This window comes from Hakea prostrata, chromosome 5 (assembly GCF_041222555.1).
Source record: "Hakea prostrata isolate BN-2017 chromosome 5, UWA_Hpros_2, whole genome shotgun sequence".
Lineage (NCBI taxonomy): Eukaryota > Viridiplantae > Streptophyta > Magnoliopsida > Proteales > Proteaceae > Hakea > Hakea prostrata.
This window is the reverse complement of record NC_142604.1, coordinates 1,347,021-1,469,011: the sequence shown is the minus strand read 5'-3', so window position 1 is coordinate 1,469,011 and position 121,991 is coordinate 1,347,021. Positions and strand designations below refer to the sequence as shown.

Here is a 121,991-nt window from a genome sequence, read left to right as displayed (position 1 = left end):
TGTCCAACCGGTCATGTCAAATAATAAAATTATTGGAATCAATGTTCATTTGATTTACCCAAGCATGTGTTTCAACCATGCGATATTCGTGTAGTACAAATTGGGAGAAATATCTAATACCTTTGTATAGATATTTACTTATACCATTATTTGTAGTCTCAATCTGATAATCATTTTGGCAAATAGCTTTGAAACTTAATAAGTTTCTTTGAGACTTACTACAAAATAATGAATTATTCATAGCCAATTTTATCTCCCAGATAATAATAGATTAGCTCTTCCGGAGCTTCCAATCAATGTTGTACTAACAATTCTTGTATGAACATTGGCTTCCGTGTCATCAAATAAAATAACCATAACCAAATCTTCAACTATTATCTTCAAAGGAGTTTGCAGCATCTAGATGTGTAGTATCTATGAAGCCATTAAAATCATCATTTTTTTTATAGGCAAAAATTGCTCAAGTATCATGATTTTGGAAAATCCAATTTATCTCCACATTATTTTTATTTCTTTAATTAAGGCTTGACAAAGCTTAATTAAATATTGTGGAGTACGATAGATACATGTCTAATGGCTTTCATACCACATCGGTAACAAATATTATCTTCACTCCTTGAATTGTTATATTGAGAATCCTTATTATTCTCTTATTTATTTCCATAATAATGACGGTAATTATTCCGTCTTTTGTCTCATCCTCTTCCACAGTCATGACCATAATTTTAATTTTGTCTTCTTTCAGGCATATCATGAATTGTTGCATTCACTTCAGGGAATGAAACAGAACCAATAAGACGAGCTTCATGACTTTTCATTAATAGTCCATTATTTTACTCAGCCACAAATAGGCATGATATCATTCAGAGTATTTCTTAAAACTCCTTTTACAATATTACTATTGTAACAACAAATCTGAAACTTGAAAATTTGCTGGGATATTTTCATGAATAATATTTTCTCCTTATAATTTCAAAAGAGAATTAATTTAAAAAACTACAGAACTATATTTATTTACAGTTTCAAATCTTGCAACTTCATGTGCATCTGCAGAACTGTATTTATTTACAGTTTCAAATCTTGCAACTTCATGTGCATCTCAGAATCGTATTTATTTACGATTTCAAATCTTGCAACTTCATGTGCATCTGCCGCTACTTATTTACAGTTTCAAATCTTGCAACTTCAAGTGCATCTGTAGAACTGTATTCATTTACAGTTTCAAATCTTGCAACTTCATGTGCATTTAACAATATTTGTGGTGCAAAGCTAGCAACCACTATATACAATAAATAAAACCACAATCGTTAAAACAACATAATATCTTATTATTTGATTGATTCTTAGATTCAATAAAACACATACCTTTTTATCATGATGCACTTACATTTCAAGATGGACAAGGTAAACTCCATTGTTTACAAAAACGTGCGAGGAGGTCGATCATTCTTTTCACTTTGGAATAGAAAACATAATGATACATAGTCTCATTGTCTTTCTTCTCAAAATGCAATACTTCGAGCGGATTCGTTCTTTGAGCGGAATCGTGCTGATAACGTGTTATAAAATAAAGAGAATATATCAGAGACAAAGAAGAAAACTAGAACAAGATCAATCAGAAGTAATTCATTCAGTTGAGTGCATTACATATTTATAGTAGAAGGAGCATCTACTCTGATATGGAAATACAATATATAATTCTTGCACACAATAAGATATTCTTGATATGGAAAGATAGATTGCCGCCCAAGATAGAAGGTGCATGGAATGGAAATATTGACTGCCAACATTGTGTGTTGAGATCACTGTAATCTTCAATTAAGATGAGAATGTGAATTACCAAGATTATATGCTGATGTGGTTGAGATCTTCAATTGGAAGTATTGTCTATTGGGAGGTGATGGATATCCATAATCAATATTATTTATAACATATTATGAATTTTGAAGGTTTTTTAAAATTTTTATTTTATTTAAAAAAAAAAAAAAAAAAAATAAAATTAAAAATATAAAAAAAAAAAAAAAAATTTCATATTTAAAAATAATATTAAAAAAAAAAAAAATTTTTTTGAAAAAAAAAAAAAAATAAAAAAAATGGGGGGGGGGGTGGGGGGGGTGTTTTTTTTGGTTTTTTTTTTTAAAAAAACCTCTTCAAAAAAAGAAACACACATCATGACTTTTCCAATGCCCTCTAATTATTGGATATTGGTGGGGGAGGAGGGTAAAATAAATAGGGAAGCCTTCATTCCACTCTTGAGTACTACTTAATATTAATATCATTTCCTAAGTTATCCAATTATTACTCAGACCCCTTATTATTAATACCACTAGTTTCCATCAGTTTTTATTTATCTATTTCTATTATTACTTCCATATCTTAAGTTTAAAAACATTATCCATTAACCATATCTTCCAAATTTTATGAGAATTTAAGATTAAGAGAGAAAGAAGTTATACATGTTAGAAGAAAATGAAAAAATGAATCAAGTATAACATTTTTTTGTTTAAGGATTTTCTTGTATTTTTTTAAAGTTTAACTTGGTTATATTAGCATTTAACTATGATTTTTTAATAGTAGAATATCTCATTTATATATTTTCTTCTTGTAAGGGTCTGATTGATAAATTGGATAACTCATGTATTTAAATAACTCAATAAGTGATACTGAATATTTTCCAAATAAAAGTTACTTCACAGATAAAGCTAAATTAATAAATAGCCAATTGTATTTTTCTCTTTTCTTTCACTGGTCATCCTAATATATCTTTAATGATATGGCCAATTAGATTTTTATTTTTTTATTTTTTTATTTTTTTGAGGGGGGGGGTGGTTAAAATTTGGTTCTTGGATGCAAGGAACTGAGCCACTAAAAGACATGAACAGTGCAATTGCTTTAGCCTTTCTTCCCGAAATATCGAAACAATACCAGAATAGCTGCCGCAGCATTTATCAACTTTCCCCCTACCTTTTCCTCCCATCCACAACCCTCCTCTTTACTTTAATTTCATCATCTCTTTTAATTTTTCTAATCAATAGTACTTCAAAGGACATTGTCGCAATGTCCTGTGAACTTTTCATTTCTCCCTTTGTTTCTTTTGGTAGTTTAAGCACATTAAACTTGTTTCGTTTAGTAATTTAAGCAAATCAGACTCATTAAAGTGATTTTGTGATTCACCATCAGTTGGGATTACTTACTTTCCGGTGTAAGTAGTTACCCTGAAAAATGTGGTGCACTTTTTCGGATCCACATCTCTTTTGTCTTCTTCTACTTTTGCTTTTGTCCACTCATTCTTGATCGCAAATATTTTCAATTCAGTAAGGACTTCTAATGGAATTCTATGAAGAAAGTATTTTGGACATGAAGATTCATGGAGTAATACCCAGTTTTTAGATTCATGAAGTAATACAGAAGCAGATGACCTTAATTTTGGAGAAGAAAAAAAAAATAACAACTGAAGCTTTTATACTTCAGTTCTTGAAAACTGAAAAGAAATCCATATAGTGTGTATAGAATTACAGATATTGATTAGATAAAAGAGAACTCAGAAGGCAAAGGTCTTGCTCCTTGGTGAATCTGCAATCTTTAGTGTCTCTGATATCAGCTTCTGGGCTTTTCTGCTTCTCATCTCGATTCTCATGCTTTCACTCTTATCTATCATACGGTATGGCTTCTTCATCTTCATTGATCTCAGTTTGGACTTGAGAGTCACCAAAAACCTCTCCAGACCCATCATCACCATGTGCTTGAAACCTTCAAGAGATCTATAATAAGGATGTTCTTAGTCTATATCATAAAAGAAAAGGTAGGGAGGAAGAAGAAGAGGAGAGAGAGAGAGAGAGAGAGAGAGAGAGAGAGAGAGAGCACCCCTGTAACAGGAGTCTTCTATGGGAAAATTTATAGCAAAAGTTAACTCTAAGGAAGGCTTTCTTCATAATCTACTCACCGAAAGTAGCCCGTGGGTTGTACCAATCGGTTCTGGTGGTTATGGCTTTTCTATTTAATAAGTTCCAGTATCATCATTGGTTGATCAACAACAATGCTTATCATACAAGGGCTTGAGCCAGGAAGCAATGGTCACCCTCGTTTTACTTGCCCCAAAAAAAGGAAAATTTAAGAATTCTGGAAGAGTACAGAGGGGGAAGCAGTGCTGTGGTGGTCCGAGTCCCTTGGCCCAATAACAAGCAGACGCTTGGGTGTAGTTGGCACCTTTTCTTATACTACAGACAGATCCTATATATTCAGAGATCTGTGATGCCTGAGAGTTAAAAAAAAGAAAAAAGACAAAAAATAGCCAGACTTCGTCATCTTCGGAATGGCTTTTGATATACTTAGGGCATCCTGTTATGGAATTATTCTCTCTCTCTCTCTCATACACATATAGAGGCTGGTAGACTTTCCAGCCGATTAGCCGAATATCCTCATGGCATGGGATCTCACCTTCTTGCATTCTTGCATATATCATTGTAGCATTGTGTTTTCTTTTATTGAAATATCCTTATTTAATTAGAGTTTTGACCCATAGGGTATATTGTATGACCTGAATCCAGATAAGCACTGGCATCTTGTGGTCCATTCGAGTGGATAGTCTTGGAGTGAAACTCAAACCATCAGAGATGTGTAGAGGATTCCACGGCTACAGTAGTTGTCAACAAAGAGAGAGGAGGAAGGGTTTCAACAAGGTATGCAAAATATGCATCAGGGGGTGGATCACGGATCCACATCCTCTGTAATTCCTTTCCCTATAATTCCCTACAATTCCATCATAGGATTGTGCCATGTGGCATTTAAGTAATCCAAAGGTTACCTAACAAACTAGAGTTTAAATAAAATTCAAATTTATGGGTGGGTTTAAATAAAATTCAATTTTAGTTTAAATTGAATAATTATTGGATTACTTAAATGCCACATGACACAATCCTATGATGGAATTACAGGGAATTGCAGGGAAAGGAATTACAGAGGATGTGAATCCGTGGATCACCCACTTTCAAGAGATGAGGATGAGAGTAATCTACACACTTAATTAACCATTTTGTTGCATATGCAACTGCCATGCATGTTGCTACCCAAGTTAGAGAAGGGGAATTTAGAAGGAAGGAGGAGACCAAGGAAGGCCAATTCTTCTCGGAAAACCATTAGGGACTGCCAGAAAATACTGGGGTAACACCAGATCCATGCAGCTACAGGTAGCTCTTGCTGTCCTCTACCTGTACTTATCATTTTTTGCATAAACCCCGATTAGAGATCCCATGCTAGGGAGTTTCCTGATCTGAGCGTAGAACTAGGGTGAATGTATGGGGAATTCTTGGACCTAAAATAATAAATGTAAATTCATTAAAAAAAATAAATATATAATAATAATAATAATAATAATAATAATAATAATAATAATAATAATAATAATAATAATAATAATAATAATAATAATAATAATAAGTATCATAACTAAACTAAAAATAAAATTTATAGAAATATAAGATGATTCAAGCTCATATAAAATGATAAAATACTCAATAAGTTGATAGTGTTGCTTTAAACATAAATAAATTCATACTCCATAATCAGGTGGATGCTTACTACATTGGTAATGAAGATATAATTTATTTTTGTTAATTTTTTTATAAAACATGATCATGTTTTTAAAATTTGACAGTGTCAAATATTCACCCATGTGAATTATAATTAATTCCTCTCCATATGGGTAGAGGGTCCAGACTCAAATCAGGGCCAAAATCATGGGCCTAGATCAAGGCCAAGATTAAGGCCAAAATCAGGGCTAAGATCAGAGCCAAAATCAAGCCAGAATCATGGCCAAAATCAGGGCCAAAATCTTCAGCCTAAGCCCTATTCAGGCTCAGGGCGGGTCAGGGCCACCAGGGCCAAACTTGCACCCCTAGGTTTCACTGTTGTTGTTGTTATTGTTGTGTGTTGTCTTGATGCTACTGGATTTATCTACAGAAGTAGATGATGGTGGCGGCCAAGCGAGGCCAGCCATGGCCGTCACTGCGATCGCTAATTCAACATAACCCCTAGAAGTTTCCTTCGCCACCACAAAGAATGATGCCCCTTCTTTGTTGTCGCCACTTCCAATGCTGGTGACATTCCCACCTTCCACAGCTAGTGCAAATCCACCTCGTCCATTACCACCTGAGTTACACACTCATGAATAAAAATTGGTTTTGCAATCCACCGATTTTGCAAACCTCTTGTACGGGTGGATTGCATTCCACTTGAATTCCACCGACCGAATCAACCTCTTGTTCTTTTAAGAGATTAGGAATCGAACTGATGGGGCCCTCCCCATAACTCAAGGTTGGTAGTTGCAGACTTTTGGATGCCTTCCTCAAGGTTGGACCCACTTGAAATCCACAAGGGGTGATTTCGGTTGCTGCCAGAGAAGATGAACAAGAGTTGGTAGAGAAGATAGAATCTAGAGTTTTTTTCATGGCGCCCCTTAAGTTGGGGTTAAATTCTTGACTGCCCCTTATATGCAAAAAATTCTATGCCTCCCCCCAAGGCATAATCCAATATTCCAAGTTACCCCTCTTAACGGTCAAGCCTTTTGACCGTCAAATGAGGTTGGAAAAGACAAATATACCCATGGTGCGAAAGTTCATTGGGTATCGCCGGTTCGTTACCCAGTGAACCCGGTGATATGGCGAAATCTCGCAGAAATATCGATGCGGTGTTAGCAGCAATGTCGGCTTTGAAGTAAGATTTTTTTGGATTGATGGTGACGGAGACAACATGGCCGTCGAAGGGAGATTCCAATGAGATTGGTGCGCGCTTGGAAAATGCAGCCGCCTACAATGGCAACCTCATGAAGAGGATTCTCACTAGCGGTGGAATTCCGTTGAGGCCCAAGGCGGAGATTGAGGTGTACCTATTTGCTTTGTTCAACGAGAACCAGAAACCAGGGGCTACCTGAGAGAGGAATTACAGGTTTTTCTACCCGAACAAGCAGAAGGTGTACAATATACCATTGACGAAATAGGTGGTGACACAATAGGGATCTATCAGCGGCAAAGGGAAGACCCAAGCAAGCACACCCACAACCGCACCCGCACTCGCACCCTCACCTGCAAAGGGCAGTGGCGAAGCTTCCCCCGCGGTGGCGGCAACTCTATATCGACTAACTTGGCTGGGCAAATGTGGTGTATTGCTAATAATCAAGTAGGGAACGAGAAGTTGCAGGCGGAATTGGATAATGTGTGCAGTGAGGGAGGAGCTGATTGTAGCAATATTTTTTTGAACTATCGCCAGTTCGGCAATAAATGGCAATTACAGTTCAGAGTTCGGCCGAACTCGATTTTGGTTCCCCATGAACTGAAACCACCGAAATTCGGCAAATTTCGGCGATATTGTGTACCATGAATATACTCTCCTGTGTGTGTAAAGACAAAAATACCCCTCTGCAATATTGAGTTACCTCCATTTACCCCTAACTTCACGAAGAAGCTTCATCGTGAGGTAACTGGTCCTTCACCTCATCCTCCTCCGACGACTCTGACAACTTTGGCGAACCCCCACTGTCCTAGGCAACTATTACCCACACTAACCCTGAGGCCAACGCAGCTCACGCCATGCATTTCCTTTTGAACCTAACCACTGCGACGGTCCGCAACCTCTGCAATCCTCCACCTACCTTTGTGAGCACCTTGTATGCCATTGACCACACCCTTAGTGCCCCCACGCAAGGCCCCATAACAATGCACCCCCTGACCCGACGCCCCCCTAGGTGCCCAACCCTCATCACCAGTCCCCAACGTAGGCATATGCACCTCCACACACACTCCCTCAACGCCCCCCCCCCGCGTGCTCCTAGCTACCCAAAACCCCCCAGTCCAGCACCTACACCCCACAATGACTCATGCATCTCCATCTTATTCTGCCAATTCATGTATTGTTCAAAATAATTTAGAATGAGACTTATACACCTTCAAGAGACAAGTGATGCATAATGGTTAGTCCCTTGCCTTAATAATCCATGAAGAGAACAAGAGCCAAGTCAAGAACAATGATCTTCGGTTTAATTTCCAAGAAACTATTTCATTTGCCATTACTAGAGATGATTGTGAACTGGAAGTGGCCTTATTAATCCATGAAGAACCTCTGCTTTTTGAGGTCACCACTACCCAACCCTCAACACCAGGCCCCAGAGCACCCTAGTCAGCACTTAGCACCCAACACCTCTACCTCAACAGCCAGCACGTGTACCCCACCCTCAACCAAGCAATCAGCACCCAACATTCAGCAACAAGCAGCCGCACCACCACTCAATCCCTGACTAATTTTTTACTTCTTATATGCATTATATAAAATGTCAACTTCCAACATCAATGATCGCATGGGTATTGAACTAAAGTTTAAGAACACGTATTGCAAATGTGGGAGGAAAGCAAATGTGAGAATTTCAGAGTCAGTTGAGCATCCCGATATGCTATATCAGGCACGTGAAAGCATTTTGCATGGTTGTGGGTTTTTTAAGTAGTGTTATCCCATTGGGCAAGCTAGCACACTGATTGTTGTGGCTCCCACTACTAGAGGAGAAGAAGAAGATAAAATATAAGCTATTAAAGAGAAAAATCAAGCAGCTGGAGAATGATGCACTGTTAATGAAGAATGACCAAGCCTCAATCAAGAATGACCAAGCCATATTGAAAAATGATCAAACATTAATGGAGTTTATAGGTGTAGGTTTGGTTTTGATTATTATTGTGACACTATGTGGCCATGTATGGTCCTAATAGGTTGTTGGGATTTGGTTTGTGGATCTTGGGTTTTCAAATCACAGGAAGTATTTGTAATGGATGTATTATTGTAGTTGGTTCATTGTAAACAATGACTTAAATGATCATAATAGAATGAGATAGATGTTTGTTGGTAATGAGTAAACCTTTTGATGAGTAATGAGGGAGTAATAAGTAAACCTTTTAATGATGAGTTCCACATCACATTGTGCAGCAAAGGTCACCACTTTCAACACTAATCCTACTACAAATTTGAAAAAGTTGGACATAGGTGAATAATATAAGCATGTTGAGAGTAAGGATCTAAGAGATTTCCTTTCTTATAATACAAAGTCATTTTCAGTTTCACAGAAGATGATTATTTGGCTGTTAAAAGATGATCACCTGGGAAAAACAAACACTGATAGTAAATGACCAAATTAAACTCTTATATGGTTAAAACTATAAACATCCTTCAAAATTTAATGAAGGTTGTACATTAGAGGCAATAAACAATGGTATTAGAAGTTTTACATTCTTAAAAATTGTACATCATGAGCCTTGGAATTATATATTAAGACAAATGAAGACACTAAGTTGTACATCTTAAAAAGTTTTGATTCCTAGTTATATCATACTATGAATAAACAACATACAAGAAGATCTGAAACTGAACAGCTTCAATCAAGATCTGAATTTGATTTAAAACCCTTAATCAAAAGGCTACTAAGGGATTTAACTCAAAAAAAATTAAAGACTGTAAATGTAATGTACTGTTACCAGCAAAATCCACTTGTACATGTAAATGTAATATTATTTACTCATTCATTCATGCAGTGATCACTATCCTCCTCTGTCAATTATAATCTGATACACACAAGATTTACAGCAAAAGAAATAAAAATTCTTGTGATCCACTGGTTCTTTTACAGCAAAATAACCTTGGTTCTTCTGGTTCTTTTGAATACAAAATAATTTGGAGCAAATTAAACACAAATTCATTGATTTCGCTGGTTCCTTTACAACAAAATAATCTTGGTCCTTCTAGTTCTTCAGAATACAAAATAATTTGGAGCAAATTAAACACAAATTTCTTGTTCCACCGGTTCTTTTATAGCAAAATAACCTTGGTTCTTCCAAATACAAAATAATTTGGAGCAAATTAAACACAAAATCCTTGGTTCCATTGGTTCTTTTATAGCAAATTAGTTGGTTCTTCAGGTTCTTCTTCATCATTAGACACGTTGTGTTGGTTCTTTTGATTCTTCTGTATGAACTGTAAGACAACCATTTCCCAAGGTTTGGACTAAGACTGCAATGTGGGTACATTTGCATTTGTGAGTATCCCTTACAAAAAAAGCCAAAAGTAAATAAATTAATAAATAAATCGACCAAAAATTGATAGGAAAGAACAAAATATGAGATTGCAAATAACCAAGTATTTGCTTGAAGCATATGTAGAGACTGAATGACTCACTCATTTGTGATACATATAAAGATTTGTTCATATGCATTCATGCCATTACCCTATATTCAAGCAATTAGATACTAATCCAAGTGTTGTCATGGCACCTATGATGCAGTTCGACATTGTGAAGACTATTCTAATTGATCATTTGAAGTAGCCTTCCTCTTCGCATGCTTTGCTAATGCATCAGATGATTGCCTTCAAATTATTTTCTCTTGAACAATTACTTGTGCACTTGATGGTAGCGGTTGGGATCTTATAACATGTTGGCTACCTTGGCTCCCTTGGGTGGCCCAATTGTTGCCCTAAACCTAAAAAAAAAAAAAAAAAAAAAAAAAAGAAAGAAGGAAAAAAAAATGATTAATATGAATAACTATTAAGTATATAAAAGCAATATTATTAGTGACTGTGCATAAACCCCTAATCCAATGGTGGCTACTTTAGCTCCCTTGGGTGGCCCGATTGTTGCCCTAAATAAGAGAAAGCATGGAAAACAAAAAATGAATAACTATTTATGATGTTAAGTATATAAAAGCAATATAATATAATAAGTGATTGTGCATACACCCCTGATCCAACGGGTGCTCTTTGACATAACCCGAGATAAATACCCTACCCTATTTTACACAGAGTTAAAATGTGCTCCTCACTTTTACTTTCAAAATGTAATATTCACTTTTTTGTCAACTTAAGTGACCCTCATTGACCAAAAACCCTTCTTTACATGTTGGTTCTTACTGGTTTTACCATTTTGAACTTAAATGAACATCCATTTACCAAAATACCCTTACCCATTGTATGAAAAATATCAAACAAACCACACCTCACTAGGTGTTCGACATATTGCCTGACAGAAATTTATGGGTTGGTTGCGATTTTCCTTTGATCTTGGCCTTAATTAGATAGATGTTCCTCTGATGTTGGCCCTAATTAGATATTCTTGTTAGCAATCTTTTCACTTCTTGTATTCTTTAGTAACTAAATCTTCTACACCACTTAAGGTTGAAGTGTATAAAATTCAATAACTTGGATGTATGGAACATCATAGTTGCATCTAAGTAGCCTAAAAAGAAGGGGGGGGGGGGGAATAGGAATGTCTTCATAATACAAAATCTTGATGTAAATCTTCTACACCACTTACAATTGAAGTCTATAAAGTTCAAAAGGTTACATAATCGCATCATATTTCACGATGGAACATCACTGCTGAGGGTTAATAACCTGAAAGATCAAACATTAGTACCCCCAAGAAGAAATTTAACCCCCAAAATACATCAGTAGTACATCAGCCCCTTTCCAAGTATGGCCTTGCCACTACATCATTTGCTTCTTCCACTTTGCTCTCCCTTTGCTTCCACCTATCATGCTCTTCTGTCCATTTCCTTGCTGACTCATAGACTCCCTTCTACGATTTTGTGCCCTCCTCTTCTCATATGTTCTTTGTTGAATAGAAGGTGAGGAGTCCATCCTTCTACTGCTGCTCCCCTGTGTGCCACTCTACAGTATCATGATAGATAGAATGTAAGTTGAAAGTATTCCAAACCGCCCACAAGTTGACCGTTAAGAAATTATACACAAGTAATTCAAAGCATTGAAAACCACCTACAAATAGACTTAGGTTGCTCTGCATTGTACTTACAGAATCATCATCTCCTTGCCTCACACATGTATGCTTCCTATTATAGGTCCTCACTGGCATTCTATGCTCAGACTTGTTGTTTCTGTCAATCTTTGCTGCATAGATCTTCCAAGGACAACCATTTGCCTTGCAAATGGCAACCACTCTACGTCTTTCATTGTGAACCATAATCCTTTGAAAACCTTCTTGTTGGACATAACTTTCAAGTGTCTACATGACTGACTTGATGTAGCAGTACCCTTGAATGGAGCCCTCTTCTTCTCTCGTACCTTCGTAGTTCTGAGTTTCCAAATCAGTAATTCTTCCAAAGTAGCCCTAATCACCCTCGCTCTGCACCAACTTGATTTCCCTATATTCAGATATACATAAATTGAGCCAAAAAGTTAAAACATATACATGATATAATGCAAACAACTAAAGGCATTCTGGGCACTACCGTTTGTTGTCCTTTCTTCTGACATAGATTCAGGGGGTGGTATGTTTTTACAGCAATAGCCTGGTCTCTATCATTGGTCCTCGAAACATATAGTCTCCAATTGCATCTGCGGGCCTTGCAAACAACAAGCATTTACCCTTCTCATTCTTGATCAGACGTCTTTAAAAACCTTCTTGATCAAAATATTTTGCTAGAGCTGCCCTGAAAGTGTAGACATCTTAAAACATGTCATCCACCTTGAACTCATATTGACTACATGGGGGACTTGAAACTGGTGGGGCTTGGTGGGTCGACAAATCCTCCTCCACCTCCTCCATATCTATAGGGTTAGTATAGGGACTTGAGTTTAAGGGGGCCATTGATGGTGTCCTGCTGGTCCCTTCTATGTTGTGCTGTCCCTCTTCACCTGCATTGTCTAGCACCCATCCAATGTCGGCTGATTTCAACGGTCTTCTTCTCCGACCAATTATATCATTTGGGAAGTTGTTTATACTGTAGGAGGAGGTTGTTGAAGGGTTGTATCTTCTGTCACTAATTTGAAACATATATACACCTCCTTCCTGATTGCTAAACATGTCACACAATGTGGCATCTCCAACCACATCAATAGTTATCCCTGATTGAAGCAGCCCTCTCACTTTGAAGGTCACATTGTGACCAACTGGAATATCCCACAATATGTTGTTGTACATGTCATACATCATATCAACGTAGAAATATTTATCAGGATCTACAAGTTTGGTAAAGAATTTCTTGTTGAATTCAAACTATACTGCAACTTTAATATCCATTTCCCTACACTCACGAACACAATGTATGCATTAGACTACAATACTTTCATAGTTGCAAACAAAAACATCCACAATTCAAAACAAGATAAATAGTCACAATAACCCACAATCCTAGTGTTCAAAATAACCTACAATTCTAAAAAGTTAGAATGACAAACTAGCCACAAAGGAAAATATTGAAATTAGCAAAGAGCATCCTCCCACAATTTCTATTTGTAACCAAAAACAATAGCTATAACATAGGAAAGAATCCTAGATAGAAAACAAGACTATAAACAAAAGATCCTAGCTTAAGTTTGGTTAATTGAAACTTGGTGAATCCCATTGTACAAATTAGAAGAGGATCCTCTTTTTATTGGTACTATGGAATGAGTGTTTAGAAAATTCAACAAAATCTTGTGGGAGACTACTCAACTATTAATAGCTACAATAATTCCTTTGAAATGTCAAAATTTCAAACTAGCCTAAGTATAACCCACAATTCTAGTGTTCAAATTAATAGTTAGAATTCAAAAATAATAGGATAAATATCTACCTATGCCATTCACAAAGGAAAGATTAATTCACCTTCGATGGGGATGCTGGGGGTAGGTGCTAGACTGGGGGGCATTAGGGGGGGGGGGATTGAGGGATTGTGTGGAGGCGCATGTGCCTGTGTTGGGGGCTGGTGATGAGGGTTGGGCACCTAGGGGCAAGCGCGGGGTCAAGGGGTGCGCCTTGCTTGGGGGCCCTAAGGGTGTGGTCAATAGTATACGAGGTGCTCACAGAGGTAGATCGTCGAGCACCCTGTGTGCACCATGAACTACAAGATTTGAAGAACCAAAATGGAACCTATGCAGACAACAATGGGGTGTGTGTGTGTGATTGGGTGTGCCAAATAATCCTTACCATACCTTATTTCTTTGACGGAAGGCCTTGTTGGCAACGGTGAGTGCTGATTGGACAAGTTGCAGACTAAGGATTGCAGAGGTTGTGGACTCCGTTGCAACGGTTAGGTTCAAAGGAAATGGCATGAGTTGCGTTGGCCTTAGGGTTAGAGTGGGTAGTAGTTGGGAGGGACAGTGGTTTGTTGGAGTTGTCAAAGTCGTGGGAGTCGTTGTCAAAGGAAGAGGTGATGGACCATTTACCTCGTGATGAAGCTTCTTCGTGAAGTCAGAGGTAAATGGAAGTAAAATTAACTCAATTTTATAGAGGGTTATTTTTGCCTTTACGCACACAGGAGAGTATGTTCATCTTTTCCAACCCTCACTTGACAGTCAAAAGGCTTGACTGTCAAGAGGGATAACTTGGAATATTGGGTTATGCCTTGGGGCATGCTGTGGAATTTTTTGCATATTAGGGGCAGTCACACCATGAAAAAAACTCTAGAATCTAATAATGGAGAAGGGTAAATTTGGGATTGTAAAAAGCACTTGGATAAAGAAGAATAAAATTGATTTATCTAGTGATAACATTATCATTTAATCTCAATATTTAACCATAAAGGATATTTTGATTTTTTTTTTAATAGTAAATTAAATTGATTGCAAACCAGAGAATCTATATATAATTTACCCTTTATTTTATAATTTCTTGAATAATCTATATAGTAGATCCAGACATTTTCTATTGAACAGGGACACAGTATTCTACATCTACCACAGAAGCCAACTCATCATCACTGTTCTTGATTAATTAATGTGAAGCTTTAAATCCAATCATATATACGGCACCAAACACCACAACCCATTTCTGTACATGCTACTGTCTTGGCATCCCCACCCAGGAACATTTTCCATCTGTACCATGGATGAGACTGAGATGGTAGAACAAGAATCCATATCTGGTTTCACCAAGAACGCCAGATTGATGTCAAGTTCTAACACAAACCTCATACACTGCGACTACTAACTTATCTTCTGCTCCGTTAAATGCTTCTTTCTGGCCTTCTCTTCTGCAAGGTCCACCCCAGACAGATACTTCAGCAATGAAGTGTCATGTTATTGAGCTCCCTCGGGAAAGATAGGTCACTTACCATAGCCTTGGTTATCATCCTAACCCCTACCCCTCTGTATTACCTATCACCATCAAGCTATGTTTCATTTCCATGGAACAGTAGTTCTTCACAGAAGTTATCATCAGCTGCAATGCCTCCTCCTTCTCCTTCTCCTCCTTGTTCTCCTCTCTCCTTCTTCTTTTATTCTTCTTCTGGTGATGGAGATTCAAAGGGTGTACATCATAACATCACATCAGAATCAGGTAGACAATGTGAATTGGTGGGGAATGGATTCCAAACCTGAAGCACCATATTACACGAAATATGAGTTGTATGGCGACCAGAGCACCAGAATGCATGAAAAGGAAGACCAGATTTGGGCCTGAAGTGGAGGTGGAAACCAGAGAGTGGAGCTGCCCACCAACCCAACCAGCCGAGACCGGGGGAAGCCAGGCCGGGAGACCGGGCCAGAAACAAGCCAGCCGACCCCAGGCACCCCCCCCCCCGCGCGGCCCCCCCCCCCCCCCCCCCCCCCGGAGCGGAAGACGCCCAGAAAGAAGCAAAAAAAAGAGAAGACAAACAAGGCAAGAGCAGACCCCGAGAAGCAACCCGACAGAAGGCGGGAGGGAAGGGAGGGGGGGAAGCAAAAAAGACAAAAAAGACGGAAACCAAAGACAACCCCAACGGAACAGAGACAAAGGGCCACCCACCAAAAAAGAGCAGACAGGGAGAGACACAGAAGGAAAAAAAAAAAAAAAAAGAAAAAAAAAAAAAAAAGCGAGGGGGGGGGAGCCAGAGAAGAGAACAACACCCCCCCCAGCCGGGGGCGGCCCCCGGCCCCCAGCCCCCGGGGCCGCCCCCCCCGCCCCCCCCGGAGGGGGAGAGGGGCCGCCAAGAAACAACCCCCCCGGCAAACAGCCACAAGGGCACCCAACCACACAAGACCCGAGAACACCCCCACGAAGGCACGACCAACGAACCCACAAGGGACAGCAACACAATCAACGAAAAACAGGACACAAGGGAAGAACGGAACAAACAACCAACAAACCACCACACCACGAACACAAGAGCAAGACACAAACCAGGCAAACAAAAACACCACAACAAAACAAGAAAATAGCACAAAACCCACAACCAGGCAAAATAACCACAACAAAAAGAGAAGACAAACAGCCCAAAGGAAAATATGAAATAGCAAACACCCCCACAACAGAACCAAAAACAAAGCAAACAAGGAAAGAACCAGAAGAAACAAGACAAAACAAAAGACCAGCAAGGGAAGAACGGGAACCCGACAAGAGAGGACCCAGGCAGGAAGAGTGAGAAAACAACAAAACGGGGAGACACCAACAAATAGCACAATAATTCCTTGAAATGTCAAAACAAACTAGCCAAGTATAACCCACAATTCTAGTGTTCAAATTAATAGTTAGAATTCAAAAATAATAGGATAAATATCTACCATGCCATTCACAAAGGAAAGATTAATCACCTCGATGGGGATGGGGGGTAGGTGCTAGACTGGGGGCATTAGGGGGGGGATTGAGGGATTGTGTGGAGGCGCATGTGCTGTGTTGGGGGCTGGTGATGAGGGTTGGGCACCTAGGGGCAGCGGGGGTCAAGGGGTGCGCCTTGCTTGGGGGCCCTAAGGGTGTGGTCAATAGTATACGAGGTGCTCACAGAGGTAGATCGTCGAGCACCACCTGTGTGCACCATGAACTACAAGATTTGAAGAACCAAAATGGAACCTATGCAGACAACAATGGGGTGTGTGTGTGTGATTGGGTGTGCCAAATAATCCTTACCATACCTTATTCTTTGACGGAAGGCCTTGTTGGCAACGGTGAGTGCTGATTGGACAAGTTGCGGACTAAGGATTGCAGAGGTTGTGGACTCCGTTGCAACGGTTAGGTTCAAAGGAAATGGCATGAGTTGCGTTGGCCTTAGGGTTAGAGTGGGTAGTAGTTGGGAGGGACAGTGGTTTGTTGGAGTTGTCAAAGTCGTGGGAGTCGTTGTCAAAGGAAGAGGTGATGGACCATTTACCTCGTGATGAAGCTTCTTCGTGAAGTCAGAGGTAAATGGAAGTAAAATTAACTCAATTTTATAGAGGGTTATTTTTGCCTTTACGCACACAGGAGAGTATGTTCATCTTTTCCAACCCTCACTTGACAGTCAAAAGGCTTGACTGTCAAGAGGGATAACTTGGAATATTGGGTTATGCCTTGGGGCATGCTGTGGAATTTTTTGCATATTAGGGGCAGTCACACCATGAAAAAAACTCTAGAATCTAATAATGGAGAAGGGTAAATTTGGGATTGTAAAAAGCACTTGGATAAAGAAGAATAAAATTGATTTATCTAGTGATAACATTATCATTTAATCTCAATATTTAACCATAAAGGATATTTTGATTTTTTTTTTAATAGTAAATTAAATTGATTGCAAACCAGAGAATCTATATATAATTTACCCTTTATTTTATAATTTCTTGAATAATCTATATAGTAGATCCAGACATTTTTCTATTGAACAGGGACACAGTATTCTACATCTACCACGAAGCCAACTCATCATCACTGTTCTTGATTAATTAATGTGAAGCTTTAAATCCAATCATATATACGGCACCAAACACCACAACCCATTTCTGTACATGCTACTGTCTTGGCATCCCCACCCAGGAACATTTTCCATCTGTACCATGGATGAGACTGAGATGGTAGAACAAGAATCCCATATCTGGTTTCACCAAGAACGCCAGATTGATGTCAAGTTCTAACACAAACCTCATACACTGCGACTACTAACTTTATCTTCTGCTCCGTTAAATGCTTCTTTCTGGCCTTCTCTTCTGCAAGGTCCACCCCAGACAGATACTTCAGCAATGAAGTGTCATGTTATTGAGCTTCCCTCGGGAAAGATAGGTCACTTTACCATAGCCTTGGTTATCATCCTAACCCTTACCCCTCTGTATTACCTATCACCATCAAGCTATGTTTCATTTCCATGGAACAGTAGTTCTTCACAGAAGTTATCATCAGCTGCAATGCCTCCTCCTTCTCCTTCTCCTTCTTGTTCTCCTTCTTCTCCTTCTTCTTTTTATTCTTCTTCTGGTGATGGAGATTCAAAGGGTGTATCATCATTAACATCATCATCAGAATCAGGTAGACAATGTGATATTTTTAGTGGGGAATGGATTCCAAATCCTGAAGCACCATATTACACGAATATGAGTTGTATGGCGATCCATGAGCACCAGAATTGCATGAAATATGGAAGACCAGATTTGGGTTTCCTGAAGTGGAGGTGGAAACCAGATGAGTGTGAGCTGCCCATCTTCAACCCAACTCAGTTCTTCGAGACCGTTAGAGGGAAGTCCATGGCCTTTGTTGGAGACTCTGTGGCCAGAAACCAAGCTCAGTCCTTGATCTGCCTCTTATCTCAGGTACACCCTTCACCCTTCTTCTCCTTCCTTTCTTCTTCTTCTGCTGCGGCCCCTTCCTCTCCTCTCTCTCTCTCTCTCTCTCTCTCCCCCCCCCCCCCCCCCCTTCCTCCTTTTCTTTTGTGAGTTCATGGAATTTGATTCGTCTCCATAGATAATAGATTAAGCTTAGAAAATTAAAATGATGAAGTTTTACTAAATCAAGGTCAAGGGAGTCTCAGTTGACTTTTTCTTCTTCGTAGAATGCAATCCCTATTGACAGAAGGCTTCACATGGGAGGGAAAAGGTTAGTGCATGGGGTGGGTAATGTCAGTATAATTAATGATCCTTTAATTTATTTTTTAGTAATAATTTTTTATGTTATTCTTTTGTTTTTTTGGTAAACCAATTTTTTATGTTATTCAACCCTTCATACTTTTGTAGTTTATATACATGAGACAATTATAAGGTTTAGGGTATTACCCCCACCCACCAAAAAAAAAAGTTTAGGGTACCATGATCAGGCATGATGTTATTAGTTTAGACTAGCATGCTACCTACTGGCAACATAGGGTTGCGTTTTGTTATATAATATAAAATAAAAATAAAAATAAAAATAAAAGAAAGATATATATATATATATATATATATATATATATATATTTATAATATATAAAAGATCATGGATTTATAGTAGAGGGTGGCACGTTTGTTATGGCATGTCCAGATTTTGATATGAGAGGATGATAGATACCTCACAAGCATCTATGCCGCACATTAAACAATTTGATATCAGATAATTAATCATTCAATAACATAATGTATCTAGCCACATGAATGCATCTTCATGGAGAGTTGGGTTCTTCTACTTGTGAGATAGAGTACTGTATTTCTTTCATACTCTACCACATATTTAAAAGAGGGACCTATCGTTTATCTATCCTATCAATGCTTACAGGTAAGTCACCTCCTAAATGAATAGTGGAGAGGTATGATTGAACACAATGTTCTATCCCTACAAGTAGACTCATTCTTGTAGGGCAGAGGGGTAGATCCTATTTACGTGCATAAATGCTTGTGACATATTTATGTAGAATCTATAAGTGGGTCGAACATGGTGAATTCTGTTCGGAAGTCTCAATTAGATGCATGGTTGTTTATGTGTGTGAAAATTACCTGACACTATAATACTTGCTATCGTAAGTACCACAAGAAATTTTCTGCACTCCCCCTCATTACTCCCTAAATATCCAATTTATCAATTAGTTCCCCTATAGGGTGAAAATGTATAAAAAATTACAATAAGTGTTGATGTAAGCAAGTTAAATATTTCAGAAATACAAGAATAACCTTGAGCTAAAAACCCATGCTCAACTCATTTTTTCGCCTCCCTCTACTGTCCGTAATTTCCTCCTCTCTTAATCATAAATCCTCACAAAGTTTTGGAGATATGCATCGTGGAAAATATTTTTAAACTTAGGATGTTGTGTTAATATTGGTAGGTAAAAGCTTTTTTTTTTTTGGTTACCAATATTGGTAGGTAAAAGCTAATTGAGACTAATGGTGTTAGTAATAAGGATCTTATATAAAAAAATTGAATTAACTCAAAAGCTTGCACTAATGTTAGGGAGAAAATCTGGGGTTGGCACTAAAATTTCCCTAAATATCAAGAATAATACCTTAATGCTTTCTTTTTCATCTTCCAAAGGGTGGGGGAGGGGAAACGAAGGGTATATAATGTTTTGGATATGATTAGAAGTTGAGATCCTTTATCCTCAAGTGTAGAGGATAACACTATCCTCACATCTATGTCTACATCTTTCTACCACATATTGACGAAGAGTCATTTCTCAATGTATACTGACAAGATGGATCTCCCTCAAAATGTATGATCAAGGGACATGAGGGTAATCTATCAAACCGAACTCATCAATTATGGCTGTGTGACCTAGTAAAGCTAAGGTTGGCCAAAAAAAAAACCTAGTAAAGCTAAGATGTGCGCTGCGATATCCCATCCCACCTCGATCAAGCTGTGATGTGGTTACGTTAAGTTGAGCTAAGGGGACTTGAGGTTGGATTAGTATTTTTTAAAACTTGCCCTGGCCAACGCAGAGCTATTCTAGTGGTGAAACCAATACCTCTTAATGAAAAGGTTGTGGGTTCGACTCATGCTAAGACATATTAATATCCCCATCCCCCGGCTTAATAAAGTCCATTTGTACCAAAAAAAAAAAATTGCCCTGGTTGCACGCCTACGCATGCATGTAACGTAAGTGTGTGAATCAGGAGGTGGTGCTCGAACTAGCAGGATTTTGCAGTTTGAATGTTCAATTTCTACTTTATATTAAAACTCAAGTTTCCCAACTTTTTTATTGTTTGATTCAATTGATAGAATTTGCAGGTAATGTACCCTGTGGATGTATCATATACCAGAGACGAAGATTTCAAACGCTGGAACTACACCACCTACAACTTCACCCTCTCCACATTTTGGACTCCATACCTTGTTAAGATAAAGGAAGCAGACCCCAACAACCCTAACTTATTCAATCTTTACCTCGACGAATTCGACGAAAAATGGACAAGCCAGATTGAAGAATTTGATTATGTAATCATATCCGCCGGCCACTGGTTTTACCGTCCGATAATGTTCTACGAGAAGGGTGAGCTCATTGGTTGCCATTACTGCTTCAAGCAGAATATAAAAGAGCTCAACATGTTCTATGGTTACAGAAAGGCTTTCAATACAGCCTTCAAAGCTATTAACAGCTTAAGTAACTATAAGGGCTTGACATTTCTCAGAACATTTGCTCCTTCACATTTTGAAAATGGTGAGTGGAATCTGGGAGGGAATTGTTTGAGGACAAAACCCTTCAAAAGAAATGAAACCCAATTAGAGGGAAGGGCTGTGGAGTTGTATAAGATTCAGTTGGAGGAGTTTAGAATTGCAGAGATGGAAGGAAAGAAGAAAGGGCTGAGATATGGTTTGCTTGATACCACTGAAGCCTCTTTGTTAAGACCTGATGGGCACCCTAGCCTTTATGGGCACAAGCCTCAAGAGAATGTGACCTTATACAATGACTGTGTGCATTGGTGCTTGCCTGGTCCTATTGACACTTGGAATGATTTCCTACTTGAAATGTTGAAGATGATAAGATGATGAAAAGGCTACAGTGCGGCTTTTTTTTATTTTTATTTTTATGAATTTAGATGCTACCAATTAATGCAGATAATTAAACCCATATTTTAATTACATTTTCTTTTACTCAATCTCAAATCTTCTTCAAATGACAATTTCTTAGTAAATTGTAGAACTAAGTTTTGTACAACTTCAAAAGTGCTTCAGATGTCTCACGTCACACTTCATTCCTGCATTTTTTTGGGGTAATATTCAATTATTCATTTCTGCAATTTATCCAAAGGAGCGTAATCTCATTTAGAATGTGCCCAATCTTGCGTATGTATTCATATATACGCATCCATGTATTCCTATGTTTTTTTTAGAGTTATCATCTCAGATACGTCAAATCCCTACAGAAGCGTTTGATTGCAAGGGGGAAGTAAGAGGAAGAGAAGTGGTACGTTTGTTTGTTTGTTTTTATTTATTTATTTAATTTTTAAAAACCTTTGCTAATTATAATCCCAAGTGAATGCTTAATGATATGTTTTATATGTTATATTTATTTACTTGTTAAAATCAAAGAGAAATGGATGCAAAACAAAGAAAATTTAATGAACAATTATGAAATGATTTGAAGTTAATTTTTTTTTTTGGGTCCAAATTTGAAGTTAATCATGTAATTACATATTACATATTACATAAAGGAATATATATATAAATGATTACAAAAGTTATTATTTCAAGTGTGGAGATTTCCTTTTCCCTCTCATAGTTCCCCTTCCAACCAAACTAAACCTACTGGATTCCTCCATCTCAATTGGAGACTGAGGGAATTTAATGGTATCACTTCACAAAAATTTAGTATTTTCATCAGCACCCAAAGCATTTTCTGGAAATAAACTGTAGGCCTACAAGGTAACAATAAGAGAGGTTCTGTGAGATAAAATGCAGAACATCATACACAAAAACTCTCCTCTTTTATTACCCAAAGATTGAGCTGTGCTGATTTTTGGAGAAGTTGACTTACGGACTTATTTGACGATAGATGGCAATTGACAACATATTTGAGTTCAGGGGCATCTTCAAGAACTGTAGGAACACTTATAGTTCATAGCTTAGCACCATCTTTGAGCTGGGAAAATTGCTTACGCAAAACTCTTCTCATGACTTTATTTGAGGCTGTCCTTGGGAGAGATGGAACAGGCTCAATACTCGAAACCTAAGTGTATCAGAACCTTTAGATCATTACATACATGTACATTGAAGTTTCAAAAACTTCAGTTTTATGCAACCTTGTCAAAGATCAAAACTCTTTACCTTGAACAAAGGATTCAGTCTTTTCTGCAGCAATGAATTGAATGACACTTTCAGTTGATCTAGACTTGGTGTTGCATTATTTGGATCCTTGAAAACAACAGCAATGACCAACTGCTCAGGCCCACCTCCTAAAGGTGGCACCCCAATTGCTGCTGTCTCAAGCACAGAATCATCAACACTGTTACATATACGCTCTATCTCAATGGAACTTACCTGCACAAACCAATAGTAAAAGATTACATCAAATTTCAACTACTATTCTAACAGAAAGTAAAAGTAAATTTTAGATGCACACCTTGATGCCACCAAGATTCATTGTATCATCTGCACGACCATGGGCCCGATAATAACCCCCAGATGTGCGCTCAAACTCATCCCCATGCCTCCGGAGAACCTACTTCAGGAAATCATTAGGGCAACTTCAAGTACCAATGAAACGTCATTTAGTGTGGAGATGATGATGAAAAAATGTTTTACCTTTCCATTCCAGATAGGCATTCCTCTGAAGTAAACATCATAATGATCTGCATTAAGTAGCACATGTGACGATCCAAGCATGACAGGCCAAAGGGCTAGTTCACCGATTCCCGGTTCGTCTGGTGGCTACAATTAAGAGGAAGTTAATTCAACTTATATAATTCATTAATTTATGTCACAATATAATCCAGGTTAAACTATGTCAAACAAAGATATTCTGCCAAAACCTAATAATTCAATTCTTGTAAAGCTGTAGCAAGTCCTACTATTCTGTGTTGATTAAGACAAAATATAAGGATGTACCAGAAAATGAAAATTTTGCAAGAAAGTCTAAATCCATTAAATAGAATCCCAAAAAATTGAAAATATTTTTACTCCCTTGCAATCATCTAACAATTTAGTAGTACCCTTGCTGTAACTACCGAGGGATTTTTCTGCATGAAAAGCATACAGTTTATGAAACTGCCAGTGTGGCTGAAGCATTGCACACATGACTTAATGGCCACTTCCAGGGAAACTGCACATTTGAACCACAGGGTATATTTCCTTGTTGGCCCAAAATATCCATCAGATGCATGTTGAGGATATAGTGCAAATGTTTTGGAGCGTTAGGCCTCAAGGTCCCCTTGCTATCACATGTCAAGTTTCAGCAGTTGGAATTGGTCAAGTGGAAAAAAAAATATAGAGATCCAAGACTACAGAGTGCATGCAAATGGGGGTGGGAGAAAGTATAGGATTGATTTTGACTCTCAAATTTGATACTGGGACAATCCAGCTTATGCATAGTCATCCAATGGTCAATATTGACACATCATTGTGCACATGGTGAACTCAAAGACCCTTCACATTCCAGGACCAGGAAAAAGATATGCAACCTGGTGATGTGCATTAAATCATTTTATTTGAATCTTCTTGCCTAAATAGGGCACAATTTCCACCAATGACACCTCTGGATAATGGTTTAAGGACTGACATTCCCATAACTAAGAGAGAGCTGGAAGCACTCAATGGGAAAATGTCATCTCTATTTGTACCAGGATCCACATATTATAAAGCATGGGAAAGATTAATTGTAGAATATCTTCTCCAATTTTCTCAAATTAGAAAAATAAGAGGATTTGAGATTATGGTCTTAAAACGATATGTGTATGCAAGGACCCTTGAATCAAGCCCTAAATGGATTTGCTCAAACAGACACAAAACAACATTCAAATGGCATAAACAAGATCTGAAAAGTAAATGTAAATAGCCAATACTATGAACTCAGCAACAAAACTCCATTACAGGACTCTCCCAGATCTGAAAACACCACTCAGCATATGCCCCAACCGAGGGCCTTCCCCTCCCCTCAAGTAAGCTTGCCCTCACAAATACTAATTCAACCCCCCCCCCCCCGGTGGGCGACAGTCATGCTCTTCCCCTTTATATAGCACCCACAAAGCAATCCGAACAAACTACTTCACATTACTGGAATTGATCACCTACAGCCCCTTATATTCTACACCTGCGACATGTTCCCCTCAATATTTGGGTGTCCTGTCAGTATACTAAATGTATTTTCAGACAAATTCGCAGTTCAGAATTGGAAGTAAAATAACCCAGCTTCACAATTTAGACAACTTAATAAGCATGTCCATGAAACTTACAATGGGATTTCCATTATTGCCAAGGATGAAAAGGGTGCAACCCATGGCTGGTGTACTGAATGCAGCCAAAGACTGAGGTTGCAACAATGAACCGGAAACAAATCCACCACCAATCTCAGTTCCACCACAGTACTCAATGACAGGTTTGTAAAATGCTCTTCCCATCAGCCATAGGTACTCATCTATGTTGGATGCCTCCCCGGTTGAGCTAAAGCATCTATGAGATTTCAAACATGAGCATAATAATCAATCCCTTTAAGAATCCAAATACATAATTTTCATGCAATTTTGTTGATCAAGCACTGAGATATCAAATTACATTAGAAACCATGCTTTTCCCATGTACTTACCGAATAGTAGACCAGTCAAAGCCAGCTGTGCAATTTGTATTTTTCCATGTTCTAACAATACTTGGGACCACTCCAAGCATAGTTACTTTTGCATCCTAGATACAGCCAAAGGGATCCAAAAAAATTAAGTATTAAATGGATACTAATGGGGTCAAATAAAACTTCTCGGTAGAATACAAGACATAACTGACTAAGAAATGAATATCTAGATCATCACAATGTTTCTTAGAACATTTTCTTGAATAAAAATTCACTGTATATATGGAATTTAAATAATTGGAAAAGAACAAAAACTTAAAGGTTGAGTGGTTGATTTGCAAACACCCTTCAATGAGATGTACAAAACTTCAAAAACTTGAGAGTCCAATGGCTGGATTCTTATGTGGGGACCGGTTTCTGAAGATAGAGATTTTGGGTCCTAAATGCTAGAAATCAAGATATATTCAGAACAAATATGAGACCAAACATTCGCAAAAATGACAACACATAATGTGAGGCTTGACAAACAAGTTAACCAACCCCAAAGTATCCATAAGAATTTCTGACCTTGAAAATGAAAATTAAACCCATAATAACTCTAGCTAGTCAACTAGCACTTTAACCCTGGTAGAAGGGTATAAACCAGACCCAAAATCAGACATTTCAGACATAGGGTATAAACTGAAACTCAAAACTCCAGCCAAGTAAAGGGCCCCAAATAAGGTTGAGTACAGGCCTCCAGATGCCCAACAAAGTCCCAAAGTTGGGTCTGACTTGAATGGCCAGAAACACAAATAGCAGCAGGTCACCAACTTAGAAAGTAGGAGCAGAGTGTAGGAAGCAAACCATCGAATAGGTTGGCTCAAATTTGAGCAAGTGGATCTGGGAATGACTCATCAATTTTTTGATGATCCAAAATTCTAAGGTTGAAGAGATCTTGCAAACCAGAGAGCGTCTGGACTCCAAGTTTGGATCAAGCATGCTTCTGGTTGATTGAGTCCTCCAAATCTCAGCTGATTCCAGTGGTTTGTGAGAAGTCATTCAAGTCCAAATCTGCAAAACATGCGCAGAACTGGAGCAGCTCTTATATTCAATTGATGGCTCAAGTCTGACCTTGAATATGATCTCCAGCACTTAAAGCAGCCACAGGAAATGACAGCACAAGGGGACATCAAGTAGGGCAGTAGAAGAAGATAGAAGGATATGACAAGGAGATTCAGCCCTCTAAGCCCTTCATCCTCACAATAGGACGATAAAAACTTTGCATTAAAGCGAACAAATCAACTTCATCAGTCTTGGGGGTGGCTTAAAATCCTTACAAATATAGAAAGAAGCAATCTCACCTCTGAAGTTACAACAAATCAGAAACTAACTTGACGCTGTTCTATATTTATGCAACTAGAAAATAAAAACCAATCTTGCATGAAAATATAATCTTTTATAGTCTTCTAGAAGTACGGCAGCCAACCTCTTTCCAGACTCCACTATAATATTCCTTGTCACAGTTAGTTATCTGGTCCTCAACGGACAGAAGCTACCGTTGAAGAATGATAATAAATATTTCCAAAACATGGGTTTGAAAGATCCAGCAAGTCCTATCCCCAGAAGCCTGGACCAGCCCACAGCTGGTTGACCTTGTGGCAAAAGGGGTGATCTGATTGGCTAGTGAACCATCAGCTTGTTAATGTCAATCCAAATAGTGAAGTTCACAATAATACAGACAGATCTGAAGGCCAGGCTCTATAGAATGGTATTTCCATACATGGGTTGAGGTCGCATGAGATCTCTCCTTTTTTTAATGTTACTGAGTCAAAATCACAGGTAAATCAGGGTTTAAAATTTCAGCATTGAGCAAAAGTCCGAAATCCAAAATCTCATATTGGGGGAAAATGTTACCATCCACTTGACATAAAGCCTCAGATTGACAATACTTGGTTGAAATTTCAATCAGTCTCATCTGTCCCAGTGAGTTTCAACTCTGAATGCTCGAAACTCCTCAAATGCCGATAGTTTTACCAAGTCTCACACAACCTAGCTTGGAATTTATTCTTTATCTTAGTTTCTTTTTTCTGTTCACTGACATTACTCAAAATCTGAACACTAGTTTATGAAAATATTTTAACATAAGATCAGCAGTGTTAGGACAGAATTTAATCATATTTTAAGCCCCATCTCATGGCTGGTTTGTGATTTTTATTGCATCTTCTATGTCCGGCCCAATCGTTAACAAGCTAGGAACACAGTGGTTCTGTCTTGCAGTTGTTTTTGCTCTTAAAATCGTCTTTAGGTTTATGAGAACTCATCATAGACCTTCAGGGGTGAAATAGATGCAGGAGGGGCAGTAAGTTGCTAAGGCATTGCGACAAGAGAGAAAAACCACCAGAGAAGAAAACAAAGAAATGAAGCACAACCCAAATCACCAGATGGAAGTTGCAGATGCTGCATAGCTGTTAAAATCAGTGTTCCTAATGAAATCATCATGACATGAGATGCGAGGAAGGTAACAAAGATGCCATCGTGGAAGTAATATGCACAAAAAAGGAGACAAAGGTGATAAGGATAACATCATGTTATCCCCTCACATACGAGAGATTTTACAGCAAGCAGGAGTGTAAAAGAGAAGAACAAGAATCAATGACACCTCCCGAGGTCCTAAGGTGTCAACCAGCGTGAAAGAAGAAAGGGCACACGGTCTACTCCTGTAAATTAAAAGGAATAAAAGTTAAGCTCCCAGAATTCATAAGCAATTCCCTTTTATAATTTGTTTTGTGTATCCAATTCACAATCAAGGGGTTGCTAACTGAATTTTAATTACCCCACATCCACAAGTACATCAGATTCCTGCCCATTGAAAACTAATGATAACACTTGGCCTTTTATTCATCACCATAATCCTCTTCTCATAGAAGGTAAAAGTAAAACAGAAACAAAGAAATTGCTACCTGTACAAATTTAGCGAAACCAGCACCAAGTGGAGAGCCATGATATAAAGCCATGGAAGCCCCATTCAACAATGAAGCATAAACAAGCCAAGGACCCATCATCCAGCCAAGATTAGTAGGCCAAGCAACAACATCACCCTTTCGAATATCCAGGTGGCACCACCCATCAGCAGCAGCCTTGAGAGGCGATGCATGTGTCCATGGAATCGCTTTTGGTTCACCTACATACCAGGAAAAGGATACTTGTAATCAACGTTCCCCACAATAAACTTGAACTTATTTTCAGGTTCATAGTACACAAGGACTGATGTCAAAGATCCAGAATACAGTTTCATGATGCAGTTGCCTTAACTTGGCTGGATTGAAATGAAGCTCTTTGGAGATCCAAGCCAAGATGCAGCGAGCTCATCCACTTTTCTGGTTTAAAGGAGGTTGGTAGCTGACATAAATTGTAATCTTTAGCTTAACCATTTAATTGGGTTGGGTAGATATGTAAGTATTTTGATAGTCTCTTTGTTTGAGATGTTGTTTAGATTGTTCAATTCCATTTTAATTCAGGTTTCTATTATTAAGGGAATTTTCTTCATATTGATGTAATATGATGAGAAGAAGTGTATATAATGAAAATGAATGAATTAGAGATTAAAAGCCTTGTTTTGTTTGTAGATATAAATCATGTAATGCGGTGCAGAGAAGAAATATAATATGAATGAGTTAATGAAACTGAATGAGTTAGAAATTAGCAGTGGTTATGTATTCTCTTCTTCTCCCTTTCTTCTATATTTTGTTAATTTATTGTACCCACAGAGTTGCAGGACTTTGCCGAGTTTGTTTGAACTCAGTTAATACCAATCCTCAGGATGCGAGATTCCAAAAAAAGGTTTAGTCAATCAAAATATAGACTCACGCCTTACCAACTCTATTTTTGTGAACCAAGTTCTGGTATTGAGTGTATCTCTGATTTCCTGCTGGTGACCATTTTACCCAAGTTTATTTTGTTGAATGAAATCTGGAGCAAGGTGGCTGCTTTTATCTGAGACTCAGTGGACCTAAATAGAACCTAAACTAACCACACTATAGAATACAGACTATACCAAAGACAACAATGAAATACAAATTACATCAACTAGGAAAAACCACATATGGTTCACGTAATCTTATCTATATATTTAGAGCCAGAAAAACTTTAAGGAGGTTTAGTTAGAAAACAATGGTCCATTTTAAACAAAGCACTATCTACTTCAGTCCAACTGCCCACTTCTCTGAAAAAGTGATTACTCAAGGGTACCAAGACAAAGAGTAGCACAGCATTGCCAGAGATAAACCAAGAATCAACATTTGAAAACCATAAAAGTAAGAAAACTGAGGCAACCGTGAACTGAAATGAGGCCCAAAACACTAGCATGAGGATGAAAGCAACTCTTACAAAATATGGAACATGAACATTTAAGGAAACCAATAAGATATTCAAATTCAAAGACAACAAAGTTACCTGTTGTTCCAGATGAGAATAGGATATTTATGAATGCATCTATAGGTTGCTCAACAGAAGTGAATTCACCTTTTCTGCAGTAGGACAGGTTACATCTCTTAGAACTACATTTCAAGGCCTACGTAAGTAAGTAAAATAATACAAGAATCTTTACAGAACTGTTATAACAGAACATGGACAACACGAAATATGGACAATGCATAATCAGTTAAGCTTCATCCACTGGAGCAAAATGGCAGTTGGAATATTATAACTTCCTTAATGCAACTTTCTTTTTCCGAAACTCTCTGATTTCTGTAACCTAATCTCACTCTCAGTTCAAAAGCTATCCAACTCGGCTTGCTAGATTACAGTCTTCTAACAGTAAACATTATCACCAGAATCACTGCCAGAAGATTAGGCACTCCCATATTTGATTACCAAAGCTGAAGAATATTAAACTCCAAAACTAATTACCCATTTAATATTTTCATCAGGAAAAAGTACCAATAGTGAGCCATTCTAAACTTCTTTTTCTTTTAAACACCAACCTCAAAACCTCGCGAGATTTTGAAACTCCAAGAAGCCTATTCTATGATGGATTGTAAGACAATATCAGTGAAGGATCTCTTACCGCCCAAGAAAAATTGTAGCCTTTCCTGCCCCTCCACCACATATTATGGAAGTTCTCTGGTTTAAGTCCAGCTTGGGTTGGATTAAATTGAATAGTGACAAAGGTTCATTGGGAAATCCAGGCAATGCAGCTGCAAGAGGTATCTTAAGGAATTCTCATGGTTCCTGATTCCTAAGACAAATGAATTTGCAGCATGTATAGCTCTTTTCATCGGATTGTAAAAGGAAAATGACCCCAAAAATAAATCAGCATCTATGGTTGTGTGATTCTAAATTCAATAGTGGTAAGTGCTGAAATAACTAAATAAATCAATTTTCCCTGGTTTTTAACTCGGTTTGGATTTTTTGTTGGATTCTATTAGGAGTCTAATAAGAGTTTGTATAGGAGTTAAATTAGAGTTTGCATTCATGTAAACTTCTATTCCTTGTAATAGTCTACTTTCCACTTTATTATAAATAAAGGGCTTGAGATCATGGATCAACAAGCCATTCTACTACAATCGTTTCTTTCAACATGGCATCAGAGCCTAAATTCGATTAGAATTTTTTTCTCTCTTTCAAACCCATCGAAACCATTGTTCTTCAGTTACTACGATTAGTTTTTTTTTCTTTCTTTTTTCTTCTTGTTCTTCAGTGCACGATCTTTTCTGTTGCAAACTTCGAAGACCAAAAAAAAAAAATATAAAGAAGAGAAGAACAATCACCGCTGCAACTAAGCTTCTTCTTCTTCATCTCAACGTCTCTTCTTCATCTGCAACATCCCATCGCACCTAACAGAGATCTGCTTAATCCTTGCTTCCGCCATCGACCAAAGAAAAAAAAAGAAGAGAAGAAGAATCTCGCTCCCTATTACCGCCGCTGCTGCTAATGCCTACTGATTCCAGTTACTGCCGCTGCTTCCTGTGCAATCGACAGAAAAAGAGGAGTCGAAACAGCAGACAAAAACACTCTGCTACTACTGCATCTGCTTCCTGCGCCTACTAGTGAGTTTTCCTCTGATTTTTCTCGCAATTTCTGGTGTTTAAGTCTCAGTTTCGTTGCCAAAGTCCCTGTGATAGATCGAGATTGAATCGCTGTTGAGTTTATGTTTTGTGGTGCTTTAACTTACCGTCAATCTATCGAATTAAAAGGAGGGGTTATTTTGAAAATTTGAATTCTCTCAATGACCTATTAGTAAATTAGCATAACTATAGGGACTTATGCGTAATTTGCAATTTTCGGGGCCTTATTATCATTTTCCAAAATTCCAGGGACTTATTTGTAATTTCCAGTTTTATAGGGGCATATCTGTAATTTTCCAAAAAAAAAAAAAAAGGAGAAAAATTGTCTGAGTTGTTTGGCTATTGCATTCTGCGACGTTTCTGTTACTTCGAAAGGGTGAAGACTGAAGAACTGCAGATAATTTTGTCAACATGACAACTATTGATGATACTCCGGCTCCCACTAGATCCGAATATTTTTCCACTTTTCATTCTCTTTCGGTAAGATTTGACGGCACAAATTACTTGATCTGGTCTCGATTTGCTTACCTGACTATTGCTGGAAGAGGACTAGTTGGATACATTACAGGCACTACTATCAAACCCACTACCACAGGTGTTTTATAGGATAAATGGATATCAAACGACTCTCTTATTATGTCATTCCTTTTGAATTCCATGCATCCAAATATTGCCCGGGGTTACCTATTATTTGATACTGCAGCCCAAATCTAGAAGGCTACTACTGAAACATATGGATAGTTGGGGAATGATGCACAGGTTTATGAGCTACGAAAGAAGCTTCATGAGACTACCCAAAAGGAACTAACTGTGGCCCACTATTATGCTGAGTTGCGATCTCTTTGGCAAAAGTTGGATCATTATGGGGATTATCACCCCACTAATCTAGATGATGTGGCGACATATAAGAAGTACATTGATAAGATTCGAGTATATGACTTCTTGGCAGGTTTGAACGTGGAGTACGATCAGATCAGAGTGCAAGTCTTAAGTCGTTCTCCCTTTCCTACACTAGAACAGTCTTATGCTCTTGTTCAGTGTGAGGAAAGTCGTCGATTAGTCATGCTTCATACTCCTATTATGGAGAAATCAGCTTTACAGTCTGTTCGCACTAAATCTGATCCGGCTAAGGAGATTGTTAAGTGTGAGCACTGTCACAAACCATATCATACCAAGGAAAATTGTTGGAAACTGCATGGGAAGCCGGCTGATTTTGAGCAAAAACGAGCACAAAGATAGGGAAAACAAAAGGCTAATCTTTCTGATACAGTTTCCACCACACCCTCTGCAGATGTTGGTTTTTCGCAGGAGGAGTTCGCTACTCTGCGACGTATTATGCAGTCTTCTACTGCCGGTACAGCCTCGACCACTGCTTCCTCTACTACCCCTACCAACTCCTATCTAGCTACTTCAGGATCTGGGGAAGGAGATTGGTCGTGGTCAAGGTTTAAAGTATCGGTATCGAGTATCGTATCGGTCAGGTGATTTTAAGAGACGTATCGTCCTGTATCGTGTATTGTATCACTTTGGCTAATGCATTTTAGTGTAATTCAATGGAGAGACGTATCGAGATGTATCATATCGGTTGGGTCAAATATGGATACGTATCGACTAGTATCGTATGGTATCGTGGGATACTTTAAACCTTGGTCGTGGTAAATGGACTTTATTTGCTCGAGCCGATTGGAGGATCTACTTCTGCTTTGACTACATCTTCTAATCCGGTCCATTCGGTAATATCAGACCTTCATCAGTGGCACCGTAGGCTCGGTCAGCCCCCTTTCAAATTTTGTCATTTTCTCTAGATTTGTTTTCCTGATACTTTTATCTTACTATTACAATTTCTTCCTTTCCAAGTTTCCCCATTGGAATTTCCTTTGTTATTATCTTCCCACGTGTAACGCTACACGTGAGGGGGAGATTGAAGATGTCTACAATTCAAAGCCTTTCATGTAGACTTCCTTATGTAGAATTTGATCTTTGTTACCTTTGAAAGTTTCTCCCTTACCTTCACAATCTTCCACTTTGGAGATCTAACATTGCTATAGAGCTATCTTTTTGACTGTGCAGAACTTGATCTCTGTTAACCCTGGAGATTTGCCCCTTAACTTGACATCTTCCCTTCGGAGATCTAACCTTGCAAAAGACTTGTCGTTTGACCTTTGCAGAACATGATCTCTATTACCTTTGGAGATTGTCACTTATCTTGACAAATTTTCCCCTACCTTTGGAGATTGTCCCTTGGCAAACTTTCCCTTTAAAGATCTAACATTGCTACAAATCAAAACTTTCACTTTGGCTGTTTTACCCTAGCTATTGTTACCCCAAAAATATATTTTCCCTCAGATTTGTGCAGAAATTTAGTCTTCTCAACATTTGAAGATTCTACTTTTTTACTTGGGCGTTCTTCCTTGGAGACATAAAGTTGCAGTAAAGATGAGGACAAAAATCAAATGGAAGTCTATAAGGCAGACGTAATCTATAAGTTTGAAGATCAAATTGCGAGATGTTTACCGGACAGATGTTTTATACTTTTTTGGTCAAGTTGGACATGTGTGATATCCATGCCTCAACTTGAGGGGGAGTGTTGGATTCTATTAGGAGTCTAATAAGAGTTTGTATAGGAGTTAAATTAGAGTTTGCATTCATGTAAACTTCTATTCCTTGTAATAGTCTACTTTCCACTTTATTATAAATAAAGGGCTTGAGATCATGGATCAACAAGCCATTCTACTACAATCGTTTCTTTCAACATTTTCTATAGCCACTATTTGTTACCTATTGCATGGAAGATCTCACTGTATGACATAAAGCTCAAACAAGAGAGAGAGAGAGAGAGAGAGAGAGAGAGAGAGAGAGAGAGAGAGAGAGAAACAGTTGACAAAAATTGATCTAGAACAAAAACCAGTGTCTACCTACTGCCACTAGACTGTCGAATATATTTATAACGTGTGAAATAGTAAGAAATACATCCAACAATGAAATCAAAGTCAAATAGAAAACTACCAACTAGCCTATCTAACAAGAAAATACAAGCCAATCACAATCAAACCTCTCTCATGACACGACAATCCCCCTAAGGTGAGTAGATTCTGATACAACTTACAAGTACCACCAGCAACAACAGAATGTCCAACCGGGGACTAGAGTCATATGAGCCACAAGGCCCACAACCTTACTCTTCCCTCCAAGCTGGGGCATACAAATCCATCATGCTCTGTGTAAGACTACCCTAAAACCACCCTTGACCCCACCGAAGGCAACTAATGAAATTCAGGCACTGATTCAGCATATGCAGAAGCTTCAAAGAAGGTATCTTGGCACTAATGAATTGCCAATGGGTAACTGTAACACCCATTCCCTTTCCGAGTTTTAGAATAACCGATGAATGTACTCTTCATAGCCTTGAGAGACAAATTATCTACTTAAGGGTGAAAAATATAAGCAAAGCGAACACAATTAAAACCCGAGATGACAAAGAAAAAAACAAGGACGTTTTGAGAAACGCAATAGAGGGAGGAAAAAAAGAAAAAGTGATTTATTGGCGAGAACAGAATACGGCATCTGATTGATCAAACATGTAACGAGAATGACATCACACCAGAGCTGTTTAGGGAGACCAATAAGGATAACTCAGATCAAGCAATCTCCATAAGCATGTAGTTTCCAGGTTTTAACAAGCCTTAGTGTATCTGCCAATAATAATCAATATGATACTAATATGATAGCCAAAAGAAACAAGAAACTAGCATTAGAATACATAAGAAACATCATCCAATTCATACAATTAATTGAATGAACTTGTCTCGTTGCACTATATTCTCATCTTATAAATGAGATACATTTTATATCATTATTTATAGTGTTGTCTGAGTCAAACTGTATTTTGCATAAATCATTAGCATTTCCCCTTTTTTTAATATAATTCTCATAAGTATTTAGGAGTTACTTGCATCGTTCTGATATGATGTCTCTAAACACCCTTTTGTTACCAATACAAATCTTCTTGTTTTTCCATTAGCAAATCCATTTTGTTGGGGGATTACGTCAACAATTTACGAATAGTGCTATAACCAAAATAAAAGGTAGAAGCTGATTGAGTGTATTCAAGTGCATCATCAGAATGAAATACCTCAATAAGAGCATTAAATTAGGTTTTTATTTAATCATAAAAATCTTTGACACACAGAAACTCAGAGAGATCTTTCAACAAGCACACCCATAAAATGCGGGAATGATCATCCACAAAGGTAAAAAAAACAAGAAAAAGGTTTAACATATTCTGATATAACAAGAATCCAAAAGTGGGGATGAACTAATGAAAATAAAATCCAACTTCCTGAAACTGGGCAAATAGCAAAGGATGACCTATGATGTTTCCCTAATTCACAGGCTTCATACTCCATGTGAGACATCAACTTATAGCTTGGGATATATGTTCAAGCTTGGATTACTTGGAGTCCTAACCAAAAATGCAATTGGAGAGGAGACACACTGAAGTTACAATACCAGTAGCACAGGAACAAACCAACCAATGTCATGCAGACAGTACAGTCCAACCTTTTCAAGCCTGCCATAGATGATCCTTGTCTTAAGACCTTGAGAAACCCAATAGGAAGAAAGATGACAGAGCAGCTTAGAGTTTTTGTCAGTTGACTAACAGATAATAAATTCAATGCTAACCGTGGTTGATACAGAACAGGATGCAAGGTCATGGATGCAGTAGATGATTGCAGCCTGCAGATTCTTGGTAAGTGTAAGTGAATGTTTATAGCAATCTTGAGAAAAAGATTGTTGATTGAGCCCCGGATGAGGAAGCAAGATTGATGTCACTAGAGGATACCTATGTGGTAGGACCATTAAATGCAGTAATATTACCTAAGGGGGGAACCTTAACTGGTTGAAGATGTTTACCCAATAGGTATCAATTATGTGACTGGCTTGCCACAAAAGGTACGCTATTTGGGAGGCAGTCACCCTGCTGTTCACCTATACCTATGCCACTATGACCATGACTGCCCCATGAGCCATTCCCTTGCCTAGAGAAACCCAACCACTACTAGCAACAAAGGCTGAAACATCCTTAGGGTAGGGTGAGACATCAGCTAGGAAGAAGCAACACCACACTGAAGATATGAACAGGACTCGTTAACCAAGGGCGCCTTTTCTACGGCAAGTAATCAACTCTTTACAGACTGCTAGTCGGTATTCATCCTTCCATAAATTCTGTAACAATATGTTCTACCTGCCAAAGTTGTAAATGCTCCATATTTTGATAGTACAAAGATGATGAATTTTGAGCTCCTCTCTTGTACTAACAAATGAATTGAAGTATTCATTCAACGACTTTCCATTTTGCTTGAGAAAGGACAGTTTATCATATCAATCATATACACAAGATATTCCCCTGTATAGAGGAGTGATTTAATTCTGAGAGGAGGAACTAAAAGAGTAAGGGGCAAATCTAAAATAACTTTAGGAGAAGAGGTCTTAGGTCTTGTATCTAGTATGGCCTCGATCAAAAGAGAAGTATGATTATAACCAATAGAGAGGGGCTGATGGGCTTCAACTTTGGATCACTCGAACTTTATTAATAGCAATGTTCTAAATTTCGTGAATTTTCCATCTTGATACTGAGCGAAACAAAACACAAGGCAAAATCAGAAAGTATGAAATTTTGGCGAAATCTCGCAAGAAATGGGAGAAATCTTGTGAAAAAGGGGTCTTGGTATGAGCAAAATTTCGAGCTTCCTTCTCAGAGCTTCTTCTTTGGATCGAATCCAAGGTCTTGTTAGGATCAAAACCCTAAACCGAGAAATAGTTAAACACCGTACATATCTCAACTCTCAAGGTAATATGGGCTTTCGCATGAAGAATTTCAATGCAAATTGCTCTGCGAGCTCCATTCCCCACAGGGGGCTGCCGCCCCCTGCCAACCCATATAGTCATGCAAAATTAGGCCCACATACATAACAATTCTCTCTCCTGTTCTTGAGTGATTTTTGCACTATTTGAGTGAATCTTCAACATCTACCACTTGTTATTGTGTGTTTTCTGCCGGCAAACACGTGCATCATGTGGATCTTAGTACAATACTGCTAAGTCACTGACTACAGACCTTTACACCTTACTACTTGTAAATTGAATTTTAGTTATTGTATTTTTTGTTGCATTTCAACGAAGATCTCCATGTTCTCTTGCATCATATACATATTTGTTGGATTCTACTAGGAGTTCAATTAGAGTTTGTGTAGGACTTAAATTAGAGTTTGTATTCATGTAAAATTCTATTCCTTGTATTAGTGTACTTTTCACTTAATTATAAATAAAGGGCTTGAGATCATTGATCAATCAACTATTCTACCAATATCGTGTTTCTCAACATGGCATCATAGCCTAATTTCGATTTGGGAAGTGAAAAAAAAAGAGAGAAGTGTCGAACCTACCTCCTCGCCTCTCTCTCTCTCTCGCTATCTCTGTCACAGAAAGACCATCGCCCATCGCCTTTCTTTTTGGCAGTTCTTCAAACCCATCAAAGACCCATCGAAACCAATCGCCCTTTCTTGCCTTTCTTTCTGGATGTTCTTCAATACCCATTGAAACTCATCACCCTTTCTGGCTGTTCTTCAGTACCGTTGCATTCGGTGAGTTCGATTCAACCAAGAACAGAAAAAAAGGGAAAGAAGAAGAAGAACTCCGCCATCAACTATCTTCACCATCTCCATCTAAGTTCCGCCATCGCCGCCATAGTCACCTTCAGCCTTCATCTTCACCATTGCCATCAACACAAAGCCAAGTAACCTTCTTCTGAAACACGACCTTCAACCCTTAAAACCCTTCTGAAAGTCTTTATAGTTAAACCAAACTAAACCATATTTGGACCAAACCAGTTCTCTTTACATTTAGATCAGATCCATTGCTCTTTGGCCGGACCATATGTTTGGTTCTCTTTACATTTAGACCAAACCCATTGCTCTTTGGCCGAACCATTTAGAGCAAGGTTTTGTTTTCATCCTACGGAAGTGCTGTAGAATTTTTTTTTTTTGAAATCGCTATTCACGTGTTTGTTTTTTTTCCGGGTATCCTGGAAATGTATATTGGGTGATTATGTGCATGTCTAAGAAAAATTTTGTCTAAGGAGTTTGGTATTTAAGCGGACTGATTGTGTCCCTCTAGTCTTTTTGGAAACTTTCCTGGTGTACTTTGGTTCAACAATATACTAATTGGAGGTAACCTGAGGAGATATTTTTCACGTGTTATCATTACTTATAATTGTTTTGGGTTGTTTGGCTATTGCATTCTGCAACATTTCTGTTACTTTGAAAGGTTGAAGACTGAAGAACTACAGATAATTTTGTCAACAAGACAACTATTGATGGTACTCTTACTCCCACTAGCTCCGATAATTACCCCACTCTTCATCCTCTTCCGGTAAGCTTTGATGGGACAAATTATTTGATTTGGTCCCGGTTTGCTTACTTGACTATTGCCAGAAGAGGACTTGTTGGACACATTATGGGCACCACTATCAAACCTACTACCAAAGGCGTTTCATAAGATAAATGGATCTCGAATGACTCTTTTATTATGTCATTTCTTTTGAATTCCATGATTCCAAATATTGCCCGTGGATATCTATTACTTGATACTGTAGCCCAAATCCGGAAGGCTACTACTGAAACATATGGACAGTTGGGGAATGATGCACAGGTTTATGAGCTACGAAAGAAGCTTCATTAGACTACCCAAAAGGAACTAACTGTGGCCCAATATTATGCCGCGTTGCGATCTCTTTGGCAAGAGTTGGATCATTATGGGGATTATCATCCCACTAACCCAGATGATGTGACTACTTATAGGAAGCACATTGATAAGATTCGGGTATATGACTTCTTGGCAGGTTTGAATGTGGAGTACGATCAGATTAGAGTACAAGCTTAAGTCGTTCTCCATTTCCTACACTAGAACAATCTTATGCTCTTGTTCAGTGTGAGGAAAATCGTCGCTTAGCCATGCTTCATACTCCTATTATGGAGAAATCAACCTTATAATCTGTTCGCACTAAATCTGATCAAGCTAAGGAGATTGTCAAGTGTGAGCACTGTCACAAACCATATCATATCAAGGCAAATTGTTGGAAACTGCATGGGAAGCCTGCTAATTTTGAGAAAAAATGAGCACAAAGAAAGGGAAAACCAAAGGCTAATCTTTCTGAGACAGTTTTCACCATACCCTCTCTGAGACGTTGGTTTTTCATAGGAGGAGTTCACTACTCTGTGACATATTCTGCAGTCTTCTATTGCCGGCGCAACCTCGACCAAGGCTTTCTCTGCTACCCATACCAACTCCTACCTTGCTACTTCAGGTAAAACTTTTATAGGCTTTCAAGTTTCTTCAGTTTCTACTCCTTGGATCATTGATACAGGAGCCACAGATCATATGACAGGTTTATCCTCCTCTTTCTTACAATATTCTCCAACTTCTGGAAAGGATAAAGTTCGAATTGCTGATGGCTCATATTCTTCCATTGCTAAAAAAAAGGGGTCATTCAGCATTCTCTATCACTTTCTTTGTCTAAAGTTTTACATGTTCCCTCTTTCTTTACTAATTTGCTCTCTATCAGTAGTCTTACACATGACTTGAATTGTAAAGTGACTTTTTTCACATCTTACTGTGTCTTCCAGGATTTGGTCACAGGGAAGGAGATTGGACATGGTAAACTAGACAATGGACTTTATTTTGCTCAAGCCGATTGAAGGATCTGTGCTTTGCCTACATCTTCTAATCCGGTCCATTCGGTAATATCAAACCTTCATTAGTGGCACCGTAGGCTAGGTCACCCCCCTTCTAGGAACTCTTAAGAAAATATTTCCTGATTTGGTTTCTTCTTGTAACGAGGATAATTTTTTTTGTGAAGCCTGCATTTTTGCAAAGCGGACTCGTTCTACTTATTTACCTTCTCTTCATAATAGAAAAACTATTCCTTTCATGCTAATTCATACTGATGTGTGAGGTCCCTACCGACGTGTCTATTACTGGCCATAGGTACTTTGTTACTTTTATTTATTGCCACTCTTGTTCTACATGGATTTATCTTTTAAAACAAAAAAATGAGGTTTTCCAATGTTTTCGTGATTTTCATAATATGATTAAAACTTAGTTCAATGCCACTGTGAAGATCCTTCGCAGTGACAATGGCACAGAGTATATTGATGGTGAATTTCAGAGATATCTCTTTGAATCTGGCGTAATACACCAAATCAGTTGCGTTGATACGGATGCCCAAAATGGGGTTGCCGAAAGGAAGAATCGGCATCTCTTAGAGATAGCCCGTTCCATCATGATTGCTATGAATGTACCTAACCAATACTGGAGTGATGCTATACTCACTGCTTCTTACCTTATGAATAGGATACCCAGTAGGATACTTGGTTTTAAATGTCCTAATGAGATTCTTCAGGGAGCCTCTTCTTTTGTTATTCCCCTAAAGATTTTTGGATGCGTGTGTTATGCCAGAATCACAGCCCACCAGAGTAAGCTGGCTCCCCGCAACCTACACTGCATATTTTTGGGGTATCCTGCTACTCAAAAAGGGTACAAATGTTATCATCCTCCCCGGAAAACCATTGTATCCATGGATATAATTTTTAATGAGTCTTGCCCTTACTATACACCTCTCTAAGGGGAGAGTCCTAAAGGAGAGGTGTTCTTTCCAACTCTAGATCTTCTTATCACACACCAACACAACTTAAGAGTTTCCTGACCAGGGGGAGACTTCAGCCAGTATACCTGAGGACTCTAATCCTCCCCCTTCGTTTTCTGAACCATGTGAAGAACCTAGCCAGGGGGAGACCACTCCTAGACAAATTGTTGGGGTCTTTCAAAACCAGATTGACCAGAATAAGGAGGTGCAGACTTATCAGAGGAAGAATTACAACCGGCTAAAGCAGGTGGAGAAAGGTGATATGTTACCACTTTAGTCTCCTGCTCCAGAATCAAATTCTAGTGTTCCCCTTAAGATATCTTCTTCTGATCTTCCTATTGCTATTAGAAAAGGGGTCAGATCTTGTACTCAACATCCCATAGCTAAATATGTTTCTTATAACTCTTTGTCTAACTCCTACCGTGCTTTTATATCCTCTCTGTCATCTATATCTGTTCCTAAAAGTTGACAGGAAGCCTATGCTGATAAGAGATGGAAGGCAACTATGGTAGAAGAAATGCAGGCAATGAAGAAAAATGACACTTAGGAGCTGGTTACACTTCCTCCAGGAAAAAAACCAGTGGGCTGCAAATGGGTATTTGTGGTTAAACAAAATATGGATGGATCAGTCAACAAGTTGAAAGCTAGACTAGTTGCAAAGGGGTTATCCAAACCTATGGGATTGATTATCAGGAGACCTTTGCCCCTGTTGCGAAACTAAACACTGTTAGAGTTCTGTTGTCTATAGCTATGAACAAAAACTGGAACTTGCACCAACTAGACGTAAAGAATGCCTTTTTACATGGGGAGTAAGTAGAAGAAGTCTATATGGAAATCCTACATGATTTCTCCAATGACAATACTGCAGGGAAAGTTTGTCGGTTGAAGAGGTCAATTTATGGGTTAAAACAATCTCCTAAATGCTGGTTTGGACGCCTCCTAAAGGCAATGACTTCTATTGGGTACAAGCAAAGCAATGCTGATTATACACTATTTGTCAAGAAGTCAGGTACTAACATCACACTTCTCATTGTCTATGTAGACGATATTGTCATCACAGGGAATGATGGTGAAGAAATTCAAAAGTTGAAGGACTTTCTTGGCAAAGAGTTTGAAATTAAAAATCTAGGGAAGTTACAGTATTTCTTAGGATTGAGGTGGCTCGATCAAAAAAAGGTATATTCCTATCCCAAAGAAAGTATGTCCTAGATCTATTATCAAAAGTGGGAATGTTGGGGTGTAAAGCAAGTGATACCCCTATTGAAGCTGGAGCTAAACTTAAAGAAAAAGAGGGAGAACCAATGGATAAAAGAAGATACCAAAGGCTGATAGGGAAGCTTATTTACTTGTCCCACACCAGGCCAAACATCGCTTATGCTATAGGGATAGTGAGCCAATTCATGTATGATCCATATTTAGCTCATATGAAGGTTGTTACCAGAATACTATAGTATTTGAAGGGAACTCCCGGAAAAGGAATACTTCTATCACCCACTGATAATCTAAAAGTAGAAGCATACACTGATGCAGACTGGGCTGGATCTCCAGACAGGAAGTCAATTTTAGGTTACTATACCTTTGTTGAAGGTAATCTAGTTACTTAGAGAAGAAAGAAACAGAATGTGGTAGCTTTATCTAGTATTGAAGCTGAATATAGAGCTATGGTTCGTGGAGTTTGTGAGCTACTATGGTTGAAAAGCTTGCTACAAGATATTGGAGTCCAAGTTCCAAATCCTATGATGTTATACTGTGACAACAAGGCTGCTATTAGTATTGCTAATAATCCGTTGCAACATGATCGAACTAAGCACATTGAAATTGACAGGTTTTTTGTCAAAGGAAAGTTTGAAGAAGGGCTTATCTGCATGCCTTTTGTAAGATCTGGAGACCAAGTAGCAGATGTTTTCACTAAAGGTTTGAAAGAAAGAGATTTCCTTCCTATTGTAGGCAAGTTGGGCATGATTAATATCTATGCCTCAACTTAAGGGGGAGTGTTGGATTCTACTAGGAGTTAAATTTGAGTTTGTATAGGAGTTAAATTAGAGTTTGTATTCATGAAAAATTATATTCTTTGTATTAGTGTACTTTCCACTTAATTATAAATAGAGAGCTTGAGATCATTGATCAATCAGCCATTCAACCAATATCGTGTTTCTCAACAATATTTACATTGGTTAAAATTCATGTTCCAGAATTCCAGCTTTTGCTCGAACACAGCCGGGTATGTGCAATCAAAAACACCACTTTGGGTTAGGTTTTAAGCAAGAATAACACTCTTAGTGTATTTATTGGGCCTCAAATTAGGCTAGATACCAAAAACCAGGCCAGCATGACCCCAAAAACCCACCGAGATGGAGGGTTGAAATCTCAAAAAAAAAAATCCGAAATGAGCAAAATTTTGAACCTTTGATTATAAGTCCATCAATTCCTCAAAATATGAATGCCATCATCCAAAAAGAGAAATAATTTCAATTCTTAAATTTACCCACCAAAATTGGGTATTGCTTGGTCAAGGAGAAGAAAGCTATTCTGAAACAAAACAGCCACCAAATCTGCTCCAACTAAGGTCAAGTGAGCTGACGAGCAAGGTGAATCAATCTGGAAAATTTTGAAAGCCAAGCGATAGCCAGATATGAAGTAATTACATATACAAAAAGTAAAACACCGGCAGAATCTGTCACAGCCTTCAGGTATTCTCAATGCTTTGAGCATTCTGTGATAATCAAAGAACATGTAAAGTGAACCTATTTTGTTCCATTAATTAGGACCTGAACATCACATAAAGCACACTACATTGCGGCAAACCATGACCAAGAAGCTTTTAGAATATCAAAATCTGGATCTGCGGGTGACTGGTTTTAAAGCACTGATACCATGAAATAAGCAAGAGAGAGAGAGAGAGAGAGAGACAGAGAGAGAGCTTAAAGCAAAACAACTACTACCGAATCTCTCACATCAGGACACTCCCTCTATCATGAGTATGTCCTAATACAAGTACTGACAGCAGCACTAGAAGGTTCAATATGGGTCCATAACTTATATATAGAACACAAGGTAACAAAAGCAAAAAGAAAAGAATTATATTTTATTTTTCTTTTATGTTAACAAAAATAAGGAAAGATATGGATGATTTTTTTTTTTTTTTGGGGGGGGGGGGGGGCATACAAAAAGAAGATGCATACTTGGCGTCTTTGACTCTCTCTAGAAAATCATGCCAAGACAGATCAGTGTCACGCAATTTCCTGCTGAAGCTAGAGCCTTTAGCAGGGACAACGATTGCTGGAGGTGATTGAGCATCAACAACTTTGCTGCATGGCCCAACACAAATCATGAGTGAACAGGTAATAAATCTGCATTATTTGGCACAAATGATTTGAGGAAGTCACCTATATAAGGGTAGACTTCTGTTACCACGTGTAATAAAATCCTGACAACAAAATTCAAAGATGAAAAATAATTAGGGAAAGTATTTACTTTCTTTTGGATATTTGACACAACAATAAAACATTTGGATATTTTGACACAACAATAAAACAAGTAACTAAAAATGGGTCGTATTTTTAACTTAAAGAAGGCATTAGAGAAATTAAAAAGCACATGCAAGATTAGAGTGTATCAACTGAAAACTGGTAAATAAGGACTACAGTTAAGGCTAACAGTTACTGGGTAGAACTAGAATGATCCATAGAAGGGTTAGACTAGTCCGGAAACAACAGAACACCCACATAAAAATTTTAGTGACTAATAAAGATAAAAATCATTCAAGCTGGTCTTCAAATATTAAAAAGAGCAACTCAAAGTCAGAGATCAAACTGGAAAACTAATCTTTACCCGGGACCAGAATCATTCTCCTCAACAGATGAAGGCAATTAAACCACACAGGGGTGAGAACTAAAGTAATAGTAGCGGGAATCATATCCGAGGGTGATTTTAACCAACCCATCATAATGTATAGGAGAAATGCAAGATACACTAGACAAGTATGGAAATAGTCAAAATACAAATGTAAATGCTTAGGATAATGCAAAATATACTTTTAAAGCATAGAACACTAAAAAGACCATAGCCAGTGCTCAAGGCTCCGATGTTTAGCATGGTCAGAGAAGGGTCAAACCAACACAGCTACCCCAGTTTCCAGCAAGGCTGTTTCTAGTTTGAACCCATGACCAAGCATTCAGCAAGTCAATACTGACCAAGGCAACAAGCACAACCTACTAAAGCATAAAACACTATAAAAAGAACTAATATGCACAAAATATCATTATAAAGAGGGCCACGATGAAACAAGTGCATGTTGAGCATTCTCAGCTTGGGGATAGCTTAGGTGTTGTATAGTGACATTTTCCCCCCTTCCTTTTTTTGGCAGTCTCTAGGTCTGGCAGAGCTTTTGTGTTTCTCGGCCCTGAATTCTGTGTGGTAACATTAAAGAACGTTTCTGTAACTAAAAGTAAAACATAAATTGTATTGGTTATATTTAATAAAAATGTTTCTACTTTTACTAAAACTTACATAAAATGCCAATGATACGTGCCAAACATTATCTACAGCACAATTGATTAAACTAATAGAAAGAAAAGGAATATAATTTTTCTTCTTAAAAAATAGACACCGAACAGAACTTTCTAAAACTCAACACAATTTTGGAGGTCAGTTATGGTCTTCATTTAAGTATTGTAATGAAGACTGACAGACAGCTAACTGAAGTGATCCTAATTCACATAATCTCAACCTAGATTCAAAAGAGAATATTCTCAGCATGAAAACTCTCTTTTCCCTGTCAAAATTCTTGCCCTTGTAATTTTAAGATATTTCCTACTGCAATAAATTATTTTTCTTTTATGAAGAAATTGATTCATTTGAAGCTTTCAAGCACTACAAGAAAAAAAATTCTATTTAAGTTTTTATGCAAGAGAATATCTTTGACCATGTTATCCAATTAGTGATCCACATCATCACCAAGGTATCCAGTCTTAAATGTTTATCTTCCATCTGGTATAGATGGAAATGGCATTTGAGGGATTAGAGCTTCGAGCTGAGACTGTAAGCATTGAATTCCAGATGAACGTGTGGTTTAATAATTTGTCAGAACAGCTGATTTGCATAACCAATGGCATCTGACATACTGATCCTACAGATGAAGAAAAGCATTCTTAGTGCAGAGGGATGGAGACCACTGACAACTATGAAGCCATGGATATGCTTCAGAATCGGAATGTTGGTGCATCCTACTGATCACATGGATGAAGATAAGCATTCTTAGTGCAGAGGTATGGGGACCACTGACAATCATGAAGCTATGGATTTGCTTCAAAATCCGAATGTTGGAGCATTGTATCCGACTATCCGTATGCTTAGCTAGTGTTGAATGATAGAGATTTTTCTTTCTGATCACGGATGCTCACATCAAACATCTTTGCTTCAGCTACCATTAGATAACAGTATCCATGATTCAATTCTTACTCGACCGACCAATGCTTCGAAATGGTACATGATCAACTCCAAGGCTACAAACAACCTCAGATATTTAAAGCTTCAAAAAAAAAAACCTTCATCTACAATTTTGCTGAGATGCCTTGTATATAAAAAACAGAACTTCAATTCTTTGGTGGAAAAAAGTGAGAAGGATTACTAGAGATGAATTGACAAGTGAGAAGAAGATGAAGTCTAAAAAAATTTTTAATAGATCAGATATAATAGGGCTCTTGTCGGTTATTTGCAGAAACATAGGACCTGGAAACCCTTACCACTAGGTAAAAGACTTGCTTCTGTTGTTGAAGTAATTTTCTTGATTAATTTCACATTACAGGTTCTGTTTATATACAGCAGAGAAAGAGTTTTAACTCTATTGGAGACTACAGTGGTTACAAGGTAGATGAGATGAAATAGAACTGATCAAGAGAGGTTTGAGTCAGGTGAAACTCAATAGTTGAGATAAGGTGAAACTCAAGAAGACTGGCTAAGGTTGGATTTAGAGACCCAGTGCTTCACGTTTCATTGAATTGGTTAATACCCTTTCTCAAACTGATGGGACTATCTGTCACATTGAGTTTGGCCCGTAACTTCTTGAACCGTGGTGCAGTTAAGCCTTTGGTGAATAAGTCTGCAATTTGATCATGAGTGGAGACGTACTGTACCTACAAATCCTTGCGAGTCACACGGTCCTGAATAAAATGATAATCCACTTCAATGTGCTTTGTCCGTGCATGAAAAACAGGATTGGCCGCAAGATTGGTAGCACCTATATTATCACACCAAATGAGTGGTACATCGCAAATGAAGATGCATAAGTCCTTAAGAAGTTGGTGAATCCAGGATAATTCGGCAGCAGTGACAGCAAGGGCACGATACTCAGACTCTGTACTTGAGCGTGAAACGACAGGTTGTTTCTTTGTTGCCCAAGATATTAGGTTTGGCCCTAAGTAAATACAGTATCCAGTGAGAGATCGTCTGTCATCAACATTGCCCGCCCAATCGGCATCAGAATAAGCAATAATGGGGAAGGACGAGCCCTTGGTGATTAGAAGTCCTTGATTGCTAGTCCCTTTAAGATAGCGTAGTATCCGTTTAACAGCTTCCCAATGAGGAATGTGTGGAGAGTGCATATGTTGGCATACTTGATTAACCGAGTAAGTAATATCTGGCAGTGTGAGACTCAAATCTTGTAAAGCACCAAGCGTGCTTCTATAAAGAGTAACATCATCATAGGGATCACCATTATGGGCGAGATAACTTGGAACCAGCAGTCATAGGAGAAGCTATTGGTTTTGCTTCAGTCATTTTTGTTTTTGTTAATATATCTAAAATATATTTTGACTGAGAGAGATGAAGACTGGTAGAGATACATGTTGCATGAACTCCCAAAAAATAATGGATGTTGCCAAGATTCTTCATAGCAAATTAAGTCCCTAAGTTGTGGAGGAGAGATGCTATAGATGCAGATGAGTTACCTGTGAGTATTATATCATCAACATAGAGGAGAAGGTACATCCGAATATTAGCTTGATTGTAGACAAACAAGGATGAGTCTGCTGTAGATGCATAAAATCCTAGCCCCAAGAGAAATGTGGTGAACCGTTGGAACCAAGCACGTGGTGCTTGTTTGAGACCATAAATCGCCTTGTGTAAGCAGCATACATGATTGGGGTATTGTGAATCAATGAATCCTTGTGGTTGGGTCATAAATACCTCTTCATCTAAAACACCGTGGAGAAAAGCATTTGTAACATCCAGTTGATTAATTTGCCAATTATTGCTCACTGCAATTGATAAGACGGTGCGAACAGTGGTTGGTTTGACAACAGAGCTGAAGGTATCATCATAATCAACACCAGCTTGTTGATGAAAACCCTTTGCCACTAGGCGTGCCTTGAATCGATCAATGGTGCCATCAGATTTTTGTTTGACACGATATACCCATTTGCACCCTACCACATTATATGTTGGCTTTCGTGGGACAAGAGACCACGTCCCATTACGAAGAAGAGCAGCAAATTCTGTGGACATTGCAAGACGCCAATCTGGGGATTTATTTGCCTCTGAAAAACATCTTGGTGCTGCCGGTACAGATGCATTCAAGGCCATTATAAGAGGATACTTTGAAGCACATAGCACCTTGGCTTTCCTTGTTCCATCCTTTAACCGAGTAATCATGGAGTGGGTGTTGGTGGTGGTTGTGGTTGGTTCAGAAGCAATGGTGGATGAGGGAATGGTGTTAGAAGATGGAATGTGGGTAAAACGAGGTGCATTTGTAGAGTTGGGAGGTACGGCATGATTGGTTGTATTTGTGGGTGGGGTAGGAGGTAGGGAAGTTGGTATAGTTGGTGGTGAAGAATTAACGGCAGAGGGACCTTAAAAGGGTGAGTGGGGTTGGGGCAAAGGGATGGGAATTGAAGTGGTGCCAAGTTGAACCCGATTAAGCCCAAGTTCTCTAGTAGCCAATGTTAGGGGTTGTTGCTTGGAGCGAAATGGGAATGTCTGCTCATCAAATACAACATGCCGTGAAGTATAAATTTTGCCATTTGTGGGGTTATAGCACCAATAACCATGATGATTTAAGCTGTACCCAATAAAAATGCATTGTGCACTTCGATAGTCCAATTTATCACTGTGATATGGCCGCAAATATGGATATGAAGCACATCCAAACACCCGCTGAAATTGGTAGTCAGGACATCTTGCAAAAAGAATTTCATAAGGAGTACACATTTTTGTAGTGCGAGATGGGAGCCGATTCAATTGGTAAACAACAGTTTGAAAAGCATCGACCCATAATTCTTTAGGAGCGCCTGCATAAGAGAGTAAAGTCAATCCAGTTTCGACTACATGCCGATGTTTGCGCTCAACCTGACCCACCTGTTGAGGAGTATGAGGACAAGAAAGTCGATGTAAAATTCCATGAGACTGAAGGTAATGACGCAAGGTGATATTTACAAACTCAGTTCCACAATCAGTTTGAATATTCTTTATGCGTGCATTAAATTGCATTTTAACCATTTTTGCAAAAGTCAAGAAAATTGAAGAAACTTCATTCTTTGAAAATAAAGGAAAGAGCCATGTATATTTAGAAAAATGATCAACAATGAGTAAATAATAATGATAACCATAGGCAGAAATAATCGGAGAAGGACCCCAAACATCCATAAATATTAAATCAAAAGGTTTTTTACTAACAAAATTTGAACTAGAAAATGGTAACTGCTTGCTCTTGCCACATTGACAAGAAGAACAAACTTTAGTAAGTGAAGCCGAAGTGCAAGGAAGTCGGTGATGGCGGAGAACATGACGAAGTATTGGTGGTGCAGGATGGCCTAGACGATGATGCCAAATGTTGGAGGAAACTCATTCACCAAAGCAGACAACAGGCTTGGAGATAGACTGTGGTTGCTTTGAGTGAGAACTGGGTAAGTAAACATTATAGAGACCATTATGCGTTGGCCCTTGAAGTAGAACCTTCCCTGTGCTCAAATCCTTTACAAGAAAACAAGACGGATACAATTCAAAAAAACAGTTGTTATCCTTACTAAATTGAGACACAGATAAAAGATTTTTGGAAATGATTAGAACATGCAAAATATTATGCAGCTTTAAAGAATTAGGTAATTGATGGAAACCAGTGTGTAAAATTTTCAAACATGTGCCATCACCAACCATTACTGTACCGGAACCAGAGTAGTCAGAATGGAAACTTAAATTGGATAAGTCATTGGTGATATGAAGAGTAGCGCCAAAATCCGGGTACCATGTCGAAATTTCAGCATTGTAGGCAGCAAGTTGCTTAGAGGGTTGACGACCTTGATATGCAAGGTTCAACCGATTGTAACAATCAATAGCAATATGTCCTGGAGTGTTGCATATTTGGCATACAATTCGACCACTAGGTTGATTAAGTGGTCTACTTCCTTGGGAGTGTGTGCGCCCCCTACAACGGTTACGACCACGATTGAATGAAGGTGCAGCCCGCATCTCATTGGGGCGACTGTTTGAATGATAAGAGTGCTGACCTTGAGGATGCTGCGAGACAGATTTGTTAGTAAGAAGAGCTATAGTTGAGGGCTCAGAGATTGGATGAAACTGGGCCTGATGTAACTCATGGCTGATGAGAAGATTAAGAAGTTCATTTGAGGATACAGGATCTGTTCGAGTCATGGCGGCAGTAACGAAGGATTCAAAACCAGCACCAAGTCCACCAAGAACATATAAACAAGGTCGCTGTCAGGAACAGCGTGGGAGGCAGCAGCAAGAGAGTCTGTGATGCTCTTCATACGGCTGAAATAATCTGCTACAGAAAGAGATCATTTCTTGAGTGTTTGTAACTGATAGCGCAATTGCATGATTTGAGCGCGTGACTGAGATGAAAATAATCGCTCAAGGGCATTCCAAACAGCAGCACATGTCTGAAGGCCGACAACTTGTGCCAGACAGGGTTCCGTCAATGGTGCATTGATCCAGTTGAGAAGAAGCTGATCACCAAGAACCCATTCATCATAAGCTGGGTTTCTTGTTTGGACAGCAGGATTAGAAGAAAGAGGAATCGTCTCTGCTGGGCAGGCAATCGATCTGTCGAGATATCCATACATCTTTGTGGCACGAAGTATAGGTAAAAATTGAGAACGTCATAAAAGATACTTTTGGCGATCAAGTTTAATGGAAACCAAATTGGTGATGTTGGATAGAGGATTTAAGGGAAACTAAAGAGCTGCAATAGATTGGCAGCCATGGAGAACAGCGAAAGTGGAAGAAGTCGACATGGAGAAGAAACAGAGAAAAAAAAATTAGCCCAGGTGGCTCTGATACCATAAAAGACTTGCTTCTGTTGTTGAAGTAATTTTCTTGATTACTTTCACGTTATAGGTTCTGTTTATATACAGCAGAGAAGGAGTTTTAACTCTATTGGAGACTACAATGGTTACAAGGTAGAAGAACCGATCAAGAGAGGTTTGAGTCAGGTGAAACTCAATAGTTGAGATAAGGTGAAACTCAAGAAGACTGGGTAAGGTTGGATTTAGAGAACAAGTGCTTCACGTTTCATTGAGTTGGTTAATACTAGGGAAAGGAGAGACAAGAAAGTCCGTTTTTAATTCAGTTCAGCAGCTTCTCCATAAATAAGCCAAACCCTGGTCTCAGAGGGTGTTATGTTGTGTTCTTTATTTATTTATTTTTTTTTTTTTTTTTGGGGGGGGGGGGATGAATTTAAAACTTAACTAAGAGGCCCAAAGGGAAGAAAGAATGTACATAGGGAAGAATGACCAGCCTTTAAGAGGGAGGCTGGAGGGGGGAACCTACACCGGAGGATTTAACAATGAGCTTGTTCCTTAGGGTATCTACAACAGGGGGTGGGGAACTAACTAAAGCCTAGCAGAGACATCAAAAAACAAATGGCTTTTCAAATCTTGTTTGCAAAGAGAGATTTGGAAGTCCATCTCGTAAGGTCACCCTCCTACCACAAGTGATGGAGAGTAGCACCAAAATTAATTTACCAAGCTAGTCACAGATGGAGAATCCAAAAAACTTCCTCAAGATCCAGGACAAATCTTGAGCAAAGCCAAAGGAGCGATTGGAGAGAGGCCAAGTGGAGGCTAAGGATTTCCCCTATAGGATGTGGGCAAAGGGGCAAGTGAAGAAGAGATGCTCAAGGTCCTCTGAATTATTCCAACAAGGATACATCTAGAATTGGCGTGGATATGGCAGCTAATGTGAAAAGCTTGGGTGAGAAGGCTAAGGTTAAGAGCTCTCCACAAGGTGAGGGAGTGATCCAATATATGGCCTTTGAACCAAACTAAGGATGCCCAAGGGGTAGGGGAGAAGGGAATGAAAGAGGTTCCATGCCAATGAGGTGGAAAATGTTTTAAAGGGTGAAGGAATCCAAATGCTGAGGTCTCGGGGATGTCCAAGAGGTGGAAGGGAGGTCCAAACATATGTGAGACAAGTGTGAGGCAGGGGGACCAAGAACCACCAATGATGAAGATGGAAAGGGGGCATTTTTAGCGATATGAGACTCATACACAATGTAGGGGCCAAGGAGGATCAAAATAATGCCTATCGGCTGCCAGGGGACAAGCCGAAGGAAATGGAGAAGCCAGAGATGTGGTTGGAAACCATGGAGAGGGCGAGTGGTCTCAAATGAAGGAACTAGGTAGGATTAAACCCAGTTGACCCAAATGGAATTATGCTTGGAAGCAATCTTCCAAATGATTTTTAAATAAGTAGCCACATTAACATCTTGGATGTGGTTGATTCCTAGGCCAACTTCAAATTTAGGACGACAAACATTAGGCCAATTGATGGGGTAGAGGAAGCAAAAGGTTTCTTAGCCTTCCCAGAGGAAGGCACAGAAGAGGGTTTCCATCTCGTGGATGGTGCATTTAAGTATGCAGAAGACCAAGGTAAGTCACAGGAAAGGAATCGAAGTAAAGCCAATAAGTTGTTTGAGGGAGACACAGACAGGATCCAAGACACCCAAGAAAAAGGGAGTGGGCTTTTTGAGATTGAAATGAAGACCTGAGAGGGATTCAAAGAAAAAAAAAACGATGAAAATAGAGGAAATACAAGTATGGGAGGCTTTGGAGAAGATAATAAGGACATCCTCAAAGGCAAGGTGGGTAAGGGTGATAGATTTGCACTAAGAGATAGGAGAGATGAGAAGTTAGTCCTAGATTGTAGGATGCTGCGAGATAGGACCTCTAAGGCAAGCAAGAAAGGGCAGGGGAATGGGGGCAACCTTGGCGGATACCTACCCGAGACAGGAAATAACCCGTAGGGAAGCCATTGGTGATAATGGAGAAGTGCGGCGGTGGGTGGAGATACAGACCTCAACCTAATGAACAAAAGAAGATGGAAAACCAATGGCCGAGAGGACCTCATTAATAAAGTCCCAACGGATGGAATCATAAGCTTTGTAGAGGTCCATCTTTAATAGGACACCCGGGGAATGGGAAGCCCCATCAAAACCATGGATAATCTCCGCATAAAGGAGGATATAGTCCGCAATGCTACAACTATAGATGAAAGCAGAAACCTTCTTGAGCTGATTAGCGAGAATCTTGGAAATGAATTCGCAGAGAAGATTGTAGAGAAAGATGGGTAAAATCCAAGAGAGTGGTAGTACCATGCTTCTTGGGAATAAGACAGAGGAAAGTTTGGTTTATAGAGGAGAACTAGGAGGGATTAAAGAAGAAATACGGATGGCGTGGACGAGATCCTCTTCGGTGAGATCCCAAGTAGCAAGGAAAAACCCTATGCTAAAGCCATCAAAGCCAAAGGCTCTATTAGCCTTATGAGACCTAATGGCGGAAAGGATTTCATCAGTGAAGGGGATGCCCAAAAGGAATCAAGGGAGGCGAGCAGGTCAACAAATTTATTGAGGAGAGATGATGGGAGAGGAGAACAAGGGCAAGAGAGGGAGGGGAGAGCAAGGCAGAGAAGGATGAGACCACTTCCGATTTGATACTTGAAGGATCAGAAATCCGGTGCCATTACTAGAGAGAAGAGGGGAATGGAGTTGTAATTGTGACGGGCTTTAAGGGAGCGATGGAAGAAGGCAATGTTAGAATCCCCAAGCTTAAGCCACTTGATCCTCAACTCTTGACCGAGGAAATTCTCTTCTTGGGAGATGAGAGACGAGAGATCTAAATAAAGAGATTTCTCACTCTCAACAAAGGAAGGTTTAAGAGGTTCAAGTTGAAGAAGGGATTAAACCCTAGGGAGATCTAAATGATACAAGGAGATTCTAGAAGAGATATTACTGAAAGTGGAGGAATTCCAAAATCGAAGAGATTTATTTTTATTTCGAAGCTTCCGAGTGAAGGCGATGAGGGGAAGAAAGAAGTAGCGGACAAGCTTACCCCAGGTTTCCTTAACGGTGGGAAGAAAAGAAGAGTTAAAGATCCACATGTCGAAGAACTTGAAAAGCTTGGGGCCAAAGGAGGGAGAGAGGATATGGATAAAATAAGGGGAATGGTCTGAGAGACTAGGGGGAGGAGGCATGAGAGGATAGGAAGTGAGTGAGCCAAGCATTGTTGTCCAAGAATCAATCCAACTTGGAAGCAATGCAATCAGACCCAATCCTACGGCGGTTTTGCCAAGCTAAAAAGTGGTACAACCATCAGAGGTCCATAAAAGCTAGGTCATTAATGCAAGAATTGAAGGCATCAACTGCCATAGGGTCCGGAGGCCAACCACTAACATTCTCATGAGAAAAGCAAACAATATTGAAGTTACCTCAGAAATTCCAAGGATGGTTGGTGATGGAGGTAGAGAGAGCGGAGGTCACCCCAAAGGGTAGCATGGTCAATTAAACAATTGAAGTCATAGATGATGGTAAGGAAGAAGAAAAAGGAAGATAAAGGAGGAGAGATGCGGAGATGTATGAAATAGGGAGAGCAAGTGGAGAAGGGAGACATTGAATTTGGCCGGGTCCCAACAAGACCCAAATGCGACCATTAAAGGAGAGGTAATTTTGGAGAGAAAAAACCAAGAGGGGGCATCGATGAGGCAATCAGATAGCATTGTTAGGATGAACATGAATTTCAAGAAGGCACAAAAGAAAGCCTTTGACTCACGAAGGGCATTTTAACGTTAGCTTGTTTAGCAAGGGAACTAAGGCCCCTTACATTGTAAATGAGAATGTCAAATATGATAGGGGTTGGGGGCAACAAAGTTGGGAGCAGGGGTGGGAATATCCTTCCTATCATTGCAACAAAAGGGAGTGAAAGGGGGGGGGTTCTTACTCAATGAGGTCTTGATGGGGGAGGGGTTTCATAAGTATTAAGGTCAATGAAGGATCCGAATGGGGGGTGATGGTACAACGGGAGTGGGTTAGGTTAAAGAGGGTGAATGGGGAGGGAGAATCTAGGTTAATTTGTGGGTGGGCCAAATGGTCTAGAGGACTAATTTGACTGTAAGAGCAAAGCTCAGAGTGGACCGTGTAGTGAAGCCCAATGAGGGGGGCCCGATCGGGTGTGGGTTAGGGATCACAAAAGAGGGAAATAAGGGATTGGTGGGACCCATGGAAAGTGACAAATAGTAAGGGGAAAGGGAAAGAGGTGTGGGGGTAGGCCCCACCAAATCCTACAAAGGGAGAGAATAAGGGAATCAAGTAAGATGCAAAGCAAAAGCTTCATTGCAAGGAGTGACAAAGAAATTTAGGGAGGTTATAGGGTGATGGCAGGCATGGAGATCGAGGTTAGGAGAAGGTAAAGTCAAACAGCAGTGTCAATGGTCGGGGGTTAAGGGCTAGCTCCAAACAGTGACTGGGTAGTAGAGTTTGATGAACCACCGCTAACCAGAGGATGTGCAACAAAAGAAACCATCGCAGGGTAGGCTTGTCTTAGAATCATTGTTCAAGTTGGCAGCGGCAACAATTGTAGATGGCAAGGCACAGACCAAAGGAGCAAGTTCGCCACGGTTAGCAAGGGCTGCACGATTCTTTTTTTTCCTTCTATTTTGGCGACAGGTCTTCACATTGGCAATGACGGCGAAAGCAGAGGCAACGGCAGTAGCAGCAGTAGCAGGGAAACATTGACAGAGACCAACTCTAGTGCATCGATCAAAGATTTTGGAGCACCAGAAGGGGCATTTGAAACCATACGCTCTTCAAGAGGAGGGTTGCAGGCTTCGCCAAGGGCGGCAATGGTCAGGCGATCCTTCAAGGCAAAGGCACAAGTGAAGGAGATGTGGCCAAATGATGAACAAGGTCACATTTAGCAAGCACCTCGTATTACACAACAAGCCGATCATAGTAAAGACCCTTATCGTCTACAATGGTGCTAAAAGGGGGAAGGGCTTTTGCAACAGAGACCTCTACGCAAAAGCAAGCCAGGAAATTCTCTCCATTTAGAGGGTCTTCAATTCAGTATGCAGAGGTCTCCCAATAGTCGAACCAATATAGCTCAAGCAGTCACTGTTCCAAAACTCCAATGGAACCCCAGGAAGATTAATCCACAAAGGAATTGAGTTGAAGTCAACCCTGAGGAGTGGCATTGAAGGCTCCCAAGATTTGAGCAAGATAGGGGATTACCCTACAAACTAAGGCAAGCCCTCAAGAGCTTTAGACATGTAGGTGAGGGAGGCAAACTTAAATAAGAAGATCCCACTATCGAGCATAAAGGTATCCATTAAGCATTAAGACTTCCATTATTTGAAGAGAGACACTTTGACAATACCAAGAGGACAAGACCCATAGAACTGGTTGATGATGGCAGATTGCCAGCGATGGATACCCGGTTCTATTGCAGAGGATAGGCAATGGACGAGAGGAATATAGTCAACTGTGGAGGGGGATAAAGGAAATATTACAGTCAAAGGTGGTGGGCTCAAAGGAGGGGAAAAGAAGAGAGTTTCACGATTTAGAGGGAGGGAGGTTGGAGAGGGGATCATCGACAAGGTTACCCTAGTGCATTGGAGATGGCAAGGTTCGAAGAGTAGGGGTAACGAGGAGACGATGGCTAAACAATTCCCACAGGGTGTCCACTCGTAAAGCTAACTCTTGAGACACTGTTACTGATGGCCTTGAGAGCACAAAAATTTTACTCCAAAACAAGCACACCCAAATGGCAAAACAATGAGGGTATTCCAGATCCTTTATTCTGTTCTTATTGTATGTGAATTTTTCAAATCCTTAGTTTTCAATAACACTTTAAAATGTAATGTCTTAAAAGAAAAAAAATTATTTCCTCATGGACTTACTGAAGTCCGTGTTCCTCCACCTTTTCATAGAAAATTCTTCAAGGAACCAATTTGGTGTTTCTTCAATGAGGCTCATTAATGCTAGATTAAAAAGAAAAAGGAAGACCTGTACATGATTTGGGTTTATGTTCCAAAAGGAAGGCACACAGAAAACATTCAAAATTTTTTTTACTGAACTTACTGAAAAACAACTTAGTGTAACTAGGATTAGTGGATTCAGATCCACAACCAATTTGGCTTCTAATTAGTAGACCAAACCTAATATCGCACCATATAGGGGTTAGACCCTTTGTTCCATGGGTTTACTTGATAATGGGCCTCCCTTGTAGGCCCAAAACATGTGTATAAGGTGGCACACGAATTTAGGTTTATTTTTTATTAGTAATTTCTATTTTAGAGAGAGATCATGTGACCACTTGAAAGCCACATGATTAAATAAGGATTAGTTGGTCCACTTTAAGTGAAGGACATATAGTTCTTTTACTTGTTTAATTAGACTTTAATTTGTTTCAATTTAATCACAAAGTCCAAGTTACTTCCCAAAGTCCACAAGGATCTAGTTATATTATAACTTCTATTAGATTATATTTATATTTCAAGTTTCAACATTGTAATCTCTTTTAAGCATAACCCAATGGAAGGATGATTGAATTAATATGCTTTTGAATTGCTTTTGCGAACTAGTGTGGAGAATTTGCTTGTTCATTGGATTGGAGAATCAACTGTCACCTACCTACATTAGGTTTCTATGATGTTCTCTAATAAGATTGCTGAACATTTTGATACCTTATCACAAAAGAATCTAAAGAAGACTTGCAGACTGAAAACATAGTAATGTAGTTCTAAAATTGTAAACCTAGTTACAGAACACCAAAAGTCAGCTCAACTTTCATGGTTGGATCCTATGAAAAAGCCCATATAACCCTCCCAAAACTATATATCAATTCAGAGAACAACGACAAAAAAGACTACCAAGATAATCGAAGTGCTACTAACTGATGAAGATTAGAAATTGCAGACTAGATAGTTGACAAAGCTGCAACAAAATGGGAACTAACCTGAGTGAATATCACTTTTGCATCTGATATTTTAAGCCTTGTTGATATTTCATTTGGGGCAAAGCTATCAGCAATCGATACCACAACATATCCTGCCAATACAATAGCAAGGTAGATAACCACAGCAGTGACAGTCATTGGCATATCAATAGCAATAGCAGACCCTTTGACCAGACCCAATGTTTCAAGTGCATATGCAACTAACCTGTCAAAACAAAAGTATAAGATAATAAGTCGTAGAATCATCTCTTTTTCAATGCTATAAGAAGATCTAAACTTACTTCTTTATTTTATAATTATAATGACTTAATACGTAGACCCCAGGAGTGGAGAACCAAGACCTAATAATTTTGAGGAATTTGTACTTTGTCAACTGAGGAAAACCTACCATCTAAAAGATAGGCCATAAGAAAATCTAAGCATCTTTTCCATAATTAAACTAGAACTTTGGCAAATGGTAACTAAATATGCAATCGATTCTATTGTTGCATAGTTCACAAGAAATTATAGGTTTATGGTCACTTCTTTGTTATTTAAAAGCTCTTTTACTAATGAAAAAGACAAGAAGAACATTAAAGGATCGTAACACTTCCCAGTCAATTCAACTCATCGAAGTCATTTCAAGTTGAAAGCCATTACTGTATCATCTCAATTTCAAGCCAACTTAACACATTGAAGGCTTGCACTGAAGTTGGTGAATCTTTCTCATCGAGGAAGCAGCCTCAAGGAAGCCTTTGTCATGAGCAAACAATCAACATCAGATCATTCTGAACACCTGGTATATGTAATATCCCTACTTTATCTAGTTGTTTATTGAATCTTAGTGTTGATGTAAGAGTTGGTTGAACTCTTGATCAACCTAAGTGAGCATAATCCTAGACTGCAATTAGGTGTTTGCAAAAGATCCTCTTACCCTTAAAAGATTGCACAGGTCCTCTTATACTTAAAAGATTGTATGGATCCTCTTATCCTTAAAAGATTTGTGAAAGGATTCTCTTGCCCTGTTGCAAGATTGTATAAATTTTGGTATTTCCCACTAACTGAACTGAAAGGAAACATCTAGCGATTCATCCAAAAAAGGAACATCTAGCAGAACTCTCTTTAAGTGTTGATCTGAGTGAAACCTAGACTCTTGTTACTGAAAAAAGTTGCTTATATCATGAAAATGATTTTTTCAATTGTGTGATGTATTTATAACAAGGATACAATGCACTAGATACAACCTATTTACCCCTGCCCTCAAGGTAGTTTCACATCCCTCTCATGGTATTATCTTATTTTCTTTTATGTCTTTGATTATTTATGGACTTTGTATCTAGACCTGTACCCTAAGAAGGAATCGCACTTAAAGTCTGATGTGTTTTAGTTAACAGAAAGGTTATATATACAGTTTGAAAGGACCACGATAGATATACTAAACCTGTTGTGGTTCAGCTCTTTCTCCTTCCTCCATTGTGTCGTCTTCTTCTCTCCTCCCCTCCTTCAAGCGTTTGTGCAGATTGATTTTTCTTCATTAACACAAATGGTGAAAGTAAAAAGGCTATCACGATGCCCAATAGAACCCAAATTTGGTGGCAAAAGATTGAGGAAAGTAACCTGGCTTTCTCAAATCTCCCTTTGATTCATTTCTAGTTTGTGTGCAAATTTAGGAGTCTTGCTAGCACCACAGCATGTAGTTAGCCAGAAGCAGTCAAAGATCTTCATTGCAAATGCTCATTCCATAACAACAACTGATGCCCACCAAGCGACCATGATCCCACTAAATTTTAAATACATTTTTCATGGTATTCACAGTTTAAGATATCCTTCCATAACTGCTGATACAAATCGACACTGTGCAGAATGTCCCCCCCCCCCGGAGACGCTTGTATATATATATATATATATACTATACTATACAAGTCATACGAATATATGCGGTCCCCCCTGAAGACTGCTTGTGTGGAAGCCTTCAGCACCAGGTTCGCCTTAAATATAATATCGAAAGTGTATGTTGCATCTTTCTAGTAGAAGTTATAACAGAAGATAGCCCCTACCAACCAATAAATGAAGATATAAGAATGGTAGGCCAGTTAGGACTTCAGGAAGACTTGTCAAATGGGAACTCAATGCTGGTGATAGAAAAGGCCTACCAAGTGCACGAGGATCCCGCATTCAGCAGGGTCTGGGGGAGGTTTGATGTACACAGCCTTACCCCTGGTTTCCAGAGAGCCTGTTTCCAGGCCTTGAACCTGTGACCAAGCGTTCAGCAATGGAGCACTTGACCATCACACCAAGCACAACCTTCTGAACTCAACACATGTGATAATAGGAATAAACCTAAATACAACTGATACATAGGTTAGGCTTAAACATCAATTTGTTAAGGTTGCTTTTCTCCAAATGATTTCAGTTTCAAGAAAGCAATGACAGTGCCCAGTTAGACCCACAAAATTATCAATGGAAATTTAGGTAAGATTAGTGAAGCTTTCTCTGGGTAATTTCTCCAATACTTAGAACGGTGCAACTAGGCTTAATGAATCTTTTTCTGTTCTAAAGAAGTTTAGTAGATTCCTGAAAAAGATTAAGGGTTAGTACTTTCGAAGACTATACTGGATCATATCTTTAAATCTTCTTCTTTTTTTTCTTTCTTTTTTTTTTTTTTTTTTTTTTTTGGGGGGGGGGGGGGTAGGCTGGGGGTGGAGGTGGTTAATGCACTAAAAGCAGCACAACACTAAAAGAAAAAGGGCAAACCTGGGGCCAAAGACTTCTGCACAAGTAGAGTTCCCTTTTTTTTTTTTCTTTGGTTTGGGGGGGGGGGGGGGAATCATCTAAGGATCAATTCATTTCAGCCTAAAGTTTTACGGGGAAACTTTTTGGTGGTAACTTTTACTTTGTAAATGTAGAATTTTATAAGTTGGAAAGTTTTAAAATTTGTATATGTTGAAAATTTATCCATAAGAAAACAGACATTGGAATGCTTTCCAATATGCAAATTGTACACATGTTGAATTTTTCTTTTAAGTGAATTTTCGCATAAATTTTGATGCTGAAACAAACAGGGCCTGAAGAAATTTCCAAAACAAAAGCTGCTAACCACATAGACTCAAATACTACATCACATGAAGAAGTAAATATAAAAGAAAATTGGTGTCATATTATGACCCTCATATAATTATGCTCCCATCCAACTAAGGTAAGCATGCCATTTCTTCCCTAATACCCCTGAAGTCCCATAGAACTCCTTCATTCTTTGCACTAAACCCCTTTAATGGGAGACAACAAATGCTAAGATAATAAACAGCGAGAGAGAGAGAGAGAGAGAGAGAGAGAGAGAGAGAGAGAGAACTACAATACATAGAGCTAACACACCCAATTAGTGGGGAGGATGAGATGGTGCAAGGAAGAAGGAAGGCCCCAACAGACAACAATATGCTTGTTCATTAGGAAATACATGCAACAGGAGGAGACCACCAAAACAATGAAGTCCCAAATCTGATGAAGGAATCTAAAATTGGAGCTTAACGGATTGGACAAAAGAACTAGAAGCTTCTGAAACTTTCTAAGGAAAGGAACATACAAGAGATGCCAGATCGTTGATGGTAGATTGAGGAAGTGAAAAGATACCTAACTGATATACATAAGATGACTGAAGAACTAACTGAATCAAATTCTAAACATCATCAGATAGTAAAATTCCTTCCAGAGCTAGAGCCTCTTGAGTAAAATATCCAAAATGGGAGCGCAAGGATTAGCTGTGAGCCTAGCAGAGATTAGAGAAAGCCCCAAGTACCTGACCAACAGAGAAGGCAGTCTTATCTTGCAGTATAACCATGTCTGGATCTGAGTATCCAGCTGAAAACATTAAGGATATCTGGGGATTGATCTGAAGCAAGAAACTATTTCAAAGAGGAGATTCAAACAGTGTATCATAGTGTCAATTGAAACGATGTTGGAGAAAATTGTAAAGTCATCAGCAAGAAGCCAAGTAAGCGATCTGCAAATTCATGCACATGTGCATGGCAGAAATAAGAAGCTTATCTGTCTTGCTTAGTATCACTCTACAGAGCACTTCTTGGGCAAGGGTGAAGATGAAGGGAGACAAGGGGCAGCCTTACCAAATAGAAGAGAAAAGCCCTATTGGACTACTCCTTGCTGGAGTGGTGATGCAATTATGAACCCAATTCACAGACACTAGAGGGAATCCCGTCTTGTGCATAGTGACAACATAGTCCATCTCAAGGAATTAAAGGCTTTGTGCATTCTATCTTATGAGTGTAGTGGCAGAGTTATTTTTTCTCTGAAAACCATGAAACAGTTCATTATATACATGAATATTGTCAGAGATTCTTCTACCAGCTGTGGCTATGAAGCTGAGAGGTCATCACTAACAAGAGAATCCACAACCAGCTTAATCCAGTTAGCAAAAACTTTTAGTATTGAACTTATCCCGGTAATCACTGTTATATTAGTATAAACTAGCCCCTGGTTTTTACTTTTGTCTTACCATAATCGAGCTTCATCTCCCATCAGTCTCTAACTAATTGCATGAACTATTCATTCCAAAAAATGGCACATAATCTCATCAAATATATATACCCTTCCCTGGCCACTTAAATCCAAATTGGCATCATCAGCAAATAAGACACCATAAGGCATCCTTTCGTACATGCCTGCACAATTCATCATGATTGGAAACTCATACCTTTCAACTCAGCAATTCTAACACCAGTTGCAGCATACTTCATCATAGATATTCATTATTTTGCTCTAAGAATACAAGCTTTACTGAAAATAATCAAAAGGAAAAATGTAAAACCTAGAGCTTCTAGGGATGGCCTGTAAATTGTTTAGACTTTACAAAGGAAAATTTATGAGGTAGAATGAAACGTGGAATCCATGACAGATCCTGCCTGTTAAAATCCAGGACTTCTCCAAACCAACTTATTTATCGATTGAAGGTTATAATGGAACAAAATGTTCAAGAATAAGCAAAAAAAGGAAGAGCAAGTTCGTTACTTTGCATCTAACCAGTGAAACAGAACAAGGACTCTCCACAATCACTCTAAGGAAGCCTCAAGTCCCTCACATAACACAGAGGTGAAAAAGAAAAAGACGGTAGCTTGCCCTCCCCTGTTTGGACCAGACTAGAACAATGCCACTTGCGACTATGCCTAAGTGGAACCAATCTATCTGAAATCTTTATGGTCCCAGGTTAACCATGGTGAATTTCATTAATCAAGACATCTTTTATTGTCAAAAGTCATTACCCAAAGAACCCTTTCATTTGCTTTCTTCAAGTTAATAAAGAACCTCTTTTTTTTTTTTTTTTAATTTTCAGACAACAAGAAGCCGGAAAGTTTTGTTGAGAAAAGATATGCATGGGATAGGAAGATGAGCATGTCTCTAAATAAGGGTGAAGATAAAAAAAACACAATCCACATAGAAAACCCTTTTGAATGGGTAAGACACAGTTAATTGAGCGGAGTTGGGGCCTAACCCAAAGGTGTACAATATATACACTGCAGAGGACCTCTAAACAAGCAAGTTGGCTAAAAACATATCCCTCAGTACAATTGCTCCTTATATTTCGAGAAACCATCTTGTTATCAAATACGCCAATCATGAGATGTATAATTACAGAAATTTCAGCAACGTTTAGCTGATTAGCAATGTTCGTTACAACTGAGTTTGCAGATAGGAGGAAAATAATGCAAGAACAAAAGAAAAATCCAGCACAAAAACTTTCAAGTTGAAATAAATCACGAGGAAGAAAATAAATATTGAATACTTATCCAAAACCTGATACGCATCAATTTTGGAAAAATTATCAAGGAAAGATGAAATAACAAGAAAAGACATTGTCAAAACATTGTTGTAAAGCTGTAAATGATATTCTGATGCTTATTCTTCTCACCATTGCAAAATCATGGAATGATTAAGTTCCAGCCATTTTTTTCAACACCCAAAAACAGATTTCTCTTCATGGAATTTTGGAACTTGGAATATAATGCTTGCATTGCAAAAGAACAGCAACACTAGAACTGTGGCACACTAACAAACTAAAGCTAGCAAAATTTAAACTGAATGCCTGTCAGTGCTTGTGCAAGTTGAGTGAGAAAGTAATTGCATGCTGTGAAAGTGTATCACCTTGAAAAACTAACTCTGTGATTCAACAAGAACAGAAACTGATGAATAGATGACAACTATCATAATAAATACCATACCAGACCTCAGTACGCAATTCCTCAACCGTCATTCGCTTTATAGGTAGGTCATCTTCCCCTTCATCTCGCCATATGATTGCTATATCACCCAAATTCCTTTTCCCATTCAAATCCAAGCAATTCCGCGATGAATTGAAAAATGTTCCTGGTAACCATTGGCCTCCGGGGTGAGATAACTGACTTTGCTTGGAGGGAAGCTCATGTAAGATGCATGAGGGAGGTACTGAAAAGGAGATATCCATCTCATCCAATACCAGTTTCCAATAGACCTAGTAAAATTAAAATAAATGATGAGTCACTATCTGCCAAAGTGAAGATTCAGAGGACTAAAACCTAGCAGTGCTACCTCAGGGTTCAAGACCGAAAATTTCTGGAAATCAGTGAAGCTGGAGATGGGATCTTTATATTTCAGGCCAAGCAACTGTCTACCATGCCTCTCTAGGAAGCGGCCAACATTGGTCATAACCGCACTCTCCCTGTGCATACATCAGTAATTAAAACTACTTAATAAATTGTATTGCCTAGAAAAGATTATAGAAGCCTATAGAAACATATTCCCCTATCCTTTGCATTGCCTCTACAATCCACTCAGTGACTGAGACTAATTCTAGAAAATGCATATAAATAAATAGCTCCAGGACTCTTCCCCTTAGATAACAAAGCAAAACTTCACAATTTCCGAGTGAAGAGCGGGGGAGTGTCCAGAGATCATCTTTACAATTCAGAAAACATTAATGATTCAGAATTTCTCCATTTACAGTAAGAATGAATATATGAGGGTATTTAATAGTTATGAGTTATGACAAAGGTAAAAAGACATTTATGTAAAATGATGACGTTATAATGTCATAACAGTGAGGTTAGATTTAAAATTTGCTGCAAACATGTGAGATCACATCCCTTGCATAAGTAAAGCAACGCTAGAGTTCAGGGACAGATGTTTGGATTTTACAAGGAATGGAAGACATGAACAATGGAATCAAACTGAGAAGCAGAGTTTGGTGTTTACGGATTGGGAATCCAAGCAGGAGGATCAAAGGCAAAATCCTTGTAGCATCCATAATACATCATCTGATGAAACGCGAAAGGTAAGTCAGGGTTTAAGAGTCTCCCAGTGATGTTCTTCCATCTCTCCGCCGTATCGTTGCCGCAATTTCGGATGATATCAGTGAGATTTCCATGGAGTTCATCTGCAACTTTGGAAGAAATCCCGAGAACAGCGATATCTTCCACCGTTATACAATCTAAGCTCTTGAACGCCATGGACTCTCCCTGATCTAAATTTCGAACGGATTTCTCTCACCAAAATGGGCAGCTAGAGTTGTATTCAGATTCCGAGAAAGCATAGCTGTTTATAGGTATGAGAGAGAGATTGCTTATTCGATAACAACAACAATCCAAAAGGAATTTAATGACGTGGCTCCCTATCAACGTATAAGATAACGACCAACGAGCTGACGTGGCTCTCCTCCAGAGTCCAGAATCCTTCAGGTCCACCGCTCACGCTGGTCACTTCTGACATGGTAACTGCATGAACTTGGCGGCTCTCTACTTGGCTGCCTCGTTGGAACAGCAATAATTGAAGTTGAAATTAATATGGTTTCGGATTTGATATTGAAAAGTATTTGTTGCGTGCGATGGATTTGCATTTAATATTCCTCAAAAGATGTTATTTTTTAAGGTCAGTATCATTTACCATATGATGCAGATCATCTGGAAATCAAATCAATCAGTTGATTGATGTGACCTGTAAATGGATTTTTACCATTTGATATGACGCTGGAACACTTATCACATTTCTGGAAGGAAAGAAATGGACCTGGTAAATTTCTGTCTTAGAAGGACGTTTGTTAATGTGTCACGCTGCTGAATGTCTTGCCCATAGTACTTAACAACCAACTCAAATACCATGATGGGTGATACTTCCAACGGCCGGATGCATCGACGGGCGCCTTTCCTGAATGCAAATGATCGAAACTCTTATTTGTACTATGCAAGCATTACGGTATGGGTATATTGTCTATATGTATCTCCAAGGTACGAAGAAAATATATCATGTATTATGAGGGATACAATACCAATACCTTAAAAACCATACTATAGGGTCAAAATAGGGATTTCATAATTGAAATTGAGATATTTGGAATGCTCTTATCTTATTTATGAGAAAATAAGATTATGTATGAATTGAAATTGTGAAATAGTTGAAAACTTATTTCAATTTCAAAGTCCTTATCATCTTTCTGGTAACAAGGCTAGTGAGCTTAGGGAAAAATCATTGGTTATCAAAGTAATTGCCAAAATACCCTTGTTGATGGTTACCAAAATAAATGGTTCCAATATGGTATTTTATTTTAGATTCAAGTTAGCAATTTTTACTTTTTTACCTCAGTCCCTCTTTTCTAATATATCACTTCATTTCACATATGGCGCGTCATTTATTTATTTATTTTTCCCTTGTATGAATAATTAGATTCGTTGATCAAAAGAAAGACAAAGGCGAAAAAAGATACAAGAAAGCTAAAAGGCAAAGCCCTACATAAAACAAAGAAGAAAAGAGCCAAAGTTAGGGAGCAACACTAAACAGCAAGGCTGAAAAAACTCGAAACACCTGACCAAAACATCCTCAAGGCGGACATCCTTGTCAGCTCAATAGCAATAAGGTTCACTCCATCAAGATAAGGGTAGCATCATTCGATGAGACATTATTGTAATACGAACATCCAAAATTAAAGGGGTCATCCAAGGGATAAGAGTTGATAAGAATGAATTTGTTGTTATTGGTAAAACAAAATACATCATTCGAGAATGAGGTTGCCAATTATGGATCAATAAGATCAGTTCAACTATATGTAACTCATGATCTAAGCATCATTGGAGTTGGATTTCCACATTGAATATAGATATGAGAATCGTTTGACTCATTTCACTTCTCTCTGGATCTAGTCTTGGATGAGACTATTGAATTTAATTTTTTAAAACTTTATTTAATTTCACATTTCTTTTTCGTAATTGTAATTAACTTGTTATTTAACATCCACTCTTCTTTCTTTCTTTCTTTCTTTTTTCTTTTTAAGAAAAAGTGATGCAATAGTGACGCCCTTGCTCCTCCACGTTAGGCAATGTTGGGACTTTCGACCTATGGAAGCATTACTCTTATGAACTACTAGCGCAAGCATTGACCCGTTAGTATAGTTCGGACTTTCAACCTATGAAAACATTACCATTATGAACTACTAGCGCAAGCACTGACCCCGTTAGTATAGTCCTGCCAGATGTCTAATATAATTCACAAAAGTCAGTAGTGACCCATGCCTAAACCAAAGATTACACAACTGTCAAATGTGAGAAACAAGAGACCAGAGGGATTCAAATCTGAAGTATAAAGACTACTAAACCACTTGAGATTAAGTTTAGGACCAATAAACCACCACGTTCAGTGTTACATCCATCCCCTTATAATATTCTTATTCCCACGTTGCCGTTAGTGTAAGACTGTCAACCCACTGAGTTGATCAAAACAACATGCACCGCACCAATGTTGTCAGTGACATCTGAGTTTGATCAAATTGGTTTCTTGGCCAAAAGTTCAACATTCATTCATAACCTTCAAAGAAAATACAGACACAAACACCAAACAAAAGCAGAAATACAAGACCTGAGGGATGGGTCAAGCCCAATAAACCCTTAGAATACTGATTGAAACAACTACAAAATCAGTAAAACACAATGGATATGATATACATATCCAACACCAAAGCCTGCGAAGACACACCACAAAGGCGGACACCAACACAGACACAGACACGCCACAAGGGTGGAGATACAAAACCCCTCAAGGGTGAACACAGAACACCCATCAAGGGCGGAGACAGAAAACGCCACAAATGCGTAAACTCGGTTGTTGTAGCAAAGAGCGCTGGATCTCGGTTCTGAACTGCCATTGTCGAAGCTGCAAACATGGGTACCACCAGCAGTAGTAGACGACAAAAATCACCCGAACCTTAGAAAACAAGCTCGCATCAACCACCGTCTTCTTCTTCTTCTTTTATTTTATTTTATTTTATTTTTATTATTATTATTATTATTATAAGCCGAAGGCTTCAAGCTATTAAAACAAAGAGAAAAGGAATAGAGGAGTGGAGGAGAGGTGGAGAGAGGGAGAGTAGAAGTGTGGGAGAGAGATGATGGAAAAGAGCTGGAAGAAAAAGCTTCCATCGATTGGGGAAAAAAGAAAAACAGAGAGAGAAAGCTTCACCGGAGAACAGAGATGAAAGAGAGACAGAGGGAAGGAGAAACTAAGATTTTTTTTTTTTCCTTTGCCAAAACCGGTCACAGGAAAGAGGAAAAGAGAGGGAGATGGAGAAAGCAAAAAGGGGTCGGAGAGAAAACAGAGAGAGAGAGTCGGAGAGAGGGAGTGGAGCAGTGAAAAATAAAAAAACCAGAAAAACAGAGAGGCAGAGAGAGGGAGAGGAGGGGATGTGAGATGAGGTGGAGGTGGAGGTGGAGAGTCTCTCCACCTCAAAGCTTGGCGGCGGTGGTCGAAGACTTCAGATCGCTAGGGTTTTGCTTGAGAGAGCTATGGTGTTACATAAGGGGGTTAGAGAACCCAAAAGCTTTGCGAAATTGATTTCTTATTTCTTCTCAAGTGAGGATCTATGTAAAATGGGTCCCATGGTCTAGTGGTGAGGACATTGGACTCTGAATCCAATAACCCGAGTTCAAATCTCGGTGGGACCTATAAAATCTTTATTTTTTCTTTAGGCAATCCAGGAAGGTCTGGCGGTGGAGGAGTATTTTGAAATGAAGTTGCAGGCTAGGCTGAATTGAAAACTTAAAACTTTCATTCACAGATTACGTTGGGCAAGGCATTTATAAATTACAAAGCTTTGGGTAGAAAGTGATTCAAAAGTCGTGGTGACTTTAATAGAGCAGAAGAAAATTCTTTGGTATATCTTTCATATGTGGAGAGAGTTACAAGAATATTTGTTGACTATAGATTTATGTAAAATGGGTCCCATGGTCTAGTGGTGAGGACATTGGACTCTGAATCCAGTAACCCGAGTTCAAATCTCGGTGGGACCTATAAAATCTTTATTTTTTCTTTAGGCAATCCAGGAAGGTCTGGCGGTGGAGGAGTATTTTGAAATGAAGTTGCGGTGGTTTTCAATTTCAGTATTCTTTTAGATGTTAAAACCAACTTTGAGGCTAGGCTGAATTGAAAACTTAAAACTTTCATTCACAAATTACGTTGGGCAAGGCATTTATAAATTACAAAGCTTTGGGTAGAAAGTGATTCAAAAGTCATGGTGACTTTAATAGAGCAGAAGAAAATTCTTTGGTATATCTTTCATATGTGGAGAGAGTTACAAGAATATTTGTTGACTATAGATTGGAAGATTTCACATTGTTATCGTGAAACTAATACAGTGGCAGATTTTATGGCAAATTCAGCAGCTAGGACAAGAACTTCTGATATTAACATTCCTTGGTCAGCTTCAATCCTTAATGAACTTGATGTGGATGCCTCTAGACGTCCTAGATTTTGTTTTATGAGTTAGTGGTTTTCTAATCTAAATAGGAACCAGTGAGGAAGGGTGTATTGGGAGCAACAATTGTTGCGGGTAAGGGAAGTTGGTTTATTAAAAGGTATTAATTGATGTATTTTTAATATTTATTCTTCGCTTAATATAATGATCATTTTAGCGAAAAAAAAGGTTCCGTCTAAAATGCAGAGTGCACTTAATAATATAGTTTAATAACGCATAATCGAGATAATATTTGTTGTCTCTAGCTAAGTTATAATAATCATATCCCCTTTATTATTGGGAATTACTTATTAAATCCTGTATTTTGTTTCTACTATTGCCTTGTTCTAACTAAGGACCCTTTGTTAACTAATGTTGTGATACCCTTTCGTTCTTTTGTAATTGCTAGGTAAAAATTCACTTCTCGCAAGTTTTCCCAAATTAAAATTGTCACCAAAATGGTTATGTCATCAATGACTCAACAACAAGGGCAAAGTTTGGTATATGCAAATCATACTATTGTTATAATGAAAGGTAAAATGGACTTTTTGTATTTACATTTGAGTCTAAAATAGTCTTTTTACATTGACACCTACTAGTCACTTAACACCATTTGAAGTGAGGAGTAATAATAATTTCATGAAGTATAGAGCACGATATGTAATTTCACCACGATATAAAGGGGAATTAGCAATTATCCTGACATAGTTTGGCCCTAACCAGGTTGAAGGCTTATTTAAATTTTTGTTTATTTGGGGTAAAATGCTTATTTACCACTGATTGGGGCCTTTGGGCCAAATAAAATTCTAAATGAATTTTAAGATAATACAACAGTAGATGTTCACATCCTTTAAAATTTCCACCAGTTGCAATTCTTTGTAATTCGTATTTAGTATTATAACACGTAGCAGTTAATTATCAAATGATCAAAATTAGAACTCAATTAAAAACTGAATGTAAAAAATTCCTAAAAGTAAGCCTGACGAAAAGAGGAGAAATGTGAGAAAATTTAAAGATTCATTAGATTCAATTCTTAGTTGGGTTTTAATTTTAAGATAATTAACCACCACGTCTCACACTCACTCTGGATATGAATTATAGGAGCTGCAAGGGATGGAAATTGTAAAAATAGTCAATCAGTTCAAGGAACAAGAATCAAACGCCAAAGAAATAGGCAATGGGATTTGGAGGAAAACCCTAATAACCAAAATCACCTGCCAGAGATCTTGTCTTGGTCTATGAGGGCACTTAAGAAGAACCTAAATTTCCATAATCGAAAATAAAAATAAAATAACACAAAATGTAACAGCAAAAAGCAGAAGAAACCAGTTTGTTTTTTATTTATTTTAAAGCCAAAGGCGCCATAGTTGAACGTAAGATTGCTCCTGCACAGATCAGAAGAGAATCAATCTCTAAAATCCTTTAGCAAGTCATCTTCGCATGAATCACTCTGAAGGGATATGGCTTGTCCCGTACATATTTAAAGTCTGTTCCTTGGTTTTCACCAAGGGGAAGTCCACTCAAGAGAAGGCATTTGTTGCCATCTCTGCTATCCTTTCTGAATAAAAATGGGTCAGGCTTCTCATCTGTCTGGAACCCTTCGCAGTTAACTTTAATATTTGCTTGTGTACATCTGCACTGATTCAATATTTCCACCACATACTCAAATTTTCTCCCAACTGAGTTGATCAAGGTTTGACTCAACTTAAGGCTATGGATTGAACATGCACTGATTCCTGCAAAAACAAAAACAAAACAAAAGAAGGAAAAAAACCCAGATTAATTTTTATTCAATCCAAGACATGATTAGCAAAGCAACTCAAAAATTTCCCACCATTCCCAACCAGATTGAATACAAGAATCGCACAGAGGATCTTGACAGCAGTAGCCATTGATGAGAACAATGTTCTTGATTCAGTATAAGAATTTCTCAGCTTCTTCTCATTTTATAGTTCAGATATTATTTATATTGCTTGTCGTCTCCAAGTATCTTACATTAATATAGAAAGCACAAAATATGCTTTCTGGAAAACTTTACTTAATAGCAAACATAGTTTCACTAGTCACCCAAACAAGTTCAAGCGATGGATATGAGCCCTTTGTATTTGTAATATTAGGATATGAATGTGTTTGGGTACAACTTAAGAATTAACAAATGCAGTTCTTTGGAGATTTTTCTGTACATCAGATAAGGAAGTTAGGCATTCGTGGCTACAGTATATCAAACTTGGACGGAAAGATTTTAAACAAGTAGGGAAGTCTTGGCCGTTACACCAGAAATGGAGGAACCTTTGTTGCCACACGGGTATAATCACAGGTACGTATAATCCCCTTTGCGGTCCTCAGATTATGACATGTGGTATTTTCAAAATTCAACCGCTCGATTAACAAAACCACACGTGTCACGATGCAAATGCCGTACAAGAGATACCCATATAACAGCAAACAAAAATTCGATCGGAAGGAATGTGACATTTAACCAAGGTCCGACCAGTCGTTTGCCGGTCGTCGGTGTCGGCTGTGCGACGTGCCTGCACACGGGGAGGGGAAGATTTCGCGGACGACTTTTAGTCTTTGGTTTCAGTGATATCGATGCTCCACGACCTCCACCTTCTCAGTTCAGTTCTCAGTTTCTCACCAATTATTCTCAAATCAGGTAACGTAGGAGACATCGTTGGGCACTCCTGGATCTTCTCGACCAAAATCAGGTAACGTCGGAGACATCGTTGGGCACTCCTGGATCTTCTCGACCAAAATCAGGTAACGTCGGAGACATCGTTGGGCACTCCTGGATCTTTTCGGCCAAAATCAGGTAACGTCGGAGGGAGAGGCAGAGCGTGCGGGTGTGGGTGTGATGGGGTTTACTGTTTACAACTGAAAGCCAATTTAGGGATTTGATTGTGAAAACAAGAAGAAACAAGTTCCTTTTAGATTTTTTGGGTCTATAGGAGTCGGAGATCTGCATCGCTCACCATTTGGAGTTATGAATGAGTCGCCATCGCCAGCCTGGTAGCAAACCCTTCTCACCCTTCAATTTCCCTTTTGAAACATTCAACTCCACCCGTTTCCAGAATACTTGAACAAACCGTAATGAGAATCTCTGCACACAGCCCAAACAAGCAAGCAATACGATTTCAATTGTTCCATTTTCATTTTCTTGATAGATTTCATATCTTAATAAGCGGAAGTGTTTGTCGTCGCCGGTGGTGGTGGTGGTAGGTGTTTCATAAAACCCTAAAAGTGTGGCAAGTCTCCGATTCGAACTTCGAAGTGCTTGGAATCGATTAACTCCATCATTGCAGGTTTTGACAGTTTGGTCTTCACAGGCTCCACAGACTTTTCGATCGTCGCCGGTGGTGGTTGCAGTGTTTCCACGACTTTTCGATCGGGGGCGATATATCGCCCGGAATTCGGCGATATATCGCCGACATATGGTAAAATCAGTGTCGCTGGGGGGTGTCGTGTCGCCCCCAAGCGACATGCTGATTTATCGCGACATTTCGGCGATAAATCGGCGACATAATATACTATGCATTTAACAGTAAGGGCAGGATGGATGTGCGAGATTTTTGTTTAAGTGAAATAAACCATTTATCAAAACTAAAAAGAGTTATTCTAAAAATAAAATAAAAAAAAGTTGGAGGTAGAACCCCAAGTGAAAAAAAACCATTCATCCTCATGCTTTAATTTTACTTATATTTTGTACGGGTAAAAATGCCTATAGTTTTAATTTGTGGGCCCCACTCAATATGTATATGCCTACATCTGAATATGATAAAATAATTTAGAGGTAAGACCCCAAGTGGAATTCACCTGGCCAACACAATATATGTGGTGCCCCCTGACGAAGAGGTGATTTGGACTCTCATTATTTGCCTCCCCCTTGTCATGTTGAATCTTTGCTTTTGCCCTGACAAAAACATTAGAAGTCTCTTAATAGCTCATGATAGTTTGGACACGTCAACCATGCCCAAGATCAAGCAAGGTACAGTAAGCTGCATAGGTGTTGATTGACTCAGTGTCAATGACTTCGTGACACAATGGAGTTACCAATAAGGGGGTCCCAATGTGGTCTTTATTTTAGATTTCAGTTAACAATTTTTCCTTTTTTTCACCTCATTCCCTCTTTTATAATATCTTTATTTCGTATATGGGTATATGACACATCATAGTTTTTGTTTGCTTTGTTTTTTATTTCTTTGTGTGTGTTTTTTTTATACATATCATATGTGTATGAGTAATACAATGCCAATACCTAGAAACCATGTCATTGGGTCAAATTAGGGTCATCATAATTGAGAATTAGGTATTTGGGATGTTCTTTGTTCTATGAGAAAGTAAGAATCATTATGAATTGAAATTGTGAAATAATTGAAGACCTGTTTCAATTTCAAAGTCTTTTTGTCTTTCTGGTAACAAAGCTAGTGAAGAAGGGAAAGATTGTTGATTATAAAAATAATTGCTAACAAGCCCTTGCTTGCGGATGAGTAATTTTTTTTTTTTTTTCAGCATAAAACAAAAACATTGGAAGTTTAGGGAAGCACCAATAGTGGGGGGTGGGGGGGGGCGGCGAATAATGGAAGTCCAGTTTAGAGAAACACCAATGCTTTTTTGCCATATATATTGTGTGGGTCCCATTAGGGTCCCACCTATGAATTATTTTATTATATTAAGGAATACACCTACATATATTTTGTGAGCCGACATATATTTGACAAAAATAGGTAAATTATTGGTAATGGTATTTTTTTTTCTTCAATAAGATATTGGTAAATTAAAGTACAGTTTAACAAAATACACATGATTTCAATCCTAAAAAGTCAGTTGCAAACCAAATTTTCATTTTTTTTTTTAAGAAAGAGATGCAAACCAATGGTAGTTACTTACCTTACTAACTATAGATGTTTATTTAATATAAAATCAAATAACAAAAATTGCACAAGAAATAAAGAATATAAAATCAAATAAAAAATAACAAAAAAATAAATGAGTAAAAGAGAAAAAATAAATAAATTGAAAAAGAGAAAGAGAACCTAATTGTAGAAAAGATTTTTTTTCCTAAATTTTCTTTAATCCACGCTTATAGAATAAATAAAAAGATAGAAACGGAAGAGAATAATTAGAAAGAATAGAGGAGAGAGGAAAGATATGAGAGAATAAATAGGGATTGAAGAGTTAGTTTCCATTAGAAATGACATTTTGAATATTTAATAACATATATTTTTTGAAAAATTTCCCTTAACCCACGTTTATAGAAGGAGAATAAAAAAGAAGAAAAGATGTGAGAGAGAAGAAAGAGGAGAATAAATAGAGATTGAGGAGTTAGTTTGCATTAAAAATGACATTTTGAATATTTAATAATATAATTTTTCAAAAATTTTCCCTAACCCACGTTTATAGAAAGAGAAAAAATATGAAGAAAAGATGTGAGAGAAGAGAAGAGAGGAGAGCATAAATAGGGATTGATGAGTTATTTTTTAACTAGGGATGACATTTATACCTATTATTTTACCTTTAAAATTTATTCTCAATTTTGGGGGGGGGGCCAAATACTAATATTTCACATGTGAGAAGAGAAAAAAGCTAGAAAAATAAAGAAAATTAATATAAAAAATGAAAAAACTAAGGAAATGATAAAAAAAATTTAAAATCTGGGGGCCATGGCCCCCCTCGGCCCCTTAGTGGGTCCGCCCCTGATTGGAAACCTCCTAATAACCTGTGATAGTCTAGGAACTTCAACAGCTCAACCATGCCAAAGATCAAGCAAGGGACAATTAGTAGTAGAGGTGTTGACTGGACGTCAATTGCTTTGTACCACAATGGAATTATCAAATATGTGGTTCCATTGTGGTCTTCATTTTATATTTAAGTTAATAATTTTTACATTTTTACCTCTTTTTTTGGGAATTGTAAGTGCCAGATATTTCAAATAAATAAACTAATTTGAATGTATTTTTAATAATATTTTTTTTGGGGTAAACCAACATTCATTTCAAAGAAAAGCAAGACAAGTTGTCAAAATTACATAGATCCAACAATCAAAGTGGTGCAATTTGGCCAGTTAGTCCTTCATGTCAAGGTAATTGCATTCTTAGCTAGAGAAAGAGAAATTGAATTGCATTCCCTAGGAATAAAGTAAAAACTACAAGTCACAAAATATGAAGAGAGGGGTGTGAATCCTTTACAAAATTCAAAAGGCTTAAAGGAGTAGGCAATTGAGAGTTAAGAATCTTTATTAGCCACTGACAATCACTTTCCATCATGAGACAATCAAACCCCTTTACAGCTAAAGCAAGAAGACCCTCTCGGATTCCCAAAGCTTCACCCTCAATAGGTGAAGAAAAGAGGGAGAGAACCGATGCTGCAACTAAAAAAACTCCCCTATGATCTCTGAAGTCAAAACCCAAACTTCCCTACTTATTCTTGAGGGCATCATCCGAGTTTAATTTGAGAACTCCTGTAGGAGGGGGCTTCCAAGACTGGTTTAAGGTACTCGCAGTGGCAGCAGATTCACTCTTCACATCCAGAAACCAAGCAGCCTTCCTATAGTCTTTGGCCTCCTTTAGAGCTGCTGAATTATATGATCAGGAGAAGAAGTTGCCCCTTCAAATAAAAGCATGTTTCGAGCTTGCCATAACTCCCAACAAATGAAGGAAGTGAGACAAGAAACTCTATGCATATCCTGTTTATCTTTTCCAACTTTACTCCAAGTTTGAATGAAACTTGAGAGAGAGACAATGGAAAGAGGAGTTGTAAAACCAAGAAGAGAAGAATGCCAAACAACTCTTGCTAATGAACAGTCAAGGAGAATGTGTTCAACAGTTTCTTCTTTCTCTCCACATCTGGGACAGCTAGCATCATTTAAGAAATTCCTATTTCTTAATGCTACAATAGTAGCTAAACCACCCAAGAGTGCCCTCCAAAGGAATGTTTGAAGCTTAGGAGGGGCTTTACAATTCCACACCGACTTCCCCAAATCCTTAGAAACCTCCATTTCATGAAGATCTGCACCTCTTAGTTGGGATATTTCTCTATCTTTCAGATCACATAACAAATGATAAGCTGATTTTATTGAGAACAAACCATTATTAGTAAGTCCCCATACCAACTTATCTTCTCCTGGGAAAAGAGAAATCTTAATGCTAAGAATGGCTTCAACATCTTTAACATGAAAATAACTTCTAGTTAAGTCTTCCTTCCAAACCCAATTTGTTTGGTCAATCAATTCAGCTACCCATGTAACTTGATTTGATTTGGTGTCAGGATAAAGAAGCTTGAAACTAGAAAAATTTTTCGTAAACAATTGTCCTCCCAAATCCTATTCTTGTCCCCTATGCCAACTCTCTACAATAAGCCGGCCTTTCTGTCTTCAAGAACCCCTCTCCATGCCCAAGAGGGATTGGAGGTAATTCTAGCTTAAAAAAATTACAATGAGGCTAATAAATCTGTTTATAAAATTTAGCCCAATTAGAGTGAGGTTTAAACCGTATCCTCCACACAAGCGTACATAGGAAAGCTTTATTTTGAAGTTCAAGATCACTAAAACCCAAACCACCTTTTTCTTTTAATCTGTTCATTCTCCTCCATGAAACCCAACAAAATTTTCTACCATGCTCTTTATTGCCCCTATTAAAATCGAGTAATAGCACACTTTAGTCTTTTATGTATGAAGAAAGCAACGTGAAATGTGATGCAGCATAGTTAAGACTACTCAATGCAACTAACTTCACCATAATTTCTTTACATGCATGGGATAGAAGTTTACTCTTCCAACCTTGGATTTTAGCCTATATATTTTCCTCCACCTCTCTAAATAAGTCCTTTTTAACCATTCTAAACTCCACAGGTAACCCTAGATATTTTTTGGGCCATCTTCGTTTAGAATCTTAAGGATTTTAGAAAATCACTGCTTCATCTTACTAGGAGTATTTGGGCTGAAAGTCAAAGAGGATTTCTGGCAATTTATACTTCGACCACTAGCTAGATAATAAAAGTCTAAACATACTTTCAGGTTGTGAACTTCCTTAAGTCCCACTTTAGAAAATAAAATGCTATCATCTGCAAATAGCAAATGAGAAAGGCGAGATCTTCTATTTCTGACCTTGATACCATGGATAAACCCATTCTTCTCTACTTCCATTAGGATAACACTTATGGCTTGAGCACTTACGACAAAGATTGCAGTGGAGAGGGGATCCTCCTATCTGACACCCCTACTTGGAGTGATGTTGGGTTAGGGGATGTCATTAACAAGTATGTTATATGTAACAGATGTGATGCAAAATATTATCATATCTGTCCATTTCCTAAAAAAGCCCAAAGCAGTAATGACCTCTTCAATGAATTTCCACTCCATCTTGTCGTATGCTTTCTTCATATCAAGCTTAATAGCCATCAATTTCTTTTTTCCCATCTTCTTTTTCTTTATATAATTAAATGCCTCATGAGCCATCAAAACATTGTTAGATATAAATATTTGGGGAATGAAAGCCAATTGACGTGGTGATATAATGGTATCAAGATGCACTTTAAGCCTTATAGCTAGGATCTTATTAAAGATTTTTTAAGTGACATTACATAGGCTTATGGGTCGAAATTGGTCCACTAACTTAGGCTGATCTACCTTAGGGATTAAACAAATATAAGTAACAATTGAAGTAGATGGCATGCAACTAGAGCTAAAGAATTCAAAAACAAACTTTAGTGACATCCGGACTTACCAAATCCCAAAATTTGTGATCGAAAGCGGGAAGAAGACCATCTGGCCCTGGAGATTTGAGAGGGGGCATATCCCAAACAACTTTTTTGATCTCTTTCTTCGTAGGTGTGGCATCAAGATAATTGTTCACTCTGTAGTCACAAACTTTGGCAAAGCCAATAAGGCCAACTGAAGAGCCACCTCAGCCACCTGTTGAGAAGAAAAGATGTTGTTGTATTGTTTTTGAATAAGTTCCTTAATCCCCTTCTCAGATTTTACCTAATCATCTTCTTGATTTTTAAGAGCAAGGATTTTATTATGTTTTCTTCTTTGATTGCCCAAGTATAGAAGAATTTGGTATTGCAATCTCCCTCTTAGGCCCAACGAAGCCTAGATTTTTGCATCCAATGTATTTCTTCACTTTGAAATGCTAATATCAGTTCAGCCTGAACTTCATCCTCTCTAAGCCGATTTGCTTTTGAAGGGGGCCATCTTGAAGCACTTCCAATTCGGCTAGTAAGTCTTCAATCTTCTTCTGAATACCTTCTTATTCCAGTGAGTAAAAACATCTGTTAAAAACTTCTATTCTTTTGTTGAATTACTTCAAAAGCCTTGCCGTGGGTGGGAATCTTCCAAGCTTGTTCTGCAATGTTTTTTGCATTGATCAAGTGTGAACCACATTACTTCAAAACGGAAAGGTCTCTTACCCTTAGGTGCTTGACCAACAGTGTACAGACTAATGGAAAGATGGTCTAAACCAATGGTGCTTTGAATTTTCATTTCAACATTTGCAAACTATCTTTCCTAGGCTTCATTGGCCACCAATCTATCTAAAGTTAATTTTTATTTTTGCATCTCTTTTCCTTTGTTGGACCAAGTAAAGAGAGCTCCTTTAGACTTTATATAAACAAGTTACATGATTTAAGATAACCTCTAAACACTCCCATGTCCTTAGCATTATTTTTCAATCCTTCTTGTTTCTTTGCCCATTGCAAAAAGGAATTAAAATCACTTGTGCAAGCCCAAGCTTCATCTCTATCTCTCCTTATTTCTTTCAACTTTCCCAAACCAAGTATCTATTTTCCTTTATAGGTTCTCCATGAACTAGAGTAAGATAGAAATTCACTTCAATTTTGGTAAACTTTGGTGTCAATAATCCTTTCACCTGCATAGAAAATTTGTACATAAACTTCATCATTCCACAGCACCAAGAGACCACCCACAACATTCACATAAGAATAGTGAAAGAGTTTTCCATCTTCAATTTACATTCTAGCACCTTTATTCTAGCACCTTTATTTTCTTTTCAGAACAATGGGTTTCCATCAGAAATATAACATTAAGCTTGATTCTTTTTTAGAGCCTAGTGAGGGCTAGAACTGTCAAGTTGCTCCCAATGCCTTGATATTTCCATGAGATGAGTTTCATAGGGCCCCTTGGGGCTTACTTCAGGCGTTCTCCATTAAAAATGATCTTCTGTACTTACCAGATCGTGATCCATAGCTGCAATTTCCTCCTATTCTGTTGATGTTTTTGTTCTCTTGGATCCATAAATATTCTTCAAATTCTGGTTAGGCGCAAGTTTTGGATGGTTTAAGATGGTTCTCTTGAGTGTTCAGTGCATGTTCTTTGTCAATCTGAGGTTGAAGAAGAAGAGATGACTCAGCTTGAGGGATCAGAGTATTTGGCTCCTAGTTTAAAGTTAGCTCTTTCGGGTTTGGTTGATGTTCGGCTCGCCAGCTTTGGTTCAGACAATACTTTGGATCCATTTGGGGTGGGCTGCCATATGTTTCAATAAGTAATGGAGATTCCAAGCTTGAGTGGTTGGGCTAAGGGCTACGACAAATGGGTGGGCTTATGTTGTATTGGGAGGAAGTCTGTTGGATGTTTACTCGAGTGAGCATTGGGAGAAGAAGATCCGTAAGTTGCCTTGCCACATTTGGATTTTGGTTGAGCTGATCTTGCAACGTATCTATATTTTGGTGTGTGAGGGAAGTCATGTAAGTAGTGGATGGTATAGGGGTTGTTGTCATGGTGTGAGAAAAGTGATGGGTAGGGGACAGTGGGGAGGTTGAGGTTTCAGGGTCGTTCACAGGGTGCTGTCCAGGGGAAGGAGGAGTAAGACTTTGGGGCAGGTGTAGTGCAGCACAGGGTATTATCAAAGAACCTGGAACAAAATTGTATATGGGGAACCTTCCAAACCAAAAAAAAATAAAAATCTTTTTTCAGGTGTGGGGGTAATACATCAAAAGTAATTCAATTCAATTAATTGATGGGGGAAAGATTCCTTACCTGGATTCGCTTTCCCTTACTTGAAGTATTCGCAGCGGAAGTCTAGAACCACGTTCTCGTTCCACCACCAAAGTATTACCGGCAAGATTCCACAATCACTGGGAAAGGGAATAATATCCACAACCCAAATGCCGTGGATTAATGGAATGAAGATAAAAAACTAGGAAAGAAAAATTTCTAAGCCTGCGATTCTAAGAGAGAGGGAGAGAGAGATGGAGCCGCCGTTTCTCAGAGATTCGCTCGTGCGAATGAATCACTCAGTTACTTACTCACTAATGCGGTGGTTACCAAAATATATAACCCTATTTTGTAACCGCCCTAATAGTGAGTTTCCAATATTGCCCTTGGGCATTTAATTTATTAATCAAATTAATAAATTCCAACGACTCCCACTTGCACAAGGGCAAGTGTTAATCTTTCAATGTGTCCCAGACACACTTGTATATCCCAGATATACACATTCAATCTCTCTGCTATGTATCCCAGATACATAGACCTCTTGTGTCCCAGACACACATGCATATCCCAGATATACATATATATTGATCTCTTCACTATGTATCCCGAGATACATAGACCACTGTGTCCCGGGACACTAATATCCACAATCATACTGGAAAAATGGGTTGTGCGACCGGTGATATACCTGCACGTGTGAGCCCCAAACTAGAAACCTTCCCAGAAGGCCAGAATGGCACATCACTCATAGAAACAAATCAAATAGGCATTAGTATAACACAGTGTCCTAGGTTTATTCAAACTCACCGGACTAAAGGTATCTCGATCCCTCGAGAGATCACCTTCTTGTCCTTAAAATGTTCACTACTTGTAACACATACGGTTGGCGCCGGCAAACACTTTTTAGGGTGCGGTTGAATCAAACCTTTCCTTTCGCCAGAGACCATCACTACACTTAGGATTGACTCCTTTCCTGGTAGTGCCCCTTTAGGTCGAATCTATCATGACCATAGGTAACACCCCAAAGTAGCCACATCAACCCTTCGTTTCATGATGTCGTCGAAAGTCACTAAGAACACTAATGGACCATAAGGTCCAGGACTCACACAATGAGAGGAGCAGGGATCCATCCTCTCATTTCCAATGATCGCTAAGCACACATAGTATGATATACGTGCTATGGTGGAGCATTCTATATACAATAGAACGTATGTCCATCTCAACACCATACAGGTCTTAGTCTAGTCGCAACCTCTTTCGCCTAACCCGAGTTTCTTTATTGTCGCCACCCTAGCGCCACATAAAGTACTACTGCAGCTCCTATAGGCAACATGAATAGTGGGAATATTCATGTCGATTCTCTTCACAATAGAGAAACTCATCTTGATTCCAAATCAAGGCGACATCATGATTATGAATTGACCTACACAAAGTCATTCACAATCTGTCTCATCTCTGCTTGCCTCCAAGGCGCCAGAGGCTAATGCTCGTGTGAGTGAGCCATTCTCTTGCCTATTGACATATCTTGTTTTATGCTAGCAAAACACAATCACACAGAAAGTGAATAAAAAAAATGCTGGAATGAACTCATATTACTCATTAATAAGAAAGTCTCAATACAAAAATAAGTCACAATCTCATAAGCCCAAGGATTTTACATGAGAAATAAAAACATCCTTGGCTATAGGTTTGGTAAGAGGGTCAGCTACCATCAAACTAGTAGATATGTGCTTAAGTACAACTTTCTTTCTTGATGTAATGTCTCTAACAAAGTGATATCTCAACTGTATATGTTTGGTCTTCCCATGATACTTGGGGTCCTTGACATAGCTAAGAGCTGCCGTACTATCCACGGTAGACAAGGGCAGCCTCTTTGGATGTCATCACAATCCCGAGTATGTTGAAGGAATCTCCTCAACCAAACAGCCTCTTGAACCGCAGCTGAGCATGCCACATACTCTGCTTCCATGGTCGAGAGGGATATACAAGCACTGCTTCTTGCTACACCACGAAATGGCCCCGCCATTCAGCAAGAAAGCATATCCGGAGGTTGATTTGCGCTCATCGATGTCTCCAGCCAAGTCGGCATCACTATAGCCAACTAACCGCAAATCCAATCCTTGGTAACACAACATGTAGTTACTCGTTCCTCACGAGATATCTCAATATCCTCTTGTTGCTTTCAGTGCTCTATGCCAGGTTTGATTGGTACCGACTAACCAAACCCCTTTGCATAACAAATATCCGGCCTAGTACACATCATAGCGTACATAAGGCTACCTTTGCCTTTGGAATATGGAACTCTTTCCATCTTGGTTTTCTCCTCTGGAGTCTTAGGACCCATATCAAGGCTCAAATGCAAACCCTTCTCCTTTGGAGTATCAATTGGTTTGTAGTTGTGCATCCAGTATCTCGTCAAGACATTGTCAATATAGGTCTCTTGAGATAAACCCGGTAATCTCTTTTGCCTATTTCGACAATCTTGACACCAAGCACATAGCTTGCTTCACCCATGTCCTTCATATCAAATACGGAGGACAACCATTTCTTAATGGTTTCCAATAGCTCCTTGCTATTGCTAGCCATAAGTATGTCATCTACGTACGGTGTCGAGAATGACATAATTATTATCGGATCTCTTGGTGTAAACACGGTGGTCTTCCTCAAGCATGGAAAAACCATTTTCCATCATAGCTTGGTGGAAGCGCACATTCCATTGTCTAGATGCTTGCTTTAAGCCATATATGGACTTCTTAAGCTTGCACACTTTGCGCTCAAGTCCATGTGCTTCAAAGCCTTGAGGTTGATCCATATAGATCTCTTCCTCAAGTTCTCCATTGAGAAAAGCAATTTTTACATCCATCGATAAAGCTCCAAGTCCAAGCTGAGCAACAATGGCTAGTATGAGGCGAATTGAGGCAAACCTAACCACAGGGGAAAAAGTTTCCTCATAATCAACGCCCTCTCGTTGGGTGTAGCCCTTAGCCACTAAACGAGCCTTGAATCTCTCAATAGATCCATCCGCCTTTCTTTTGATCTTGAGAACCCACTTGTTCCCAATCGCCTTTCGGCTGGCGGCAAGTCAACCAAGTCCCAGGACATGATTAACTTTCATCGACTCCAACTCTTCCTTTATTGCTTTTAACCATTCCTTTGAGCTTGACCCCGCAAGAGCTTCCTGCACGCTCTTTGGTTCATGCTCATCGACTGAAATCATCTCACATTCGATCTCTTCAGGAGTTACCATGTAGGCTTCATCCTCTATGTCGAAACGTCGACGAGGTACTAGCCCGCGCCCACTACGGGCGCAAGTGCATGTCCAGATTGCTCACCGTCTAAGGTAGCTATCACATCTGCACTCCCACTCCCACTAGGATCTTCTGGATGAACCCCAGGTTCATTATCCAGAATCTGAATCCCTGGAGTGACAAGACCACTATCTTGTATCTCAAAGAATTCCGATGATTCTTTGTTAACTCCTGAAAAGAGATGGAAAATCATTCTCCAAGATTGTTGCATCCCTAGACTCAAGTTCCGTTCTCCTCTCACTCTCATCTAGTCCAATGAAGACATGGCCCTTTGAGGGTTTAGAATATCTCACAAAGATACACTTTCTTCCTCTGGGTCCAAGCTTTCCATATTGGTGAGAAGTAGAGTGAACATATCTTGCACATCCCCATGCGCGCAAGTAACTCAAATCTGGCTTCCTTCCGGTCCACAACTCATATGGTGTGGAAGGAACCGATTTGGTTGGAACTCTGTTGAGGATATAGGCCGCAATCAGCAAAGCATCTCCCCAATAAGAGATGGGTAGATTTGCCTGCGCCATCATGGATCTCACCATGTCTAGCAAGGTTCTATTCCTCCTCTCAGCAACCCCATTTTCTTTGTGGAGTCCCTGGAATAGTAAGTTGTCTAGATATCCCCTTTTCATCACATAACCCTTTGAACATATCGGAGAGATACTCTCTTCCTCTATCCGTTCTAAGAGTTTTAATCCTTTTATCTAGCGATTCTCAACCAAGCTCATGAATTTCTTAAAACATTCCAGAGCTTCTAACTTATGAGAAATTAGATAAATGTGACCATACCTTGTATAGTCATCTATGAATGTGATGAAATAAGATTGTCCTTTTCTAGTATGCACATTCATGGGTCCACACACATCGAATGGATAAGTTCTAAAGGAAGAGAGGCTCTCAAAGCCTTTTTAAATGGTTTTCTAGTTGCTTTTCTGCTAGACATGACTCACGAGGTTGGCAAATCAGATAGTGAACCTTGGCCTAAGAGACCTTCTCTTGCCAACTTTGTTCATCCTATCTAAGCCAATATGTCCTAGTCTAGCATGCCACAAATTAGAATCAATACACACAGTATTTTGGCAAACAAAAGCATTACTAGAATTAAATGAATAATCAATTGTATCCAATACAATGAAACCATTATCAAGAAAACCATAACCATAAATTGTATCACCTAGATACAAAACCAAAGAATTGTTTTCAAATACAACTCTAAAACCATGTCTTAAAAGATAAATAACGAAACAAGATTTCGCCAAATGTCTGGAGCATACAGCACATCATGGAGTAACAACGTCCGGCCACCTCGCAAAACTAATTTGCATGTGCCTATGCCATGAACCTCCACGCTTGAGCTGTTCCCCATCGTTATTCTTTTGCTTCCTCTTGGAATACGACGGTATTCCACGAAGCTCGAGCGTTCCCTTGTTATGTGTTCATGCTTTGAATCAACAATCCACAAAGGATTTAGTTCAACAAGCATAGTAGAACTTGTTACATAACAAGATGAGGTATAACACACAGTACATACCTCTTGCTCGGTGCAATCACGAGCAAAATGACCGAGGCTTTCGGCACTTGAAGCAAATCAAAGCTGATTTCTTCTTGCCAGACACTAGTCCCCCTTGAACGCTTGGGCCCACTCTTGTTTTTGTTCCCACCCTGGTTACTTTGCTTGGACCGCTGAGGTTGAGCTTTCTCTCTCTTGCGCTTGAAGCCTGCACCCTTACTAGTGCTAGCTTCAGCAGCAAATACATCAGTTTGAGGGGTATCGGCCAACATCCGATCCTCATCAAGCTCAAGGTGCTTGGCAGCTTGATCGAAAGTCTTGACCTCATCAGCATGAGTCAAGAAGATCTTCATATGCTCCCAAGTCTTTGGCAATGACCTGATGACTGCGGAGACTTGCTCCTCATCGGTCTTAGGCGCCCACATGCGCTCAACTCACTAATCATGTTAGACATGATGGTTATATCTTTGCCTCATGGTGTGACCCTGGCGCATCTTATAACCGTCAAAAGTGAGTCCGAGCTGGCGGCCTCTTGTGGTGGATGTCCCTCCATCTTTGGAACTTCTGACCTCCCACAAAGACTTTGCAGTCCTATGCTTCTCATAGCGAAGCATCGGGTCATCCCTCATGGAGCTCGGGATTGTAATCCACGGCTACCCGGTCTTTCCTCTTCCAAGCATTGTATGTATCAAGGTCCACTGCGATGCTTGTGCGGTGGTACCTTCCTCAGGTGGGTTCATGGTCTGGTTTATGGTCTCCAGCATATCCTGCTCTTCCAGGAGATATTGCACCTTTCGGTGCCAGAGGTCATAATTCCTCTCATTCAGCTTATCTCCTTTAGTGAGGTCAGCAACAATGCTCTTGGTAGCAGCCATTTTTCTAGAGATATTACATACAAGAATGAGTTCAATAAATCTAGCATAAAACACAACTCATGCAACAACAAATCACACTAGCATAGTCAACCTATGGGATAAGCACTTAAACCAAAAGAGATGCTTAAAAAAAAACATTCAATCAAATTCTCATGCAAACCCACATAGACTTATACACTAGCTTCATTCTGTGCAAGAAACATGATTGATAGACCCATAAATAAAAAAATAGTTTTATTAAAATAAACATGCAATCATGTTAAAGCTATGAGGTGGTTCACACAGAACACTTCTACCTCATTAGCTCCCACTAGGCCCCAATAGGCCCTCAATGCCCAAACATCACACAGATTGTCGGGCCATTGGTGTCCGATAAGTTAGAAACACATTACTGAATGGACAGACCAATATCCAAAAAATCCATCTCCCGGACGGATTTGCCGTCTGCCGCCAGACGGAAATTCCGTGCGGCTTTTGTGACCAGACGGGATGGCCGGCCGGAGGATGACCGTCTCCCAGGACGGAAATTCCGTCTGGGTCACTGTGACTACTCTGATAATAGACAGACGACTGTCTAGTCAAATGGTCGTCCGTCTGGTCCACAGTGACCAAAAATGGCGATTTTTCAATTTTTCTTGAACAAAAATTTTTTTCAAAAAAAAAGGAAAACACGTTTTTTCACCCAAAAAATCATCCAAAAAAAAAATACATGAAAAAAATCCAGCATTAATTATTAAACAAAAATAATTATCATCATGGATTATCAATTCATGCAAATCTTCATTAGGGAAATTCACAGGGATCCTCCCACTCGGATCCGAATCAAAATTAAGGGTTTCCAAAAACCCTATCAATTCTCCCATGGGTTTCGTATTAAACCCTTGATCCTCCCATTGGATCCATACAATTAAAATAAACAATGGGGAGGAACAAAGAACCGTGGGAACCAATGGCTCTGATGCCAATGTTGGTAATACAATTCAAAAGTAATTCAATTCAATTAATTGATGGGGGAAAGATTCCTTACCTGGATTCGCTTTCCCTTACTTGAAGTATTCGCAGCGGAAGTCTAGAACCACGTTCTCGTTCCACCACCAAAGTATTACCGGCAAGATTCCACAATCACTGGGAAAGGGAATAATATCCACAACCCAAATGCCGTGGATTAATGGAATGAAGATAAAAAACTAGGAAAGAAAAATTTCTAAGCCTGCGATTCTAAGAGAGAGGGACAGAGAGAGGGAGAGAGAGATGGAGCCGCCGTTTCTCAGAGATTCGCTCGTGCGAATGAATCACTCAGTTACTTACTCACTAATGCGGTGGTTACCAAAATATATAACCCTATTTTGTAACCGCCCTAATAGTGAGTTTCCAATATTGCCCTTCGGCATTTAATTTATTAATCAAATTAATAAATTCCAACAAAAGCCCTCATATTCCTATGGAGAACTAAACTGAGGATGCAAATTACGCCCGTGTTCCAATAATGGTTACGTGAGGCAGGTGAGTATTCCTACCCTACCTACTAATTAGCTAAACCCAAATAAGGATTAAGCTAACTTTCCCATTAACTAAAACCATAGCATTCACTCACGGATGGTCAATCAAATAAATGAAAATACTCACAAACTTGCATGCTAAATACATTAATCATAAACTGTGCTACAACAAACTGGATAATTACAGCTCAAATCACAGGTTCAGGTACTCTTATCATCCCAACAAAATAAAAACTTAGCTCATATTAAAATTCAAACACAGAGAAATAAATGTAGCCATTAACAAAGTTCAGCTAGAATATGAAGAAGTAAGAACTATAAAACCAAAACAAAAAACAGGGAGATGCTTCCACAATGCTCCAGCCTCCTATCTCCAACAAGTCTTCTTCATACACGAGCTCAACTTCCATCTCTCTCTTTGTTTGGTTCTTCTCTTTCTTCCTCCTCTTTATTTTCCCCAATTTTCTCCCGAAGTGATAGGGTAAAAGTGGCTTGTAGGATTAAAATCTTTGCTTTTGATATCAAGGGCTAAGATCCTTCACGTAGTGACAAGAATAAAGTCCAATTAATTAGCCATTTTCAGTCATTTCACTAAGTGGTACCACGTGTGTTCAATCTGGGAATATTCTGCTACTGTAATGCTGCAGCATCTCTACAGCAAACTAAGAAAACATGTTCTTTGTTCCTCTTCTATGTTTCATATCATATCTTCTTTTATGATTCTTTTCCTACAAGACCAAGAGAAAGATGGTTGATTAAATCCATCCATTAATTCAAGAGAAATTCATGCATGAATGACATAAAAGACCTTTACACAATACTAAAATACTAAGACTTACTAAAATGAAATTTAATGACAATTAACACTAAAACAAAGATAAAATACTCTTAAATCAAGCTATTTCAAGTATAAAATTACTAGAATTAACTCTATTTCATAGACTTATCACACCCCCAAACTTAAGATATTGCTTGACCTCGAGCAATAAAAGAAAAATACAAAACTAAATTGCAAAGGAAAATATTAAAAGACCAAAAGAAAAGAATAAATAAATAAACAAAATTAAAAATTAAAAAAAATAATAAAAACAACAACAACAACAACAATAACAACAACCTAGCTTAGTCATGCAATAGGATAGAAGTTAAATAGAAGTTGCCTCTAAATCTTTCTCTAATTTTCAGATCCAAGCACTTCCGCCAATAACACATAGATGTCATACTTTACTCATTAGGATTCCGTCAAGTGTGTATGTGAAAGTTAAGGATCTCACCCCTAATTACCCTAGTCCAGCTGAATTATGGTCATCAAGCTTAGTTCGTTGATCTCATAAGTTGACCAAGTGATTACCTCTCCACTAATTAGGGACCCATATCATTTTACAGCCCCAAAAACCCGTTTTACAATATTTTGAGCGTTTGACCCCCAAACTTTATCTCTATGAACTATCTTTATTTCTTTTATTATTATTTTTTTTTTTATTCCTGCCTTTTTACGCAAATACCAACATTTGTGGTGAAGGTACCTGGTTACTCAACAAGATCACAAACAAAAGTGCACTTGCATGCTCATAGTCCGGGCCATTGTTTGACGCAAAAGTAAACATGGGTTACATGTACACTCCTGGTTACTAGGCAGCCCAAATCAGCGGAGCATTATTCTTCTTTCTTTCTTTCTTTCTTTTTAGATGCTCATAGTCCGGGCCACTGTTTGACGCAAAAGTAAACATGGGTTACATGCGTACTCTTGGTTACTAGGCAGCCTAAAGCAAATGAGCATTATTCTCTTGGGGGAAGGGGGGGGGGTCAAACCTTTGCCAATACACACAATGCACATAATTTTTGGAAACACCCAAATTGGGACCCTTAATATGTCAATCTCAAGGTTCTCATTCAACCAATTCTGAAATCCTAAACGCTCACATTGATTCAACCTTCCTAGGTTCTCCAGGGTTCGAAGCATCACTTTGTGCTCAATAATAGGACATCACAAATATGAGTAAATGAAGACATCAGATCATTATAGCGAAGTTGTGCTAACACCTCTCACCAAAATCAGATTAAGAGGCACTTACATTCTTATCAACTAATTCCCATCCAAATTGCATAGCAACCCAGATTTACTACATTTTTTTTTCACATATATAAAAATGCACACTATATACACAAAACATCTACTAACATTGCTGTAGCATCAAACAATAGAATAGAACAACCATACGATAAAAAAAAAAAAACAAAATAAAACAAAAACTGACTCTAGAATGCTAGAATGCGACTCACAAATCAGCAAATAGAACCACATATGCTGCACTTAAAGTAAACAAAACAAAAAAAAATTAAGAAACTAAGACCACATATAAAATAAAGATGACAAGATGACATATGCACATTGCAACATGCAAAGCTTACCCCCCAAACTTAAAGTTAGCAGTGGCCTCACAGCTAGAAAATAAGGGAAAAACAAATAAGAATAAGTAGCAGAACAAGACTTCCCTGAGCCAGCTACATATTCTCAGAATCATTAGGGTCTGAAGCACGGAGCTGTTGCAGATCGAGAGGTGGTTTCGTTTTGTTTTGTAGTTGTGCTGTATTGCAACTCGAGCAGCACAAGCACACAAAAATTGACGCTGGAATGGAACAACGTTGCAACAAAGACCACCAGCAGAGTATGAAAACGAAGTGGAAATGTTGTAGAAATTTAGGGGTTGGGTTGTGTAGGCAATACGGGGGAAGAATGTTGAAGAGTGGTGGGCGAGGGAATTCAGTGGTGCTCAAGCGGGGGCAGCGTCGTGGCGGAGCAAAGAAAGACGAAGAAAGAGAAGAAGCAGAGGTTAGAAGAGGAGTTCGTTTAGGTTTGGGTTGGTGGTGGGGTTTGGCTTCAAATGGGTTGGTTTAGTGTGGGGTTGCATTGGGTTGGGAGTGGTTTAGAGGTGTGGAAATCATGGTTTGGCTGGGTTAAAGCGAAAACCGGGTTGGGTTGAAGCGGTTGGTCCCTGTTGTGGCATTGCTGCAGCATGGCTATAGCATCAGTCACAGAATGCATTCAAAATCAAAAAATGCATTCTTGTAATTGTAAAACAAACTTTGCTAAGCTTTGCTGTAGCAAAGATAGTGAATTTTCTTGGGCAAATGACAAACGCTCTGTTCATCAGTTTACTCTACTGCTCAAAGTTGCAAAACACCCACTCATCCTCTTTGTGTTCCCCACACTCCTTGCAAATCAAAATACATGTCATCTAATCATCTTTCATTTTTATAATCAAGTTAAAATTAAGACAAAATTGTAAACTACCCACTAACTCTACTAAACAACTACTTGACTAATGACCAACAACATAACTAAAAAAAATTAAATTGGGTTGCCTCCCTTTTTCGGCATCTTGAAGGATGATCTACGTCTAGTGATGCTCCATCATTCTTCCCAATAATGCTTCATTCATTGCATGCTCTAGTTCCCAAGGCCATTTAATGATTTCTTCTTGCGCACCTTCCATAATTAGACTCAAACTCATTTGCTGCTTCACATACATGTTGCAACATTCCTCCAACCAAATTTCAAGCTTGTATGCTGAAGGACTGGTCCCTTTGATCTCTACTATATTCCATCCTAATGCTCGTCTATACTTCTTCAGCACTTCAAGTAGCATATCTTCCTGCTCCTCTGTTAGCACTGTTGAAACAATAACAGAGAGTGTCTTGGCTTCACCCAAATAAGCATACCGAAGGTGTTCTGGAAGAGGTTTGAACTTTAACATAGGTGGCTCTTCAATTGATGGTTTAGGGGGTTTAGTTTCACACTCAGATAATCCAAGAGGCTCAAATTGACTCCTTCTAAATGCCTTAGCTAGCCTTGCCTCTAACCAAGCCATATATCTACTTGCTTCATCATCCACTTGTTCAATTTCTATTGCCAATGAAAGCTCTAGTGAGTTTTTAATAAACTCTATCTCCAACTCTTCTGAAACCAACTCTTCAGTGACATCCACAATAAAGCACTCTTCTATTGCATCTGGAGATCTCGTTGTCTTCAAAACATTGAGTGTGACTTGTTCTCCATTAGCCCTCATTGTCAATTCTCTTTTCTCTACATTAATTAATGTCTTCCCTGTCGCCAAGAAGGGTCTTCCAATTAATTTTAATTAACCTTTAGTTAATTTACTTTTCTATCCTTGGTAATTACTAGGTGATAACTCACTTCTCGCTATTTCCCCTAACTGAAATCGAACCGATTGAAAGTGTTAGTTCATCCATGACTCAACAATAAGGGAAACATGGTATATATACATCATGCTACTATAATAATAAACAATAAAATTGACTTTTTATGGTTACACTTGAATCTAGAATGGACTTTGTACATTGACACTTCACTAGCACTATTTGAAGTGGATAATAGTAATTTCATGAAGTACAGGGTTAGGGTTTGATATGTAATTTCACTATAATATAAGGGAGCGTTAGTAATTATCCTGATAAAGTTTATCCAAGTTGAAGGCTTATTTAAAAAAAAAATTGGGTTAAAATGCCTGTTTACCTCTAGTTGGGCCAAACAAAATTCTAAATGAATTTTAATTTCTATATAATGCAAATAAAAGATGCTGTATCAAGAACCAAGCATCAATAACCAGATAAATAGGCAATGGGATTTGGAGGTAACCATAAAAACCTGCCAGATCTTGTCTTGATCCATGAGGTCACGTAAGTAAGAACCCCAATTGCCATAATAACACCCCTCCCCAAAAGAAAAAGAAAAAGAAAAAAAATGTAACAGCACAGAACAGAAGAAACCAGCCTTATCTTTTATTTATTTTAAAGCCAAAGGTGGCATAATTGACATAAGATTGCCTCAGCACAGATCAGAAGAGATGAAATCTCGAAAACCCTTTAGCAAGCCATCTTGGCATTGTACCAAAAACCAAAAAGTGTCATCTTGACATGAACCACTCTGAAGGGGAATGGCTTATCCCATACATACTTAAATTGATATTGTTGATTCGTGTTCACCAAGTGGTAATCCATTCAAGAGAAGGCATTTCATGCCATCTCTGCTATCCTTTCTGAAGAAAAATTGGTCAATCCTCTCAGCTGTCTGGAACCCTCCGCAGTTAACTTTAATATTTTCTTGTTTACATCTGCACTCATTCATTACTTTCACCACATGCTCAAATTTTCTCCCAACTACTCCTACCATGGTTTGACTCAACTTAATGGATTGAACATGCCCTGATTCCTGTAAAAATAAAAACAAAACAAAAGAAGGAAAAACCCAGATTAATTTTTCATTCCAAGACATGGTTAGCAAAGCAACTCAAAAATCTCTCACCATTCCCAATCATATTGAATATGACAATCACACAGAAGCTGTTGACAGCAGTAGCCACTGATGAAAATTATGTTCTTGATTCGGTGTGAGAATTTCTTAGCTTCTTCTCATTTTGTAGTTCAGATATTAATAATATTGCTTGTCGTGTACAAGTATCTTACATTATATTAATGTAGAAAGCGCAAAATATGATTTCTGGAAAACTATACTTAATGGCAAACATAGTTTCACTATTCACCCAAACAAGTTCAATGGATGGATGTGAGCCCTTTGAAACATTAGGATGAATGCGTTTGAGTACAACTTAAGAATTAACAAATGCAGTTCTTGGAGATTTTTTTGTACATGAAACAAGGAAGTTGGCAGGTTCTTTTGTACATCAAATAAGCTAGGAAGTTGGCATTCATGGCTATATAATATTAAACTAGGACGGAAAGATTTTAAACAAGTAAACAACTAGGGAAGTCTAGGCCGTTAAGACCAGATAAGGAGGAACCTTTGATGCCACGTAATTATATATCTCCTTTGTGGCCTTCAAATTGTGACATGTGATATTTTCAAAATTCAAGTGCTTTGAAGTAAAGATTAAAACCATTCTATTTACAAAATAGCACGTGTCACAATCCAAATGCCATGTAGGAGATACTCATATGGCCACTAGAAGAAAAAGTAGAATTAGTGACGTTTATTTAGTTAAACCACCACTAATGATGTAAATTTAGTGGCCATTTTTTAAACCGCCACTAATCAGTAAAAAACACATGCCCCTACCCAAAAATTAGTAAATTTAGGAGTTTAGTGGCGGTTGTTATAAAACTGCCACTGAATATCCGATACTTGCAGCGGTTCTGATAAAACCGCTGTGAATAACCTTATTTTGGGTGACATTTTCAGAATTAACGTCGTGAATATCCGGATACTTGCAGCGGCCAGCTCTTCCCTCACTCCTCCCACCCAACCCCGCGTATTTTCACTTCCGATTTTCACAAATCCCGCATCTTCCTCTTCGTCTCATCCTCTCAGCTTGCCTCTTCATCTCGTTGCTTTCTTTACTTGAGAAACTGGTGAATTGTTTGTTGTTGAAAAGATGATTTCGATTAAATGATGTATAAGAGATTTTCGACCTGGTTTGCTGGAGGATATTCGGGTATTAAAGAGAGTTCTTCGGCTTTCTCTTTGTTCAACATCGATTCGATTTCGTACAGATATACATATCCAACACCAACGCCTGCGGAGACACACCACAAAGGCGGACACCAACACAGCACCAGACACGCCACAAGGGCGGAGATACAAAACCCCTCAAGGGTGAACACAGAACACGCCTCAAGGGCGGAGACAAAAAACGCCACAAATGCTTAAACTCGGTTGTTGTAGCAAAGAGCACTGGATCTCGGTTCTGAACTGCCATTGTCAAAGCCGCAAACATGGGTACCACCAGCAATAGTAGACGACGAAAATCACTCGAACCTTAGAAAACAAGCTCGCATCAACCACCGTCTTCTTCTTCTTTTTATTTATTTATTTTTTATTATTATTATAAGCCGGAGGCTTCAAGCTATGAAAACAGAGAGAAAAGGAACAGAGGAGTGGAGGAGAGGTGGAGAGAGGGAGAGTAGAAGTGTGGGAGAGAGATGATGGAAGAGAGCTGGAAGAAAAAGATTCCACCGATTGGGGAAAATAGAAAAACAGAGAGAGAGAGAACTTCACCGGAGAACAGAGATGAAAGAGAGACGGAGGGAAGGAGAAACTTAAGTTTTTTTTTTCCTTCGCGAAAACTGATCACAGGAAAGAGGAAAAGAGAGGGAGATGGAGAAACCAGAAAGGGGTCGGAGAGAAAACAGAGAGAGAGAGCCGGAGAGAGGGATGGGAGCAGCAGTGAAAAATAAAAAATAAAAAAACCAGAAAAACAGAGAGGCGGAGAGAGGGAGAGGAGGGGATGTGAGATGAGGTGCGGGTGGAGGTGGAGAGTCTCTCCACCTCAAAGCTTGGCAGCGGTGGTCGAAGACTTCAGATCGCTAGGGTTTTGCTTGAGAGAGCTGTGGTGTTACATAAGGGGGTTAGAGAACCCAAAAGCTCTGCTAAATTGATTTCTTATTTCTTCTCAAGTGAGTATTTATCTAAAATGGGTCCCATGGTCTAGTGGTGAGGACATTGGACTCTGAATCCAGTAACCCGAGTTCAAATCTCGGTGGGACCTATAAAATCTTTATTTTTTCTTTAGGCAATCCAGGAAGGTCTGGCGGTGGAAGAGTATTTTGAAATTAAGTTTTTTCAATTTCAGTATTCTTTTAGATGTTAAAATCAACTCTGAGGAAAAATCAACTCTGAGGCTGAATTGGAAAACTTTCATTCACGGATTACGTTGGGCAACGCATTTATAAATTACAAAGCTTTGGGTAGAAAGTGATTCAAAAGCCGTGGTGACTTTGGTGACTTTAATACAGCAGAAGAAAATTCCTTAGTATATCTTTCATATGTGGAGAGAGTTATAAGAATATTTGTTGACTATAGATTGGAAGATTTCACATTGCTATCGTGAAATTAATATAGTGGCAGATTTTATGGCAAATTTGGCAGTTAGGACAAGAACTTATGATATTAACATTCCTTGGTCAGCTTCAATTGTTAATGAACTTGATGTGGATGCCTCTAGACGGCCTAGATTTTGTTTTATAAGTTAGTGGTTTTCTAATCTGAGTAGGAACCAGTGAGGAAGGGAGTATTGGGGGAAACAATTGTTGCGGGTAAGGGAGGTTGGTTTCTTATAAGGTATTAATTGATGTATTTTTAATATTTCTTCTTCGCTTAATATAATGATCCTTTTAGTGGAAAAAAAGGTTCCGTCTAAAATGTAGAGTGCACTTAATAATATAGTTAATAACGCATAATCGAGATAATAATTGTTGTCTCTAGCTAAGTTATAATCATATCCCCTTTATTATTGGGAATTACTTATTAAATCCTATATTTTGTTTCTACTATTGCCTTGTTCTAACTAAGGACCCCTTGTTAACTAATGCTGTGATACCCTTTCGTTCTTTTGTAATTGCTAGGTAAAAATTCACTTCTCGCAAATTTCCCCAAATTAAAATTGGCACCAAAATGGTTATGTCATCAATGACCCAACAACAAGGGCAAAGTTTGGTATATGCACATCATACTATTGTTATAATGAAAGGTAAAATGCACTCTTTGTATTTAATAATGCACTCTTTGTATTTACATTTGAGTTTAAAATAGTCTTTTTACATTGACACCTACTAGTCACTTAACACCATTTGAAGTGAGGGGTAATAATAATTTCATGAAGTATAGATCACAATATGTAATTTCACCACAATATAAGGGGGCATTAGTAATTATCTTGACATAGTTTGGCCCTAACTATGTTGAAGGCTTATTTAAAATTTTGTTTCTTTGGGGTAAAATGCTTATTTACCTCTGACTAGGCCAAATAAAATTCTAAATGAATTTTAATTTCTAGATAATACAACGGTAGATGTTCGCATCCTTTAAAATTTCCATCCGTTGCATTTTCTTGTAATTCGTATTTAGTATTACGACACATAGCAGTTAATTATCAAATGGTCAGAATTAGAATTCAATTAAAAACTGAAAGTAAAAAATTCCTAAAAGTAAGCCTGAAGAAAAGAAAAGAAACACGAGAAAATTTAAGGATTCATTAGATTCAATTCTTAGTTGGGTTTTAATTTAATTGTAGAATAATTAACAACCACATCTCCACTCAGGATATGAATTATAGGGAGCTGCAAGGGATGGAAATTGTAAAAAATGTCAATCAAATCAAGGACCAAGCATCAATCGCCAAAGAAATAGGCAATGGGATTTGGAGGAAAACCCGAATAACCAAAATCACCAGCCAGAGATCTTGTCTTGGTCTATGAGGGCACTTCAATTTCCATAATCGAAAATAAAATAAAACAAAACAAAATGTAACAGCAAAAAACAGAAGAAACCAGTTTATTTTTTATTTATTTTAAAGCCAAAGGCGCCATAGTTGAACGTAAGATTGCTCCTGCACAGATCAGAAGAGAAGCAATCTCTAAAATCCTTTAACAAGTCATCTTCGCATGAATCACTCTGAAGGGATATGGCTTGTCCCGTACATATTTAAAGTCTGTTCCTTGGTTTTCACCAAGGGGAAGTCCACTCAAGAGAAGGCATTTGTTGCCATCTCTGCTATCCTTTCTGAATAAAAATGGGTCAGGCTTCTCATCTGTCTGGAACCCTTCGCAATTAACTTTAATATTTGCTTGTGTACATCTGCACTGATTCAATATTTCCACCACATACTCAAATTTTCTCCCAACTGAGTTGATCAAGGTTTGACTCAACTTAAGGCTATGGATTGAACATGCACTGATTCCTGCAAAAACAAAAACAAAACAAAAGAAGGAAAAAAAAACCCAGATTAATTTTTATTCAATCCAAGACATGATTAGCAAAGCAACTCAAAAATTTCCCACCATTCCCAACCAGGTTGAATACAAGAATCGCACAGAAGATCTTGACAGCAGTAGCCATTGATGAGAACAATGTTCTTGATTCAGTATGAGAATTTCTCAGCTTCTTCTCATTTTATAGTTCAGATATTATTTATATTGCTTGTCGTCTCCAAGTATCTTACATTAATATAGAAAGCACAAAATATGCTTTCTGGAAAACTTTACTTAATAGCAAACATAGTTTCACTAGTCACCCAAACAAGTTCAAGTGATGGATATGAGCCCTTTGTATTTGTAATATTAGGATATGAATGTGTTTGGGTACAACTTAAGAATTAACAAATGCAGTTCTTTGGAGATTCTTCTGTACATCAGATAAGGAAGTTAGGCATTCGTGGCTACAGTATATCAAATTTGGACGGAAAGATTTTAAACAACTAGGGAAGTCTTGGCCGTTACACCAGAAATGGAGGAACCTTCGTTGCTTGCCACACGGGTATAATCACAGGTATGTATAATCTCCTTTGCGGTCCTCAGATTGTGACATGTGGCATTTTCAAAATTCAACTATTGGATTAACAAAACCACACGTCTCACGATGCAAATGCCGTGCAGGAGATACCCATATGGCAGCAAACAAAAATTCGATCGAGAGAAATGTGATATTTAACCGTAAGGGCAGGATGGATGTGCGAAATTTTTGTTTAAGTGAAATAAATCATTTATCAAAACTAAAAAGAGTTACTCTAAAACAAAAAGTTGGACGTAGAACCCAAAGGAAAAAACCCATTCATCCTCATGCTTTAATTTACTTATATTTTGTAAGGGTAAAAATGTCTATAGTTTTGATTTGTGGGCCCCACTCAATATGTGTAATGTCTACATCTGAGTGTGATAAAATAATTTAGAGGTAGGATTCCAAGTGGAGCTCACATGGACTGACACAATATGTTTGGTGAAAAAGTTTTAGTGCCCCCGATGAAGAGGTGATTTGGACTCTCATTATTTGCCCCCTCATTATGTTGAATCTTTGCCCCGCCCCTAACAAAAACATTAGAAATCTCTTAATAGCCCATGACAGTTTGGAAACCTCAACCATGCCCAAGATCAAGCAAGGGACAGTAAGCAGCATAGGTGTTGATTGACTCAGTGTCAATGACTTCGTGACACAATGGACTTACCAATAAGGGGTCCCAATGTGGTTCTTTATTTTAGATTTAAGTTAACAATTTTTACTTTTTTTTCACCTCATTCCCTCTTTTATAATATCTTTATTTCGTTTATGGGTGTATGACACATCATAGTTTTTGTTTGCTTTGTTTTGTATTTCTTTGTGTGTGTTTTTTTTATACATATCATATATTATGAGTAATACAATGCCAATACCTAGAAACCATGTCATTGGGTCAAATTAGGGTCATCATAATTGAGAATTAGGTATTTGGGATGTTCTTGTTTTATGAGAAAGTAAGAATCATTATGAATTGAAATTGCGAAATAGTTGAAGACCTGTTTCAATTTCAAAGTCTTTTTGTCTTTCTGGTAACAAAGCTAGTGAGGAAGGGAAACACTGTTGATTATAAAAATAATTGCTAACAAGCCCTTGCGGATGAGTAATTTTTTTTGTTTTCAGCATAAAACAAAAACATTGGAAACCTCCTAATAACCCGTGATAGTCTCGGAACTTCAACAGCTCAACCATGCCAAAGATCAAGCAAGGGACAATTAGCAGTAGAGGTGTTGACTCGACGTCAATTGCTTTGTACCACAATGGAATTATCAAATATGTGGTTCCATTGTGGTCTTCATTTTATATTTAAGTTAATAATTTTTACCTTTTCTATCTTCTTTTTTTTGGGAATTGTAAGTGCCAAATATCTCAAAGAAATAAACTAATTTGATTGTATTTTTACTATTTTTTTTTGGGGTAAACCAACATTTATTTCAAAGAAAAGCAAGACAAGGTGTCAAAATTACATAGATCCAACAATCAAAGTGGTGGAATTTGGCCAGTTAGTCCTTCCTGGCAAGGTAATTTGCATTCTCAGCTAGAGAATGAGCAATTGAATTGCATTCCCTAGGAACAAAGTGAAAACTACAAGTCAAAAAATATGAAGAGAGGGGTGTGATACCCATTACAAAATTCAAAAGGCTTAAAGGAGTAGGCAATTGAGAGTTAAGAATCTTTATCAGCCATTGACAATCACTTTCCATAATGAGAAAATCAAACCCCTTTACAGCTAAAGCAAGAAGACCCTCTCGGATTCCCAAAGCTTCACCCTCAATAGGTGAAGAAAATAGGGAGAGAACCGAGGATACAACTGAAAAAACTCCCCTATGATCTCTCAAGTCAAAACCCAAACCTCCTTTCTTATTCTTGAGGGCATCATCCGAGTTTAATTTGAGAACTCCTGTAGGAGGGGGCTTCCAAGACTGGTTTGAGGTATTCGCAGTGGCAGCAGATTCACTCTTCACATCCAGAAACCAAGCAGCCTTCGTATAGTCTTTGGCCTCCTTTAAGGCTGCTGAATTATATGATCAGGAGAAGAAGTTGCCCCTTCAAATAAAAGCATGTTTCGAGCTTGCCATAATTCCCAACAAATGAAGGAAGTGAGACAAGAAACTCTATGCATATCCTGTTTATCTTTTCCAACTTTACTCCAAGCTTGAATGAAACTTGAGAGAGAGAGAGACAATGGAAAGAGGAGATATAAAACCAAGAAGAGAAGAATGCCAAACAACTCTTGCTAATGAACAATCAAGGAGAATGTGTTCAATAGTTACTTCTTTCTCTTTACATCTGGGACAGCTAGCATCATTTAACAAATTCCTATTTCTTAAGGCTACAACAGTAGCTAAACCACCCAAGAGTGCCCTCCAAAGGAACGTTTGAAGCTTAGGAGGGGCTTTACAATTCCACACAGACTTCCCTAAATCCTTAGGAACCTCCATTTGATGAAGATATGCACCTCTTAGTTGGGATATTTCTCTATCTTTCAGATCACATAACAAATGATAAGCTGATTTTATTGAGAACAAACCATTATTAGTAAGTCTCCATACCAACTTATCTTCCCCTGGGAAAAGAGAAATCTTAATGTTAAGAATGGCTTCAACATCTTTAACATGAAAATAACTTCTAGTTAAGTCTTCCTTCCAAACCCAATTTGTTTGGTCAATCAATTCAGCCACCCATGTAACTTGATTTGATTTGGTGTCAGGATAAAGAAGCTTGAAACCAGGATTTTTTTAGTAACCAAGGGTCCTCCCAAATCCTATACTTGTCCCCTATGCCAACTCTTCACAATAAGCCACTCATTAAGACCTTTCTGCCTTCAAGAATTCCTCTCCATGCCCAAGAGGGATTGGAGGTAATTCTAGCTTCAAAAAATTACAATGAGGGTAATAAATCTGTTTATCAAATTTAGCCCAATTAGAGTGAGGTTTAAACCGTATCCTCCACGCAAGCTTACATAGGAAAGCTTTATTTTGAAGTTTAGGATCACTAAAACCCAACCCACCTTTTTCTTTTAATCTGTTCATTCTCCGCCAGGAAACCCAACAAAATTTTCTACCATGCTCTTTGTTGCCCCTATTAAAATCGAGTAATAGCACACTTTAGTCTTTTATGATATGAAGAAGGCAATTTGAAATGTGATGCAGCATAGTTAAGACTACTCAATGCAACTAACTTCACCATAATTTCTTTACCTGCATGGGATAGAAGTTTACTCTTCCAACCTTGGATTCTAGCCTAGATATTTTTCCTCCACCTCTCTAAATAAGTCATTTTTAACCATTCCAAACTCCATAGGTAACCCTAGATATTTTTTGGGCAATCTCTGTTTAGAATCTTAAGGATTTTAGAAAATCAGTTTTTCATCTTACTAGGAGTGTTTGGGCTGAAAGTCAAAGAGGATTTCTGGCAATTTATACTTCGACCACTAGCTAGATAATAAAAATCTAAACATACTTTCAGGTTCTATACTTCCTTAAGTCCCACTTTAGAAAATAAAATGCTATCATCTGTAAATAGCAAATGAGAAAGGGGAGAACTTCTATTTCTGACCTTGATACCATGGATAAACCCATTCTTCTCTACTTCCATTAGCATAACACTTATGGCTTGAGCACTTAGGACAAAGATTGTAGGGGAGAGGGGATCCTCCTATCTGACACCCCTACTTGGAGTGATGTTGGGTTAGGGAATGCCATTAACAAGTATGTTATATGTAACAGATGTGATGCAAAATATTATCATATCTGTCCATTCCTAAAAAAGCCCAAAGTAGTAATGACCTCTTCAATGAATTTCCACTCCATCTTGTCTTATGCTTTCTTCATATCAAGCTTAATAGCCATCAATTTCTTTTTTCCCTTCTTCTTTTTCTTTATATAATTAAATGCCTCATGAGCCATCAAAACATTGTTAAATATAAATCTTTGGGGAATGAAAGCCAATTGACATGGTGATATAATGGTATCAAGATGCACTTTAAGCCTTATAGCTAGGATCTTACTAAAGTTTTTTAAGTGACATTACATAAGCTTATGGGTCAAAATTGGTCCACTAACTCAGGCTGATCTACCTTAGGGATTAAACAAATATAAGTAATAACTGAGGTAGATGGCATGCAACTAGAGATAAAGAATTCAAGAACAAACTTCAGTGGCATATGGACTTACAAAATCCCAAATTTGTGATTGAAAGCAAGAAGAAGACCATCTGGCCCTAGAGATTTGAGAGGGGGCATATTCCAAACAACTTCTTTGATCTCTTTCTCCGTAGGTGTGGCATCAAGATAATTGTTCATCTCTGTAGTCACAGACTTTGGCAAAGCCAATAAGGCCAACTGAAGAGCCACCTCATCCACCTGTTGAGAAGAAAAGATGTTGCTGTATTGTTTTTGAATAAGTTCCTTAATCCCCTTTTCAGATTCCACCTAATCATCTTCTTCATTGTTAAGAGCAAAGATTTTATTATGTTTTCTTCTTTGATTGCCCAAGTATGGAAGAATTTGGTATGGCAATCTCCCTCTTAGGCCCTACGAAGCATAGATTTTTGCATCCAATGTATTTCTTCTCTTTGAATGCTAATTTCAGTTCAACCTGAACTTCATCCTCTCTAAGATGGTTTGCCTTTGAAGGGGGGGGGGGCATCCTGAAGCACTTCCAATTCGGCTAGTAAGTCTTCAATCTTCTTCTGAATGTTACCAAATACCTTCTTATTCCAGTGAGTAAAAACATCTGCTGAAACTTCTATTCTTTTGTTGAATTACTTCAAAAGCCTTGACGTGGGTGGGAATCTTCCAAGCTTGTTCTGCAATGTTTTTGCATTTATCATGTGTGAACCACATTGCTTCAAAATGGAAAGGTCTCTTACCCTTAGGTGCTTGACCAACAGTGTCCAGACTAATGGAAAGATGGTCTGAACCAATGGTGCTTTGAACTTTCATTTCAACATTTGCAAACTATCTTTCTCAGGCTTCATTGGCCACCAATCTATCTAAACTTAATTTTTATTTTTGCATCTCTTTTCCTTTGTTGGACCAAGTAAAGATATATCCTTTAGACTTTATATAAACAAGTTACATGGTTTAAGAAAACCTCTAAACATTTCCATGTCCTTAGTATTATTTTTCAATCCTCCTTGTATCTCTACCCATTGCAAAAAGCAATTAAAATCACATGTGCAAGCCCAAGCTTCATCTGTATCTCATCTTATTTCTTTCAACTTTTCCCAAACTAAGTATCTATTTTCCCTTATAGGTTCTCCATGAACTAGAGTAAGATAGAACTTCCCTTCAATTTTTCGGTAAACTTTGGTGTCAATAATCCTTTGATCTGCATAGAAAATTTGTACATAAACTTCATCGTTCCACAACACCGAGAGACCACCCACAACATTCACATAGGAATAGTGAAAGAGTTGTCCATCTTCAATTTACGTTCTAGCACCTTTATTTTCTTTTTAGAACAATGGGTTTCTATCAAAAATTTAACCTTAAGCTTGATTCTTTTTTAGAGCCTAGTGAGGGCCAGAACTGTCAAGTTGCTCCCAATGCCTTAACAATTCCATGAGATGAGTTTCATAGGGCCCCTTGGGGCTTACTTCTCCCAACCGCCAAGGCGTTCTCCATTAAAAAGTGATCTTTTGTACTTACCAGATCGTGATCCATAGCTGCAATTTCCTCCTCTTTTGTTAATGTTTTTGTTCTCTTGCATCCAGAAATATTCTTCAAATTATGGTTGGGTGCAAGTTTTTGACGGTTTAAGATGGTTCTCTGAGTGTTCAGTGCATGTTCTTTGTCATTCTGAGGTTGAAGAAGAAGAGATGACTCAGCTTGAGGGATCAGAGTATTTGGCTCCTAGTTTAAAGTTAGCTCTTTCGGGTTTGGTTGATGTTGGGCTCGCCAGCTTTGGTTCAGACAATACTTTGGATCCATTTGAGGTGGGCTGCCATATGTTTCAATAAGTAATGGAGATTCCAATCTTGAGTGGTTGCGCTATGGGCTATGACAAATGGGTGGGCTTATGTTGTATTGGGAGGAAGTCTGTTGGATGTTTACTCGAGTGAGCATTGGGAGAAGAAGATAGTAAGTTGCCTTGCCACATTTGGATTTTGGTTGAGCTGAGCTTGCAACATATCTATAATCTGGTGTGTGAGGGAAGTCATGTAAGTAGTGGGTGGTATAGGGGTTGTCATGGTGTGAGAAAAGTGATAGGTAGGGGACAATGGGGAGGCTGAGGTTTCAGGGTGGTTCACTGGGTGCTGTCCTGGGGAAGGAGTAGTAAGACTTTGGGGCAGGTGTAGTAGAAGAGATGTGAGAGGGAGGCGGTTGCACTTTCTTGTTTGCTTGGGTTAAACAAAGATTTGTTTTGGGATCGTTGAACTCACTGTTGATCGATCTTTGACCGTTGGAAGAGGAACTAACTAGAGTTTTTCATCAACAGTAGAAGGAGCATGGATTATCATTCTCATTGGTGGTATACTTGCTCTCACATTACCACCACCGGTGTAACTGTCACACCCCACCTACTGGTCTCGGTTCCCTACCCGACAACCCGTGGGAGTGATTCGTCACAGGATCCACGGTTTTAGTCTATCAACAATAATAAATACAAATATAGACAATCAAGAGCAATAAATGTTCAATAAATGAATTAAAGAATTACAGGAGTCCAAATACTCCAATAACAATAATAAATGAAAGAATAATGAATAAAACGAATATGGGTTCAGCGGAAGCAATCAAAAGAATTATATTAGTTTCTTTCCAGTTTCCTTTTCTAAGGCTAAATAGTGTTTTTCATGAATTTCAAGATAGGGTGTCCTCCAGTTCTTCTCCATTTGATGAACGAACTGTCTAACCACTTTTCGTCTCTGACCATCAATAGGTGTGATAAGCGCACTCCATGCACCCGCAGGAGCTCCCGCACAGGCTATCTCCATTTCCCACTGCCAGTGCCACATCCTCTTCATACGGGATGGTTCCTTCATAGGAAACCAGTCCATCTTCCAGTACAATTCATTCTTCTGTGCAGGCTAATAAACATATACAAAATAAAGGAGTGAGTTCTAGAGAACTCAGTAAGAACAATTACAAATCCCATCAATTATCCAACAAAGCATAAATGCATAAATGATATGAATGAGTGCAAGGTATGAAAGATACTATGATTTCTAACTATGCAGGTCTCTAACAGCTGACATGCTTTAAGATATACACCAGCTCTCCTCTGGGTAAGTCTAGTCACTCTGATCCGGCAAGGACTAGTTACCTCTGTAGGGATCCTGGGCAAAATGGAAAGTCCACACTGGCTCTCAAACCATGGCTGGGGTTAATTCAACATTCTCTCACCACGACCATTGGTAATGAGTACTGGCGCATGTCGAGGTTTCTAATTCAATGCAAGGTCATACAGGTAACATGTCTACATGAAGTCCAGATACATCCCTTATGGCACCAACCAACTCGGTTCAGTATCCTTCGCAACCTAGGAATGAGAGTCCTCATGGACTGGCTACCGCTGTTGGACTCCACTCCTTAATCCTATGGGCATCCACATATTATTGGGGCGGAAGCTCTCATGACACCTCACGACTCCCGGTCCGTTCCTTGGACGTCCATGAGCCCAACCCTAACATATGCAACCCTACCATTTATATGACTAACAGTGGACCAACGTCACATCACTGTCATCACGGGTCATTCGGTTTCAATCCCCCTACCGAAAGGGTAGTAGCATGTGGGGTACCTAACCATGCAATTCTAGACTCTACCTAAGAATGTCATCAAACAGGCATGACAGTGCTGGAGACATCAACAGGCATGTGTCCCATTCCACAGCCTTCTGATATCCCAAGCTAAGATATCCCAAAGGAATACCTCATCCATCAGAACCTCACACTATGTATGATCAGTACATTACAATCATAACCAACAAAGTATATATGTAAACAAGACAAATAGTAGTAATATAACAAGATTAATATATAAGACATGACTACAGCAGCATATATAAAGAAAGTCTAATGCTAATAGACACTAGACTAGCATGTTTAAGTCTATTCATAAGATAGGATTGAATGTCCTTACCTGCATATAAGTAAACTGTCCGTAAAAAGAGATCCGTAAACTATTACAAGACTTTCTTTTCAAACAGAGTATACCTAAACACAGGGTTACAATAATATATAAGTTAATTGAATCAAGGTGGATCAAAACCGAAAGTCATTTGGTCACTATTTACCCGCCGGTCGCTCGTGCCGGTTGCTTAGGTTGAGCGATCGCCACTAGTGACCGCCCCAAAAACAGAGAGTTTCAATCCGAAACTCAGGCTTCTGATCATCCGTTTTCAATCCGGATTTCGAGTGATCATGACCTAAATCTCGAATCTAACACTCCTAAAGCCAAAGGGTGAAGGAATCCTAACAATTACCATCATTGGATTACCCAGAACTCTCCCCTTGATTGGATTATCCTTTTCACAAAAGCAGGGTTTCGTTTTCGGATGAATCACCTCAAGAAGATTTGAAAGAGAGTCACAATTGAATCAAAAGGGTAACCACAATGATGAGGGGATGGGTTAACACGGAATTTAAAGACAAAGGAGATAAAGGATGAAGGGTGAATCCATTACCTCACTTCGGAACACCAGAAAAAGGGAAGGATTGATCTCCAGATCATTGCCAGCACTTCAGATCCACTTTCGGCACTTCTCCGCAGCCGTCTGACCTCCAAAAATAGTAACCACGAATAAAATATTCATAAGTTGGGCGAGGGTTACCTTATATAGAAGTCAAGGGGCAAAATAGGGCAAAACCCCGAAAACAGACCGGGCGGTCGCTTGGTTTAATCGAGGGGGTTTAGGGGGTTGATATCCAAGTACAACCTAGCCCTAAAGAAGAGATGGGGGAGATCTTACCTTCATTCCGGACATCTCCGAACAACATTTGACTTCCAGAAGACCAACTACCAAGCAAGGTAGGCTCTTCAGACAAAGGATCCAGATCCATGGGTTCAGGGTATGAATCATGGACTTCTATCCGAACACTCCACAAACTTACCCTACTAGACCTTCGGGTTCTCGGACCTGCAATATGGATCTCGAGTTAGAATTATGGGGGTTGTTACAGTAACAACCCCCGCATTTCTAACTCGGGATCCATATTGCAAGTCCGAGAACCCGAAGGTCTAGTAGGGTAAGTTTGTGGAGTGTCCGGATAGAAGTCCATGATCCATACCCTGAACCTATGGATCTAGATTCTCTTGATGAAGAGCCTGCCTTGCTTGGTAGTTGGATTTATGGAAGGCAAGTGATCTCTGGAGAAGTTCGGAATGAAGGTAAGACCTCCCCCATGTGTTCATTAGGGCTAGATTGTACTTGGACATCAACCCCTTGAGCAAAGCACCCTTGTATAACAATATACTTGGGGGCGGTTGCTAGTGGCGGTTGATTAGACCAAGCGACCGCTTGGTCCTGGTTGCGGGGTTTTGCCCTATTTTGCCCCCAGACTTCTATAAATAGCAACTCTCGACTATTTTACAAATATTATATTCGGGATTGTTGTTTTTGGTGGTTAGGCGGCTGTGGAGATGTGCTGGAAGGTGATCTGAAGTGATGTTAGTGTTTCAGAAGGTTCTACTGTCTATTATAGCTAATCTGGTTGAGGTAAGTGATTCCCTGTTCACTCATACTCTACCATTTGTTATGATACAAGTAGATTAGTGTTCCTCTTTGGTTGTTCATGATCTTTCTATTACAGTACCTACCTTTTTAATGATGTTGATGAGATCAGGTCCGAAAACGAAACCCTGCTTTCATGAAAAGGACTTATTTAATCAAGGGAAGGTTTTTGAATAACCAATTTGGTGTCAATTGTTAGGTTTAGTATCACCCTTGGTTGTGGGAGTGATAGACTTGAAATTCGGACTATGATCATCCAAAAATCGGATTGAAAACGGATTATCAGAAGCCTGAGTTTCAGATTGAAACTCACTATTTTTTGGGCGGTCACTAGTGGCGGTCTCTCAGCCTAAGCGACCGGCTGGTTTCCAATGAGCTTGCAACTTTTGGATTCTGTCCGATTTGATTCATTTGACTTACATATTATTGTAACCCTGTTTATAGGTGTCCTCTGTTTCAAGTAAAAGTTTTATAATTGTTTCTAGTTTGCAATCTAGAGGATTTATACTAATTTACAGGTAAGGACATACAATCCTATCTTTATGTAATGACTTGAACATGCTAGTCCAGTGTCTTTCATTACTGTTCTTTCATTTTATATATTGTTGTAACCATGAATAGCTTGTTGATCTAAATGTATACTTGCTGTTTGTACTGTCTTTATATATACTTTATCAATTATGAATGTGGTATGATGATGATTGATGTATTGTGGTTCTAATGGAAAGGGTATTCCATTGGTATATCTTAGCTTGGGATATCAGAGGGCTGTGGTATAGGACACATGCTCGCTGATGTCTCTAGCACTGTTATAACTACTGGATGACATACCTAGGTAGAGCCTAGAGTTGCATGGCTAGGTACCCCCATACTACTACCCTTTCTGTCACATCCCGCCCCAATTCCACCCAGGGGGTACCCTATCTGGGTTACTCGGGAGTGATCCACAGCCTTACAGATCCAGTTTAGGAACGATCATATCCACTTATCACAATAATATAATCAAAAGCAAGAACAATTTATAGTATTCAAGTAATCTAATAATAAAAGTTAGGAAATGATCACAAAAGGATCACAAAGAACATCAGAGTGCGGAATAACAAGTACCAAATCAAAAGACAACTATAGAGTATAGCGGAAATATACTCTACAACGTGTGCGGAAGGTAGATCGAAATAAGGTAAAGGTTACAACCAGATTTCCAAAGAAGGGAAATAACAAGGTAAGCAACTAAGTTATAGTTTCTTCTAACTTATACAATGTCTCCTTAATAACATAATCATAAGAAATTAAGCTAGGCCGGGTCTACTCCTGACAAATATGAGTCTTGAACTGATAGCCTTCACCGATGTAGTCACCGTAGCCAAAGTGGTATAAGTCACCAACTTAGTCCTCCAAGTGTTGACCATCACAGTCAACAGTAGTAGTACCTGCAGAAAAGTCTAACAAAATATGTTGCAAAAAGGAGTGAGTTCAAAAGAACTCAGCAAGGAAAGTTATTCCATAATACATAAGCCATATGATATCAATCATGAAATGATGCAAATGATATGAGACATAAGATGCAAATATGACTTTAACTCTAAGTATGCTGGTCTCTATGGTAGACATGCTTTAAGTCATAGCACCATACTTCTTTAGGTAGTCTCAGTCACTCATCACCGGGGGGAAATTGGGTCCTGCATCCCTCTCAGACAAATCCATGGTTGGGGGTTTTGGTCACCACTCTCTCACATCACCATTTGGTCTAAGTATTGCCTAGCCCAATGCAAGTCATCTACTTAGTCATATCATGTCAGTTCCAGATACGTCCATTCCTCCCCTCTCGGGATCCTTTCCTGTATCCTCCACACTAGAGTCACGGATATTACTCACCGGACTCATCAACCCTATTGGTCATCCACAAATAGTAGACGGGAAGCTCTCACGTCCCCTCACGGATCATTTCACGTCTTGAGCGCCCGTGAGCCCAAATCTAGCCATTTGCAACCCTACCAATAAATGGCCCCTTTCGGGTATCCGCAATAAAATTCATGTCCTCTCACGGAGTGGTTACCGGTCTTGAGCGCCCACAAATCCACACTACTACCACGGGTCGTTCGGTCTCAATGCCCTTCCGATTGGGGTCTGATATGAGAGGGGCATCCTAGCCATACATCTAGACAAGTCCTATGTATGTCATCCAATGATTCAGGAAAGCGTCGATGGGCATCTTCGGAGAACATCCCATACTATTCCCTCCGAAGTCCAAGGACGAAGTACCAGTGAGGGCACTCCCCAATCCCAAATCATACCTAAGCAATCACATGCTTATTTCCATCCATTACATATCAACAATACATTATCATATTGAAAACATGTCATAACATCTCATAATACAATATATAAATAAATGACAAGAATAAGTAAACATGATAAATCAAGTAATTAAGCATGGTGTTACTGTCATAAGGTAACTACAGTAGTCATATGATGTCTAAAATCAATTAATAAGTTAAGTCTACTAAGTTACCAACAGCAGTGTAAAAGTCATACAGTCTATGTTATATGGCAATAACCGTCCTTACCTCAAATTGTGAAGAAGATGATCCGAAGTCACAAGAGAATGGTCCAACTATAGTCTTAAAACCCTAAACAAACATATATGAAGGATTAGAGAAGAAATCAAAACAATTGGAGATTGAATGGATCAAAACTGGGCAAAAGTTTTTGACAGCAACCTTGTTGGTCGATACATTGGGTCGATAGTATCGACCAATAGGCATCGACCAAAAGAATTTCGGACAGCAAGCTGGCTTTTTGAGTTTTGGCTCAAAATTGGTCTTCCGGGTCTCGGATCGATATGAAACTTGGAGGGATGCTTAAGAACAGTAGCAGGAGACTACGTAGCAAGAATTAACATGATGCAATGGTCGGATTGAAAACCCCCAATTTGAGGTCCTAGGTTCAAACTTGCAAGACCCATGTTCTTCAATGAAAACCATTACAATTGCAAGCGAACTTAGGAATTGAATTAGGGAAATGATGGGCAGTAAATTAGAGTACATACTAACATATAATCAACCCTATTTAAAGAAATCAGATTAGGCAAAGGATTCATGTTTTTATGAAGAAAATCATAGTAAGAAGGCAAGAACATTATGCATAATAATCATAGCATGAATATGATATGAAAGGGTTTATTCAAAACAAAAGAGGTTGTAGAAGTGGTGGTTGCAACGTTGCAGCACCTTCTTCCTAACCTCAGCAGCAAAAGTAGGAGTAATTTGGAGTAGGTTAGAGAAGGGAGAATAGATTACCAATGACTAGAAGAGGAGCCGGGCTTGGTGGGAGTTTCTGCCGGAGTTTCCCCTTGCATCAACACCAAGCTCTCCCCACCAGTTTCTTCCTTATCAGGATGAGGCACATAACATGATTCTGAAAGCATCTTTAAGGTTCTGTCACTTAGAACATTTAGGTCAAGTGAAACTGCAGAGGTTGGTTCGTTGTTCTTGGGGGGGGGCTGAGTCATTAATAAGCAGCCTCAAAAGAGAAACATGCAGAAGGTGAACAATAGGATTTCTTTAAGCCTTAGACCCACCAATGAACTGGAGCCGCAACTCCTCCTTGGAGGTCTAATGATCTCAAAGAGAGGAATAAATAGAAATGTTGGACAGCAAGTTCAGGGTTGTGGCAAAGGCAGCTTGACCAGCAACAATAGCTCGACTCAGTTGGGCATTTTCACGAACATGATCAAGGAGTTGCTGAATCTTAAGGTGCTGCAGAGATTCACCAGCATCAAGTTTATGGGTTGAGAAAGATCTGATGATGACAGAGCTTGTAACGGTTTTTCCAGCGTGGAGAAACAAAAAGCCATACCATAGAAACTTGATGGTGGTCCAGTGCTCGAACTGCATTCACAACTGTTCAACCAGCAAGTGCTTGGTCGTGGGTTTGGAGAAGTCCTTGGGCTGTGACTGCTGAAGAATCAACTGTGGTGACCGAGCTTCATAGTCATCAGAGGGCCATAAATCTTTGCAAAATCAGTGAGTGACTTGCTGGGTTTGTGTTCTGATTCAAGATAGGGGTTGGAGAAGAAGACAAGGTAGAAGGTAAGAAGTAGAGAAGGCCGTAAGAAGTAGAGAAAGCTGAGACAGAGAAGAAGGTTATAAGAAATAGGTTTTCTGATATCTCTCAGCTTAACATGTGTAGTAAGGTTGCAGCACCTTCTTCACGAACTTAGTAGCAAGAACAAGATGAGGTAGAAGTAGATTAGAGAGAGAGTGAGAGATTACATACCTTGGAGAAGAGATTAGAGAAGAGAGACAATGATTCTTGAAGAAGATCGACACCCAAGCCAAGGAGGAGGCTTAGAGGAGCTTTCCCACGTTCTCAGATGTTGAAATGAGTGAAATAATGATTTAGGTTCGAGGTTTCACTTAAAAAGGAGAAAGGAATATCCAAAAAGCACATTTTTCATAATTCTGGGCTTGTTGGTCGTTACCTTTGGTTGATAGTATCGACCAATAGTATCGACCAACAGCAGTTTCAACAGAATTCTCAGGAATAGTTCAGTAACTCCGAACAGGGATTCGGAAGGCTATATGGGGTCAAATTGGGTGAGGTTTTCTCCTACAAGTCAATAAAGAAGTATATTTTCTAGAAATACCTTTGGATCAAGCATGGGAGTTCATTAGGCCTACCAACAAAGCTCACCTTCTTCGATGCTCAAGCAGGATTTGCCAGACATAGTTCAGCAACTTCGGACAGGGATTTGGAGGGCTATATGGGGTCAAATTGGGTGAGGTTTTCTCCTACAAGTCCATCAAGAAGTCTAGTTTCGGGAAATACTTTCAGATTGTGCATAGGTGTTCATTAGGTCTACCAACTAATTCACCCTTCTTCGGTGCGCAGATTCAAAACTAACATTGACAATGCTCTCAAGTGAGGGGCATCATCGTCAATGTCCATGGGCTTGGGCTCCGACACCAAATCATCAACCAAAAGGGTACACAAGGACTTTTCCCACCACTTCGGGTCATTGGATCAACAAACAATACAAATTCCGGGCCGGGTCAGGGTAAGGATAAGGCCGGATATGGCCTCCTAAGGCTTTCAAGGATAACAACATTGAAATCAAGGTCCAACTTCAAGGTCTAACATTAAACAAGTCTTTCTTTATATCAAAACAAATAGGGTATCCCGGGCTAGGTTTGGGCTGGATGTCACACTTTCGGTAGGGGAATTGAAGCCAGATGACCCGTGACGACAGTGATGTGATTATGGTCCACTGTTGGTCATACAAGTGGTAGGGTTGCATATGTTAGGGTTGGGCTCATGGACGTCCTAGGAACAGACCGGGTGTCGTGAGGAGTCATGAGAGCATTCCACCCAACAACATGTGGATGATCGTAGGGTTATGAAATGGAGTCCAATAGCGGTAACCAGTCCATGAGGGTTCTCATTCCTAAGTTGCGAAGGATACTGAACCGAGTTGGTTGGTGCCATAGAGGATGTATCTAGACTTCATGTAGTATGTTACCGTTATGACTTGCATTGGATTAGAAACCCCGACATGCGCCAGTACTCATTACCAATGGTCGTGGTGAGAGAGTGTTGACTTAACCCCAGCCATGGTTTGAGAGCCAGGTGTAGACTTTCCATTTTACCCAGGATCCCTACAGAGGTAGTTAGTCCTTGCCAGATCAGAGTGACTAGACCTACCCAGAGGAGGACTAGTGTATATCTTAAAGCATGTCAACTGTTAGAGACTTGCATAGTTAGAGTTAGCAGTATTTATACTTTGCATTCATACCTATCATATATATATATATACATTTTTTATGGTTCGACATATGGATGGGAATTATTGTTGTGCTTGCTGAGTTCTCCATAACTCATTCATTTATTTTTCTATGTTATATTAGCCTGCACAGATGGAGGAAATGCATCCAAGGATGGATTGGTTTCCCATGAAGGAACTTTCACGTATGAAGAAGATATGGCACCGGCAATGGGAAATGGAGATAGCCTATGCGTGAGCTCCTACGAGTGCATGGAATGAACTTATAGCACCCATTGATGGGCGGAGGAGACAGGTTGCCAGGCAGTTTGCTCATCGAATAGAGAAGAAATAGAGGACCCCTTTTCTTGAGATTCATGAGAAACATTATCTAGCTTTAGAGAAAGAAACTAGAAAGAAAATCATTTAATTCTTTTTATTTGCTTCCGCTGAACTCGTATTCTTTTTGATCATTTATTCTTTCCTTGATTATTTTATTGGAGTATATGGACTCCTGTAATCTTTTCATTTAATTATTGAACTTATTCTTGCTCATGATTATCTTTACTTGCATTTATTATTATTGACAGACTAAAACCATGGATCCTGTGACGGATCACTCCCACGGATTGTCGGCAGGTAGCCGAGACCAGCGAGTGGGGTGTGACAACTGTCATATCTGCAGACGACCAAGAAAATACATCTATATTTTTTCAAAGAAACTCTTTCAACTCCACATTGAAGTCCTCTGGTTGCTCTAATCCAATGATTCCTTCTTCTTCCTTGGAAGGATCCAACTAGATCCTTTCCAACTTCTTTACAAGTTTGGGTCTTTGCAAAGTCTCTTCATCTCGATCGTCTCAAATCTTGATCGGCATGGCAGCGGCCTTCCTTAATTGGTCCAGTTTTGTCCTTCAAGTAAGAAATATAGCATTATCTAGAGGTTTTCTAATCAGAAGTTACCTCTCCAACTCCATTGTCAATTGGGAACTTGATTTTCATGACACAGTTTCTCCTAACTTAGTTAGGGATGGTCTTCCGAAGATGACATTGTACGCTGGTAATTCTCAAACGACTAAGAAATTCACCCGAACAGTTGTCTCCTTCAAGAATGTCCCGACTGCTAGATCAAATTGCATTGCTCCCTCTGCCACAATTGAGGATGCTATGAAGCCATACAAATGAGTCAAGGTTGGTCTCATCGAGTCTTCTTCCATCTTCATTTCTTATCATAAGATAAGAGACCCGCCGATGACCCCATATCAACCAGTACTCGGTGTACCTCTCGACAACCAATTTCCACCTTTATCATGATCGCATCATCATGGGGGAGGTACATATTCCTCTTTCATCTTCCTCATCGAACATAATTGTTTCCTGAGAGCCAGTCTTTTATTTTTTTAATGACCTCTACCGATCCCACGAACTTTGACTTTGCCTTCAGCTTCCTAAGGGATTCGAGGTCTAATCCTCTAAATATCATGAGAATCGGGGATTGGTTTGCCCCAACGATCTCTTTTCCTTTCTTTGAATTTGAAGCTTTAGATTTGTGGTCTCTGCTTCCTGATCGTTCTCTTCTTTTTTTGCAACTTGTTTTTCTTTCTCGATCGTCTTCTCTTTGCTTCACATAACTTGCCAAATGCCCTTGAGATATTAATCTCTCACTATCCACCTTCAGATGCCTACATTCGTTGATGTAATGTCCATAATCCCTGTGGAATCGATAATACTTGTTCATGTTTTGTTCTTCAAGTTTGGATACCATTTTGGGTGGCCATCTCAATGTATCTCGATCCTTGATCTGCATTAAAATCTTGGATAGTCGGGCATTCAGGGGGGTGTACTCAGCATGGTCGGACAAGCGTCGTCTCCAACTAGGCCGTCCCTTGTTTCGATCATTGTTTTGTCCCCTTGAACCCTGGCCTTTTTCAAAAGCCTTTTACTCCTTGGTGGTCGTCTTCACCCCCTTGATGGGCATTAAGAATTTCTATGACCTCTGCATGCTTTTGACACCTTTGAACGAGTTTGGCATACGTGGTTGGCATGTCCTGTGACAGCAACTCCATGAGACTCCTGTTCGAAATTCTTGTAAAAAGGGTTGTTTTTGCTACCTGCTTGTCAAGATTCTCGATCTCCATTGTCACCTTATTGAATCTCTGCAAGTAATCCCAAATAGACTCTTTCTTTGCTTGTTTGTTAGTGAAAAGAGTCTCTTCGGTCTTCTTAGTTTGTATTTCACTTTGAAACCACCCGATGAATTTCCAAGCGAGCTCATCGAAGCCAACAATCTTTCCCGATGGCAGGTTCGAGAACCACTTTTGGGCTGCTCCTGTTGGTGAAGACCTGAATACCATGCACAATATCTTGTCCAAATTCACAGCTATTGCCATTGTTTGTTGATAATAACTCATATGGGCTACTGGGTCTCCACATCCATCAAATAAGGAGAAGGATGGGAGCTTGAAATTATGGGGGAAACCGCACCTGGCAATTGCATCAATGAACAGGGTCTTTCTGATGATCGAGTATATATCATCTGTCTTCTTGCCCCTCATGAGTTGTCCCAGTTTCTAATTATCTGCAAGATTTCAATCGATCTGAACTGCTTTGGTGTTAGGTCTTCGCATGCTATCTCTGTTCAAACGTTGGGATGTGGTTGAATGCATTCGCATGCCTCTTTCGATCCGAGTTAAAGTCCCCGTTCAACTTCCTTGTGACCGATCTCAAACTTCAGGATCATCTCTCCTTGGTAACTCTGCAGTTCTTCATATTCTCGATCGTTTTCCGTCGGCCTCTTGCTGCCTTAAGTTCCTTTCAGGTGGTTGTCAAAAAATTTGACCCTCGGATGGGTTCCTTTCCCTTCCTGGTGAACATCCTCTTACTGGAGAATTCCTCCTTTCAGTTCTTCAAACTTGTCTTCTTGTTTCTTCATGATCATAAGGGTTCGGGTTCCTAGGAGCCCCCAACTATCTAGCCATCGTTTAGAGCAGGGCTCGCATTTCAAGGAACTGAACTTGCATTTGATTTATCTGTTGTTGGTTTTGATTCATTTGTTCTTGAATGAATGGGATCATCTGGATCTCCCCATTTTGAGCATTCAAATGTCCTCCTCTGATAACTTATTCTTCCTCGTGCTGATCGTTCTCTCGATATGGATTCTCCTCTAGAGGAACAAAATTTCCTCCTAAAGGAAGTGGGCGAATCTAGCTTTGATTCCTCTGATATGTTGATCTGGTATCTACCATGACTTTTTGAACCATTTCCCACAAATGGAGCCAAATGATGCATCCGAAAAATGATCAAAGCTCTTGCAAAACAATGTCAAATGTGGGCGAACTCAGCGGTCGGGAAGCCACCTTTGAAGGTTGAGTCAATAAGTGAATCACCACATAGCTCCAGGGAGTTGCAGAGTTTAATTGAAATATGAGAATGGAGGGAAACGATTTAGTTATCTTCTCCTCACATTATGTTTCAGTTTATATAGGGTTTACCTCTTATTTCTATCCTGCATTTGGTCAGATTGGTTTCTCCGAGACCTTAATAATATAGTTTAATCTCACACATAGTCGGGATAATTATTGCTCTTCGTAGCTAAATTACAGTCTTATCCCATTCATTATCAGGAATTACTTATTAAATTTTGTTTTTTCCCTTTTGTAATGGGCGATTTTATATCGGAGATGGGGCATTATATAAGTGGAGCTTCACCCCTGGCCCAAAGGGTTTAAACTCTAACATCTTACTTGGAGGTATTTGTTTTTTTACCAATTAAGCCATCATCGGGGTTCAAATTTTGTATTTTGTTTTTACTATTGCTATGTTGTTTTTAAAGACGGTTTACTAACTTATGACATGATACCCAAGGTGTGAACTTTCAGCAAATTTCACGGGTGCGCACCTCAGTGAACCCGGCGAATCCAGTGAAATTCATCGAGATTTCGCCTAATTAAAGGGTTTAATTTCGCCGACTCACAAGTCATAAGTTTCACTTCACTCGTTAATTCATTAAATATAATAAAATATGGATGAGATTTCTCGGCTCCCAAGGTTCCCAAAATTGAAAAGTGAGTAGGTGGCAGTGTGACACGTGAACAAGTAAAGGAGGTTGCATTTAATGAATTGTAAATTCTATTGAAAAGTCACTTTTGCTAGGTGATACAGAGTGCTCCCCGACGGGTTCCCGACCACACAAAACAGTGGGGCCCACGGATGAAATTTTAAACCTTTTTTTTTGTTTTTTCCAAAAAGTGTTTTTCATCGTGGGCCCCACTGTTTTATGTGGTCTGGAACCCGTCGGGAAGCTGATCCGGACTCATTGAAAATAACACTTCTCTATGCAACCTCAACTCTGCAACAACCACTCTCTATTTGAGTTTTTCTTTCTTCCTATATGGTGGTTGCTGCAGAGTTGAACTTTTGGAGTCACGGCTGGTATTGATGGTGGTTACGGAGAGCAGAGATGAAGGCATGAAGTTTCTAGGTGGCTATTTTCGATGGTGGTTCCAGCGGAAAAGCAGAGATGATTTGTCGACAACATTGGACCACTCGATCTGCTATTGAAATTTGAAGTCGGCATTTCTATTCTACTTCCAAACAATGGTTTCAAGGAGTTGAAAGTTGAAACTTAAAGATGAGTAACCACAGAAGTCGAACAAGCCTACGTTTTTAATGGAGAACTGCCAATATTTGCCAGATTTAGCCCGAATTGCCGAAAAATCAACGATTTTTCGGCAATTTTCTGGCGATATATTGTAAAGTCAGATTTGACATGGATTTGGGTTCGCCCACTACAGAGATGGCCAAAATTCACCGAAATGTTGCACCATGATAATACCTCTTCATTTTTTAAGTGCCCAAAATACCCTTGAGTGGTAGTTAGCATTTAGTTAACCTTTAGTTAATTTACTTTTCTATCCTTGGTAATTACTAGGTGATAACTCACTTCTCGCTATTTCCCCTAACTGAAATCGAACCGATTGAAAGTGTTAGTTCATCCATGACTCAACAATAAGGGGAAAATGGTATATATATTTATATATAAACAGTAAAATTGACTTTTTATGGTTACACTTGAATCTAGAATGGACTTTGTACATTGACACTTCACTAGCACTATTTGAAGTGGATAATAGTAATTTCATGAAGTACAGGGTTTGATATGTAATTTCACTATAATATAAGGGAGCATTAGTAATTATCCTGATAAAGTTTATCCAAGTTGAAGGCTTATTTAAATATTTGTTTTGGGTTAAAATGCCTATTTACCTCTAGTTGGGCCAAACAAAATTCTAAATGAATTTTAATTTCTATATAATGCAAATAACAGATGCTGGATCAAGAACCAAGCATCAATAACCAGAGAAATAGGCAATGGGATTCGGAGGTAACCGTAAACACCAGCCGATCTTGTCTTGATCCATGAGGCCACTTAAGTAAGAACCCCAATTGCCATAATAACACCCCTCCCCAAAAGAAAAAGAAAAAGAAAAAGAAAAAAAAATGTAACAGCTCAGAACAGAAAAACCAGCCTTATCTTTTATTTATTTTAAAGCCAAAGGTGGCATAATATTGCCTCAGCACAGATCAGAAGAGATGAAATCTCGAAAACCCTTTAGCAAGCCATCTTGGCATTGTACCAAAAACCAAAAAGTGTCATCTTGACATGAACCACTCTGAAGGGGAATGGCTTATCCCATACATACTTAAATTGATATTGTTGATTCGTGTTCACCAAGTGGTAATCCATTCAAGAGAAGGCATTTCATGCCATCTCTGCTATCCTTTCTGAAGAAAAATTGGTCAATCCTCTCAGCTGTCTGGAACCCTCCGCAGTTAACTTTAATATTTTCTTGTTTACATCTGCACTCATTCATTACTTTCACCACATGCTCAAATTTTCTCCCAACTACTCCTACCATGGTTTGACTCAACTTAATGGATTGAACATGCCCTGATTCCTGTAAAAATAAAAACAAAACAAAAGAAGGAAAAACCCAGATTAATTTTTCATTCCAAGACATGGTTAGCAAAGCAACTCAAAAATCTCTCACCATTCCCAATCATATTGAATATGACAATCACACAGAAGCTGTTGACAGCAGTAGCCACTGATGAAAATTATGTTCTTGATTCGGTGTGAGAATTTCTTAGCTTCTTCTCATTTTGTAGTTCAGATATTAATAATATTGCTTGTCGTGTACAAGTATCTTACATTATATTAATGTAGAAAGCGCAAAATATGATTTCTGGAAAACTATACTTAATGGCAAACATAGTTTCACTATTCACCCAAACAAGTTCAATGGATGGATGTGAGCCCTTTGAAACATTAGGATGAATGCGTTTGAGTACAACTTAAGAATTAACAAATGCAGTTCTTGGAGATTTTTTTGTACATCAAATAAGGAAGTTGCAGGTTCTTTTGTACATCAAATAAGGAAGTTGGCATTCATGGCTATAGTATATTAAACTAGGACGGAAAGATTTTAAACAAGTAAACAACTAGGGAAGTCTTGGCCGTGAGACCAGATAAGGAGGAACCTTTGATGCCACGTAATTATTTATCTCCTTTGAGGCCTTCAAATTGTGACTTGTGACATTTTCAAAATTCAAGTGCTTTGAAGTAAAGATTAAAACCATTCGATTTACAAAATAGCACGTGATTGTTTCCAAAAAAATTGTTTAGATAGCTAATGTACTTAAAAAAGAAAAAATAAATGAGATCCAGAGAGAACTACACCTTCAAGATCTTGTCTTGGTGCGTGAGGACACTTAAGTAAGAACCCTAATTGCCATAATCAAACATAGCTTATACCAGCACAGAACAAAAGACACCATGCTCAGATTTTATTTATTTTAAAGCCAAAAGGGACAGTTAAACATAAAATTGCCTCTGCATAAATCAGATCAGAGGAAATCTTGTGAACCTTTTAGCGGCTCTCTTCTGCACCAAGCACAATGAAGAGGAATTTGTTGTCCCATGCATATTTGAAGTATACTGATTGGTTTACACCGAGGGGTTGTCCATTGATGAGAAGGCAACTTCCATCATTATTTTGTTTGAACAATGAAGGGTCAATCTTCTCAGCTGTCTGGAACCCATTGCAGGAGACTCTAATATTTCTTTCTTCACGGTTGCAGTTGTTAGTTACAGTCACCACATACTCAAGCTTCTTCCCCACCAGTACTCCTGTCATAGTTTGAGATAGCCGAAGGCAAGGGTGCCCACTGATTTCTATACAGGAGGTAGGAAGAAAATAGATTAGTTTTCATTGTTAGGCAGGAAATATATATAACTGCAAAAGCACCCTAAAAATTTCTCACCGTTTGCAATCAAACTGAATACCAGAACTACATACAAAATTCTGAAAGCAGCTGCCATTGTTGAGAATTATGTTCTTGATTTGTTTTCTTTTTGCTTGAAAATGCAGTGAAGGTGGGATGCTAGCTTCTTCTCATTTTATAATAGTTGGAGAACCAGATTATTTACTTAGATTTGTTTCATAAATGAACATGAAAACTGGGTTGAAGGGGGAGAGAGAGAATGGCTACATATTATTTCCTAAAAATCCTTACTTATTCACTTAATAAACATAATTAAATGATGTCCAAAAATGTAATTCTTTAAATTTTACACTTACTAAGTGTGAATTGAATTAATATTATTTATATACCTTCTATGAAGATCATAATTTATAATTTCAATTTGTAATTAAATAATAAATTTTAGTAACTAAATAATATTAAAATAGATTCATTTTATAGAATCTTAAAAATTGGAAACAATATCTCTTCACTTCCCTTAATCATTGTACTAATTGTGAATTGAATTAATATTATTTACATACCTTTTATGAAGATCATAATTTATAATTTCAATTTGTAATTAAATAATAAATTTTAGTAACTAAATAATATTAATATAGATTCATTTTATAGAATCTTAAAAATTGGAAACATATCTCTTCACTTCCCTTAATCATTGTACTATTCTTACCTTTTCACATGATTTTTTTTAATTTAATAATTATATAA

General features: G+C 38.7%; 4 protein-coding genes and 3 non-coding genes across 9 annotated transcripts; 4 read left to right on the top strand and 3 right to left on the bottom strand.

The window, feature by feature from the left end:
* The first annotated feature begins 17,533 nt into the window (after nucleotides 1-17,533).
* Nucleotides 17,534-21,844, top strand: LOC149014296 (protein trichome birefringence-like 19). The gene is made up of 2 exons (XM_089155025.1): nucleotides 17,534-18,486; nucleotides 20,864-21,844. Exons 1-2 carry the CDS (start codon nucleotides 17,926-17,928, stop codon nucleotides 21,620-21,622), a joined length of 1,320 nt encoding a protein of 439 aa, XP_089011151.1. The 5' UTR covers nucleotides 17,534-17,925; the 3' UTR covers nucleotides 21,623-21,844.
* Nucleotides 21,845-21,863: 19 nt separating this feature from the next.
* Nucleotides 21,864-65,910, bottom strand: AAE17 (acyl-activating enzyme 17). Of its 3 annotated transcripts, XR_016173400.1 has the most exons (15): nucleotides 65,558-65,910; nucleotides 64,895-65,024; nucleotides 64,549-64,817; nucleotides 58,343-58,547; nucleotides 44,489-44,529; nucleotides 44,285-44,410; nucleotides 29,787-29,860; nucleotides 28,295-28,515; nucleotides 25,374-25,468; nucleotides 25,024-25,240; nucleotides 23,378-23,503; nucleotides 23,196-23,294; nucleotides 22,901-23,113; nucleotides 22,611-22,802; nucleotides 21,864-22,491 (listed from the first exon to the last, which is right to left on the bottom strand). XR_016173400.1 is itself a non-coding variant. In XM_089155023.1 (14 exons), exons 1-14 carry the CDS (start codon nucleotides 65,809-65,811, stop codon nucleotides 22,692-22,694), a joined length of 2,181 nt encoding a protein of 726 aa, XP_089011149.1. In that variant the 5' UTR covers nucleotides 65,812-65,910; the 3' UTR covers nucleotides 21,864-22,691. The 3 variants fall into 3 exon arrangements, 2 of the variants coding, with proteins under 2 accessions (XP_089011149.1, XP_089011150.1); XM_089155023.1 differs by having other exon boundaries at nucleotides 21,864-22,802; XM_089155024.1 differs by lacking the exon at nucleotides 64,895-65,024 and having other exon boundaries at nucleotides 21,864-22,802; nucleotides 65,558-65,644.
* Nucleotides 65,911-69,216: 3,306 nt separating this feature from the next.
* Nucleotides 69,217-69,288, top strand: TRNAQ-CUG (transfer RNA glutamine (anticodon CUG)). Its single transcript has one exon. It is a non-coding gene; the product is annotated as a tRNA-Gln (tRNA).
* Nucleotides 69,289-69,561: 273 nt separating this feature from the next.
* TRNAQ-CUG (transfer RNA glutamine (anticodon CUG)) lies at nucleotides 69,562-69,633 on the top strand. Its single transcript has one exon. It is a non-coding gene; the product is annotated as a tRNA-Gln (tRNA).
* A 26,031-nt stretch (nucleotides 69,634-95,664) lies between these two features.
* TRNAQ-CUG (transfer RNA glutamine (anticodon CUG)) lies at nucleotides 95,665-95,736 on the top strand. The gene has a single exon. It is a non-coding gene; the product is annotated as a tRNA-Gln (tRNA).
* A 1,876-nt stretch (nucleotides 95,737-97,612) lies between these two features.
* On the bottom strand, nucleotides 97,613-98,084 carry LOC149014291 (uncharacterized). The gene is made up of 2 exons (XM_089155242.1): nucleotides 98,027-98,084; nucleotides 97,613-97,926 (listed from the first exon to the last, which is right to left on the bottom strand). Exons 1-2 carry the CDS (start codon nucleotides 98,082-98,084, stop codon nucleotides 97,613-97,615), a joined length of 372 nt encoding a protein of 123 aa, XP_089011368.1.
* A 22,802-nt stretch (nucleotides 98,085-120,886) lies between these two features.
* On the bottom strand, nucleotides 120,887-121,338 carry LOC149014290 (TPD1 protein homolog 1-like). The gene is made up of 2 exons (XM_089155241.1): nucleotides 121,281-121,338; nucleotides 120,887-121,191 (listed from the first exon to the last, which is right to left on the bottom strand). The coding sequence occupies exons 1-2, from the start codon at nucleotides 121,336-121,338 to the stop codon at nucleotides 120,887-120,889; spliced, it is 363 nt and encodes a 120-aa protein (XP_089011367.1).
* Nucleotides 121,339-121,991: the final 653 nt, after the last annotated feature.

Coding starts and splice junctions, on each gene's coding strand:
- LOC149014291 (XM_089155242.1), bottom strand. CDS start 98,084: ATGGCTACTGCTGTCAAGATCTTCTGTGCGATTCTTGTATTCAACCTG. Junction 97,927..98,026: donor ATTCAACCTGGTTGGGAATG/GTGGGAAATTTT, acceptor TTGTTTTTGCAG/GAATCAGTGCATGTTCAATC.
- LOC149014296 (XM_089155025.1), top strand. CDS start 17,926: ATGAAGTGTCATGTTATTGAGCTTCCCTCGGGAAAGATAGGTCACTTT. Junction 18,487..20,863: donor TGATCTGCCTCTTATCTCAG/GTACACCCTTCA, acceptor TAGAATTTGCAG/GTAATGTACCCTGTGGATGT.
- LOC149014290 (XM_089155241.1), bottom strand. CDS start 121,338: ATGGCAGCTGCTTTCAGAATTTTGTATGTAGTTCTGGTATTCAGTTTG. Junction 121,192..121,280: donor ATTCAGTTTGATTGCAAACG/GTGAGAAATTTT, acceptor CCTCCTGTATAG/AAATCAGTGGGCACCCTTGC.
- AAE17 (XM_089155023.1), bottom strand. CDS start 65,811: ATGGCGTTCAAGAGCTTAGATTGTATAACGGTGGAAGATATCGCTGTT. Junction 23,295..23,377: donor TGCCTATCTGGAATGGAAAG/GTAAAACATTTT, acceptor TTCCTGAAGTAG/GTTCTCCGGAGGCATGGGGA. Junction 22,803..22,900: donor GACTGAATCCTTTGTTCAAG/GTAAAGAGTTTT, acceptor TGATACACTTAG/GTTTCGAGTATTGAGCCTGT.